Consider the following 120,504-nt stretch of genomic DNA (forward strand, 5'->3'; position numbering starts at 1 on the left):
ATTTCTGAAAAACCTGGAAAGAATTACATGAATTTATGCTGAGTGAGCAGAAGCAGAACACTATACACAAGATGATCAACCATGACAGACTTAGGATGGAAAATGTCCAGAGGAAAAATGAGGGAGTCTGAATGCAGATCAAAGCATACAATTTTCACTTTTTTGATTTGTTTTTTGTTTTTTCTTTCTCATGGTTTTTTTCTTCCTTTGTTTTGATTTTTCTTTCATAACATGACTAATATGGAAATATATTTAACATGTATAATCTATATCACATCACTTGTTGGTCTTGAAGAGGAGGGAAAGAAGGGAGGAAGGGAGAAAAATGTGGAACGCAAAGTCTTACAAAAAATGGAAATGTCGAAAATTATCTTTACATATAATTGGGGAAAAAATAAGATTTTTTAAATCAGGGTTGTCCAAAATGTGTCCCACAGCCCCCGTGGGTTTACAAAATGCTTTAGTAAAATGAAGCTGAACTACAGCAGAGCTCTCACTAAAATGGAAAAGAAACAAAACTATAACCCCTTGCAGATATAATAGTATATTTATAGAATCCTAGAGAATCAACTAAAAACCTACTTGAAGTAATCAACAACTAAAATCACCATCTACCTTACATCTCTCCAGCTTCTCATACAGTAGCATAAAATATTTTATTTTTGGCAAAATCCAAGTAAACTACATCTATAGCATTTTTATATTGAACTAAGAGAATGCTATTGGTTTTGTTTATCAAAATTTTAGTAACAAAACTTTCAAAATAATATTTCCTACTATTCTCTGGAGTTTAAAAGTGATTGGCTCCCTGGACAATAAACCCATCTCAATAGACCAGAAAGTCTTCAGCAAATTACCCCCCAAAGTATCTGCAATTCTTTCAGCAACATTTACCATTTTACCATCAAAGAGTACTATGTTCAGTTCCAGATACCTCAGTTTAAGGATATTCCTCAACTTCAGAATATCCAGAAGGTAATTTAGTCAACAAACACTTATTAAGTACCTATTAGCACCAGGCTTGGTAAAGAAAATTCCTACTCTCAAGAAGCTCACAGTTTAATGGGGAAGACCAAACACTATGTACAAACAAGTTAGGATACAAGAAAAGTTGGAGAAAATTAATACATGAAAGACACAAGAATTGAGAATGGAAAAGGCTTTCTATAGAAGGCAGAATTTTAGCTGGGACTTGAAGGAAGAAAGAATACTAGGCATGGGAAACAGAATATGAAAATGCCTAAAGTAGGGAAATGAAAAAATGAGGAGGCTAGGGTCACTGGTTCCCAGTGAAAGGGAATAACTTGGGAGAGGAGGGAGAGATGCTTATGAAGAACTTCAAATGACAGAATCCTGGAGGTAAAAGAGAGTCAATGGAGTGTATTGAGTTGGAGGGCCAGGGATACTGAATTGTATCATATAATGGCAAGCCATGTTCAGACTTACAATTTAGAAAGATTTGAAAGCTGAGTGGAGGATAGACTAGAGTTGGGAGAGTCCTGTGGGAGACCACAGATAAGACCAGCCAGTAGATAACTTTAATAGTTCAAACTTGAAGTGATGAAGGTAGGCTGTATCCTTATGTGCCACATGTCAAAGCATGTTCAAAAGTTTAAAAAAAAAGAACTTGGCAACTGAGATGGATAAGTAATGAGTCAAGGACAACACCTAGGCAAGCCTAGGTGTCAGAACCGATGGTAGTACTCTCAAGTAATAGGAAAGGTAGGAGGGGGTTGGATTTAGGGGAAAAGATGAATTGTTTTGTAGATCTTTCATTTAAAATGTCTACTGAGTATCAGTCTGAGTTATCTAAAGTCAGTTGGATATGTGAGATTCCTGGCAATCAGAAGAGTGTTTAAAAAAATAGAATTATCGAGCATAAAATGATAATTAAACCCATGAGAGCTGATGAGATCACCAAGTGAAGCATTATAAAGGGAAAAGAGAAGAAAGCCCAGAACAGAACTCTAAGGAACACCTAAGTGTGATCTGGATGAAAATGTAACAAAGACGACTGAAAAGGAGATATCAGAGCAGTAGAAGAAAATCAGGTGACAGCGGTGCTCTGAAAACTTAGAGAAAAGAGTTGATCAAGGAAGAGTGAGCAGCAATGTTGCAAAACTACAAAGCTTATTTGGCTTTTTAAAATTATCCCTCCCCTTTTAGGAAACTCTTAAGAATTCTTGTTGGGCTTGTATCTATCTTTTCTTTTTTTGCAGATATTTTTAAATTATCTTTTGTGTTGGCAGAGTCCTTGTCAACCATAGTAGCTCTTGATTTTGGGGGCTTTAATATTACTGTTGAACTTTGCCCACGAGGGTAGGGCAAAGTGGGTAGGGAGGAACATCTGGTCAGAGCTGATCTTTTTCTACATCATCCTACTGTCTTCAAAGCAGTTTGGGAGTCTGAAAGTTTACAATGCTCCCAAATTGTTGAAGTCGTGGAGAAGTTTGTTCACTGATCTCCAGTTCAAACAAAAGCTCTGCCAACTCCAGACCCAGGTTTGGGTCTATTGGATTATGCATGGCTGACTTGCAGTTGACTGGACTCAATTGTAGTCTGCTGGAAGGGTCTGCAGGTTCTAAATCAATGACCTGCTGCTGGCTTCCCTTGGTCTGGATCTCCAGTCCCATTATCCCACTGCAGGATCATTGTGTTTGAGGTTAAGGATTAGAACTGAGTCTCCATTCTGCTCATGGACTCAGAGTCATACAGCTAAGTTTTTGGATTTTCCTCCTTGCTTCTATCAACTCAATCCTTTCTATTGCCCTAGAGCCTTCCATCCAGAGTTTGGTAAGGGGCAATGGAGCAGTCAGCACCAGTTCAGGGGTCTCCTGAACTGTGTCCTAGTGTTCAATCTCCACTCCCTTGCTCCAGGCAGGCATGGGAAGGCCTACTCCAGTGTTCACAGACCTCTCTGGATCTCTTCCTAAGTTGCCCAAGACTAGAAAAATTACTCCTGGAAATTTTTTTCTTGGCTTTCCAAATCAGAATGTGGACTCTTTTTCCAGATTGTTGTGAAGGAGATATGCTGACTCTCACTCTCACCAGCGCAACTCTGCTCGCACATAAATTCATTTGTATTTATGGTTGTGTAAGCACCACTGTTCCCTGACTAAACCAACTGGTGAGGACAGGAACAATCTGGAAATATTTAGCTGAGATAGACGAGTCTTAGAAAGGACTTGGTAGCTACCTTCCAGTATCCAAAGTATCGGAAGAGGAATTAGATTCATCCTACTTGGACTCAGAGGTCAGAACAGGGAGCAATGGATAATGAGTTACAGAAAAATAGTTTGCTTTAATGTATAAAAATACTTTCTTATATGGACTGCCTCAAAAACAGCTCAAAGACCATTTGGCAGAAGTAGTCCAAAAAGGATTCATGTTGAGGTGTGGATCAAACTAGAACTTTGTGAACATACACCTAGCACTTAATACATGTCCTTTGAATTTCAATGGAATGAATTCCTTCTCCCATAGTTTGGGAGAAGGACTCAGACTAATAGGGCTCAGACCCCAGTTCTGACTTGAAGCAAAGAGTATTCAAAAACTCTCTCAATCCTTATTAAATACCTATTCTGTCCCATACCTGTGTAAGTTTCCCCTCTAGTGGAGCGACACAAAGACTACATAGAGAGAGAACTGAAAGCCAAGTCTAGTGTACTGGGAACAAAATAAGCAGACACCAGTGTTCTAGAAAAATCCAACAAAAATTTTCTGCAGGACAGAAGAATCAAGGTTTCACGGCAAAGGTGGCATTTAAAGCTGAACAGGTTGTAGTTTATGAATGAGGAAGGTGATGGCTTTAGGGATACCCATATGAACTGATGCAAAATGAAGTGAACAGAACTAGAATAAAGTAGTATACAGCAGCAGCAATACTGAAACAATCAAATGTGAATGACTTAGTATTCTGATCAATATACAGTGAGCCACAACAGTTCCAAAGGACTCATGTTAAAAAATATTATTCCCCTAAAGTGAGAGAACTGATAGTCTCTGAGTGTAGACTGAAGCCTATTTTCCAGTTTATTTTTCCTACCTTTATTTTGGCAACATGACCGATATGGAAATGTGTCTTACACAACTCTATATGTATAAATGCGTACTGTATTTTTTGTCTTCTCAATGGTTCTGGGTAAATCAAGGGAAAGAATTTGATACTGAAAATAAAAATTAAAAAAAAAAAGAAAAGTGTCATCTGAGTTTAAATATTGATAAAATTTATAAGGCAAAAACAAAGAGGGATTCCTGTATATAGGGAGAAGAGTGCAGGGAGGAATTGTTGAAGGCAGGAGTCAGTTCACTAAATGTGGTTAAACAATCAAATTAGGCAAAAATGTCTAAGAACTACGTAAAGGTTGGTAAGTACAAACACACTCAGGAGTTTGGAGTTTAACCTCCAAGCAATGGAGAGCCGGGAAAGTCTATGAACATGATAAAACTTCTCAAGAATAAGCTTAATGAGCGTTAATATGCTTAAAGAATCTGGGAGAAACCCTGTGTAAATTGGGTTATTTTCTTCCAAGATTTGGAGAAAAGCATTCCTGAAACCAACTGCTCTCATTCGCTCCTCCTGCCCTCCTGGAACATTTTCCTAAAAATGTAGGTCCTTGAGAGTAGACTGACTTTCCATTTGAATTACCAGACCTGGAACATAGTATACAGTTAACTTTTTAATCACCAATTAGCTGTTTTGAGGTCTGAAACACTCAATCCACACTTTTTTTCCTTGCCTCCTGCCTCCAGAGAGAGTATTACATAGAGAAGGCCAGGGTTCAGGCCTACTGTCTATCTAATGCTCTGATAATCCCTATGAAATCAAGCTGAAGAGACAGCCATAGCAAGTCTAGGAATCAGAAAGACCAGAATTCATAGACAATGGCTTAGAAATTCTGAGCAAGGGGGTGGCTAGGTGGCGCAGTGTAGTACCTGGGTTCAAATCCGGTCTCAGACACTTAATAATTACCTAGCTGTGTGGCCTTGGGCAAGACACTTAACTCTATTTGCCTTGCAAAAAAACCTAAAAAAAAAAAAAGAAATTCTGAGCAAGTCAATTAGTGTCCCTAGGCAACAATCTAAGATTAGAGAAGCAGGAAGATCAAGGTTCAAGTCACAGCTGCACATCACTGCATCTTTCAGTGCCCCAGGTGAACAGCCTCAGATGCACCTGTGCACAGGACTCCACATCAATGAAATCACAAGAGTCATGCACTAGGCTGTGCCTCCCCCAAAAGCAGTGGAGTGAAAATCGTCAAAAAACAATCAACAGATAAGCAATTAAGTGCCTACTATGAGCCAGATAGAGAGCTACCAGGGGAGAGGAGTCATCTAAGAAAGGCAGGAGACAGTCCTTGCCCTCCAGCTCACAGTCTAAGGGGGTAGACAATATGCAAGCAACAATGCCCAAACAAGGCCAGCAATACCACCACCGATGCAGCAGAAACACTAAGCAGGGAGAAATACTAGTTAAATTTGTGCCTTTCTGTGCTGACTCTGTGCATACTGAGAATTATGTAAAAGAAAAGTAGTCTTGGAGCTCCCTGAGAGAGACCTGGGGTTGCTGAACACTATCTTGGGTAGCCCGTATCACAACAGCTGGACAGGCTGGTGCTTGCAAAGACAAGGAGGGGGAAGCCAGTGGCCAACAAAGAATATCAAGATAAACTGTTACCAACATGACAATCGATAACCTACCCTTTCACCCCCTTCCAGCACATCACCATGCCCTGCTTCCCTATAGAGCCACAGCATATGCCCCATGAGCCGCTTGTCCTGAAGTATCAGCCTGTTGCAATTGCATAATGAAACTTCTGTGACCTTCATTTTTCAGAGTCTTGAGTCTCTTTAGTAAATTCATTCACCACATGAACTTTAACTTCACTATGACTGTGTCTCAAAGGGATGGTAAACTAGGGGAAAGGACCTATCTGTACATAAATATTGATAACAGCTCTTTTTTGTGGTGACCAAGAATTGGAAGCTGAAGGGAAGCCCAATCAAGTTGTTGGAAGTATTCACGGAGCAATACTGTTTTAAGAAATGACAAGGAGGAATGCTTTCAGAACAAACACCTGGAAAGATGTACATGAACTGACACAAAGTGAGGTGAACACAAACAGGGCAATACTGCATACAGAACTTTGTAACTTGGATATTCTTAAAAATACGATGATCCAATACAAATTATCAGCGATGAATCTTTTTTCTAGCGAAAAAAAAAATGCTGTCTCAATAGAGACATACTATTTTTCACTTTCTTTTTTTGTTCAAGTTCTCCTGCACAAAATAACCAACATGGAAATGTTATACATGATTGCACTGGGTATAATCTATATCAGATAGCTTACCATCTCAGAGAGAGGGAAGGAGAGGGAAGAAATGGAAATAATTTTAAACTCAAAACTTTAAAAAAAATGTTAGAAATTATTCTTACATGCAATTTTCAGGAGAATAAAATGTTATTTTTGTTTTAGTTAAATTATTTTCCAATGAATGTCAAAAATTGTTTTACATGCAATTTTTAAAATAAAATGTTATTTTTTATTTTTTACTTTAGTTTAAATTATTTTATAATGAATGTTAAAAATTGTTTTTACATACAATTTTTGGGACAGAATAAAATGTTACTTTTAATATTTATATTTAATCTAAATTATTTCATAATGAATGTCAAGTTTTTACATGCAATTTCAGAAGAGAATAAAATACTACTTTTTAACATTTCTATTTTAATTATTTTATTTTTATTTCATTTAAATTATTTTGCAATAAATGTCAAAAGTTGTTTTGACACGCAATTTGAGAAGAGAATACTACTTTTAAACATTATTTTATTTTATTTTATTTAAAATATTTCATAATGAATATTGTTTTTGCATGCAATTTTAGAGAATAAAATGTTACTTTTTAATATTATTTTATTTTCATTTAAATTATTTTATGAGTGTAAAAAGTTGTTATTTTAGAAGAGAATAAAATACTACTTTTAAACATTTTTATTTCAATTATTTTATTTTTATTTAAATTATTTCATAATGAATATTAAATATTGTTTTTACATGAAATTTTTAGGAGAGTAAAACGTTACTTTTTAACATTTTTATTTTAACTGTTTTAATCTAAATTGCTTTATAAGGAATGTTAAAAACTGTGTTTACATGCAATTTTAGAAGAGAATAAAATACTACTTTTTAACGTTATTTTAATTATTTTGTTTTTAATTAAAATTATTTTATAATGAATATTAAAAATTGTTCTTACGTCCAATTTTTAGAAGTAAAATGTTACTTTTTAATATTTTATTTTATTTTTATTTAATCCAATTGCATAATGAATGTTAAAAATTGTTTTTACATGCAGTTTTGGGGAGAATAAAATACTATTTATGACATTTAAGTTTTAATTTTAATTATGAATATTATTCTTTTTAAAAGACCCTGGCATTAAGAAAGATCACGAAAGCGAAGGTGAGGCCTTTTTTGTTCTTTTCTCTCAGAGGCTGAGCCTTCGGCTGAGCCCTGGGGGGCTTTTCCTTCCCCCCGCCGCCCTGCCCACCTCGTAGGTGCTGGCCAGGCCCAGCCGGTAGAAGACGGGCATGTAGATCTCCGAGGTGATGACGACCACCAGCGCGTAGGGGATGGAGAAGAGCAGGAAGCTGGCCCCGAAGCGGTACACCTCGGCGGGCGCGCCCAGCACGGTGATGGCCGACATGAAGCTGACCGAGAGCGACAGCGCCACGGGCGCCGCCGCCATGCGGGGCCGGGCCGCGAGGAGCTCCGCGTCCGCGCCCCGGCCGCCGCCCACCAGCGCGTAGTAGACCCCCAGGGAGACCGAGACGAGCAGCAGGCCCAACAGCACCGCGTAGTCCCACGCCGAGAAGGTCTCCGACATGGCGGCGGCGGCGGCGGCTGGCCCAGGCGCCTCAGCCGCCCCTTCCCCGAGGAGGAGGTCGACGCCGGGCCATCCTTCCCGACTCCGCGCCCGCCCGCGTCTGCGCCTGCGCCCAGCCGAAGTCGTTGGCCTAGTCCTCGTGCCGGGTGGCGCGCGCACGCACCAATGGAAAGTGGGGGGGGGAGCGCATGCGCGCTCAGAGCTCCCTGAACCTCAACTGTTCCTTATGGGGCCGGGAGTGAAGGCAGGAAGGGTGAGGGAGCGCATGCGCATTCAGAGCTCCCTGAACCTCAGCTGTTCCTTCTGGGGCCGGGAGTGAAGGCAGGAAGGGTGAGGGAGCGCATGCGCATTCAGAGCTCCCTGAACCTCAACTGTTCCTTATGGGGCCGGGAGTGAAGGCAGGAAGGGTGAGGGAGCGCATGCGCATTCAGAGCTCCCTGAACCTCAGCTGTTCCTTCTGGGGCTGGGAGTGAAGGCAGGAAGGGTGGGGGGGCGCATGCGCATTCAGAGCTCCCTGAACCTCAGCTGTTCCTTCCTTGTGGGGCTGGGAGTCAAGGCAGGAAGGGTGGGGCAGCGCATGCGCACTGAGGGCTTGGGGAAATGAGGAGGCAAAGCCCATGTGCTGAGGCTGCTCCGCCATTTTTTGGAGGGAAGTTAGGACTAGAGACAGGACGGCTTGAGAATATTAGAAGATGTCAAAGCAAGTCTATCAGTTCATTTTCTCATCCTTCAAAAAGAAGGACCTGTAATATCAGCTCATTCTGTCCTTGTCTGTTATAGCATCCTCAGACTCTGTTACTTTTGGGGGGAGATGATCCCCTGAATTCACTTCTTCCCCTCAAATTATACTATTCCACTTTTATAGGGAAAGATTCCCCCAAATTCACAATATTCCTCTTTTCTGAGGGGGGAGATTTCCCCAAATCACATTATCCCAGTTTAGGGGGAGAGGTTCCCCCAAAGTCACAGGATTCTACTTTTATGGGGAAAGATTCCCCCAAATTCACAATATTCCTCTTTTCTGGGGGGAAGATTCCCTCAAATTACACTATCCTTGTTTTGGGGGGGGGAGTGGTTCTCCCAAATTCACAGTATTCTACGTTTAGGGAAGAGAGTCCTCCAAATTCACAGTATTCCACTTTTTCGGGGGCGGGAGAGACTCCTCCAATTCACAGTATCCCAGTTTGGGGGGGAGAAGGGCCCCCAAAATTACAGTATTCTACTTTTGGGGAAGAGACTCCTCCAAATTCACAGTATTCCACTTTTTCCAGGGCTGGGGGAGATTCCTCCAATTCACACTATTCCACTTTTATGGGGAGAGATTCCCCCAAATTCACAGTTCCCGGCCTTCTTTCAGAGCACTTCAATTTTCAGGGTATTCTAGGCTTTGTGTAACCGAAGCACTTGAACTCTGGTATCCCATCCTAGGGGTGGGGACATCTGAAGTGTCTTGAACTCTGCTTGCCCACAAAGGGTAAATGGAAGGATTCCTTGAACTCGTGACCTTTGAGTATAACCTACACAACTAAATGATCTTGTATACAATTTATTTGATTCAGCGCTAAGGTATTCAACAAGTTTCTCTAAAGAGTAGGCAAGAAATAAATGCCTTTCATTGATATTGATAAACTAAAAAACTTGATAACTGCAGAGGAATAAAAAAAACTTAAACAGTGAAAACTGAGACAGAAATAAGGCAATAATTTACAACATAACATAAAGTGCCCATTTTTATGTTAGTTGATTGGCTAGATCTTAACTTAGGAGACATCTTAACTTAGGAGACTAATTAATTTTTAATTTATTTATTTATTATAAATTTATTTTATTAATAAAAAAATTTATTAATAAATTAGTTAATTATAAATAAATTATTTTGTTAATTACTTTAATTAAAAACTTAGGAGACAAAGACAGTGCTTTTAATAGTATTTTATGACATTTATCATACTAGGGCAGCCAAAATGACTTGGATCATCACAGTATAGCAAAGTTTCAAGAGTTTTTTCCACTATGTAATCAATATCATAAACTAAGAATTTATTCATTGCCTGTTTTCCCTAGCATAAAAGCAAATTCTATCAATGTTTCCTTAATAGTTTCTCATGCTTTCCTTCATCCAAATTGTTGTCCAAGCTGCAACTTCTTAGAAGACATAATTTTTCTCTCATCTGTTCTCCATAAAGGAAGTCAAACATATACATTTCTTTCATTTGGGCTGCTTACATTGTATAATTTTGTACCAAGCCTCTGTATTCCCAGTTTTGCAGAAAAGTGCACCCAATTTGAATGCTTGAAGTTTCCTCTTCAACAAGCTAAGATTAAATCAAAAAGGATTTACTTGTACTTTCTTCTTCCTGGCAAAGTGGTCGGCACTGAAGATACAATTACAACAAATAAAAAATCCTTTATCTCAAGAAGCTTACATTTTTATGATGATGATCCTAAGATCTTAGTTTTTCTTATCATGTACAATTTTATAGTCCTTGATGTTTCTCCAATTTATATATGTTAGCAATTCCATAAAAGAGCTCTGTGAGAGAGGTAGCTAAGTGGCACAGTGGATAGAGCATTGAAATCAGGAGGACCTATGTTCAAATCCAACCTCACACACTTAATATTTAATGTATTGATACTTACTGTAATACTGTGTGACCTTAGGCAAGTCACTTAACCCTACTGCCTTGCCAAAAAAAAAGTTCTATGAGATATTTATCAATACTCTAATGTAATGGTTTATTAGGGAGGAAGGAAAAAAGCATTCTAACATATTTTTCTTCTTTATTAGACAATAAGTTTTATTAATTATTGACACTGGCACTCACACAGTTTGTATTGTCCTAGAACAAAGAGGGAGGAGGGGGAATAAGCATTTATTAGCCAGGTGCTGGACTAAGCACTTAAAAAAAAATCATCTCATTTGATCTCACAACAGCCCTAAGAAATAAATATTATTATCCTTATACCTGAGGAAAGTGAGGTAAAGAGAGGTTAAGTGTCTTGCTCAGGACTTTACAACTAGTAAGTCTCCAAGACTATGTCTGATCTCAGATCTTCCTGATTACAGGTGGAATGATCATTCTCTGATTAGCAGGCAGAGAGTTCAAAGTTTATTTCTTATACTTGTGCAGCTGGAGGTGGATTCACTACTTTTCAGAGTAATGAATCCTAATGTGTTTATTAGTGAAATGACAGCTTTATATAGTTACAAGAGAACTCTATCAGGAATGAGATTTTGATAAGTACAAAGGCAGGGATCTTTGAGGAAATTTCAAGCATCCAAATTGGGTGCATTGTCCTACAAAACTGAGGAAACAGAAGTTTAGTACTAAATTATGCAGGGCAGCAACCCAAATAAATTGAATGTGTGTGTATGAATTCCTTTGTAGAGAACTGTAGTAGACACCATTATATTTGTCTGAGTGATAAATAAGCAGGCTTATGAGACTAAGGAAAAGACAGTTAATTTAGATATCTTGCAAAACCAATTTTTCAAGTTTGCACCTCACATGTTTCTAACATAGGAAAACATTTCTCTAGATTAAATAAGTCATTTAAGCCATAAAACAATAGAAAATCAAAAAGAATGATTTTAGACATAAGCCAAGCATTCTTTTCCCACTGCTGTATGTCAGTGACATATAACAAAGCAAGGGTGAGTTTTGTTCAAGAACAAGGGGTGGTTGGCCACAGCTCCCTCATTCACTGTTTGCTTTCAACATACTGCCACATAGTACAGTTTATATAAATTCAATTAAGTTCATATACAAATGATAACTAAGTTAAACGTCACCAAAAAGACAAGTGATCTGAAAAGTTGTTTGCAAAGAAATCATTAATTAAAGATCATACCCATAACAAAAGCCCAAGAAAATATTGGAGGTGACACTTTTCTCACTTCTCCTAGGACATATCCTTCACCAATCACATTACAAGATCAGACTATTAGGTGAGACAAGAAGTCAAATGAAGAGCAACCATAAAAATATTTGGCATTACATTTAACATAGCACTTAAAACCGTTGTTGAATTTGAGGAAGCCATGTCTTTTTCTTTTGAAAAATGTTTCAAATTTTCTGCACTTTTCTATGGTGACAGTGGCCATCAATAATAATATGCTACTTGGTAAATATTTTTGAAAAAAAATAAATGGTGGCTAGGCAGCATGGTGGATAGAGCACTGGCCCTGGAGTCAGGAGAACCTGAGTTCATATCCAATCTCAGACACTTAATTAACCTAGCTGTGTGACCTTGGGCAGGTCACAATCTCATTGCCTTGCAAAACAAACAAACAAAAACAAAAATAAAGTGGGGGGGGGGGATAAACCCACAATCTATTCCTTCCAGGGAAAGGGAAAATTCTATCAATAATTAAGAAAGTAATTGTTTTTCCAGATTAAAATTGAACTCTGGAGAGAGGATTTTTTTAAATGGATGTTTGGAAATATTTCCACCTTGTTATAGATTTCTTCTTCTCCTATCTTCTTTCTTCTTCTTCTTCTCCACCTCCTCCTCCTCCTTCTTCTTCTTCTTGTTATTCTTCTTCTTCCTCTTCTTCTTTTCTCTCTCTCTCTCTCTCTCTCTCTCTCTCTCTCTCTCTCTCTCTCTCTCTCTCTCACACACACACACACACACACACACACACACCTCTCTCCTGTCCTCTCTATCCATCTCTTTTCTTCATTTCTCCTTCTCCCTATAACTCTCTGTCTCTGACTGTTTTTCCCCTTCTCCCTCTCAAAAAACAATGTAAAAATATCACTTGAAAAAAACTTTTATATTGCACACTTTTAAAATTTAGAAATATTTTTCCAACCTGTTTAAAAATCTCCCAAATGAAGTTTCAATTGAAAATACACTTGCCAATTTGTTGCAGAAACAATTGTCATAAGTAAAGACAGAACTTCAAAGAAAATCTTTGCATAATGGATGGATGAAATTGAAAAATTATTCACATGCTCCAATAAGTACAGTCATTGATGCATTTTTCCCATTTGGATTATTACATCTTTGTGAGGTTTTTTTAATTATAGCACCCATTAAAACCAAGTATCAAAATAAGCCATACATAGATTCAGACCTTCAAATCTCTGTTAAACCATGATTTGGGGATACTAACAGTAGATTTCTTGTACTGTTAAATAAAAATTATTTTTTAATATTTGCCCCAGTTTCTTCCCAGTTTTAGTTCATGTATCATATATAAATTAAATATATAAGAATGTATATTTAATGTACATGTAACATAGTTTTCAATATATTAAATTATATTTAATTTAAGCTTTTATAATGTATGTGAGTACTACAACACATGCATATCATGTTTAAATAAATATACAGCCATGAGCAGATGCCTATTTTTTTTTTGTCTTGATAAATGTGATCAAAAAGGTCTGAGAATTACTTTCCTAATGGACATTGAGCGTTCCCTGGTGCCTTTTACCAGGTTAAGAAAATGACAAAAAAGAAAAAGTGCTCCCTTTCTCCATACATACTACCTACAGAGAATTTATAGGAGGACTTGAACAAGACACACATGGGTAGATTGTTATCTGAAACACTGAAGGAATTAACAACATTAATGGAACCACAAATCCACTGGAATTCATTTCCACTTGCAGATGAGGAGAATGAGGCAAAGTAACTTAAAAGGCTTGCCATCATCACTGACTTTGGAGTAGTGTTTTAGACCTCCTTGCCTCAGTTTCCCCATCTGCAAGTGAGAATGAAGTCCTCCAACAGTTTTGTGGTCTCTAGTGAGCAGCGCTTGATATCTCATCTATATGGTAATTTCTTGACTCAGCAGCATAAATTCTCCTACCTGGATAAAAACTGAGATCAAATCAAATTTAAAGACCCAAGTGGCTTTATCTCCCATGTCAAGTTTTACTGCTTAGATCTTAAAGTAGGTTATAATTGCTTCTCAACTTAGCATTATCCGCAAGTGTATAGACTGTTTAGAAGGGTATGTATAACCTCCTTCAACTAAAAATGTTAAAAAATAACTATTTTGGTGCAGTGGATAGAACACCAGCCCTGGAGTCAGGAGTACCTGGGTTCAAATCCGGTCTCAGACACTTAATAATTACCTAGCTGTATGGCCTTGGGCAAGCCACTTAACCCCATTTGCCTTACAAAAAAAAATAGTAACTATTTCTTCTCCTTTCCAGTCTTTTCCAGGACTGAAATATGTAGATCAAAAATAAAAGATCTTTCTTAGGGAAATGGATTAATACACCAAACCAAACTCAAACCAAACTTTGATTTTTGTCTAGAAAAGATCATAACCGGCCCATACCTGAAGAGTTTGGCATTTAACTAAGAAGGATTTACCTAAGGAGGAGTGTTTTCATACTTGAGAGAGTGGGAAGGATATAGTCCTGGAAGGAGCTCCAAACTGCCTATTATGGAATATTTACTCAAAATTATTTTTGACATATTGTGATTTTTCTTCTTTAAGATTTCTATAGGGGCAACTAGGTGGTGAAGTGGATATAGCTGAGTTCAAATCTGGCCTAAGACACTTAATACTTACTTAGTTGTGTGATCTTGGGCATGTCATTTAATTTCATTGCCTTAGAAAAAGATTCCTATAAATACAACCTCAAGTCATTTTGGAGAAATACATATTGGAGCATAAAGAGGAGGGACTATAGCAACTTGGATATCTGTCAGCTAGAAATGTTTAGATATTAAATTAATGATAATTTTTTATCATAAAGCCACCTTAGTCATGTCCAACAGATGACCCCATTTGGGAATTAACAAAGTACAATATTCATAAATTTTTGCACATGAAAAGCATGAATCACTCATTCAACAAGCATTTTTTAAGTAGGTATTGTACATAGGCTGTGCCAGACACCGTACAAAGCACTAGATTTACAAACAAAGGCACAGCCCATTGATGATCTCAGGATATGCTACAATCAAGTTGTATACAGGATATAATGGAGATATTCAGCATAGAGAAGACACTGGCATGAGGGAGACCTGGAAAAGATGTTTTGGCAGAGGATGGGATTTAACTGGGACTTGAAGGAAATCTGGGGAGCCAGGAAGGGTTGGTGAAAAGGGAGAAAATCATAGGTGTGAGGGAAAGCCAATGAAAATGCTAGTCACTTGTTAGAGATATAACAGAATGCTTTTCTCATTCTCATTAATGTCATTAGACTGCAGAGTATGTGTAAAGGGGCAGTAAGATAGAAGACTGGAAAGGTAGAAAGGGGACCAGGTTAGGAAGGGTTTAGAATGCTAAACAGCAGATTTTGTATTTCATCCTGAAGGCAATAGTGAGTCTGGAATTTATTGAATAAAGGAATGACATGTATATTTTTAACTGATAAATGTGATCAAAAATTTCTGATCAAAAAAGATCATTTTGGAAACTTAGTAGAGAATGGTCTGTGCATTACCACCACACCAGGAAACTGTATTGCTTCCCATTGAATTGTCTTAGAAAAATTCTGAAGATCACCTGGCAGGATAAGATTCAGGTACTGAAGTCCTTTCTCAAACTTACCTACCAGACATTCAAACTACTGAAGAGAGAGCTACTCCAATGGGCTGACCATACTGATAGAATGCTAAGCATGCACTTGACCAAAAGACCATTTTATGGAGAACTCAAACAAGGCAAGGGCTCACATGGTGGCCAGAAGAAGTGATACAAGGACACCCTCGAGGTTTCCCCAAGAACTCTAAAATGGATTTGTGATATGGCAGAAATATTGGTACAAGAATGCCCAGCATGGCATTAAGATAGCTCAAAGACAACTGTGAGATGTGCAAACTTAGAGAATCTACCTCAAATGTTCACATGGACTATTTGTGCCCAACCTGTGGGAGAACATTCCAAGATCATATTGGTCTGATCAATCATGGTCAGACACATTGTAACATTACTGTAACATAGTGATGCCCTTTTGGTCCTCTTCAAGAATGAAGGACAACAGGGGCAGCTAGGTGGCGCAGTGGATAAAGCACCGGCCCTGGAGTCAGGAGTACCTGGGTTCAAATCTCGTCTCAGACACTTAATAATTACCTAGCTGTGTGGCGTTGGGCAAGCCACCTAACCCCATTTGCCTTGCAAAAACCTAAAAAAAAAAAAAAATGAAGAACAACAGCCAACCAATCAGAGAATGAACTGGAGATTATTCCAACTCCCTCAATTTACAGTCCCTGTACTCAGATGGCTCAGAATCGAATGTTAGAGACAATATGAAAAGATTTATGTACAAACAAGCTATGTGCAGAATAAATTGGAGTTGAACAAAAGGTCTTCATACAACTGCCCCAGTTCAAAGCTATGATAGCTTAAAACTGCACTAGAATGAGGTGGACCTAAATTCAAATCCAGGCTTAGACACCTAATAATTACCCAACTATGTGACCTTAGGCAAGTCACTTAACCCCATTGCCTTACCCCCCCAAAATTAATTAATTAAAAAAACTGCACACTGACTTTTGGATCATATAGTATTCTTAGGATAACTGCATATAATTTTATATGGCTTCCTATCTCCAAAAAGGTAAGAAATGTGGTATGTTCTTTGGTTTGTACTCATGTTTATCTTGACAGTTGGTTAAGTTCTTTATCAGTTAAAGAACTACACCAAAATTGAACAGCAGGCCTTTTTAACACTTTACTTCTGAATGCAAGGGAGATACTACCAGTATTCTTCCTATTTCTCAAATAAGGAACTTAAGGATCTGGGGCCTGATCATGCTTATACAGCAAGTAAGTTTGGAAGCCAGGATTCCAAACCAAGTCCTAGGTCCAGAAATCTATAATCTATTCATTTTGCTATATTGCATTTTCATAGATATATGTGTAGCTTATTAGTGGAAGAAGCTAGAATTGGACCCTGGTTTTACAATAGTCCATTCATTCTTTTTCTGTATAGTTTCCCTGCCTTAAACAGCAGATTAGGTATTTAAATACTTGAAATTATGCTTAGATCACATTCAGTTACAGAGAATCTTCATCCCTGAAGAGCCCTATAACATTTCGATGTCACTAATCCAATGATTATTTAGCTAACTAATACAGATACAGTTATCTATTTGGTTTTGTCCACCAAAGACATCAAAATTTTTTTTAAAAAAAAGGAGATTGCATTCACAAATTCTGCTTTTGTTAGGGATTGTAATTAACTCTCTTCCATTTCCAGGCTATTCTCTGAGCTAGAAGAAAGAGTCAAGTATGTGACCATGGACAGCTCACCTAACCTCTTACCCCAATTTTACTCTCTGCAAAAGAAAGGTATTAATGTCTGCCTCATAGGATTGTTGTGAGACATAATGTACATAATATAATCAAACCATAATATAACTTGAATGCTTTGCAAGTTATTAATTACTATATAGTAACTTATAATCATCATTATGGAATATAATCATCATGGAATCTTCTTTTCCTTGATTAGAATTGCATAAATAAGAATTAAAGCCTTCATACTCCTGTGATGTTATATTTCAGAATTATCATCAGTTCAAATAAAAAATGACAATAAATATTATTAATATCTATGTAAAAAATTGGTCTTACTTTTAAAATATGCATTTGAATATGCAAAGTTGTGAAATAAATGATCCTGTGGTCATAGTTATTGGCCAGATAATTATCAACAGCAACAACAATAAAAATGACTTCCATTTGTATTCACACTTTGTGGATTTTAAAGAAAATACACTCCTCAAAATAGCCTTGTAAAATAGTGTAATGCTCTTATCTCCATTTTACAGAGGACGAAACTTGGAACTGAGAGTACATAGTTCATTGAATTTTCAAGGATCACAGAAACATTAAGTAGCAGAGACATAATTAGTACTAAGGAAGGCCTTCTGCCTTTCAAATCAAAGCTTTTATCATAAGAATTACTGCCTTGGGGGCAGCTAGGTGGCAGAGAGGATAGAGTACTGGCCCTGGAATAAGGAGGACCTGAGTTCAAATCCAGTCTCAGACACTCAATAATTGCCTACCTGTGTGACCTTGGGCAAGTCACTTAACCCCATTGCCTTAAATAAATAAAATTTTTAAAGAAAGAATTACTGACTCAGGGGCAGCTAGGTGGCACATTGGATAGAGTACCAACCCTTTAGTCAAGAGGATCTGAGTCTAAATCTCTCTCCACAGACACTTAGTAGCTGTGTGACCATAAGCAAGTTACCTAATCCTGATTGTCCCCTAAAATAAGAATATATACTGAATTACAAGATGCAGGTACCTATCATTAAATTATGTTGAATACTGCACATGCATAGAGATACACATTGCCTATTTCAAAAGAATATAAAGTTCTCGATGGATTATTTTAGTTTGGGGGGCTTTTTTCATTGTTAGCAGAGGATCCAGAACTCAGGTCCTGAAAAAAAGTTTCTTAAATTAATGTGTGTGTATTCTTAATGTAAAATTATCTACCTTGCTATGTTTTTATTCTTAAAAGTCTTGAGGTGGATACACCTTCACACGGCAATGTAATACATGGATATTTAAATATTGAGGGGGCAGAAATTATCTCAAGCATTTTGAAAAGGTTTCTAAATAGATTGGCTAAATTTAGGAGAGAAGAAAATCTGGGAGGTGGGGAACCAGATCTGGGATTTCATTTACACAGAGAAATCCTAATGAAGAAACAATTAATAAAGATCTATACCTATTCTGCAACGAACAGTCAAAGCTGAGTAGGACACTGAGAGATGAAATGAGTTGTCCAGGGTCACACAGCCAAAACATTGATAGGATCATGGACCTAGAACTGAAGAGACCTCAGAGGCAATATTATTCAATGCCCTCATTTGATAGATCAGGAAACTGAGGAACCTAAACTATTGTCAGTTTGTCATAAGCAGGACAAGAATGCCACTCTCTCTGACTCTGAGGCCAGCTCTCTCCACTAAACTATCCTGCCTCTCAAATATGTGGTTATCTAATTTTAAATAACTTCTCCATAATTGGAGAAATGCTCCGTAATTGCTCTGTACAATTAAACGCTATCCCCTTTGCAAGCTGAACTTTTTATAGCTCTTGTAGGAAAAAAAAAATTTGAAATGAAAGCCTTACTCTGGAATAATAAAAAGCTACATATGCAATTACAGCTCTGACTGTATTCAGAAAAATGTGAATGATTTTGTAAAGTATCTAATTTTTAAACTAAATGAACAATTTTGCAATAAGTATGAACTGAAGAGAGAAAAAAATCCTTTCTAATTGTTCAGAACAGAAATGAGCAACACTCAGTCAATGGAGTATTCCATAAAGTGCACCCCATTATATCAAATACACCACACTCTCAGGAACCAGATTAAAATGTTACCAGGAAATATTTAATAAAACAAATAAAAATACACTAAAACATAATGTTATATTTCAAAACTAAATCAATATATGGCTAGCAGGAATCCTTATATTCAGATTAGTGGCCCCCTTTTCTATTTGAATTGAGGTTATTAGTTTACAGCATTATAAAAAGTTTCCAAATGTAAATGACTATAAGTTAGAGTTTCAGGAATTTTAGGCTGGTTAGATGCTCTGGAAGGTAATCACTTTGAATTGAATGATATGTTCTGAGTTTAACAAAATGTTGGAGACATGGTCTCCTCTTTATCATGGGAGAATATGGGGAGAGGAGACTTGGTCAGCAGCAGGACCAAGAGAGGTTGGTCTGAAAGGACCAATAATACAACAGAGCTGTCTCTGTATAGAGCTAATCTTGATCAAAATCTCAAAAACACAATTCAATTAAAATTCAGACCAAGCAAAAGGCCAAAAAGACAGGCAGGCAAAGCAAAAGCAAAATATATGCAAGCACTAGATAGGTTTTAAAGCAAAATCTAAATTCAATTCAATAAATTTAGAAAAGCATAAAAAAAATCAACAGAGTGCTCAAATTCATCCTTCATCAATATGGCAGGTTGGTTTTTCTACTCTCTTCTGTGGAGTACATTTCAACATAGCTGAAGGTAGGGTTATCAGTTCCACCATCTTCATTTGTATTAGATCGAGGGTTTAAAATTAGTTTCTCCTAAAAGAAAAATTAAATGATTACACCAATACATCAAGCATTGTTGGTTTTCACCTGTGTGAGTATTCCTTTCACTGGTGCAGAGTAATTTAGATTTGGAATGGTGTGCTAGTAAATGTTTAACAACCTGCTCTCCTCCACCCACCCACCCACCCCCAAAAAAGTACCAATGCAGACTTTTAAGCTTGAGCTGTATTATTAACCCTTTCTGCAACACTTTCTTAAGACAATCAGCAATAAATAAAGCCCTAAATTGTAGTGTCTTGCCAACTTCTGAGGTGTAAATTCTTACATTGAAAATTTAAGCTAAAAAGAAAGGTCTCCAACACATCTATGGCTTTATGTGCCTTAATATTTAGTCTCTGTGGTGCTGTGACAACAACAAAAATCACTTCCACCCTCCTGGTGAAAAATCATTTTGAATTTAGCAAGACTGGCTTTGAATGACAGAAAAAAAATCTAACAGCAAATCCATTCCCAAAAATATTCCAGAGGGACAATTTAAATTGTGAAATCAGATAATAATTGAAGTGGGAGGAGGGGGAAATTGAGCAATTATCCAACTTTGACATAATTCAGAGGGAAAAAAGTTGATATTCTTGAAAAGTAATTAAATTCTCAAACTAAGAATTTAAATTAACTTAGTTAAATTAGTTAATTAATTAAAAGTCTTAAATAGACAGAGTTTATATACAATTGTAATAGCCTTTGAGAATTCTGATACCATTCTCAGTAGCATGATAAGATACTGAGGGTATATTCTAAGAGAAGAATGACAGGAGGGAGAGAAGGGGAAGCTGTATAATATACATGATTCCAAATTATGATGCACTACTTTTTAAAGTCCCTTAAATTTAATTCATAAGGTAGAATAAACATGCGTCATTAAACATTACAAGTTCCCTCTATTTGTAATTCGGCTACTCCTTAATTTGAGGAGGTAGGGCAGAGGTCCGAATTTGTGATTTTATTGGTGAAGGGAATTTCTACTGGAAAAATTCCCTTTACCAATTCAGATTTTCAGTTGCTCTGCAACTTAATAATTTTAGAGACTTGCCTGGGTCACTAGGAGATTAAAAGACCTTCCTAGGGTCACCCTCACAACAAACATTAAATTTGAATTTAAATCTGAATTTGAGGTCATTGTTTTAGAACATTAGAAAACTTTCTAAATTTAAGTGACTGTAAGTTAGGCATCTAAACTTGTGATTTTATTGGTGAATGGGATGTCAATTGAAGAAATCCCTTTACCTATTCAATTTTGGGGCCCATGTCTTCCTGTCTCCAAGAGTATTCTCTCCACTATGATATGCCACGTGTATCAATACATGATTTCCCAAGTTATGACTGAAAAAGTCATCATCTGACAGTCAGCTTTCTAATGATAAAATAAATTTAGTTAACTGATCCTTATTCATTTGGCATCATCTTTCATTATCAATAGAATCTGCCCAAGTTCCCATCCCATTGATATTATCTTTAATCCCTGAAGGTCACCTTCACTTCATTGAAATGAAACTTTGGTGGAGAAATCAGAAGATCATTAATTGTTTCTTTTCCCCATATTTCCAGGGCAGAAAAAGTCATGGCATTATTACTATAAAATTCAGATGTCTATGTAACAGAAACAAAAATGAAAAACATACCCGCTTTAAAAAGTTAAAGTTGGATAAAAAATCTTCTTTGCTTAGTAGCAATCTCTCATCTAAACTTTGTTTTCTTCCTCCTGAAAAACAGACATTGTTTGTATTTTTAGAAAGCATAATTGTAGTCATTATCTGTGAAACAAACCACTTTAATTTATAACTCTATTAAAAAATTCTAATCCAAAAATAAATTTGTTAACTCCTAATTAAATCAAGTGGTTTTTTTTAGGTTTTAATATACATGCTAGGATTTATGGGATGCTTTTCTAAATACCAGAAAGACATAGGTACTTTGCAATAGTGGTGATACCCAAGGTTCTAGAGTTACTTAATTACTTTATTTCTCTAAACTAATGGGATGGGTGGAACCTCCTGAAGTCCTTGTGACTATTTTGAGTGGGATGTACCCTTCCAGATTATTTTTCCCTTGCAAAAGTTAGAAATCCCACATCATTGAACAAAATTTAATCCATGGGAACACATACTTTGTAAATGAGGGGTTTTTTTTTTTGACACTTTCATAATTTGTTTTTGACTGGCTACTTTAAGTTGTTTTAAAAGACTTTTAAGAGATAAACAAAATCTAATATGATGTTTTATTTCAGTTTTTTTACAGACAAAACTGATCCATGTCCATTGGACAACCCAAAATAGCTCCAGTCATCTTTTCAGAAGAGATTCTAGAGTTACCTACTCAATGAAAATGTCAACTAAGGCTTCTCTATTCATTATAAAATTACATAACAATAGGGGCAGCTAGGTGGTGCAGTGGATAGAGCATCAGCCCTGGAGTCAGGAGTACCCAAGTTCAAATCCAGCCTCAGACACTTAATAATTACCTAGCTGTGTGGTCTTGGGCAAGCCACTTAGCCCCATTGCCTTGCAAAAACCTAAAAAACAAATTAAATAGCAATAATCTGGAAGTCCAAATTATTAAAAATGAAACCTCAGGTTCTAGTGGCTTGTTTATATTCTGATTAATCTCACTGGCAGTAAGCAATAATTCAGAATTCCACCCCTCAATTGGAGGAGAAGAAGAAAGATTTCACCTTCATATATCTAAAGACTTCTTCTCTAAGATCTATTTTCTTTAGAAAAGGAAACTCCATAAACATTGCTATGTTTATGCTAAATTGAAATGCTATAGGATGGCTCTTTTTGCTGCTATGAGAATGAGAAAAGAAGGAAAATTACTTAGACAACTACAAAAGGGCATCACAGGCAACCAGTCAACAGAAACATAAGTTATAGTACTATGAAAGCTAATTCATATTCTTTACATTTGGTAACACTCTTGGATCGTTTTACTCTGCCACAGCTAATAGCAAACATCAAATCTCATTGGAATGCCTGGCTTTCATCCTATAAATTTCGAGTCTAGCAGAAATATGAGAAATAATATGCTTGTCTGAGTGGTAATATAGAGGAGTGAATAGAGTAAGAAATGACTGAATGAAAAAATTATTTATGGTGCAGTTAGGTGGTTTAGTGGGCAGAGCAATTAGTCCTAAATTCAAATTCAGCCCAAGACTCTTCCTGTGTGTGTGATCTTGGGCAAGTCACTTAACCCCACCTGCTTCCCTTATCCACTATTACAAAGTACCTTTGTCTAGTATTTAGAAAAATAACCCATATTAAAACCTACAAAATCACTTGATTTAATTGAGTTACAATTTACTTTTGGATTAGAAATTTTAATTAAGAGTTACAAATTAAAGTGATCTGTTTCAAAGACTAATGACTATAACTATTAATTAAGTACTATGGGAGGAGTATTATCCCAACAACTAACAATGCAAATAGAATAAGAAAGCAATATTTTCTCTCAAGGAGATCATAAACTAATAGGAGTCCAGCAGGAAATAGGGGCAAAAGAAAAGTTTTGAAGAACTCTAAGGCAAACAGCAAACCCAGGAGATTTGTGTTCAATTCTTCCCTTTGTAGGATATGAGCTGTGAAATCATAGATAAGTCCCTCAATATTTCTTAGGATTCTCAGGTTATTCTCTAAGACTATAAGTTATTTGAGTTACTGATGGTCTTTGGGAGGGAGAGTTTTCAAATTAGGAAGGTCCCTAAACTGAAAAAATGCAGGCCCTGAACCCATGCCAGCCCCGCAAAAATCAAAGTTGTCTGTGTGGGGGAAAAAAAGGTCTGATATAAAAAAAATTATGTTCATTTATTTAAGATGTTCTTTATCATCCAATTAGATCATGGCATGGTAAATAATTCCATTTAACAAAAAAAAAATTGAAGCAAACAGTGAATATTGATTTAGCGAGCACATATTATCCCTCATGCCAGAAGGCTCTCCTGCTTCACCTCTGTCTTTTGAAACCCTTTGCTCACTTCCAGGATTGACTCAAATGGCTCAGTCTCCCATGCAAGGTGAATGTAAACTGATTTGAATAGAGACCATGTCCTTCATCTCTCTCCATATTCCAGTCCCTGTCACATAGTAGGCTCTTTTAAAAAAATGGTTAATGAATTGAAAAGGAGCCTTTACAATGAGCCTTCCAATTGTTAGCACTAAAGTTACCTTGTGTTTCCTTTGTATATACGTCTATATGAACATGTTTTTTGCCCAGACTATAAGCTTCCTGAGGGAAGGACAGTTTTCATTTTTCTAAGTCTTCCCAGTAACAATCACAATGCTTCATACATGTTAAATACTAAATAAATGCTTTTTACTGAGTTATCATTTCTCAGATTTTTCCATTTATAAATCTCCCAACTCCAAGCTTTGAATTTCTTTTCCTGCTCTTAAGCAGAGAAACATCCACCTGAGGTCCATTTTCTTTGTTGATGATCGACTGCCCAGACCCAAGTTCAAGAGGGATCACAGCAATGTTCCACTCTTCTCCTAATTCCAATCTCCAAACTTCGCTTCCTACTCCTCCATAACAATCTTGCACCCTCTTGGGTGTCCCATTCTTCTCTACCCTGCTTTCCATCTCTTCTTTCTGTGTTGTCTCAACCCATTAGAATGTTGTCTTTTATGTTTATAGTTTTCCTAATATTAAATAAGCCCAGTATTCTAGGTGAAAACCCAACCTGGTCATAGTGATGTGTGATTTCTTTGATATGTCATTGTAATTCCTTTGTTAATATTTTATTTCAAAATTTTGCATTAAAATTCACTAGGAATATTGGTCTTTGGACATCTTTCTATGTTTTGACTCTCCCTGATTTATTTATCATGACAATAGTTGCATTATAGAAGGAATTTAACAGATTTTTAAATTTTTGACATAGTTTATGAAATATAAAAATTCATTATTCTTTTAATATTGGATAGCATTTACTTATATTTGGGAGTTCATTTATGGTTTATTCAATTAGTTTTTCTGTTAGTGATTGCTTAAATTCTCTATTTCTTGTTCAATTAATCTGAGTAGTTTACATTTTTAAGTAGTCATTCATTTCATTTAACTTGTCAGGTTGGAGAGGAGGGGATACTGTATAGTTGGCAAAATAGATTCTCAGAATAAACTTCATTTCTTTTCTTTTCATTTTGGGTACTTGTAATTTAGTCTTCTCACTAAAAAAAATATTTGTGATTACTTAATTTTATTTTACTTTTTAAAAACACTCCTAGTTTTATTTATTCAGGTCATCATTGTAATGATCAACTATGATGAACTTAGCTCTTCTCAGCAATAAAAGACAATTCTAAAAGATCTGTGATGGAAAATGTCATCCACATCCAGAGAAAGAACTATGGAATCTGATTGTAGATCAAAATCTTTACTTTTTTTAATTTATTTTTTGCTTTTTTCCTTCTCATGATTTTTCCCTTTTTGTTTTAATTCTTATTTCCAAGTGTGATCAGTATAAAAATATGTGTAACACAATTGTCCATGTATAACCTATATCAGATTACTTGCTATCCTAGGAGAGAGGGAGAAGGTGTTATAAAAGTGAATGTTGAATATTATCTCAACAAATAATTGGAAAATAGATTAATGAATGAAAAAAGAAAAAAATTAATTCATTTCATGCCATTAAAATATAAATTTCTGATTTCAGGGCAGAGGCCATATTAATTGTATTTTTAAAATTATTAGTTGACAATATCTGATACATAGTAAGCACCAAATAAATATTTTGGCTCTTTAGAGTAAATATACTGGGGTAGCAAAACTACAAGAAGAGTAATTATCACAAGTGACTATAAATTGTCATGTATATGATACTTCAAATGGATAGTAAGTAGAAATTGGTACCTGTTAGGAGACTAACAATGATTCCCACAAGTATAGTAACCAAGGTCCCAATGGTGCTGAAGTGCATGTATGATAAGGAATACCAATTATCCATAAGGGGAGTTCTAGAAGGGAAAAAAAAGGATCTTTGTTATATATATATATATATTTGTCTGTGAGACCCATGGCAAAAAAAAGATATACAAGCAATGAACAACCCAAATAATCCCTTGGGATCCATAAAGTCTTAAGAGAAAAAGGACTCTGCCCTTTTAAGGTGGATGTCCCTGTGTGGAATTCACTGGGCAAGATATACAAAAGTTAGTAGAATGAGGAGGTAGGGATAGTCTCTATACCCAGGATGCCAAATCCTTTGAATTGTTTAAGTATCATAAACCTTATGAATAAACCAAAGGATCATAGATTTAAATATAGACAGGGCCCTTACACGTGAGTCCAATTCTCTCATTTTACAGCTAACACCTAGAGACATTAAGTGAATGACCATACAGAGATTTAAACCTAGGACTTCTAACTCAAAATGAAGAACTTTCTGATCATCTTCTCTCTTCTTCCTGTTCCTCAAATAGTTTTTTTAATAACATGGTAAAATTTATTTTAATACCTTTCAGCACTATGAGCATGAGAAGTACTTGTAGAAAATGGCGTTTCTGTAGTTGCGGTCCTGTTCTCATGATAGTGGAAGTCAGTTATGTTACAGCCATCGGTAACAAGGCTCAAGGGTAAAGTCCTCTCTGGAAGAGGGGGATAGAGCTGAGCTCCAATTCCAATCCAAAGGGAAATGACAAATCCAGCAGTAATTCCTACAAATGCTCCCTGAAAAACAGAAGTCATTTTGAGAGTCAAGAAATGGTGGGTTGCTGTCCTTTATTCTCAAGGAAGACCAAAATGGCATCTCTGCGTTGGGACCAAGATACAGTGCTGGCTGATCGGACCAATACAAGCTTGGAAAGTTCTACCACAGGTTAGACAGTAATAATCCATATGAACATTTGCAGTGGAGATGTATCTAAATTTTGTATCTCATCAAGGAATAGTTGGTTTTGAAAGGGAAATGAAATAGGTAGAATATTGATCACCAAAAGGCAATTTTCCTCACAAAATAACTTCTAAAAACTTGCATGAACTGATGCTGAATGAAGCGAGCAGAACCAGAAGAACATCATATACCCTAACAGCAACACTGGGTGATGATCGACTATGATAGACTTATTCATTTCAGCAACACAATCATCAAAGACAATTCTAAAAGACTTGTGATAGAAAAATAACATCCATATCCAGAAAAAAGAAACTGTGGAATTTAAATGCAGACTAAGGCTTACTATCTGCAATTTTTAAAAGTTGTCTTAGGTATTAGGGGGGTTCCCCCCCTCTTTTTTTCTGTCTTGATTTGATTCTTCTTTCACAACATGATTAATATGGATTTATGCTTAGCATGGTTATATATGTATACCCTACATTGCATTGCTTTCTGTCAGGAGAGAGGGGGAGATATAAAACTCAAAACCTTGAAAAAATTGATTATTGAAAACCACAAAAAACAAACAAACAAACAAAAAAATCTTACAAAATGGAATTGTCTACCATGGGAAGCAGTGGGCTCTTCCTCACTAGAGGAGACTTCATCATTATTTACTGGCAAAATTGGACTGGAGATTTTATTGGATTGGCATGGATTGGCCAGGATGTCTCTCTCTGACGTCTCTCTCCCTTACAACTTGGAAATTCTGTGACTGAGATACTGTGAAATTCAACTGACAGTCCCTATATCCAAAAACAAACTCATCTTCCCTCCCTACCCAACTGCCTCTCTCAAGTTTCTTATCTCTGTCAAGGGCAAGAATTGATGAATCATGCAGACCCAAAATCTCAATCATTGTTAAATATAGCTAGAATTCCTGACATTTATTAAACACCAAATATGAGCCAACTGTACTAGATGCCCAGGAGGCAAATGTATGTAGAATTATAGTGGCACACACAGATTATGGGGACAACTTTGAATTAGTCCTTATGGGGCTCTAATTATTGCTGCAAGTGATGTTGGGAAAGGTACTTGACCTAACAGATTTAATTCTGTATCTCTAAAATGAGGAACTGAGTTCTGGCTCAAACTTTCTACCCCTGTGAACTTGAAGGGGAAAAAATACTTTCACTTCACATCAGTAAAATAGAGCTAATCAATCACTTTCTTTGTACTGCTATTAACTCACCTGTAAAATGAAGATAAAACTAGCTCCTACCATCCAGAGTTGTGAGGATAAAATGAGATAACATTTATAAAGCGCTTTACAAACCATAAAGTATTATATAAATGCTCAGTATGATGATTAAAATTAATATTTTTTAATATTGAAGTTAATATTACTGTTTTTCCTTACCTACCCTGTAGGTTAGTTGTGGGTTTTTCTGGGATAACATATATGAAAATACTTTGAAAAGTAAGACCACTGTTGTTCAGTCGTGTCTGACTCTTCATGACTCTATTAGTCATTTTCTTTGTAGAGATATTAGAATGATTTGCCATTTTCCTCCCCAGCTCATTTTACAGAGGAGGAAACTGAGGCAAACAGGGTTACAAAGTCAGTAAGTGTCCAAGGCTAGATTTGAACTTAGGTCTTCCTGACTTTAGGTATGGGCTCTATCCACTGTACTACCTAGTTAGCCTTAAAAAAATAAGTCAAAAAAATAAAATAAAATGAGAAACCCTTCACAAATGTAGGCCAATTAATAGGAAAATTTATGTTTTTCTGCCTACATTTTTGGTCAAAGTCTTCTTTTCAACCTATAATTAAAGTTTGGAATGTTATCTCTCCATTTGTTAGTTGTGCTGACAATCACAGGAAGAAAAGTGATTAGAATTTAGGAAACTTGTCTGATTATCTCTGTAAGAGCCACATAGGTTAAACTTAAATCAGGAAGGAGATAGCTAGCTCCCTTCATTTAGATTCTTGTCAAATCCTAATATGAAACAGACAGTAAAGAAAAGGTATTAATATTTAATAATGCTGATAGGCTATGGTCAGAAGTTTTATGATTTTTTTTGTCTGTTCTCTCTAAAAAGGGTTCATGGTTTCAGAGTTTGGCTCAGTTAGTAGAACTGGCCCCAGTCATGAGTATTGGAACTATAGGAAATAATAATAAAAAAAACCTTTCTGTTTAAGCCTTAGTATCTTATTTAGGGCTGAACTCTGAGTGCTTTTAACATACTTTTGCTTAAGCTATATCTTGCTTGAGGTCAACCTTGTAAGCTTTAGCATGTTTATGCTTTAAGCCTAAATAATGTTTTTATCTGAACTAAGAACAGACAAGTGAGATTATATTTTGGCTGTACATACAATTGTCATAACATTGTGGAGAGATAGGACTTTGACTTCTAGTCAAATGTTCTTCCCACCATCCCACAATGCTTGCAGTGAAATATTTCCATGATGACTTTCAAAGGTCAAAGTTATCACTGTCATTGGCTGTATTTTCCCTCATAGAAATGCTGGAAATTGAGGAATTTGTAACATCGGATGAGCCATAGGGAGGTCCATGATCCCTTCCACTTCCAAGAAGTTAACATCTTTGCCACTGGCCACATGTAGGGAATCTTTTAAAAACTTTATTTTCATTTCACTACCTTCTCAAATGGCCTTTAAATGAGAGTACTTTTCAGTTTTACTATTTATTTACTGATCTTTGAATGTCCTAGGAGGAAAGTAGAAGTCTGGTCATGAAGTCAAATTCTGTGGTATTACCTCTCCACCATGATACAGCTTTCTATGTAGGATATAAATAGGCTTGGAAGCAGAGAACCAGGGCTCCAACCTGGTTTTACTACCGAGTCCCTATGTGAACCAGGATTTGGGGTACTTCACCTATCAGCATCTTGGTTTCCCTAATTGTAAAAGGAAGGGACTAGACTGAATGATTCCCTAAAACCTCCACCAGATCCAAATCCCTGACCTAATGAACTGAGTGAAAAACCTCATTCCAGGACAAAGTTAGAGAATTTTGGCATGGAAATTTCAACTTAATTCAAGATCAGACTTCACAGTTCTTCCCTGCAAAGCAGGACATCACATCCTAGAATTTAGAAACTAATCTCTACTGTTAAAAGGTAGGTGAACTTGAGAATTCTTCCATTTAAATCACCTGTTAGCTGGGTGACTTTGGACAAGACCTTAACTTCTGCTTCCTCATCTGTCAAATGGGGATAATATTAATAGCTTCTACCAACTAGGGTGTTGTTAGTACAAAATAATATTTATAAAGTGTTTTACAAATCTCAAAGCATCATATAATTGCTGGGTATTACCATCATCTTCAACGACCAACCATCATCATCATCATCATCATCCTAGCAGCAGCTGTGCACCTAGGTGGCACAGTGGATGGAATGCTAGACCTGGAGTCAGGAAGACCTGAGTTCAAAGACTACCTCTGATACTTTCTAGCTTGTGACCCTGGGCAAGTCACTTAAGCAGGCTTGCCTCAGTTTCCTCATCTGTAAAATAAATTGCAGAAGGAAATGGCAAACCACTACAGTATCTTTGTCAAGAAATTCCCTAATAGGGTCACAAAAAGTCAGACACAATTTTAAAAATGACTGAACTGAATGAGCAGCTATGAATATTTAAAAGATAGAAAAAGATTGTGCATAGATACCATTTCTGTTTAAAGTGATAAATAAGATCTCTGTCAACTTTGTGCCTGTGGGACACTAGAATAAGGGAGGAATGGAGTGAATCTGCTGACCCAAGAGGTAAAGAACATTATTTAGAATCCACACTTGGATACTTGCTATGCATGAAGGCTTGGGGAGACTAATTAAGCTCCAATAAGCTTCAGTACAGTTATCTATGATCTAAGAGGGTTAGTTTCGATCAGTGGTGTCAACCACAAATACAAATAAAGGATCCCTGTGGACAACAGATTGACTAAATTTTGAAATATATTATTATCTATATTTTATTGTATTTTTATTTATTTTGTTAACTACACTGCACATGGGAGTGGGGCTGAGTATATGTGAATATTGTATATATTGGTTTATGTGAAATCTAAGGACCCTTCCAGCTCTAAATCTGCCATTCTATGATCCTAGTTGGGTCAACAAAAACATTTTTAAACTCCAAGAGAAGTCACTGACATGAGCCATCATGGGTTATATATTTACCAATGAGAAAAATGACTAATTTAGCTGTTTTAGGAAAAGACATTATATTCACTTTTATCTTTTATACTTACCATTGAGTTGACAAAAGGGGTCAAGATGCCCAGAGAAAACAAACCCAAAAGGGGACCACCAATAATGCCAAAGATACTGATTGCTGCCTAAGAACAAAATAAAAAAAGTCACAAATTAGTTGGAAGAGTCCCATTTTCAAAAAAATAGCTTGGTCTCCAATATGGAAAGGAAACAGAGAGAGAGATTTACTAATAGTCTGGTTTTCCTAAAATGGAAAAAAAAAAGGGTTTTATGAAGTTTAGCAAATACAGTTGTGTTGTTAAATATTTCAACAACTGATTCTTCTTTGTGTATTATACATAGTGAGAAATATATATAATATATATAGTGAGAAATATATATAATATATAATGAGAAATGAATATTTCTCTCATATATAATAACTAATTATTGAATTAGAAGCAAGGTTTTCATTTTTTCTACTTTCTCATCCAGAAATCAAGCAGTCTAAGAAATCTGCCTTACAGATTTACCCAGCCTAAGATCTAATCAGACTGTAAAAGAATTTCTAAGTTTGGGCTACTGTGTATATTACTGCTAATTGTGTTTGTTTAGTCAGTCCTTGGGAATTGATGATTCTTCCTTCTGTTAAGACAGGCAATGTGGAAATTGATGTTTCTTTGATCCAATTGATTTACCAAGTCATACACCCCAAGATCCTCATTTTAATATAGACCCCTCCCATTGTGTTAACCAATCAGAGTTGATTCATGCCCCATATAAACACCTGACTCTTTGAAGGGCATATAAACTGTAAGCCCACCACCATGAGAGGTCTTTGATCTAAGAGAAAGGATCAAATGTCATTCTTTCATTAAAAATGTACTGGTCGTATTAATAAGATATTTAAATTACCATTTAATCGATGTCTCTCCAACCTTTTTAATCAACACAATACATATTTTATATATGATATATTAATTTATTTGCATGCAAAAATTTTATATTTATTATAATGATTTCTATTTACTTATATTTATATAAATTTAAGTTATAAATTATATATAAATAATAAGACATGATATACAAAAACACATTTTCATGTTTGCTTTGCATTATTATTTTCTTCATCACTTCTTTATGTCTAGAAATCAACTAAGCAATAAATCCAATCCTGATTTGTAGCTGCTGCTAATTTCTGAGGTGCAAATATTCACACTGAAACTTTAACTATCAGATCTCTCCATCTGAGTTGGCTTCAGCACACCTCTGGTAATGAATGAGCCAGAATAAATATCAAGTATGAGAACAGGTGGAGGAGTGTTATCTATCTAAAGGGTGAAAAAAAGACCAAGTTAACCACAGCAAGGGGGATTTATACTATGAGTAAGAAGAGAATTCATTTATGAGCTAGAACAGCCTGAAACGGAGATCCTGAGAAATAGATTCACTGCGATTGGCATGAAGTGGTATTTAATAAATGCCTATTAATTGACTAGTTGACTGGCCGACAAGAGCCACTAAATTCAATAAGGTTGAATCTGGCTATGATGGAGGCTCAGAAAATTTGACAAATTGTATGTTCTGGGCAACAGAGTATAGTGGAAGGGACTTTTTATACAATATATAATTAATGATGACTGAAAAAAAACAATCTGAGAAACATTACTAATTAGCAAAATAGGAAAAATGAAAATGTCAATAGACTCCCTAAGTCAATCCAAATACAGAGTAAAAACAGATTTTTATGGACAAATAAGACCAATTAATTAAAACAATCAACATAATTCAAGCCAGCATATAAAATTAAGAGGAAAGATCAGGGCTTTCTAAGTTGGGAGGGTAGGGAAGACTGAGTTTCATTCAAGTTGGGAGGAAGGTAAGGAGGTTTTAGGGTCTTTCTTAGAATTAAGAAATGATAATTAATTGCAACCACCTGCATTTATGAAATAATCGATTTCTTATGAAGCAATAGACCATCTACTTTCCCATGGATGCTTTGCAGAAAAGCAACAAGGTGGAGGATAGTTCATGTGGCAGCACAAGATGGAGTGAGGGATCATGCTATAGAATCTATGAAAAAATTTTTAGATTTATTTTTTTTTGCAAGGCAAATGTAGTTAAGTGGCTTGCCCAAGGCCACACAGCTAGGTAATTATTAAGTGTCTGAGACTGGATTTGAACCCAGGTACTCCTGACTCCAGGGCCGGTGCTTTATCCACTATGCCACCTAGCCACCCCCATGCTATGGAATCTAATTGGTTATTTTGCTTCCCATACAAAACCAATTCCATTTTGTAACTGGTCTTCATTCTATTTTGCCAATTTCACAATTTTGGACCTTTGTTCTAACTGGTCCCCATACAGGAATGAACACCTGTAGCTTTTCTCTGGTGTCCCTCCCCTCCTCCCAGAAAGTACTTTCCCCTCTAAGATTGCCATCCATTTGCTATATTTACATATATATATCTTGTAGATACAGGTTAATTTACCTGTTGTCTTATCATTAGAATGTAAGCTCCTTGAGGACAGAGGTGGTGGTTTTGCCCCTTCCTTTTGTATCCCTAGCATTTAATATATTTTTCAGAATAGAGTAAGCACTTAATAAATTGGTGATTGATTGATCGATTTTTACTGTGTGATTCTCAGGTAGCAATTTAATTTCTCTAGTCCTCAGATTAATATGAGAATAATGAGTGCTTTGTCAGAAAAATAAAGAGATGACCTCCAAGATCCTTCTCACTGCTAAATTTTTGATCCTTTGATTCTATTTGAATTGAACATCGTTTTTAGAGGTTGCAAGAACTGGAAGAACAATAAAAGCTTTGGAATTAAAATAGATTTAGATTCAATGTAAGGGAAAATTCCTAACTATTGTGGTTCAGTCATTTCAACTGTGTCCAACTCTTTATGATCACATGGACCTCTATTCATGGGGTTTTCTTGGTAAAGATCCAGGAATGATTTACTATTTCCTTCTCCAGTGGCAAACAGAGGTAAAATGATTTGCCTAAGGTCACACAGCTAAGAAGCTTCTGAAATTGTACTTGAACTCAGGTCTTTCTAACTCCAAGCCCAGCACTCTGTCAACTTCTGCTTCTACTAATCATTAGTGCTGCCCCCAAAAAATGGGATAGTGGTAAGTTTGCCTTCATTCCAGGTCTTCAAGCTATAAATTCAGTGCTAAATTTATAGAAGTATGAGTTGGACTAGAATGACCTCTGAGATCTCTTACAACTCAAATTCTGTGATATAGAAAGTAAGGGTTCAATAGAAAGAAAAGTAGTCTATCTAATATTTATGGTTAGTATCTGAAAATGATGACTAACTAATCAAGAGTTATGATGTCTCCATGAATAGTTGTCATGATTATGGGAAAAGAGGCAAAGGATGCTAAATGTCAGAGGAAGTAAAATAAATGAACAATGGTCATAGCTGACAAATAGCAACCCGTACTAGTCATAAATATAGACAGAAAAGCATGCTGCTACAAATCCATACCAGTATTCTTTGCCAAGAAAACTCCAAATGGAGTCACAGCTGAAACAACTGAACAATAATTACTAAATGAAAAGAGGGCCATCAAAATTTGCAATTTCTCAGTCCATCTCAATATTAACTTTAGTATCAAAACCCAAAACTCCAATTTTAATGACTGATCAGGACTGGATTTTTAATTATAATTACTTTTAATTACCACCTCTCACCTCAATTATTAGAAAAGCTTTATAATTGGTTTCCTTATCCTAAATCTTTATCTAATTCATCCTATATATATATCAAAACAAAAGTAATTTTCCATAAGTACAGATATTACCTTACACTTGCTACTCAAGCAACTCTAGTGGCTGCCTATTGCCTCTAGGATAAAGGAGAAACTCTTCTGTTCAACTTTTAAAGTCCTCCACAAATTTGATCCCAATCTACCTTTCCAGTCTCACCGGATATTACTTCTATGATCCAACCTAGTTCTCTTCAGTTCCCATCTTTGTTGACTTTGCATAGCCCTGTAAAATGCTTCCTCCTCCCCTCTATTTTATAAAGTGCCCTTCTTTCTTAAAAAGGGAGTTCAACCATTGCTTTCTGTGTAAAGTTTCTCCTGATCCCCTCAGTCAATCATCCCCTCTCTCCCAAACTCCTTTCTGTGAAAACTGCTTTATAATTATCTTCTTATAATCTCTTCCACTTATATGTGTACTTGTTTCCCCAAGAAAAGTAACATCCCTTGAAAAGGGAATTGTTTCTTTATAGTCATATACTCAATCCCTAACATAATGCCTCACATATAGAGGACCCTTAATAAATGCTTGTTCATTGATTAATTGATAATTAAGGTGGTTTTAAAAAAAAATAAAGGAACACAATGGTGACTGCTCACCATTGATTCTACTACAGGACTGCAGGAGGTCTAGTCTTACCTGTAACAATACCCCAATGAGTGATGCCAGGGCTGCCATTCCAATGCAGAGAACTCCATACAACACACCTGAGGGATAGATTGAAAGTCAGACACAGATCCTGATGTACCTAATTACTACTCCCAATGCAATAAATTCATCACAGCTTTCAAACAAATTTATCATCAGACTTGGTCCAAGGACATCCAAAGAGATCAAAGAAAGCAAAGGGGTTAAAAATGGGATATGTGTTTCCTATAGGAAAAGCAATGTGCAAAGTTGATAAATAAAACCCTTGTATTGTGTTAGGGATTAGTTGAAATATGAGATTATATATTGAATAAAGAATTCCTGGAATTAACTGTGGAGATCATAAGCATATAGACTATTAGCCTAATCCTTCACAAACATTTGTGCTTAAGGGAAACCTTATACCATATTTTTTTAGGTTTACCATTCACAGAGTACTTCTAATCAGAACTACTTTGTGCAATTGGATGGAGGGAGGAAAATGAGAAAGGATTGAATTTGGGATTTTATTTTTATAGAGACTTACAAAGTAGAAACTCCCTTAACCTTACATTGGTATAATTGAATTAAATATTTAAAATATTAAAAATATAAATTTTTTGACTAGGGGTTTACTGGAGCAAATATGAATCAGTTACAATATGTATCCTTTCACAGAGTCATGCTTATTAATGAAATCACAGGTTCACTTTCTATTTGTTATAAGTTTGGTTTTTTTTGCAAGGCAAATGGGGTTAAGTGGCTTGCCCAAGGCCACACAGCTAGGTAATTATTAAGTGTCTGAGACCGGATTTGAACCCAGGTACTCCTGACTCCAGGGCCGGTGCTTTATCCACTACACCACCTAGCCGCCCCTTGTTATAAGTTTTTTAAAACCATCATAGTATCTCATATATCCCTACCCCTATCCCTCTCAGATGAATATATATAGATATACATATACACATACATATACATATGCATGTATGTATATATATTAGGATGAATCAAAATTGAATGAACCTTACTATTTCTCAAATTGGTATTCTTTAGAAAACCATACAAACATAGAGATATGGGTAGTGAGAGCAGGAATCCTACAAATCTAACTCTTATTTAAACTAGCAAAAGAAATGTTGTATATACCCCCCTCCCAGCACACATTCAAAGAATTTGGTATAGAAATACATCAAAGTCAACAGTCTCTATATACCCTATTTTCTAAATAAATTTTTAGTAGTAGATATCTTCTGTTTTCTTCTATCTTGATCTTTTGCTTTACACTAATATTTCTTGTTGCATCATTGAATTACGGGTCTCTGGGAGTGGCAATACTACTCAGACCACGGCTCCTGCTTCCAGATGAACCCTCACAGCCATCATCCTAGGAAGCCACTGGTGTGGAGAAATCAGCCATCCCTGCCCTCTTCCAACCAACTGCCTCACACAGAGCAGGCAAGTCAGCCTAGCTGAAGCCACAAGGCACCCTGAAGAACAGACAGGAGACAACATCTTCAAGAGAAGTCAAAATACCACTACCACCTTGACCACTACCTTTCTTCATACTCTAATAGAGACTTCCCAAGATCCTAAACCAAGAGCCTTGGGCAATAACAACACTTTTAGCTCAGTACCTAAAGCCATCGTGGAGATCCAACCTGGGGTCTGTTCTGCTAAGAATAGCTGCTGAAGACCCAGAAAAGAAAATTCCTGTTACCAAAGTTATTGTGCTGTCAAAAAGTTGAACATCAGAAGCTGATGTGAATTTATCAAGGGGAATGTCATTAAAGAAACTGCTTTGCTACTGTACCCTAAGGACTAGAGAACCATCTAATATAACCGAAATCTTCTTTATGTGTTGTCTCCCCCCTCACCCCTTATAAGCTCCTTGAGATCAGGGACTGGTTGACTACTCTGTTTGTGACTCTTGCTCTGAGCACAATGCTTTGCATGTGTAATAAAGTTTTTTTAACTTATTAATTCTTTATTTGATTCTAATTTTCAGATATTACCTATTGGGTAAATTTTTCGAACTTCTTTTCTATTTTGCTCATTTTCTTTCCAGGTGTTCTAATTTCATTCCAATTTCATTCAGCTCTTCTTTCATTCTTCTATCTACTTATAGTCCATGTGGTCAATTCAGTTTTTTTCTGGTGTTCTTTTGTAATTATTGCTTATTTATTTTTCTTTTTATGAGATTTTCTCTTAGAATTGTCTTAACTCATCACATTTCTCAGACATGAACTTTAATAGGATGTGCAGGACCCTAGAATATGCTAAATGTAAAAAGATATCTGACCTACCTAAGGGTGCTATTCCCAGTGAGCCTTCAGTTTTGCCATATGGATACTATCTTATGAGAATTTGGACACTCTTAATATATTAAGTCTCGTACTTGGTTTGCAGATGATTCTACTTATTGCATTCTAAGCATTCCCTGATGAGCTCAGTTCTATTTCTAATGAGTCCCTGAGGGATGGTGAAGTTGTATTATCTAGTTTATTCTTATCCTTAGTTTATGGTTAAAAGTTGAGGAAATTAGAAATGAGTAGAATTATTATACATTAAACTGGATGATGTGGTTTCAATTTCCTAGGAGTAGATATCACTGAGATGGGAAGAGGATAGACAGGAAACTGGGGAATCTGTAATTTTAATAGCATGAAGGAAAAAGAGCTAATATCTTGGGTCAAAGGATAAATCTCAAGCAAAAGGATTATAAACTTTAGGCTTCTATTTCTAGATATAATTTATTGCTCATGTTTTGGCATAGAAATTATTTTCAAGTGCTACTGAGATTTATTGATGAGTTTTATTTGTCTAATTTCTATCAACTGACCTTTGGCTCCATTGTGATTTTCTAAGTAATTTGTGAACTATTACTTTTTTCTCCTTTGTTGAGAGTAGTGAATATTTTATTGCTTAGTATTTAGAATGGATATAAGTTATTTACTATTAGGCATAATATGCTTTTTTTTTTAGTCCTGGTGGCCATTTAGGACTTAGCCCAAGGGGTGGGATGTTGTTAACTTTATATATTTTGCACAGGCCTCAGTTCCTAAGGGCTGTTATCTTGTGAGATAATTTTTAAGTACAAGTATAGTGTTTCATTATGAAGGGCCAGAATAAGCTAAATACTTTTGGCGGGGAATACAGACCAGCATCAGAGGAAAAGCAGTGCTTCAGATTTGATTGATGAATAGTTTATTCCAATCCAGACTGATGTCACTGATCTGGGTACATCCCCATAGGCAGGAACCTGGAGGTCTATATTCTTGTTGAATATTCATTTCTATATCCTTACTCATGGTCCCTTTGCATTTAGCAAAGCAAAATTTAAATTGTCTGCTTCTAAGATTCAATTTTTCCAGTATGGGAACTTGCATCAGGGAGCAATATATACCTGGCCCAAGACACTGGGATTTCTGCTTTCAGTTTCTCTTCCATCCAATATATTCTTAAATAGCTGCCAAAAAAAATACAAAGACTTGATCTCACTGTCTTTATTACCTGCTCAAAAACTTTTAGTGGATCCCTATTTTCTCCAGTATAAAATAAAAACCCCTTGGTTGGTTCTTGTCCTTTCTTTTCAAAGAAGACCAAAATGACATCACTATGTTAGAGACAAATTACAAATTACCTTTTAGACTAGTCTTAAGGACACTATGATCTGACTTCAAACTACCTTTCTAGCTTTATTTCACATTCCTCATGTTCACATACTCACTATCTTACATCTACTTTACCTTTAGTAATCAAACAACAAACATTTATTAATGGTTGTGCTAGAAAAGTCAATCCCTGTTCTCAAGGAGCTTGCAATCTAAGGGGAGAGACAACATGCAAACAAATAAAAAGTAAATACAGGAGAAATAAAAATAAGAGGAGAAATAAAAAGTCAAGAATTTCCAGGATGTAATGAAAAAAGTACAAAAGAAGGGGGCTTAGCCCTACCTGATGTAAAATTACATTATAAAGCATCAGTCATCAAAACTGTCTAGTATTGGCTAAGAAATAGAGTGGTGGATCAGTGGAACAGACTAGGTGTAAAAGCAGGAGATGATTATAGTAATCTGCTGTTTGATAAACCCAAAGAGTCCGGCCATTGGGATAAAAACTCTCTCTTTGATAAAAACTGAGGGGAAAATTGGATGTTAATATGGAAGAAACTTACATTAGACCAACACCTCACACCCTATACCAAGATAAGATCCAAATGGATACAGGATTTAGACATAAAAAACAATACTATAAGCAAACTAGAAGATCAAGGAGTAGTTTACCTGTCAGATCTATGGAAAGGGGAGCAGTTTATGACTAAGGAAGAGATGGAGAACATCACTAAAAACAAACTAGATGATTTTGATTACATTAAATTAAAAAGCTTTTGCACAGACAAAACCATTGTAACCAAGATCAAAAGAAATGTAGTAAACTGGGAAACAATCTTTACAACTACTATTTCTGAAAAAGGACTCATTTCTAAAATATACTTAGAAATGAGTCAAATTTTTAAAAAAAGTCATTCCCTAATTCACAAATGGTCAAAGGATATGCAAAGGCAATTTACAGATGAGGAGATCAAAGCAATCCATAGTCATATGAAAAATTGCTCTAAATCATTACTTATTAGAGAAATGCAAATTAAAGCTTCTCTGAGGTACCACCTCACACCTCTCAGACTGGTCAATATGACCAAAAAGAAAAATGATCATTGTTGGACCGGTTGTGGGAAATCTGGAACACTATTACATTGTTGGTGGAACTGTGAACTCATCCAACCTTTCTGGAGAGCAGTCTGGAACTACACCAAAGGGCATACATACCCTTTGATCCAGCAATACCACTACTGGGTCTATACCCTGAAGAGATGATAAAAAAAGGGTAAAAACATCACTTGTACAAAACTATTCATAGCAGCCCTGTTTGTGGTGGCAAAGAATTGGAAATCAAGTAAATGTCCTTCAATTGAGGAATGGCTTAGCAAACTGTGGTATATGTATGTCATGGAACATTATTGTTCTATTAGAAACCAGGAGGGATGGGAATTCAGGGGAGCCTGGAGGGATTTTCATGAACTGTTGCTGAGCGAGATGAGCAGAACCAGAAAAACACTGTACACCCTAACAGCAACATGGGGGTGATGATCAACCTTGATGGATTTGCTCATTCCATCAGTGCAGCAATAGAGACGATTTGGTGCTGTCTGTGATGAATACCATCTGTATCCAGAGAGGGAACTGTGGAGTTTGAACAAAGACCAAAGACTATTACATTTAATTTAGGGAAAAAAACTGATATCTTATTGCCTGATCTTGCTATCTCTTATACTTTATGTTTCTTCCTTAAGGATATGATTTCTCTCTCATCACACTCAATTTGGATCAATGTATACCACGGAAACAATGTAAAGACTGGCAAATTGCCTTCTATGGGGGGGGAGGGAAGTAAGATTAGGGGGAAAATTGTAAAACTCAAAATAAATAAAATATTTTTTAAAAAAGAAATAAATAAGAGAAGGAAGGCACTAGAATTAATAAAGATTGGAAAAGGCTTAATGGATGGGATTGGGAAGTCAGTAAATGAGTCTATGAGAGAGAATATTCTAGACATGAGGGACAATCAGAAAAAAAAATACAGAGCCGAGAAATGGTGTGTCTTGTTCATGGAACCATCAAGACACTATCAAAGAAACTAGTTTGGCTATTTCCTAATCTGGAAACTCCACTTCTAATCTCTGTAGATACTGTTCTCTCTTTTTAGAATGCACTTGCTCATCATTTCTGACTTTCAAAATGCTTATTATTCTTTATAGGCAGCTCAGATGTCACCTGATCCCTGTGATTTAACATTGGATAGTGGGGGAAAAGTTGCAGACTGACTTGGAAGACATGAATTCAAATCTTTGTCTTGCATTTTAATACCTATGTAACTGCATACTCCCCTTAGCCTCTCTAATCCTCAGTTTCCTCACTTGTTTAAAAAAAAGTGGGGGATGTAGCTGGATAAATGACTGGAGTTTAGTACAAAGAAGAGATAATTTAGAGGGTTCATGATGACCCTATTCAATTATTTGAGTTTATCACCTGAAAGAGAGTCTAGAATTATTCTGACTACAGAGGGTAAAAACCAGGAAAAACAAATACGAACTCTAAAAAACGTAAATAGAGGCTTGACTCTAATAAGTAAAACTCTAGTGGGGGCAGGGGTATAGAAGGTTCCCTCTCATTTATGTCTCAAAAGAAATTACCAGTTAGTGGATAAGCTAAGAGAGGGTATTCTTATTTAGGTACCAATAGGACCCAATGAGATCTCTTCTGCCTCTGAGAGACTACGATTCTATGGCATCTACATCAACTTTCATTTCAAAATCCATGATTACACCTTATTACGAAAAATAATTGACTATTCTAAATTGAGTCAGACATGTAGGAATAAGGTGGAGTTTTTTGATATGGCAAACATCCATTCATATTTTTGAGGATGCATATAAAAAAGATTTTATGTATAAAACAGTAAAAATTCAATGGTCACTTACTTGTTCCTTTCAAAAGCCAAGATAGAGTCTTTTCTGAGAGTGATTGAAAGTGAGGTTTGATGAGGTCTTCAATAGTTACTAAAGCTAAAGCATTGATACTGGAGGACACTGTGCTGAAGGAGACAAATGAAAACCTTATTACTTCAAAGCATTTTAAGTAAACTTTGTTGTTATTGATTTTCAGTCATATCAAACTCATTGTGACCCTTTTGGAACTTGCTTGGCAAAATCATTTTCTTTTCCAACTCATTTTACCAGAGTGGAAACTGAGGTAAGCAGGGTTAAGTGTCTTGCTTAGGGTCACATAGCTAGTAAGTGACTGAGGATGCATTTGAACTCAGGTTTTCCTGACTCCAGACCAGGCACTCTATCCATCATATCATCTAGCTACCCATTATAAAGACCAAACAAATAAAGGAGAAGAAGTTGAAAAACAAAAATTGTTAATATCCATTGGTATATAATTCACTTCATATGTTGAAGAATTTCTTCTCTCCTCTGCATTTTTCTTTTTTTTGTCCAAGACATTTCCTATGTCTTGTGGCTACAAGATGAGAACTAGGTCATAGACATGCTAATGGGTATCATTGCAACAAGACAAACATTTTTATCATCTTTGGAGAAATAAAAGATCAAGTTAAGGGAATACAAAATAGATACAACAATGGAGGCATACAAAATTGGGAAAATAATAGAAACTCACAGGTTCGCTAGTGAGACACCATGGCCAAGTAGAAGTTAGAATATTCTGGCAAAGAACCATATATATTCATGGTTTATGGTTACAGCAAAAAGGGCTTATTGCTACATTTTTCTGCCTAAAGAAAAAAGTGTTTCTTATATTCAAGCATTTTCCCATAGTTTTTCAGTATAATAATGTCTGGATTATCTATACTTGTTTATATTGTCGTTTTAGTCATTTCAGTCATACCTAACTCTCTGTGATCCCATTTGAGGATGTCTTGGCAAAGATACTGGCATGGTGCCATTTCCTTCTTCAGTTCATTTGACAGATGAGAAACAACAATGTCAGGCAACATAAGAAAATATATTTCCTGATCTTACAAATAAGATCATAGAATTGGAAGAGACTATCCAGTTCAACCCTCTCATTTTCCAGATAAGGAAACCAAGGTCTTGACAAAGCAAATGACTTGCCCTAGGTTCTGATTTGAGTCTATGTCTCCTTACTACTGTGCTGGTAGCTGCCTGAATTCAGTCCAATTCCACAAGCATTCACTGAGTTGGTTCCAGAGGCTAGACCCAATGTAAAACATTAGTGTTGCAAAAGCAGAAATGGAAAACAGTCCTTACCCTAAGGGAGTTTACATTTTACTATGGCATGGTTAATGTTACCTTTGTACTCCTGGAAGACTATAAGGGCATAAATATAGAACACCAGGACTCTTTTTTTTTTTAAGATTTTTCAAGGCAAGGGGGTCAAGTGGCTTGCCCAAGGTCACATAGCTAGGCAATTATTAAGTGTCTGAGGCCGGATTTGAACTCAGGCACTCCTGACTCCAAGGCCGGTGCTCTATCCACTGCGCCACCTAGCCACCCCTGAACATCAAGAGTCTTAGTGATCATCCAGTTCAATCCCGAACTCTGCCATTTACAGAGAGAAAAGAATTGATTTGACCAAGGTCATATAGGTAATCTGGTGGTAGACTGGGATTTTTAAAGTCTACATTTTCTTGTTTCAAGTCAATCTCTTTCCACTACACCACACTATCTCTCTTCTCTCAGAAAGACATTACTAAGAGCAGCTAGGTGGTGCAGTGGATAGAGCACCAGCCCTGGAGTCAGGAGGACCTGGGTTCAAATCCGGCCTCAGACACTTAATGACCTAGCTGTGTGGCCCTGAGCAAGCCATTTAACCCCAAATGCCTTGTAAAAACTAAAAAAAAAAACCAAAACAACAACAAAAAAGAAAGATATTACTTGATCATGATGAAAGCAAAAAAAAGGTTAATTTTTTTCACTTTTATAATGAACTATTACTATTCATCCTCCTTAAAATATGCTATAATTTAACTTGATAGGGAAGGAGCTGAAAATGGTTCAGATTTACTAAGATTGTTCCTTATTGGGGTGGCTAGGTGGCTCAGTGAATAGAGCACCGGCCCTGGAGTCAGGAGGATCTGAGTTCAAATGTGACCTCAGACCCTTAATAATGACCTAGCTATGTGGCCTTGGGCAAGCCACTTGACCCCATTGCCTTGCAAAAAAAAAAAAAACTAAAAAAAAAAGATTGTTCCTTATTGTGAGAAGTTGGATCAATTTCTCAATTATCTAAGGAATGTCAGTAAAGCTGTTATTTCACATAAAATGAAAATGCTATAATTAGACAGGACAATCTGTGATTATATTGGTGTAAAAAGCTTCTAGCAAATATACAATGACTGCAGTTTGCAGTCTACTATTTAGCAACTTGTGCTCTAAGAGCATTGATTAGGTCAAAGAAAGATTAAGTAATATGGACAGAATAGGATAAATAGTATATTTTAGTGCAGGAATTGAACCAGGAAGGTCCAGCCATCCTGCCTCCCTACTCAAGAAACTCCACTAGTTCCCTGTCACTTCCAGGATCAATATTAAAAGCCTTTGTTGACATTCAAATCCTTTTGTTATGTAGTCTCTCATCAGTCTTCCTGTGCTTTACTTCCCACCCTATATTCTTTGATCCAGTGATACTAACCCCTGCCTGTTCCATGAACAAAATATTCTATCTCCCTGTTATGGGCATTCTCATGTCTGAAACTCTCAATTCTCATCTCTGCCCCCTGTATCCAACTAAAATCCAGTAATCTACAGGAAACCTTATCCAATCCCTTTTAATTCTAGTACCTTCCATCTCTGAATTACTTCCAATTTATCCTGTATTTAGTCCATTTGTACATAATTGCTAGCTGTCTCTCCTTCCTTTTCCATTTTGTAGTCACACCTGTACATAAATGCATTAGCAACTTTGGGTTTCATTGGAATAGGAAGGAATTCCTTCCACCAATATAAGCAACACTTCTATATCTAGAGTATTATCCAAGGTAGAAAGAGGTTGGGACTTGTACATGGTAGCTCCATTAGAAAGTTCAAGAAGCAAAATTTGCATCCAGGTGTTCTTGATTCAAAAACCAATATAACCAGCAGGCAATACCACCTCTCCATACACACACTCACATATACCTACATACAAAAATATACATATATATGTGCATATATATGTGTAAATACCTATGTGATGATTTATATTGCAATCTATTATTAAAGCCTCAAAGGAAATATGGTAACATACTACATAAAATAATAATGATGATAGTAATAACAATAATACAATCATAATGGGAATTTATAGCTCATATGGCTATGAGCTAGGCACTGTGCTAAGCATTTTTAAAATATTATCTCCTTTATCCTATAGATACCTTAGGTTACGTTATGGCATAGTGGTAAAGTCACTAAACATGAAGCCTGACAGACAAACTGGGTAGTTTCTTCTTTCACAAGTCTTAGAAGTATTTAATAGAATATTTATATGAGTTGAACCTTTATCCTTCCTTTATTTAAAAACCAACTTAACTCATGAAAATATGAAGGTCATTTGAATGTCAAAAATCACACTCCATGAATTACACAAAGTCCATACCTCAATGTTCCACCATATACACATGCCACAAAGAGTCCTGGGAGTCCTGGATAATCTTGGAGAATGTCCATCACTAGATAGGGCATGAGCTGAAAGAGTCCCAGATTTATTAAGATTTCTACTTATGGTCAGAAAATACATTTACTTGGGTTTTCTAACTGATGAAGGAGTTAGATCAACTTCTCAGTTATCTAAACTTTGTCAGAAAATAAGTTATTTACATAAATAAATGTTTCAAATAATTGTTCCACCTTATGCCAAAACTTTGTTGTTTATTGATTGAAAAGCTTCAAGACTACTCTGCAGTTGTGTGATTTCTTCATTGCTTTCCACCAGTATTTATATTTGTAATTAAACTAATTTCTAAAACATGACTGAGATTCCTCTAGTCTATTTTTCTATCAGACTCATTATTAACATGCTCTTAAAATTTTTCCAGAATTCCTCACTCAGCTATGACTTTGAAGGTATTTTGAAATTTACTGAATCTTTTGACAATTTGACAATACTTATTAGATAAAAGTGTTTAGTCTTCCCATGTTTTTTGCTTAATATTTAGAATTTTTCTGAAAAATCATTTCAAAATATGTTTGATGTATTTGGCTAATGAATTCATAAAAGAGCAACAGTACTGAACCTGGTCTGGTGCTGATATTTTCTTTGAAGTCCAAGGATCACAGTCATGGTACCTTGAATAAATAGCAAGTCCACAAAATACAGTACAGACAAGAATTATCCATTGTCCCACAAGATTTATGTAAAGAGACCTAAAATTAAAAAAAAAATCCATCATCTGAATGTAAAAGGAAACATCACATAGGGAGAAAAACCAAAGCATTACCATTTTTGCTTCTATATCACATTAAGGAAATAGATATTATCAAAATGGGGTTTTGCTTTGATTTATCAATCTGACATTAGAAGTATAGGTTACATTATGGCATAGTGGTAAAGTCACTAAACATGAATCCTGACAGACAAACTGGGTAGTTTCTTCTTTCATTCTCCATTAGCTGCTTTCTTTAGCAATCCTACAATAGAACTAATCCAACTATTGTGGAAAGCAATTAGGAATTATTCGCAAAATACGATAAAATTGAACAGCAGACTCTTTAATCTAGCAATACCACCATTTTTTTCAAGGAAAAAGATCAATTTGTACAAAAATATTTATTGGGGGGGGGGGGTTAAGGGTTTTTTTTTTTTGCAAGGCAATAGGGTTAAGTGGCTTGCCCAAGGCCACACAGCTAGGTCATTATTAAGTGTCTGAGGCCGGATTTGAACTCAGGTACTCCTGACCCCAGGGCCAGTGCTCTACCCACTGTGCCACTGAGCTGCCCCTTACAAAAATATTTATAGCAAGTTGTTTTTTTTATAGTGGCAAAGAACTGGAAATGGAGCAGAAGCTCATCAATTGAGCAATGGCTAAAGAAGTTTCAGCATATGATTGTGATGGAATACTATTTGCTGTAAGAAATGACCGGTAAGATGGTTTCAGAAAAACAAGGGAAACTATATTAGTTTAGACAAAGTGAAGGAGTTGAATTAGGAGAACATTGTACACAATAACAGCAACATTATGAATGGCTTAGCTATTCTTAGCAATGGTCCAACACAATTCCAAAGGATTCAGAATGAAAAATACTATTGACCTCCAGAGAAAAAACTGAATTCATATTGAAGCATACTTTTTTTTACTTTATTTTTCTTGCTTTGGTTTGGGGGGTTTTTTAAGTCGGTGCTTTCTTTCACTATATGACTAATATGTAAATATGTTTTGGTTGATGGCACATGTATAATCTATATCAACTTGGTTGATTTCTGAGAGAGGGAAGAAAAGGGGGAGAGAATTTGGAAGTTTAGATTTTTAAAAAATTAATATTATAAATTATTATTACATGTGATTAAAAAAATTTTAATAATCCTGCAACATTAAACAAAGAGTGTGTTCATGCCACATCATAGTGATAAAATATTTGGTCAATGAAATATTTGGTTATCCCAAAGATTGTACTTTTATGCATGGTTCCAAACAACCATCTCCTCTAATTTTTTACCTAAGTTAAGCAGGTACCTAGATACTTCAGAATCCTGAAAGCATACTGTGAGAAGAGTAGAGCATGCACTTCCATTTTATAAGGAAATAAGTGTAGGTATTTATTCAGATCTATGCACTTGCTCCTAACCACAGTCATATTTACTTGCAATTACTATAATTGAACTCAATGCCACTTAAGATGAATCAACTGCATATAGCAATCTGTTATGTTGCCATGGAAATCAATTATAAATCCCAGGCAGATCTTTTTGACCAAAATGATTCATCTTCCCTAAGTCATCAATGATAAAAAACAAACAAACAAGGAAGTCCTTGATCCAGTGATTCTACCTCTTTCAAATGACTCATTCATTCCCATTGTTGGGTTGCTGTTCTTTGTAACTGAAGAAGACTATGACGTCAAATGAGTGATGGCAAGACTTGCGCATTATGTTTATTATGGCAAGGGGATTATTGTGCAAAGACATAATTATCTGTCTTTTCCAGAACCATTTTTTTTCCATAAAGAAATACTCAGAAAAAAAAAACCCTAAAAAAAAAGGAAATACTCAGTGAGGGAAGCAAGAATGGGGGCGGGGGAATTGTAAAACTCAAAATAAATAAAATCTTTCTTAAAAAAACAAAATACTCAGGGACAAGCTAGGTGGCACAGTGGATAAAGCACCGGCCCTGGAGTCAGGAGTACCTGGGTTCAAATCTGGTCTCAGACACTTAATAATGACCTAGCTGTGTGGCCTTGGGCAAGCCATTTAACCCCATTTGTCTGGCAAAAACCTAAAAAAAAAAAAATAGTTGGTGTATGAGGGAGCATTTAAACTCAGAGACTCTTAACTCTAAATCTGCTATTTCATCCATTGTAACACCTAGCTGAAGATAATGAGCTCTTTCCCTTCCTCCTCTTTTAGAATAAAAACTGAAGACATTGTTTAAATCCTTCATGTTACAGAAACAAGTCCAGAGAGGCAAGTTGTCTGACATAAGTAGTGGCAGAATTTAGATCTAAATTCAAATCACACACTCTGACCATTGTACCAAACTACCTTTCTAAAGACTTGATGTCAGGGCAGCTAGTGGCACAGTGAATAGAGCACCAACCCTGGAGTCAGGAGGTCCTGAGTTCAAATCCAACCTCAGACACTTACTAATTACCTAGCTGTGTGACCTTGGGCAAGTCACTTAACCCTATTGTCTGGCAAAAAACTAAAAAATTTAAATAAAAATATATAAATAAATAAAGACAAAGTCACAAAGGCCTGGGTTCAAATTTCACTGCTAACCCTTATCAGCTGTGTACTATAAGCACATCATTTAGACTTTCTCAGTCTCATTTCTTTCATCTGTAAAATAGGGACAATACCTATAGTATCCACTAATGTTGTTTTGAGCTTCAAATGAGACAAAATATATGTAAAACACTTTGCTAAAATTAAAGTTCTTACTATCATCATCATTTTTGTCTAGACCTGTAATTTTATCATTGAGTAAAATGTCAGTAATAGAGATGAACAATTTGCCTGTAAATGTTGATTGGATGAATATACATGAACAGAGCACTGAGAAGTGAAGTGAGACTGGAATATGATCTCATAGCTGGTATACGTGAGTAAAGTTCTAAATTCAGTTCTGACTTCATTACCAACAATTAATCCACCTGACCATGCTGCCTCCCATTATACAATGATCATCATCATCATCATCGCCACTGCCACTCTAATCACCATCACCATCAGCAGCATCCTTTACTGTTACATTGCTATTATGTTAGTATATCATTGTTGTTGCATTATTTACCATTTCGATTGTTTCTAGTCATGTCTAACTCTTCATGACTCTTGGAAAAGATACTGGAGTGATTTACCATTTCCTTCTTCAGCTCATTTAATAGAAGAGGAAACTGAGGCAAACTTGGTTAAGTGACTTGTCCAAGATTGCACAGCTAGTATCTGAGACCGGATTTGAACTCACAAAGATGAGTCTTTCTGATTCCAGAGCTGGCACTGTTTGTATTATGGTACCACTTAGCTGCCCTATTTACTATTGTATGTAATATAATTAAACAGATCTTTATAAAAACTGGAAGACATCTAAAGACTATTGAGATCAGAGTCTCTTACATTTTTGCTTGGAACCTGCTTTTACAGGCGATGTACCTCTGAACCTGGGATTGATTGATGCCATAGATACTGGTTGATGTGAAGGTCCCCCCAATGATGATTGTCCAGAAACTATACCTTTGCAAAGGATTTGGATTAAAGCTGAATAAAAAGGAAAAACAAAAAAGGAGACAAAATGTCAGACTATTACATAGAATATAACTCTATTGAAAACTTTTTCATTTAAGTCCAGTGAAATGAAAATTCATTACTTGGAAGTTTGTAACATAAGACCCGGTTTCTAGACAGCTAGATGACACAGTAGATAGAGCACTGGATTCAGAGTTATGAAGACCTGAGGTCAAATCCAGTCTCAGGCACTTAGCTCTTTGAGTTCAGACAAGTCACTTAACCTTTGTCTGCCTCAGTTTCCACAACTATAAAATAGGAAGGATTATAATAAGGACCAAACGAGATAAGAGAGTACCACAAAAGATCTAAGATAGTCTTAAGACTTAATAACTTCAGGAATATAAACGTTACGAACTTTAAAAAAAACTTGTAAAATTAATTACATAAAATTTTGATGTTTCTTATTAAAATTCAATGTTGTGCCACAGATTTTTCAATATAACCATCACTCTAGTTAATTTTTGAACTTTATAAAACTTTCTTTTACTGTTTTCAGAGACTGAAAATATTGCATTTGCAACTCTAGCCTTAAGATTACCCAAAATTTAAGACTTTGATGCATATGCTACATCTTTTATGTGATCTCACAGAAAAATTCTAACAGAGATAACTAAAGTCTGACGGAGATAAATTAAGGCAACTGATTTAACAAACAGAGTTCCTCTACTTATCTGCTGATCTGAGAAAGTGTCATCCAGAAAGTGGGGAAATTCAAAATGCCTAAAGAAAGGCATCCCTTCTTGGTAAAATTTAAATTTAAAACATATTATTCAAAATTAACAAATCTAAGTGTAACAGAAATTAATTAAATTTTCAAAACCTACTGCTTCCACTGAAAATTTATCCTAATGACACACATTCATCTAAACACACACATGAACACACACACACACACACACATATATATACAGAGGACAAATGAAAACTTACTCCCAGAAGTTTAATCTTCCTCCATGATAAGAATCATTTAGAATATTGTTGATCCCACCTTGAATCTTAGCAGCCTGTATAATCACAGACAAAAGTCCTGCCACCATGATTCCAACTTGAAAGACATCTGTCCAGATAACAGCTTTGAAACCACCCTTGTTGAGGAAAGTACATTTAAAATATTATCAGTCTGATTATTGATGGACTTTATAAGGTTACCTAATCCCAAACTTTAATTTTACAACTGAGGAAATTTAGGCTAGAGGGAGTAAATTAACTAATCCAAATTAACACACTGTAGCCAAGGTGTGAAGTCCAGTCCTCTGGTCCCCTATTCCTTGGGGGGAAGTGGGAATGGAGGTCCCCCCCACCCCGGTTTGCTTAAGTCAGGGTCTGCACTAGCACAGTTTGTGCTGGACTCTGCTCCCCTCTCACTCAGGTGCTACAGACCTTTCCTATTGACCTTCTAAGTTGTGTTGGACTGGAAAATTGTTTCACACTGTCCTTTCGTATGTTCTTTCACTGCAGAATTTATTTTGAGACATTATTTTAAAGGTATTTGAAGGAAAATTTGGGAGGGCTTAGGCAAGTCCCTGCCTTTTTTCTCCCCTCTTGAATCTGCCTCTCAGAGGCCCCCCCCCCCCATACAATAGGTCCTTATTAGATCAATGTATTTTATTGTATCAAGAACATAACTCCCTCCATATCAACCTGAGTATTCTCACCCCACTATCACCACCACTACCATAACAACAACAACAAAATCAACAAATATAATGAGAAAATGTAAACTTTTTCCCCTTTGAATATTCCCTACCATCCATGTATAATTAAAGAAGTATGGAGAACACATACTTCTGGCAGTGAGAGGGACAGTGCCTAAGCTCCAGAACTTTCAATTATGTAAACTTCATGAGTGTCATGTCCCAATGGAAACAAATGGAAATAAAAAAAAAATACCATTGTGCAATAGAAAGTGCAGACCACTCCGGTGACAATGATTGCACCCCATAGGTCAAATCCTGTGACTGAAGGAAAAAGGGGGAAAAATTAATTCCCATGAAATGTATACATTTCAACCAACTCTCAAGAACCCATCCCAAATTTCAGTAAGATTTTTTTTTACAGTAAAGATTTCACAAAACAAATACATCTGCAATTGAAACAGGGCTGGATTAGGAGGGAGAGGATCTGGTTTCATATCTTGGCTCTGCAACTAGTCTTTGTGCTATCTGACAAAATCCTTCCCAAATCCTTCATTTGAGGAAGAGGTCCAGGGAGCTATCCCATCCTTTCATACCTGGTTGCTCCCTGGAGTTCACCGTTGTTGCTAGAAATACATCTTTCTGCACAATCACATCAACTCTGAAAACCATACCTTCTCAAAAATCCCTGCCTTGGGGGCTGCTCCCTCATTCTGTTTGGAGAGTCTCATTCAAAATTAACCACATGTAACCCTATTAAATGTGTAAAATTTTACCGTGATTCAAAGCCAAAGCTGGAGCATAAATAACAATCCCAGTATATAGAATCTAGAAAAAGAAAGCCAGAATACAGAATATAGACATGAACTTCTTTAAATACATGAGAACTTTTTTATTACACAGTCTTCTTAATATTCAGATTTTTATTTCTCCCCTCTTCCTATGATTACATGTATATTTTGAACACAGAAGAACTTTTTCATGTCCATGCCTAATTCCCTGTTCTAGATCATTGGGTTTCAGTATGAAATCCACCAATTAATTTGTATACTTTATTGATTTGATGTTTAATCAAAACCCAAAAAAGGATTTAAACACACAGTCATCTCCAAACCATACTCTCACTTCATCCCTCTCCCACAAAGAATTCAAAATTCTATCCCAGCACCCTGGATTCTGATTAGAAAACCTTTATCTTATCTTCTCATTTCCAGGTTAATCATGCTACTTCCCAACCATTTTCACTGATGTCCACTTCTAGCCCCTCATACGGGTTGCCTTCCCTTTTTGGAAGATAAATTTCCTGAACCATTTTGCTTATAGCAGGTAATTGCAAAGGGAGAGATTTTGTCCAAAATGAAACTTCATCCGTTATAGCTGTCCGGCACTGGAATAGATCACCTTAAATTTCCAATACTTACCATAGTTCCCAGAACATAGTAAATGATTTTTTTTCATTCGTTCATCAGTGACAATCGATCAATGAATTATGCTAGAATCTCTTCTAAATCTAATAATAATAGTAGCTAGCATTTATATACTGCTTTAAGTTTTGCAAAGGCCTTTACAATATTATGTTTTCTTCCTAGCTGGCCTCCTCTCTTCCCCATTCCCCTTTTGACTCCCTCAGAACTTTAAGGAGTTTTTCTTATTTTAGACCCCCAAATCCATTGGGTGAGGCACTTCTACATTCTTTTCCCTTTCTTGGTGATTTTGTATAACATTTTTCTCTCTTCTTTCATATTTGGAAATGTGTTGTAAAAAAAATGCTTAAATTGATGTTTAAAATGTTGTTAGCCAACATGCACAGAGAGATATTTTATGAGATTACAGCAAAACTCTCCCAGTTGGAGTACTGTTTAAATTTTTTGTATATGTGTCTTATCTCCCTTATAGACTGAGAGTTTCATGAAAGTAATCTTTATGTTTCATTCTTCTTTGCATTTACTAGTGTCTCGCTTGTGGGGTTTAAATACATATTTTCATAATAAATATTTCTTCAAGAACTTCTGCTGACAGATCACATCTATAGTATTGTAACAGGCTCAGGGCACCATCCTTCATGTCTTTCAGGGCTCAAAGGCCCTAGGGATATTTAACCTGGAGAAGAAAAGACTTGGATGGTGCTCAGGATAGCAATGATAGCTGATAGCTGAATTCAGACACCTGAAAGGCTATGATTTGGACGCAGGATATGATGTATTTTTCTTCATTCCTGAAGGCAAAATCCAAGAAATGTATGAAAATTGCAGAGGGACAGACTTTGTCAAAGGTGAAAACTTCCCTATTTGGAGCTGCCCAGCAATGGAATCTTGTTCATTTCTCTGTGGCCCCATTTGGGTTTTTCTTGGCAGACACTGAAGTGTTTGGCATTTCCTTCTTCTGCTCATTTTACAGATGAGGAAACTGAGGTAAACAGGATTAAGTGATTTGTCCGGGATCACCCAGCTGGTAAATGTCTGAGGCTTGATTTGAAGATGAATCTTACTGACTTTAGACTCAGCACTCTGTCTATTGCACCACCTAACTATCCCTGAAGTGGAATAGATAGTGACAACAAAAAGATAATGAGAATATCAGATTTCTCATTGTTATGGGGAGAGGTGATGAAAGGGAGGAAGGTAGAAAGATGTGAAACTCAAAAGTTTCCAAAAAGATGATGCTGAAAATTATCTTTGCATGAAATTGAAAAAACAAAATAACATTCAAAAGAAGAGAGTGAGATCCCTATCACTGGAGGCCACTATAGGGAGGCTGTATGTTCACTTATTGAGTAATGTTGCAGAGGGGATAGCTACTCAATTAAGGGATAGACTCAGCAGTCATTAAGATCCCTTTCATCTCTGGTCTCCTGTGCTTATAGGTTCCTATCTCCATTTTTTTATTTAATTAAATTCATATTTCTAGATATTCTTCATGGCAGTCTATTATATTCACTGATATAAGACAATCTGCTTTACCATATAGGATGAGGGTGGAGGGGAAAGAAGAAGAAAAAGAGAAATTTATAAAATAACTGGTGTATATTTATAGGAAATAGCAAATTGCATGTAATGGGTTTGCAGTTTCATAAGCAATCATCTTTTTTAATTATACTATGCCAGGAAAATGATTGTCTTATTCCATTAAATTAAAATTTTAAATAAAGCACATTTTTTCTCATAATGGGTCTGCTTCCCAGCAACTTAGCATTATTCTTTATAACAAAGCTTCATATGGATGCCTTCTGCCTTAAAGGTCTTTGCTCCACAGAGGAAACCATGGGGATATGCAGGAATTACCTTTGAGCAAAATGATAATCCATCACTTCTCTGAATACTTTTTTTTTAAGTTTTTTCAAGGCAAATGGGGTTAAGTGGCTTGCCCAAGGCCACACAGCTAGGTAATTATTAAGTGTCTGAGGCCAGATTTGAACTCAGGTGAATACTTCTGAGAGTAACAAGGGGATGACTCAACTTAACACATGGAAACCACCGGCAACATACATACAGATACGAGCTAATATCAAGACCAGTTCTTTCCCATCTCTTCTATATTCTTGCCTTACCTTCTGGAGAACTGAGATTTTTTTTTTATTTTTAGGATTTTGCAAGGCAAATGGGATTAAGTGGCTTGCCCAAGGCCACACAGCTAGGTCATTATTAAGTGTCTGAGGTCGGATTAGAACTCAGGGACTCCTGACTCCAGGGCTGGTGCTCTATCCACTGCGCCACCTAGCCGCCCCAAGAATTGAGATTTGAATTGAGACCAAGCATCATCGGAGTCAACATAGCAAAGCAAAGAGTCCCCCTCCCTTTCTGTGCCCACCTTCATATAGTACACATAGATTTTTATATTCCAATTTTTTAGACAGTCGGGAGTAAGTGACTTGTCCAAGGTCATACAGTTAGTAAGTGTCTGAGATTGAATTTGAACTAGGGTCCTCCTGACATCACGGTCAATGCACTGTGCCATCTAGCTGATCCCTGCACCTATAGATTTGTAAGGAAAGCACTTACAAACTTCAAGTCCCCATAGATCTGATAGTTATTAGTAACACCAGAGAATTTTCAGTGATACTATTTTTATCCTTTGAGTTAGGGTCTTATGGGAACCCTTTGGTTCCAATTATCCTTTTTGTTTAGGAAACAAGAATATTTTCTGAAGATCTTTTAAGAATTTCCATGGTTGGGGCAGCCAGGTGGCATAGTGGATAGAGCACCCACCCTGGAGTCAGGAGGACCTGAGTTCAAATGTGACCCCAGACACTTAATAATTACCTAGCTGTGTGACCTAGGGCAAGTCACTTACCCCATTACGTTGCAAAAATAAATAAACAAAAGAATTTCCATGGTCATTGCTCTGAGATAACAGGCTCCCATTTCTAATTCTTCTCTTTTTTCCTTTTTCTTTGTCATTTAAACATTCCATAAATCAATTCCTTAAAAGAGAACACTAAACCAAAAAACACTCAAAGAGCTTAATTTCCCCAAACACTTTATATTATTAAATAAATATATAAAAGGATGCTGGAGAGTTTTACTAACCGTTTGAAAGATGAAGAGTATTGTTCCACAGAGACGAATGTGTTTATTGAATCGAAGCTCTAAATACTTAAAAAAAAATTTAAAATTGTTAAATACACGTGATCAATAGTTTCACATAGCAGTGTCCTACACTATGATTATAACATAGATTTCAAGCTAGAAAAGACCTCAAAGGTTGTATCTGTCCTCAAAGTTATACTGATAGTAAGTGGCAAAGGCAGATTTGAACTCAGGTTCTCAGACATCAAGTCCATAGTCCTTTTCATTGAAACAGCTGCCTCTCTAACTGATCAGTCATATCAGTCATCACCAATCTATGAGAGTGCAATTGTGTGTATGTGTGCATGCCATAGTTCTCTAACAGAATATATCTATGGGGAGAAAGTACAGATTTAGAGACAGGGACATGAGTTGGAATCTGAAAGCAGCTACTTTTTTGGTAGTGCACACTCTTTGTGTGATTTGGGTCAAGAGAGAAAAAGTGGGGGCAGCTAGGTGGTGCAGTGGATAGAGCACGGGTCCTGGAGTCAGGAGGACCTGAGTTCAAATCTGGCCTCAGACACTTAAAAATTACCTAGCTGTGTGGCCTTGAGCAAGTCACTTAGCCCCATTTGCCTTGCAAAAACCTTAAAGAGAGAGAGAGAGAGAGAGAGAGAGAGAGAGAGAGAGAGAGAGAGAGAAAGTGAACAGACAATGGTATGGGATGGTGGTTTGGGGGTTAGGGGGATCTAGATTCACAGTCTGGTTCTCTCACTTAACTAGCTATGGAACCCTGGGCAAGCTTCCAAGACCAATATCAGCCACACCTCCCTTAAGATTTGCTGTGAGAATCAGGGGCAGGTAGGTGGCATAGCAGATAGAGCCCAGCCCTGGAGTCAGGACCTGAGTTCAAATCTAGTGTCAAACATTTAATAATTACCTAGTAGTGTGACCTTGGGCAAGTCTCTTGACCCCATTGTCTTGAGTGGAAAATTCCCTCTTAAGAGTTAATATTCCTAGTGAAGTCCTCTCGGGGTTAAAGAAAAATCATTAAAACAAAGACACTATTACCCTTAGACTATTCTTAGAAGAAAAAGAGGGAGAGAGGCCTTGCATTTTCAGTCAGACACCCTCCTGATTCTGTTAGGACTATTTCCAGAAAGTGGACTATTTCCAGAAAGATTTTGCATTCCCAGCCAGACACCTTCCTGATTCTGTTAGGGAGGGAAATAGTGGAATACTTTCAGAGAAGAGACCTTGCATTCTTAGTTAGCCATCTATTTGATGATAGGCTGGGGGAACAGTAGACTGTCTCCTCTTGTTTGATGATAAGTATTAAACTAATGTGTGGGATAAAAATATAGAGACTCCTCTGAGCAAAAAAGAAAGTTTATTTTGGCTTTTCTTTAACCCCGAGAGGACTTCACTAGGAATATTAACTCTTAAGAAGGAATATTCCACTCACTAAGAAGATAGCAGATTTTTTTAGAAGACCTTGCATACTCAGATAGACAACAAAAGGTCATTAGAAATCTTCTGATATCCTCACCATCCAGATGGTGATATTCTATGAAAACATTTTATTCTTCTCTTTGTTACCGGGTAGATTTTTCACGTAAAGATTGTAACTCTGTAAACCTTAACCAGTCAGGTTGGAAGAGAGGGGGCTAGGGAGGGGGGTATCAGGCCATATAATCTTGCTTGACTGTCACATCAGGACAGCTCCTTGATCTCCACTACCTTTGTGAGACTTGGAGCGTGCCCTTTTCTGGAGAAAAGACAAAATCAACTTTCTTTTTTGTTCAGAGGAGTCTCTACATTTTTTAAGTGGATTTTTATCCCACACAGTCTTAAATAAATAAAATTTAAAAAAAAAGAAAAGAAAAATTTGCTGTGAGAATCAAATGAGATCCTTTATAGGAAAGAGATTTGAAAGCTATAGAACTCTGAATCAGGAGTTTTTGCCATGGACACCTTGGTGGCAGTCCAGTGAAGCCTATGGATCCCTTTCTCAAAATACTATTCTTAAATGCAGAAAATAAAATACATTCACTTAAACAGAAAATCAATTATATTGAAAGATTAATTTCCAAATGCCTTTAAAAAAAGAAAAAAATTCATAGATCTCAGATTATGGACCCCTGCACTATAAAAAGGCAAGATTTGTATAATGGTCTGATGTTAGCTCAGAACCATAGGCCAATAGAAATGGAAGATCACTAAACTAAACTAAAAAATTATCCTTATATTTTTCCTTTGGTCATCACTCTAGTGCCAATTGTTGCTTTACACATCCTCCCACCTGCCCACAAGTCTCCTCATTTTGGAACTATTACCATTCCAAGGGAAGGACTAATTTCGGAGAAATCCCAACCCACCTTCCATCTGTGTGAAGAACCATACAACTCCTAAATGTAGCCATAGCCATTCTGAAATGGTAACAAGAAAAACATTACTTTATATGTATGTGTTAGGCTACAAGAAATGGCTTCTGAGATCTCTTCTGGATTGATCCCACATAGATTTATTATTGTTTCAGTCCTTCCATTTTCAAATAAGAATGCTAAAGTCCAAAGAAAAGTAGTGACTTAGTCCAGGAACTTAATTTGAACTCAAGTTTTGTGAATCCAAATTTAATGAATTTTTGTGGCAGATTGATGCTTTGTCCAATAGGAATTAATAGGGGAAATTTTCTACTCTAATTTTTCTATCTCTTTGTGTCCTGCCCCTGAGAACCAACTGGGATTATGGAACTCTAGATTTGGAGCTGGGAGGGCCCATAGAGATGGTCTAGTCCAACACTTTCATTTAAAGGGGAAGAAAACTGACCTCTGTAGAGTTAGGTCACTTGCCCAAGGTCATATAGGTAATAAATTGCAGAGCCAAAAATTGAACCCATTTCCATTGGCTTCCTATCCAAAAATATTTCCAATGAACTTCACTGCCTCCTGAGGCACCTGAACTACTCTCACTATTATATTGTCCACCAATTCTCTCATCTATAGCAAACACTTGGAGTAACTAGAGAGTTGTTGACCTCTGTACTGAAATGTGGTATGAGGTTGGGGCCAGGGAGGCAGTGGATAGAGCACTGATCCTGGAGTCAAGAGGATCTGAGTTCAAATACAACCTCAAGCTCTTAATACTTACCTAGCTGTGTAACCTTAGGTAAGTCTTTTAACCCCATTGCCTTGCAAAAAACAAAAAAATAAATAAGGAAGTCTTAGATGTTTTCATTTTTTCTTTATATTCCTGATCCAGTACCTTGAACAAAGGAAACCTTTAATAAATACTTGATTGATTGATTGATTGATTGATTGATAGATGGTCCTCCCTAGGACCTCAAATTATGCTTTATCCCATAAGAAGGTAAGTATGAGCTTCCTGAAATCACTTTTAAATGCCCTTTTCCTTTTTTACTACCCAATTCCTATGTTTTTTTCCCTCAATTCAAAAAATAAGCTATTGATTCAATTACGTACTGGAAGGAAATAAACTCTTAAGTAGCTGCTGAGGTTCCATTATGCTCAAAAATCTGTAATGATATACAGAGCCCTGTATTAGGCAATGGGGAAGATCTCTAAAAAATTAGAGAAAGCACAGTCCCAGTCCTTGTAGCAAAGGAATATAGCACAGATAAAAAGGTATAATAAAAATTACCATGAAAAAGTATCAAATAGCCAATAATTTGCAAAAAGTATGAGTCATATATATATATATATATATGTAAGTCCAGATCTTTGATTTCATCAAAGGAGTTAGTTAGAATTATAAAATTCAAAATTCTGCAATTTAATGTCTTAGAGAGCTGCTTGGAGGTATTGAGACATTAAGTATATTAACCATCATTTTCTTGCCTAAAAATGAAGTGATAAAAATTAATTTTATCATGAAGTATTATTCTCTAGGATATTACTGAACCCACGGGTGGTTGTATCATTAAAAATACTAACCAAGAGCTTAATGAAGAAACAATATTTATAGAAATCTCAAAAAGAATAATAAAATTTTGGCAACTAATCAATCAGGTTCCACATTAGTAAAGAAAGGTATCTTTGACTACTTTATGATTCTCTAATCCATTCATAAGATCTATTTCAGAACTGACAAAGATCCAATTAGCAACAAGACAACTATTAGCTATAACACAGACATATAAAACATTGGGATTTCTCCCTTTCCAAGATGTCATAAGGATAAGAATTTATTCACTCTCTTACATAGATAACCAGACCCCTTCTCAGGATGATCTTTACTACAATTATTTATACAACTGTAAAAACCAAATTGCAACCACAATTAGAATGGAACTAGGTTGTTTCACACAGATACAGACTGCCTACAGATTTATAACTGGAGAAACACAGACCTTGAGAAGGGAAGAAACTTACAAACCCAATTAGAGGCTGATAGACCAATTTTTGATCAGAAATATCAGAAAGAATATGACAGAAAAGTGACTTGCGGTCACACAGCTAATATTTTAGTTAGTCAAAAAAAGCATTTATTATTTGGTGACTCAAAGAAAGGAAAGAGAAAGCTTCCAGTCTCAAGTAGCTCACAGTCAAATATAAGAGCTCACAAAGACAAAACTTGAACCCTCATCTTCCTGACTGAGTTGCCATGCAGTAAGCGCTACTACCTCGGGGGCCATAAGGCAAGAGCAGGGTGGTTTCTCTAATTCCTCTTTTGACAAATGGGGAAAGAGGAAGCCAGAAAAAATGTATTATGTTGGAACAGCTTCATAGGGAAGGCATAGACTGTGATTTCTGAGATAGGAACTAGTGTTTTATTTGTCTTGTGGAAGCCAAAATGAAGACATTCAGATTAAAGCCCACCTCCCAGTACAGCTTTTCTGCTCCTTTTCCACTAAATTGTAAGTTTGGGGTGGCTAGGTGGTACAATGAATAGAGCACCAGCCCTGCAGTCAGGAGGACCTGAGTTCAAATCCAGCCCAGACACTTAATTATGTAGCTGTGTGACCTTGGGCAAGTCACTTAACCCCATTGCCTTGCAACCCCCCCCCAAAAAAAATTAAATTGTAAGAGTAATTTTATTTGCACAGTTCACTCTAACTCTTGATTTGGAGTGGTGTCTGTGGATCCAAGTTCCAATTTCAGGGGATAGGGATTTACACAGCTCCTTAACACATTACTTTATATGCCTGTCTTAAAGCAAGACAACCTACTTCTCTCTGAACCAATACATTTGAGAACAATTAATTAACCAGGGTCCTTCTGTCTCTTTAGCACCCTCCCTCCCCAAGATATGGTTGAGAAGCAAAGGAGAAGGCTTTTGATATAAGGGGAGGCAGTAGTGGGGGCATAAAAAAGTTCTAGATTTGGAGTGAGAAAATCTATAGCACTTGCTACTGTGTGACCTTGGAGAGGTTACTTTTTTTGGCTGGAGCTTTCTCTCTGTGATCATTGGCTAGATGAATCCATTCCAGCTCTAAATCTAGATATCGAAATCTAAAAATCTAAAATAAATTTTAAAAATGAAATCTAAATCTAAAAAATTCTAAATATCTAAAATAAAAAAATCTAAATCTAAAAATCTAAAATAAAACTAAATCTAAAAAATCTAAATATCTAATCTAAAAATCTAAAATAAAATAAAAAACTCTAGAATAAAACATAAACTTTAAATCTAAAAATTCTAAATATCTAAATTAAAATTTAAAAATCTAAAATTAAAACAAACTCTAAATCTAATAAATCTAAATATCTAAATCTAAAAATCTAAAATAAAATAAAAATAAACTCTAAACCTAAAAATACTAAATCTCTAATCTAAAAATCTAAAGTAAAATAAAAATAAAATCTGAAGCTAAAACATCTAAATCTAAAATAAAATTAAAAAATCCAAATCTAGAAAGTCTAAATATCTAAATCTAAAATAAAATCTAAATCTAAAAATCTAAAATAAAACAAAACATGAACTCTAAATATCTAAATCTAAAAATCTAAAATAAAATAAAAAATAAAATCTAAGTCTAAAAACCTAAATATCCAAATCTAAAAAATCTAAAATAAAATTTAAAAATCTAAATCTAAAATAAAATTTAAAAAATCCAAATCTAAAAAATCTATTTAAATCTAAAAATCTAAAATAAAATCTAAATCCAAAAATCTAAAATAAAATAAAAAATAAAATCCAAATCTAAACATCTAAAACAAAAAGTAAATTCCAAACCTAAAAACTAAAATATCTAAATCCAAAAATCTAAAATAAAATTTTAAAAATCTAAAACTAAAACATGTAAACATCTAAATCTAAAAATAAATAAAAAATAAAATCTAAACCTAGAAACAAAATATCTAAATCCAAAAATCTAAAATAAAATTTAAAAAATCTAAAACAGCTATACATCTAAATCTAACAATCTAAAATAAAATAAAAATGAAATCGAAATTTCATCTAAAAATCTAAAAGTAAATAAAAAATAAACTCTAAACCTAGAAACAAAATATCTAAATTCAAAAATCTAAAAATAAAATTTAAAACATCTAAAACTAAAACAGCTAAACATCTAAATCTAAAAATCTAAAATAAAATAAAAATGAAATCGAAATTTCATCTAAAAATCTAAAATAAAATAAAAATGAAATCGAAATTTCATCTAAAAATCTAAAATAAAATAAAAATGAAATCTAAATTTCATCTAAAAATCTAAAATAAAATAAAAAATAAAATCTAAATCTAAACCATCAGTGCAGTGAGCTGTCTTCTCCACTTTCATTAAGACTCGGAAGGAAGGGCAATGTCAAGGAGATGTCCCTCACCTCATAGGTGCTGGTGATTTCCAACCTGTAAAAGACCGGGAGGAAAACCTCGGCTGTGATGAGGACCACCAAGACATGGCTGAAGGCCCACATGGTGAATATGGCCCCGAAGCGATAGACCTCGGAAGGCGTCCCCAGGACGGTGATGGCCGAAATGAAGCTGGCAGTGAGGGACAGCGCCACGGGCACGGCCGTCATCTTCCGCCCACCCATCATGAAGTCCTTGGGGGTCTGTGGGCCGCCTCTGGAGAAGGCATAATAAACGCCTATGGCCGCGGAGATGAACAGCATCCCTGCAAACACCAAATAGTCCCAGACCCCGAAGGTCCCCGCTTCCTGAGAGTTGCTCATGGCTGCGCAAACTTTCTTCTCCCGCACGTTTGCTCCGGAGATGGCAGGTCCCTGCCGGGCAGGGCTGGCGTCTTGAGCACCCTTCTCTTGGCCTCAGTTAGCCCAGCTGCTTTGGGGGGTCGTCCAGGTGGTCCAGGCTGCTGGGGTGCCCTGCCTCTGCCCTACGAGGGAAGAGCTGAGGACGCGATGGGCAAGACTCAAGGACGGGAGCTGTCCACTCCGAAGGTGCTTGAACCGGCGAACGCAGAGTGCAAAGGAGATTGAGGCTGAGCGCTGAGCTACCGGGTGGACTCTCTGGGCTCCCCTGGGCTGGTCCCTCCTGTTTCCCACCTTGCTCAACGCCAATGGACAGAAGCGCGATGAAGGAAAGCCGAGTTGGCGCTGGGTGCCCGCTAAAGCGAGATTGCGTAGTTGGATTTTCCCCAGCTAACCAGAAGGAAATGAAAATTTGGCCACTGGTTTGGGGAAGTAGAACAAAAAATTAAGAGGGGAAAAAATGTGGATCCAATTTACAAAATAAACAAATGTGTTTAATTGGATTAGGGCTTAGGGTAATTCAAACGTAGTTTAATTTACAAAGAATTGGCTTTCACACACTATCAGAAACTCACCAAAGACCGAGTGAGGCCAAATCCAATTAAGACAAATTATGATGATTACATTCAACACTAAGGGGTAGGGGGACAAAATAAAGTAAAGAGTGTACAGCAGAGAACAAAGGAAAACGTACAAGGAAATCAAGAAAAACCGGATAGCTTTGGGGAAAAAAGTGTATTATTTACTAGTGGAATGAGATAGCGCTGTGGCCGGCCCTGAAGTCAAGGGGAATTGAATTCATATCCGGCTTCAGAGACTAGCTGTGTGACCTTAACTGTCTCATCCAGGGATCTCCAGTCATTCTGATTCATCTCTGACCACTGGACCCTGTGGATTCCAGAGGAGAAAGTGAGGCTGGTGACCTGGCCAGTACTCCCCTCACTCAAATCCAATTTATGTGGATGTCATGGCATTACCTCATGGTCGTCTTTGAGAATGAAGAACAAACATCGTCTGTATTTAGTATATGTTTTCTTGAAATGGAAATGTATTGTTTTATATTGAATCCTCTCATGTTCTGCTGTGTGATTGGCAAATTTTTTTTCTTTTCTCACTTTCTATTTAAGTTTTCATTGAATTTTAAAATTTACAAAAATAAAAAAATGACTATATTCTAGTCTGTGTCCAATCTGGAGCTGAATCCATTTCTGCCTCACCTCTATCTTTTGGAATCACTGATTTCTTCAAGTCTGTTGAATCTCCATTTTTTTCATGAAGTCTTATCTGATTTCCACTGCTCCATCCAGCTTTCAGTTCACCCCCTCCCCAAACTATCTTCTATTCATTTTGTAAATATTATGTATACATATCTATATGTAATTTCCCCTGTAGAAATAGAAACTCCTTCAGGTCAGGGATTAATTCTCTTTTGTCTCTGTATTTTCCTTATTCATTTCAGGTGTCTATAGAATGGTGAATTCTTACACAGTAATAGCAACTGTGGGAAAAATAATGAAGCAACTAACTTGATGGACTTATGATAAAGAAGGCAACTCATCCCAGAGACAGAGCCATTGGAATATGAAAAAAAAAGGTGAATTCTCAATAGCTTTTAGATTGATATGACTTCTACTGTGGTAAAAGCAATAATAAATAACGCGTTTCCCTGCTTTCAGGTCATTGGTTGAGAATTCAATGAAAAGAGACTAAAGGTTGCATTTGTACAGAGTATTGAAACCCTAATCCAAGATGAATACTCGGAGTCCTCTCAAAGTGCCAGCAAAGAGTTAAAATTTAATTCAATTCTTGCAAGAAGCAGGGCAGTTCCTAACTCTCTATGAAAGAGAGAGCAGGAAAAGCTGAATTACAGAAACTGAAGCAGGGTTAAAAAAAACCCACAAAAACTACAACCCATTCCCCCCTCCTCTTTTCTGCTGACCCTTACAACAACTGGTCAAACTTGATGGTCAGAAGAGAAGGAGAGTGTACCTAAGTGTTCCCAGGAAAGTTAGTCTTTGTTTACACCTTATATGGTTAGGGTGACATAATTTTTCTAGCTGGAGATCCGGGTTCTCATACTCACCGGATTCTTAAAAAATAGAAACTGAGGTCTATGGCTTAGATTAATTTAGCACTGTTTCTGAAAAGTCAGCACTCTTTCCCCTCACACATTTACTAGCACCAATTTTTAAGAACTAATGTCAAATAGGTCAACGAAGACCCTAAGGACAAATATGCAGTGTCTAACAAATAGTAACTGTTAAGTAAATGCTTTTTGATGGACTCATTGACAAAGGTGAATAATACACAAAAATATGAGAAAACATGCAAAGTAAAAAAAAAGCTGTAACTAGGAACTCTTGTCAGTGGGGTGGTACATTGGATAGAGCAATGGAATCAGGAATATTTGATCTCAAATTTGTCTTGAGAAACTTTCTTGATATAGTCATAATCTCAGAGACACAGATCAAACATGTCTGTCCATCCAAGAGACACTGGCTCATAAACTCAACTCCATCATGGAAGAATTGCCCAATCTGACTAGAGAACCTGTGTCTCTAGATATTTGGGGAATATTAGTAGAGCTCAAGGGTTTTCCAAAAGTTAAGTCCCAACTCCTGCTGTATGACCCAACCATATTTTTTTTTAATCACTGTCAGTTTCATTCATGATTTTTTCCCTTCACTTTTTCCACTGATGCTTTTCTTGACATCATTCCTTGGCAATACATTAATGCCTGCTCACACCCACCATACAACTTTGCATTGTCCATTAGGCAATCCATTGCATTTCCTTGGAAACCTGGTAGGCCTAGATTCAAACATTTTGGTTAATCCATAAAAAAAAGACCTAGGGTTTTATCATGAAGGGGCCAATTCTCCTTTTGTAAAAATGACATATGTGTAGTTGAAAACTGGTGAATCACTAGTTTTTGAGAAAAAGTAGGAAATATCTCCTTGAGGGAAAAAAAATACATTAAACTAGTCCCATGAAACTTTTAATTCTAGAGAGCAGAATGAGAGATTTAATATTCTACAGTGAAAAATGTTGGAGGCAAATGAGGAAAATGAAACATTAATTCGCTGTTGGAGCTGTGAACTGATTCAACCAATCTAGAGAGCAATTTGGAACTGTGCCCAAAAGGTTATAAAGCCATGGATACTATTTGATCTAGCTATGCCACTAGTAGGTCTATATTCTAAAAGAGATGAAAAACAAAGGAAATAGACCTATAGGTAGGATATTTATAGCAACTCTCTTCTGGTGGTAAAGAATTGGAAATGGAGATGTCCATCTCAATTACTGAATGACTGAACAAATTGTGGCATGGGATTACGATGGAATGGTATTATATAAGAAGAAATGAGCAGGATGCTCTCAGAGAAACCTGGAAAGACTTCCTTGAGATGATATGAACTATTTCTAGTTTCTTACTTTCTCAATATGGGGGGAGAGAGAGAATTTGGAACTCAGTTTTAAAAACAATTGTTAAAAATTGTTTCTATGGGCAGCTAGGTGGTGATAATTACCTAGCTGTGTGGCCTTGGGCAAGTGACTTAATCCCATTGGCTTGCAAAAACTTTTTTAAAAAGTTCCTACATGTAACCTGAGAAAAAGAAAATACTAGATAAATTTAAAAAGGCGGGGTGGTAATATTTCTTATTATAGGTGCTACAGGGACATAAGTTGGTCATTATTTAGATCAGAGATCTCAAGTCTTTTAAAGTTTATCTTTACAGTGTTAATGAGCACAATTATAAATATTTGTAATGGGTTTCATTTTTCTTGCTTCCTCAGTGGGTGAAAGGGACAAAATGAAGGAAATAATTTGGAACTGAAAATATAAAACTGAAAAAAAACCTCGGTCTTTTTGTGCTTGCAAAAATTGTTCTTTTGGTTTGGTTCACTTTTCTCTGCATTAGTTCATAGTACCCAGAATGCTCTGGGTTTGTCTTTCTCATCATATCTTATGGAGCAATATTATGTTACATTTATATACTTCAATCTATTCAGCCACTCCTCAGCTGTAGAAGAGGCCATTTAAAGTAACCCCTTGGATTCCACTTCTTTCCCACTTTGAATCCTCTTTTAAGGTTCAGTAAGTTCTTATTTTTGTGATTAGTTTCATTAACTTAACATTTATGCTATCCATCTATATTTTAAGTACATCGAATTATCTTTGTACTCTCCTCTTTGGAGATAAGACTTGAATCAAAACCTACAATTAAACCTAAAATCATTTTCCCCATCAGTGTAGATGTATAAATAGCCAGAGAGTAAGAAATAGGGAAGTATAACCTCTTTTATTAGAGACTAAGCTCCACCAGGATTAAAATCAGTTCCAAAACACAGTCTCTTGAGAGAGAGTACACAGTCTCAGTCTACCTGGTCCCAACAACAATTTGTTAAATGGAGATGGATGATTAATTTTCACTTTCAAAATAGTACCAGTTATGAAATAATCTAGATATAAAAATATAAACTTTCATTTACATGCATATTTGTAAGTTACATAATTTCCTTCTACCTTCCCTTCCCACCTCACCTCCCCTCAAAGGCAAACAGTCTACTGAGCATTGTACATGTACATTTGTTTTTAGCATGTTTACATATTAATCATTTTCTGTATGAGGAATTAGGACTAAGGGGAGGGGGGAAACCATAGGATAAGAAGGAAAACATAGGAGAAATTTTCAAAAAGTGAACATAGTGTTCGTTCAGATTCTGTGGTTTGTTGTTTGTCCATAACAGGTTTCCAAGGGTTGTCAGAGCTCTTTGAACTGTTGAAAGAAGCTGCATTCATCAAAGTTGATCAACTCACAATGTTGTTAATCTGTAAAATATTCTCTTGGTTTTGGCTCCCTTTGTTCAGCATCGGTTCCTATAATTCTTTCCATGCTTCTCTAGAGTTCAACCATTCATGGTTTCTTTTTTTTTTTAGGTTTTTGCAAGGCAATGGGGTTAAGTGGCTTGCTTGCCCAAGGCCACACAGCTAGGTAATTATTAAGTGTCTGAGACCAGATTTGAACCCAGGTACTCCTGACTCCAAGGATGGTGCTCTATTCACTGCGACACCTAGCTGCCCCATTCATGGTTTCTTATAGAATAGTACTCCATACCTTTAACCTGTGTATATCTTTCTACTTCAAATGTGTTTCTTCTAAAAAACATACTGGAGGATTATAGTTTTTAATCCATTCTGCTATCCACTTCCCTTTTATGGGAGAGTTCATTCCATTAACATTTACAATTAAGATTGCTAAATCTTTATTTCCCTTTGTTATTTTTCTTTTTTTCTACTTTTTCTCTTTCCTTATTCTACCTCACCAGTTTTGCTCCCTTTCCCCTTTCTCTTAAATTTTAACTTTTGTTTACTTTCACTTATGCTTTCACCTTCTTCTTTCCCTTTGCCCTCCCCTACTTCCCTCTAGGATAGAATAGATTTTTAAACCCAATTTGTAATGTGTTATTCCCTCTCTGGGCCAAATATATTGAGTAGGATTTATTCAGAGTTCACACCCTCCCTTCTTTCCCTTTAATATAATAATTTTTGTGCCTCTTCACTTGGTGTTATTTATCCACTAATGCCTAACCTTCTCCTATTACAGTCATTTTTATTGTTTTGACCCTGTCTTGTACTTACATTCCCTTTGTCAAAATATAAAAGCACTATCAAAGTACAATCAATATAAGGTTGATTGATTGCTTGATTGATAAGCTCAAAGCATTATCAAGTTGCAATCAATCACAGGTTGATTGATTACTTTATTGATTGATGAGCAGTATTACCTCATAGTCTCCCCTCTTCTGTCTCATTAGAAATATATTTCTCAAGAGTCAAGATTCATATCAAATTATAATCACTTTATATGTAATCCCCTTTTCATTTACCCTCCATGGATACACAAACCTCATGAACTAAAGCATCATGCCAAGCCAAAGTATTTTATGAACCATTTGAATGCCCCACCCCCATGCTACCTTTTAAAAGGATCGATTCCATAATTACCTAAATACATGAAGAATAAGATCCAGTTAAATGCTGAAAACCCACATGTGGGTACATTCTGCACTCCAAAAGAATGTAAAATCCTTGAAGACAAGAATTTGCTCTTGTCCTTAAAAGGCACTGGACGGTGTCTGGTATATGGTAGGAACATAATAAATGCTTGTCTACCTGTTGTAGGAGCCTTGTCTTTTCTTTCCACTTTCATCTACAATGTTCATTCTGACGTGGTTAAAGGCTTTGAGATCAGATTTACATTTGTCTTATCCCCCACTATTCTCACAAACTGACTGACTTATCTGTGAGAAACCTGTCTAGCAGCTAAGTCTCAATTACCATGAATAATGACTCCAATGAATTAGTTATCACTTCCAAGGCATTAGGGGTGTGATGTCCCTTGATGTGGAAAAAACAAAAGAAAAATTTTTGGTCCTCCAATTTGTACCAAAGAAGAAATCTGAATTATTATGGTATTAAAAAATAAAATGTTGATAATATACAATATTATACATATACTTTATGCATTTTTGAGTGTACAAACTTTTTCTGTGTCATCTGCTGGCCTTCATATGTCATCGGTGATTTCTGCAACACCTCTAAAAAATTCCCGTTTAAATTCTTTTTTTTTAGGTTTTTTTTCTCTTTTCTTTTTTTTTTTTTTTTTTGCAAGGCAAATGGGGTTAAGTGCCTTGCCCAAGGCCACACAGCTAGGTAATTATTAAGTGTCTGAGACCAGATTTGAACCCAGGTACTCCTGACTCCAAGGCCGGTGCTTTATCCACTACGCCACCTAGCCACCCCCCATTTAAATTCTTTAACCAATCCAGATACCTCAAAACTGTGATGGAAAGAGGTATGATGTGGAAGGTTAACTGTATCTGAATTGTACTTTTCAAAGTTATAATTATATGCAAAATATGGTTATTGTTATAGTGCACTGGAAATCTGAATGAAGATTCAGATGTGCCCACTTCCCAAAGATTCATTATTCACACCAATAGGGACCTAATGTAGTAGACCCTTAAACACTTTGTGTTGATAGAGTAATTGGTTGGCTCAATTCAGACGTTTTAGCTTCACCATCTTCTATCATATCAAGTTGTTGATTTGAAATGTGATTCTCCTAAAAAAAAAAGTTTGCACTGATTACTTTCAAGAAAGATGACTCCATCAGCTTAGGTTTTCCCTTCCCTAAAGCAGATCAAAACCCCTCTTTGCCATCCTGAATTGTGATAGTCTGCAAAAATCTCTTAATGATTCTGCTATTGAGCATCTCTGAATTTACCTAGATTAGTTTTCCAATGAATTAAAAAATTTTTTAAATGTCATACTTGAAGCAAGGTTAACCTCCATTTAATATAGCCTTTGAGGACTCAGAATTAACGCCCTACCATGAGGAGACATTTAAACTGAAGTTAATAAAGGAAGGGCATGGGAAGGGAGAATGTGTATTCATACACTATTACACACTTCTGATTCTCCTTTAAAATAAATTCTTTACTTTGCCTTCCTATTATAGAAAGAATATAATACAGAGCAGACAGGCATCATTAAACCTCACTGCATCAGGAGTGATGCAATCAGTAGATATTCATAGATCATAGTGCCAGAACGGATCTCAGAAGTCATGTAGTACAAACTCTTTACAGATAAGGAAAATGAGGTCCAGGAAAGTTAAGTGACTTGAATGTTAGTCAGTAAGAGAACATGTCAAAAGAGAAGTAGTGTTAAAAATGAGATTGGAACCCAAATTAAAGGATCTGAAGTCAAAGAATTCCAGAACCCTTATTTTTCCCATTGTAATAGGATCCTTCCAAATAGCAGCTTTTTACCCTAAAACAGAACAGGTGTTTTAATCTTACTACTTATTACAACTTAATCTTTAATAAAATTTCAAGAATTTGGATAGTTGCAAAAGTCTTATTCCAACAAATTTTTCAAAGATAAAAAGAAAAGTATCTCATTTATATGAGTGAGATATGTGCTGTGAACAGATTCCAACTCAACACAAAAAGATTCTTTCTGGAACTGAGTTCCTGAAAGATTCCAAATGACCATAGATGACAAAGATGAAGAGGTACAACTGGTGCATTAATTACTTTTTTTTCCTTTAAGATTAAATCCCTTAAATTACATATTACTATACTTCAACTATACTATATGCTATAGCTAGAATTTATGTAATGCCGACTGTGTGCCAGCTCCTGGGCCAAATTTATTATTATCTCATTTGATGCTCAAAATAATCCTAAGAGGTAGGTGCTATTATCAGCCCATTTCAAGGATGAGGAAATAAGCAAACAGGGCTTTAGGAACTTGCCAAGGGTCACAAGTCTGCAAATATTTGGGATCTTCCTGATTCCAAACCAAATACTATAATACATATGTATGTATCTATATAAACATATAAATGTGTATATTATTTAACATATATTATGTATATACAATCGTTTGCATGCTGTCATATGCACTAGGATGTGAGCTCCTTGAAGGTGGGACCATTTTTCTTTCTTTTTATGTTCAGAGTTCAGAGTCTGGCACAGTTTTGTTGTTCAGTTGTTTTTCAGTTGTGGGTGACCCCTATTTGAGGTTTTCTTGGCAGAGACACTGGAATGAATTGTCATTTTCTTCTCCAGTTTATCAATGAGGAAACTGAGGCAAACAAGGGGAAGGAATTTGCCCAGGGTCAAACAGGTAGTAAGTATCTGAAGTCGAATTTGAACTCAGGTCTTCCTGACTTCAGGACCAGTACTCTATCACCTAGATGCGCCTACCCCAGCACATAGTGTGTGCTTAATAACAGTTGTTGACTGACAAACGTGATAATAAAGTCAATGATCCAAGTCACCGCATATTCTTGGACATATTTGACAGACTTGTCAGGGCAGAAGAGAAGATTCATTAACCTTATCCCACCACCCCACCCCACCCCACCACCCCCAGTAAGAATTTGGTGAAGGTATCATTAAAGCTGGGAGTTTTATTGTGGAGTGCATAAACATTGTTTTGGAATTGGGGATATTTTGGTAACCATATTTCAAGAAAACAAATTTCTTTTGTAAACCTACATTCCACCACGCTTGACTGACAAAGAAGACCAGGATACAATGAATTACCTCTATTAGAGTAGGGGTGGGAAACATTTTCATTTTTTTTCTGTCAAGGGCCAAAGTTTAAAAATTAGCCTCCTATATTTTGTCAAACATTTAATTAATTCACCCCTAAAAAGCTCCTGGGTTTATTGAATTTTGAGTCTTACCTACAGATAACTTGACAGCTCCAGATCAAATAATTTTGCAGGCTATATAAGGCTTGCAGGTCAGATGGTCCCCACCCCTGTATTAGAGGATCACTAATTATCTTTTTTTCCTACCATATTTCCAGGGAAAAGAACAATCCATTCCTATTTTAAGAAAGACAAAAAGTGACATACCTTCTTGAAGTAATCAAAGTTAGATAAAAAGTCTTCTTTGGTTAGTAGGAATCGGCCATCTATACTCTGTTTCCTTCCTCCTGAAAATGTAGACATTGTTTATTATTTTGGAAAAATAATTGTGCTAGGAATTACTCGGTAAATCAATTGTTCAGAATTTCTGATCCAAAAGTTAAAGTTTTTTAAGTTGTTCTTTATCATTTATTCATTCATTCATTTATTTGTTTTGAATTTTACAATTTTTCCCCCTAATCTTGCTTCCCCCCCCCCCCAGCCCCCACAGAAGCCTGTCTGTTACTCTTTACATTGTTTCCATGGTATGAAGGTTTAAAGTTTTGATTACTACGCCAAACACACAGCCCACAACATTCTTGAGTGTAGCCCAAATCAGATTTATAAGGTATTTGGGAGTTACCAAAATATAAATACAGTAAAACAGCAATCACATTACAGCTTATAGCTCACTAGATTCCACTTCCATTTGAATCTGAAATTACCGACCTAATTCAGCCCTTACATTGAAGCATTAATTCCCTTTAAAATATTATCGGAAAACTTTTTCCTTCTTGCATTTTCCTAATGTTTTGCTCCTCTTTCTTACACTTATCAAATTTTAAATTATATTAATTTATTTGCATCTATGATTCCTTAGAGTAAGGGACTCTGATTTCATCTTTGCATCCCTAACAAGTCATATCAAGTCAATCCTTTAACACTTGCTATCCAAAGACGGTGCTAAATGAAAGCTACAAGAAAAGGCAAAACAAATTTTTTAAAGAGTGCATGTACTGAAGAAGTTCATAGTCGAAAGAAGTCAGCATGCAATCATCCATATATGAACAAGATATAGCAAGTATAATTAGATATCATTTTAAAGGAAAGGTATCAAATGCTTCTCGCACAGGATGGGATGATTTTTATGATCATGACATCTCTGTCATAATGGTCCAGTGGATTAAGTGCTGGATTTGGAACCAGGAGACCTGACCTTAAAATATCTCAGATACATATTAGCAGTGTGACACAAGCAAATCACTTCACCTTTCTTTTTCTCAATCTCCTCCCCGTAAAATTAAGGAAATTAAGGAATTAGAACTGTTTTAAATCTATTGTCTTATATTCCTAACTGAAGTGGTCATCCAACATCTCCTTACCTCTTGAGTCAATCTATCTCATTTTTAAAATAGCTTCAATTGTTAAAAAGGGTTTTTGGGGGGTTTTGAAAGGCAATGGGGTTAAGTGGCTTGCCCAAGGCCACACAGCTACGTAATCATTAAGTGTCTGAGACCAGATTTGAACTCAGATACTCCTGACTCCAGGGCCAGTGCTCTATCCACTATGCCACCTAGCTGCCGCCAAAATTCTTACTTATATGATAAGAAGATCAAAATTCATCTCCCTGTACTTCCTATGGATTGTTGGCAATTTGCTTTTGAAATAAAAGAGAGAAGGCTGATCCCTTCTGTTACTTGATAGCCCTCTGAATATTAGACTGCAGACTTCATTAGCTTCCAGAGTCAATCCTGAAAATCCTCCACAGAACAAGAGACCAATAATTATTCTTTTTTTGGGGTTTTTTTTTTGCAAGACAATGGGGTTAAGTGGTTTGCCCAAGGTCACACAGCTAGGTAATTATTAAATGTCTGAGGTCAGATTTGAACTCAGGAACTCCTGACTCCCAAGCCAGAGCTCTATCTACTGCGTCACCTAGCTGCCCTAAGACGAATAATTTTTAATCCATTTCTTCACCTTTATCTATGCAAAAATTATACTTCATTTTTCTTCTCTATTAGAACCAGGGTTAGAAACAAATATTGGTTAAAGTTTTTGAAGGTTAGGACCAAAGAACTTGAATTTTGTTTAGTATTGGACAAGAGGGAGCCACATTATTGAGCAACCTATTCAGTGAAATGGGAGCTATGGTTGTTCTTTTACAATATTACCCTGGCTAGGGGCAGCTAGGTGGCGCAGTGGATAGAGCACTGGCCCTGGAGTCAGGAATAGCTAGGTTCAAATCCAGTCTCAGACACTTATTAATTACCTAGCTGTGTGGCCTTGGGCAAGCCACTTAACCCCATTGCCTTGCAAAAAAAAAAAAAAAAAAAACTTAAAAAAAAAAGAATAGCAGTGTAGAAACAGGTACCTGTTAAGAGGCTAACAATTATTCCCACAAATATAGTGACCAACATTCCAACGGTGCTGAAGTACAGGAATGATAAAGAATACCAGTTATCCATTAGTGCAGTTCTAGGGGAAAAAAAGGGAGAAAGTTTCATTAGAAGAGTAATCTAAAAAAATATATAAAAACAGTAGACAGTCATCATATTCCATATTGTACTTTGCTAAGTTGAACACAGATTCTCCTATCTTCTCCTTTTAAAAACAAGACCCTCACTACAAATATTCATAATCAGGCAAAACAAAATACAATCAATCCAAAACGTACAGTGATCCGCAAGGCAAAATGATAACAGCCTTAAGGAGTTTTCTGTGCTCTATCTTTTATGTTTTTTTAAAAAAAACTTTTATAAAAATATTTTAAAATTTAAATGAAAATATAAAAATTTAAAAATATTATTTAAAATATTATAAAATTTATTTCAATACCTTTCAGCACTATGATCCTGAAAAGCATTTGGAGAAAATGTTCCTTTAGTTGTGGTCCAGTTCCCTTTGAGGTGGAAGCTGGTTAGGTTACAACCATCTGTATTGAGACTCAATGCCAAACTTCTCTCTGGAAGGGGAGGATAAAGCTGAGCTCCAATTCCAACCCAAAGGGCAATGGCAAATCCTGTAGTGAGCCCTACAAATGCACCCTGCAAAAAAAATGGTGTTTTTGAGAGGAAAACAATAGTTTTCTTTTGAAAATTTATTTTATTTTTAATATATGTTAAAAAAAACATTTCTATTAACATAGCACAATAAAAAAAGATGATTTCACGTGAAATAGTCAATCTACTATGCACAACTTCCTTTTAAAAATACAACAAAATTACCTTGTTAATTTTTTCCCTTTTCTTTTTCTTTTCTATTCTTCTCCCCCACTATCATACATATACACACTTTTGGAAGGAAAAGGGAGTCATTGGAATATTGAGGTCAATTTCTTCCCAAATGAGCTATCCAAAAGTGAAATGACCTGCCTGCAGAGGTAGTGGGTTGGCCCTCACTAGTTCATCAACCAAAGACTTGTTCATTTACTGAAAATGCTGTTAAGAGGATGTGTATTCAGGTATAAAAGGATCTAAAAAGTGACCTGTGAGGTTACTTTTAAATCTGAAATTCTATGACTGTGATTCTGTGAAATTTGACTCAAGGTTATACCCAATAAGCTCAAAAACAGATCACCTTCTCTCCCTAATCAGCTTCTGCAGTCAAGTTTCTTATCTCCACCTATAGTAGTATCAGAATACCTATTAGGAGATACCCCATTTTTCAGAACTAAAACCCAGCAAGCAAGCTGTGAGCTGAGTTTGCCAGAATAACTATCCTTTGTGCTCACTCTCTGGATGATCTCAGCCATAGCAAAATGCCAGAATTTATTTCACACTACACCAGGTGTCCTTTAAATTCAGACAAACACCTCTAGTACCTATTTTCTGCTCATGAATTACTGCTATGAATAAAATCTGTCTCATTGTTGCTTTTACTCCTCAATGTCAGAGCCCGTGGTATGGGTACTGAAATTTGCCCACACTAAAGCGAGTCCCCCACTAGGGGGGGGCCCCGACACATGTATCCAGTTTCCAGCCTTCTAACCAATTTCTCTCGAAAACAAATTAAACTCTGATTTGGTTTCTGAATCTGATTCCTGCCTGCTCTGCTCGGTTTGACTCCAATCATCTACAGATAAATGTGATTGACAATATTATTTGTTCAGTAGGATTAACAATAGTATTTGACCAAATATCCAAGGCTCAAATCCTTAAACTTAACCAAGTATAATTGAATAAAACGGAGAGATCCAAAGAGGATCATCATTTTGAGCTGTGTATCTCTAGAAGTGAGCAGAGTACCTAGCTTTTATCCATCAGTTTTTCTTCAGTGCCTATAATGTTCCAGGTGCTATGAGAGGCAATGGGTACATAAAGATAAAAATGAGAGAATCCCTCTTCTTAAGGGAACTCACAATCTGTCAGGGGAAAGAGTACATATATAGAAATATCTGCAAAGTAATTACATTGATATGAACCTAGGAGTACTACAGAGGAAAGACCAAGGTCAAAAATGCTAAAATCCTTACTATTACTTAACATCTCTAGGATAATAACCTCTCGGGGTCCCAAAAGAGCCAATTTCTTCATAAAGAGATCTAAAATTTTTGCATTCAAACAGTAATCTTTGAAGTCCTTTAGAATTCAAAAAAAAAGGCAGTGACATTAGGAATGTGTGGGAAAGGGCTCTTGGAAAAGAGAGGTTACATTTTTGTCTTTGAGAAAAAAAATCACTAATTTCCACTGCATTTTAAGAGAACACAAAGTAATCATATTCATAGTTTATACTCACCACTGAGTTGGCAAAGGGGACCAAGATGCCCAAAGAAAACAAGCCTAAAAGGGGCCCTCCAATCACACCAAAGATAGTGAGCACCATCTATGAGGACAATAAAATATCATGGATTAGCTGTGGGGGGGCAGTTTAAAGAAGTCACTAGTTTTACAATTTCAACAGGAAAGAGGTTTAGAAATCATTAACAGAGTGATAATATATGCTAATTTTTCCAAAATGAAAAAGGAGTGAATATTAATTTGAAATATATTAAATATGCTTGCATATGAACAATTCATACCAGCTTGTTTGCTGCCACAGGGAAGGGAGAATGGTAGGAAAATGTGGAATTAATAAGATTGGAAATGGATGAATGTTAAAAATGATCTTAGCATATAAATGGAGAAGGGAACTAAATTTAAAACAAGAAAGAAAACTTAAGTTTGAAAACATGTCAAAGAGATGTAAAAGAGTTATTGGACAGAGCCTTGAAAAATATTCACAGTTGGGATATAGAATCTGAATGAATGAAAAGGAGTGATCAGACAAGTAGGAGAAAATATATGACAGGCCAGCATGACAAAAGTCTCCAGAAGAGAATATCGTCAATAGTGCCAAATGTAGGAGAAAGGTCAAGAAAGATGAGAATTGAGAAAATCCCATATAATTTATCAATTAATAAACAGATCATTTGCAACTTTGGAAAATGGCTTCAATCAAGTAATGAGGTCAGAAGCCAGACAACAAAGAGTTGAGAAATCAAAGAGGAAGTAAAGATAGTTTTTTCTTGGAGTTTAACTTAAGAAAGGGAAGAGGAAATATCTTGAGCAATAGCATGACTGGCTATTCCAATAAAACTCAAAAGAACAAAACCTAGAGAATAGGAGGTATAATTATATAATCTACAAATGACTTCTATGAGTTTGACGAAAGTGTTACCTGCAACAAAGCTCCCATAAGAGATGCCACAGCAGCCATTCCAATGCAAATGGCTCCAAACAGCCAACCTGGGGAGAAGACATAAAATCAAGATCACTTTGATGCAGATAATTAATATTCTCAATGGAATAAATTCAAAGATTCCAAAAGTATAGAGAAATGGACTGTCTGAAGGATGATCATATAGGCTAAAGCAGGTTAAAAAGTAAAAAAATGATATGTTTTTCCTAACAAGTATATGCAAAATTGATGAATAAGACCCTTGGGTGGTGCTTGAGTATTAGTCTAAATCAATCAATAAATGAGCATTATTAAGTATGTTAATACTTAGTATTGAGCATTTTGTTGGATTCTACAGATACAATGACAAAATATTCTCTGGTCTTAAGTATCTTATATTCTAACAGAGGAGATAATGTGTGCATAAAAGTTACTATATAGAGGAAACTTTAGAGGACACTAGCAGCTAAGTGGATTGTGAAAGGCATTCTGCAGAAGTAAACCAAGTATTCCAATGAGGCAGAGAAGAGGAAAAGCATTCCAACCATGAAAAACTACCACATGCAAGGAATAAGCTATTCGATCACAATGCATTATGGAGAATAATGTCTAAGATGTTTGGAAAATATAATATATATATGAAGAGATTGAAATGCTAAGTGGAAGAGTTTATATCTGAACCTAGAATAGGGAACCCTTTAGAGATTATTGAGTAGAGGGTTGGTGTGATTAGATCTAGACTTTAGGAAAATCACATTGGCAGCTATGTGGAGGATGGATGGGTTGGGGAGAGTCTTGAGGCACATAAATCAACCAGAAATCTATTTAATGGGAAAAAGAGAGGAAGAGGAGAACCCAAGTATACATAGCTGTCTGGATCCTACACTTGAGGCATAGAGAACAATTGGAAGACTATTTCACTAATCCAGGGGAAAGGTGATAAGATTGGTTATCATCCTAGCAGATTTAGGGATCAGAAATATCTCACTTCCATGTTTACTTCACTATGGTCAAGGATATTATTTGGCACATGGCACTTAATAAATGTCTGGTGTTTGACTGGTTGAGATTAGAACAACAGGTGTTAATATTACTATTTTTTTTAGGCTTTTTGCAAGGCACATGGGGTTAAGTGGCTTGCCCAAGGCCACACAAATAGGTAATTATTAAGTGACTGATGCCAGATTTGAACTTAGGTACTCCTGACTTCAGGGCCGGTGCTTTATCCACTGAGCCACCTAGCCACCCCCAATATTACTACTTTTAGAGTCAACTCAGCAAGCCTTTATTAAGAGCCTACTCCATTTCAGGCACCAGGCCATCCATTACACCCTGCCACTTCTTCAAAAATAAGACATTTTCCTCCCCAGCTCTTGGTAACTCTTGGTTTGGTTCTTCCTTATTTGATAGATAATGAAATTACATCATTGTGGGATTCTAAGGAATTACTCATACAAAATTCCTTATTTCTGTTTAAGTAACCACAATCCTCTTGCATCACCCAGATTTAAAACTTTATAATCAGCTCTGCCTCTTTCTGTAAAGTCACACTACTACTCATATTCCAAAGTTAATATCCAAGGTCTGTTGATTAAACCTCCACAATATCCCTCACAATGATTCTCTTTCTCCACTAACAAAGCCCCAACACTTTAGTTCAGGTATCACTATCTCTTGTCTAGTTTCTGAAATGATGTTGCTGTAAATGAACTCATAGGACTAAGTTCAAATCTTGACTCTGCTACTTACTATGTGATGACATATAATTTCCTTAACAGTTCCATGCCTCAGTTTCTTCATCTATAAAATAAGACAGTTGGACCAGATAGCTAAGGCAGACAGACAGACTGTGAAGAGTGATTAATAGGATCTGGAGTCAAGTAAACCTTAAGTTCAAATCTTCTCCCCTCAGGAACTTACTGGTTGTTTGATTCTTTGCAAGTCATCTAACCTCTCTCATTCTGTTTGTTCCTCTACAAAAATGGCATAACAATAGCAACTAACTCACATGATTATGGTGAGACTGAAGCTAAATAGAATATGTAATCGGGAAGCTCTAAAAAATCTATATGTGTGAGCCAGCTAGGGTGGCACAATGGATAGAGCATCGACCCTGGAGTCAGGAGTTCAAATCTGACCTCAGACACTTAATAATTAACCTAGCTGTGTGGCCTTGGGCAAGTCATTTAACTGCACTACTTTACCAAAAAAAAATCTATGTGTTAATTCTTAGCATTTAGACTAGAGAAGACATAGGGAAGGTCTAATAGTTCTATTAGGATATAGTCACACACATGATTCTATTATTCAGCCATTTTTAGCCATGGCTGATTCATCATAATTCCATTCTTGGAGTGGTTTGCTGCTTCATTTTACAGATGAAGAAACTGAGGCAAACAGGATGAAGAGACTTACCCAGAGTCACAGAGCTAGTCTGTGGCTGAAATCAGATTTTAACTCAAGATGCGCCTTTCTGACTCCAGTTCTGACACTATCCACCATTCCACCTAGCTGTCCATTTCATCACATGATAATACACTTCATAAATTCTGATTTCCTTCTTCTCTCTCCCTATTCTGTGGTCACTTACTTGTCACTTTACAAAGCCAATACAGAGTCTTTTCCGAGAGGGATGGGCAGTAAGGTCTGACGATGTCCGAGATTGTTACTGCAGCTAAAGCATTGACACTGGCAGAAACAGTACTAAAGAAGATAAAGGAAAACTATTTTTTTCTTTATTCCATTTATTCCCATAAACATTGTGAAGTTAGAAAGTGAAATTTTTAAAAATTGGTTATTGACCCTCAGTACTTGATTCTATTTCTAGGATCTCTGACCCTAGAACTGGAAGGAACCTCAGAAGCCATGTAAGGCAACTACTCCATTTTACAGAAAAGGAAATTGAGGCCCAGGGAAATTAGATAACTCAATTAAGGTCAAATAGGTGGCAAACCTCAGAAGAAGCTGAACCCCGTCCCTATGATTCCAAAACCAATGTGTTTTCCAATATGGTACATTGTTGAAATCAATTCAATTCAATCCAACAAGTATTCTTAAAGTTTCTACTATGGGCCAGGGTAGGCACTGGGGATGCAAAGACAAAATGAAAAACAGATCCTAAATCCTGTGTGTTCCCCAATCTAACAGAATATTTTCCATCATTCAAAAAGATAGACTAAAAATGCTTGAAAGCAAAAGATTTTGTTTTAATATTTCTAACTATTTAGTCACTCCTCTGTAGACAAGGAAAGAGAGTTATGCTTCCAGTACCCATTATAATTAAGAGGCTTTCTAGGTGGCGCAGTGGATAGAGCACTGGCCTTGGAGTCAGGAATACCTGAGTTCAAATCCAGCCTCAGACATTTAATATTTACCTAGCTGTGTGGTTTTGGGCAAACCACTTAACCCCATTGCCTTGAAAAAAACTATAATTAAGAGGCTTTAACTAAAATTTTCAATCTGAACTGAATTACATAGTGATAATATATGAATAAAAATTATGTATTTTTAAATACTCACTATGTTGATCATAATTTTAAAAGAAACATTAAAAGTTGTCTTGTGAAAATAAGCTACAAATTTCTTTTGGAGAGTAGAGTGGACAGAAGTGAGGAGACCATTAGAATGGGCCCCCTTTCAGTATGGAAACTCCCTCTGCCAAAGCAAGTCAACAACCCTTTCCCAATTTATTGTGTTAGAGAATTCATTAAGGAAGAGAGAAGACAGATAGCTTTCCCATGGCCAGTTAGCAGCTATGATTCCTGGATGGGAATTGAATCCAGAGCATCTTTATTCCATGGCAAGTTCTCTAAGCACTATGCTACCATACTAAAAATATCAATTATAAATCTTATTCCCTGGAGATAAATCATATTAAGAATAAGCTGGTTTGAACATAAACCTTGAAATGTATATAATTCCAGGATATATATGTAATAAGCATAAATTCAATAAATTCAGCAAATATATATAAATTCAGGAAGGAAATTCTGTATCTTTACCCATTTTGTAGCTAACCATGGTATCCTAGGAATTCATGATTGTAGGATCATCATCCACCAATATCTTAAACTTTTAGATTCTACAGAAATTCTTAATCTAGTTTTTATCAGCCTGTTATTAAAAATATTTTATAAGATATTTTAATATAATTAATTGGTTTTCCTGTAATCCTATGTTTTTTATTTTATACATTTAAAAGTATTATACTAAGAAGGGATCTATATTATTCACCAGACTGCTAAAATGGAATGCATGACAAAATGTTTGCCCTTCATTTTTTTTTTTAGGTTTTTGCAAGGCAAATGGGGTTAAATGGCTTGCCCAAGGCCACACAGCTAGGTCATTATTATGTGTCTGAGGTCGGATTTGAACTCAGGTACTTGTGACTCCAAGGCCCGTACTCTATCCACTGCACCACCTAGCCACCCTTTGCCTTTTATTTTTGAAGAAGACCATGACATACATCAGTGAGGTGATGCCATGACAAGCATATAAATTGGATTTGAGTGAGGGGATGTTGTACTAAGTCACCAGCCTCACTTTCTCCCCCAGAATCATCTGGGCCTAGTGACCAGACTAAAGATGGTCCAGGATGTGAGGCAATCAGCGTTAAGTGTCTTGTCCAAAGTCCAGCTAGTAAGAGTTAAGTGTCTGAGGGCTGGATTTGAACTTCCATCTTCCTGAATCCTAGCTGTGCTCTATCCACTGTATCACCTAATTGCCAAGTCAATGACATACAAGAAAGATGGGGAACCTTAGACCACTGAAAGAAATCCAGAGAGGTTAAATAATAAGCCTTGGATCACAAAGGCAGAATTTGGACCAAGATATTTCTGACTCTTGCATTCTATCTGCTGCTGCCCCATATAAGTATTTAAATAGATAACTCAGGCATCTATTTTTGACAAATAGTGAAATCTTTAAGGACAAGAGAAAATTGTTGACATTGAATTATTATCATTGAAACCTCACTAGGAATGGGAAACTCCATATGAGAATTAGTTCCATTAAGCATGCAACCTCCCTTAAATAGTTAACATCCACTTTGTAGAGATTGGGAATAGGAATAACCACCTCTCTGATATGGTTAATACAGGTAATAAAACAACATTGGGGTCTGTCATCATGACATTGAGGGGATTCTGAAGTCTCCAGACCATTAAGAGCAAAATGTTAACATGCAGGAATGATCAAACTGAAAGGTTAGAAGTGTCATCCCAACAAAGGACTATTGTCTGATAACCAGACTGCATAAGTCCAAAGAGGTGGATCCATAACCTCAAGAAGACATTTCTTGGTTGGAGTAATTGATGAAGACTATCTAAAAAAGTCACAGTTCCTGCTAAGTATTGAATGGAATATATATATATATATATATATATATATATATATATATATCACAAGCTTAAAATTCCTATTTTCTAGAATTCAACCTCAGCTCATAAAATATGAAGGTCTTTAAAAAGCTCTCCAAAATCACACTTCATTAATTATGTAAAGTTCATACCTCAATGTTGCACTGTATACACATGCCACAAAGAGTCCTGGGAGTCCTGGAAAATCTTGGAGAATGTCCATTACCAGATAGGGCATGAGCTGAAAAAGTCCAAAGTTTGCTAATGTTGCTGCTTAACAGAGAAACAAATCTAAAATCACTAATGAAAGAAATCAATTTCTCATTTAATCCAACACTGTCAGAGATTGAGTTTTTTCAAATGGATGAATGTTTAAAATAAGTATCTTAATAGAATTTTGCCTTTTTAAAAAGTAAATATTTTTCTTTTACTTTTAGATAAATTGTATTGTTTTATTGCCTAGATTTTAAGTACCTGCTACCATAACTTTTATAAAGGAACTTTTGTAAAAAGAAAAAAGGAAAGAGGGAAAATTGAGTGAAAGATATCAACACATCAAAACAATATTACTTTATTTCAAAATTCCACATCATTAGCTCTCTGGCTTCTAGAAAAGAACGGGGTGGAGGGTGAGGAGGAACAGTGCCTTCTCATATCTCTTGTTTATGGCCAATCTTTTTTTAATTTTACAATATTAAGTTTTAATGTTTTATCATTGTTGATTTTTCAGCTTAAATTATTATAATCATTGTACATGCTGACTTTCTGGTTCTGTTTATTTCACTTTTTATAATAGAACACTAAGCTTTTCTCCTGCTCTTCTCTATTCAGCATGCTCATCATTTCTTACAGAACAATAATATTCTATTATAATTGAATAAACAGTTTGTTTATCTCCAGGATAATATGATTTGCTCACCCTTTGGGGACATAGATTAGTGAATTAGTGAAAAACTCAAAGGGTTTTTTTCATCTTCCAGAAAAATCTTGGTTATTTTCTGATCCTCTGACTAGCAACTAACCTTCTAAAATTGATATCTACAACAGTAACCCAATGGACCATAGACATCTCTTTTGTCAGAGTCAATCTGAATGGAACTGATCGATAATAAGAGTGTGAAGGAACATTGTCCATATTATTTTGACAATTATAACAACGGACAAATACTGTTCATTAAAAAAATTAACAAATTCAACGATAGATCAGAGATGGGTTTTTCCAAAGTTTATAAGTTGGGTTTTTTCCCCAATCAGGAAAATATGAAGCTTCTGCAGGCATGACAATCATTACAAATCCTTTTAACATGTTACTTTGAACAGAATTCTAAATACAAAATCTACTAAACATTAGATCATAATGATAAAAATCTTTGCATATTGATTTTTCATATAATTATTTCTATTTTCATAAAATTCTTTTTATAATAGTAACTATTATAGAAATTATAATATAAATTATTCATTATAGAATGAATAGTCAGGGAGAAAGACCATTTAACTTGGATTTAGAAGATGTGAATTCAAATCTAGAGGATCTGATACTTTCTTTGGTACTATAGGCAAATGACTTATTTTCTTCTGAGTATCAGTTTATTCATCTATAAAATGGTTACATTAATATTTATACAAGATATAATGAAAGTTCTTTGTCAACTTTAAAGTATTCTCTAAATACAAATTATTATTTTCATTTTCTTATTAATAATGCCTTAATCTGCAAAGTAAATGAGCCTTTGCTGTTAGGTAAAGATATAGTGGAAATATTCCTCACAATAAACTGTAACAAAATCCAATAACATAAGAACTTTGCTATTGCTAGACTGACCTAGAGTTTCAAAGTACTAAATGAGTAAATAATTAATCAGAACAAATGTCCTTCTCAATATAATGAATGACCAGACTTGGTCACAAAAAATGATTTTTTAATAAATGTAGTTCCCTTCAGGTGCAGAAATGGGAGACTGCTGGAAAGGAATATATCATATTTGGCAGTTGTCTGATATAGTTGATGTATTGTTTGGATTTACTAAAAAGGATTGATTTTTGTTTCATTTTGTTGTATTTTGGGGATTTTCTCTTTGTAAAAAATATTCTTTCTTACAAGAGACTGGGTAGGTAGGAGAAGAGGACAGATTCATTCAGAAATGAAAATGATGCAAAAAGAAATGAAAATACCACAAATAAAAAAGAAAAGAAAAATATTAATTTTTTCTTAAAATCTTAAATCTTAAAAATTTTATACTCTACATTTTTCAAAGAGTTAACTTTATAAGAATGTGCAGTGCATTCTTACACCTAGGGCATTAGATTCAAAAATAGAATTTGAAAAATGCTGCTAGTTTCACGAATGATTAGAAAACTGTTTGGATATTAAACCATGCAAGAAAAGGACACAATATTGCATTGACACTGCATGATTTCCTATTACTTTCCCATTGATTTTTCATTTATATTTAAACTGACCTTCAAAAATCATGGTTAAGAGTGTCCCATTATAATTGTTGTTCAGTCAGAAATATTTCAGTTAATTTCTCCTTATACTCTCTTCAGATTTCCATTATTTTAATTTTGCATCCAAGATTCATAGTTCAACTACATATATATTTATATAAAATATTAATATACAAATTTGCCTAATTTTTTAATAGTTTCTAGTGAACTTACCTATTGTCCACTGAACATATAGGAATATTCTAAGCCAACAATATTATTTCTTAATCTATGGCTAATGTATTCAATAAAAAAAGTTTCAGTACTGAACCTGGTCTGGGGCTGAAATCTTCTTTGCTGTCCAAGGATCACAGTCATGGTATCTCGAATAAAGGACGAGGCCACACAATGTAGTAAAGGTAAGAATTGCCCAGCATCCTATAAGATTTATATAAAGGGACCTACACAAACAAACAATAAATAAAATGCCATCATTAATTTTTCTAAGGATTTTTTAGGAAACGTCACGGGAGGGGGAGTAAGGAACAGGTATTATCACTTTGTTTCCACACATCATTAGGTAAATAAATATTTTTTAGTTGGCAAAAAAAAAATTTCTATGGAATACCCTGGTATAATCATTTCTTTTTATAATAGCAACTAATGAAGGAAAACAAATGAATTTGACCATGAATATTTTGCTGCTCTCTAAAGCTGAAGATAAAGGGATAATTTCCAAGAACTCTAAGTAGACTTGTATGAACTGAGACAGAATGAAGAGAGCAGAACCAGGAGAACCTTAATCAATACTATGACCCACCCTATTTCCAAATGACTGATGATAAAAAATGCTATCCTCCTCCAGAGAGATGATGGATTCAATATGTAAAATGAGATATGTACTTTCAGACATGGAAAATGGGAGAAATATATTTTACTTGGTTATGCCTATCTGTGGCAAAAGATATTTTTTTTAAAATAGGGAACATTTACCCTTCCAGATTTGCCTCTGGTACAGTGGATAAAGCACTGGCACTGGAATCAGAAGGATGGATGGGAGTTCAAATACAGTCTCAGACACTTACTAGCTATGTGTACCTTGGGCAAGTCACTTAACCCTAATTGCGTCACATCCAGAACCATCTCCAGTCATCCTGATTTATATCTGGCCACTGGATCTAGATTCACATCATTCCCTCAGTCAGATCTAATTCATGTACTCGTCATGGCATCACCTCCCAGATGTCATGGCCTTCTTCAAGAACAAAGGACAAGGGGGTGGCTAGGTGGCACAGTGGATAGAGCACGGGTCCTGGAGTCAAGAGTACCTGAGTTCAAATCCAGCCTCAGACACTTAATAATTACCTAGCTGTGTGGCCTTGGGCAAGCCACTTAACCCCATATACCTTGCAAAACAAACAAACAAGCAAAAAGAACAAAGGACAAAATGTCTGTCTTCTAAGGATTATAGAAACAGAAGGTATCTCAATGGTCAATGAGCCCAACCAACACTCCAAAAGAAAGTTCCATGGCACTATGCTTGAGAAGCGATCATCTACTCAAGCATTGGGTTGGTTAGACTAGTTCTGCCGATGCTATCACTATTCTACTCGTAACCCAGTTTTAAAACTTTGAACCCACTCTTCATTTAATTGATATCCAAATATGTGAGAATCGCCCTGCTCAGCCAACTCCACTGGTATTCCATTGCTTGTAGGATCAAGTATAAATCCCTCTGTTAGTCATTTAAAGCTCTTCAGAACCTGGATTCAACATGCATTCATTCTGACTATATATTTCTCATCAATATTCTCTTCACCTGGGGTCCTAACTTCTCTCTGAATGGAGAGTAAAGAGCTCCTCTCAGAACCTCCTTTTAAGGTGGACACCCACCTACATGCACTGCTCAGGACTTCTTCCTCAGACTTGTTTTTCAGTTTCTTTATTCAGTGGTCTTTATCTATTAGAATATAAGCTTCTTCACTATTGTTGTATTAGAAACCAGGAGGGAGGGGTATTCAGGGAAGCCTGGAAGGATTTCCATGAACTGATGCTGAATGAGATGAGCAGAACCAGAAGAACACTGTACACCCTAAAAGCAACATGGGGAGCAATGATCAACCTTGATGGACTCGCTCATTCCATCAGTGCAACAATCAGGGACAATTGGGGGCTGTCTGCAATGGAGAATACCATCTGTGTCCAGAGAAAGAATTGTGGAGTTTGAACAAAGACCAAGGACTATTACCTTTAATTTTTTAAAAAAAAATCATTATCTTATTATGTAATTTTGCTATCTATATTTTATTATTCTTCCTTAAGGATATGATTTCTCTTTCATCACATTCAACTGAGATCAACGTATATCATGGAAACAATGTAAAAATCAACAGACTATAAGTTTCTTGAGGGGCAGCTTTTCTTTATATCCTCCAGAAATTGCCCTTCATATATGCTTTGGTTCAGCCAAACTGATCTTTCTGCCCTTCATGCAGTATTCCATCTCCCATCTCTCCTTTTACACAGCTCATTCCCCTTGTCTATCCCTCTTAGACTCCCTAATTTTCTTAAAAGCTTAGTTCAAACATTATCTCCCCCATGAACTTTTCTGATCCACTTCCTGTCTCCTATAACCTCTTCCTCCCAGTTATATCCAATCCAATAAACATTTATTAATGCTTCCTACTGTGTACAAAGTGCTGGGGTTACAATTAATTAAAAAAAACCAGTCCCTGCCCTCAACAAGCTTACAGTCTAAAATTCTAAAAATCTATGTAAATCTTGTCTTATATATTTTTATATCTTTAAAACTCCATGTGTTCCTTGCATAATAGATCTCCCTGAAGGCAAGGATTGTTGTTTCTGTCTTTGGAGTGAATAGCACAGTGTCTGGCACATTATAAGAGTTTAATGAATGTTTCTTAATTTCACATAATTTAATAAACACTAGCTTCCTGGTTTCAAAATCTCTTCCTTACTGGTCCTCGTTTACCAGCTTCATTTTAAGTCTTTATCACCTAACACCAGACGGACTGTACCAGCTTATCTCTCTTTCTGAGAAAATTCAGTCTTGAACACCAGATAAGAATAAGCTTCCTCAAACACTCCTCCCAAGCTTTAAAATCATCCTTCGCCTAGAGGATAAATTCCAAATTTAGCCTGGTATTCAAAGAACTCTAAATTGGCCCCAACCAATCTTATTACCATCTATTCAAGCATTTACTCCACATAAAACCATCTGTTAACACATTCCCATGTGAGGTCAGATCTTTTGTTTCCTGAGGCAAATTCTATTTTTAAAATAAATGAATAAAATGTATAATGTATTATATAACAAATTCATAATTTTTTTTATTTTTCTGACTACAAGCAAAATGTTTTCAGCATTCATTTTTTGGGCAAGATTTTTGAATTTCACATTTTTCTCCTTCCCTCTCTTTTTTCCCCATTTCCCCTTGACAGGAAGTAACCTGATATAGTTATAGTATAACCTATGTCAAACAAATTTCCATATTAGTTATACTGTGAAAGAAGAATCAGATCAAAAGTGGAAAAAAGCAAGAGGAGAAAAAAACAAAGTATAAAACAAATTTTAAAAATTAAAAATATTATGCTTTGGTCTGCATTTGGACTCCATAGTTTTTTCTCTATCTGGGAATAGTATTTTCCATTACAAGTCCTTTAAAATTATCTTTGATCATCCTTCTGCTTAGAAGAGCTAAGTCTATATTAGTTGATCATCACACCCAAATCTGTTGTTAGTGTGCACAATGGTCTCCTGGTTCTGCTCAGTTCACTCACCATCAGTTCGCCTAAGTCCTGGAGGCAAATTCTAAGCATGGTTTAGGACTTAACTTCAATCCCTCTACCTCTAAGAAAACTTTTAAGAGCCACGTCCCAGGATTGTCTTTCTGTAAAACTTTTTAAAACTTCTTTTGTTTTTCTTTCTTTCTCATAGTTTTTCCTCCTTAATTCTAATTCTTTTTTTTTTAGATTTTTCAAGGCAATGGGGTTAAATGACTTGCCCAAGGCCACACAGCTAGATAATTATTAAGTGTCTGACATCGGATTTGAACCCAGATCCTCCTGACTCCAAGGCCAGTGCTCTATCTACTGTACCACCTAGCCACCCCCATTCTAATTCTTCTTTCACATGACAAATATGTTGGGGGGGTTTTAGGTTTTTGCAAGGGCAAATGAGGTTAAGTGGCTTGCCCAAGGCCACACAGCTAGGTCATTATTAAGTGTCTGAGACCGCATTTGAAGCCAGGTACTCCTGACTCCAGGGCCAGTGCTTTATCCACTGCACCACCTAGCCGCCCCACAACATGACTAATATGGAAATACATTAAGCACAACTCTACACGCGCACTCTATATTAGATTGCACATTGCCATGGAGAGGGGGAGAAGGGAGGATGGTAGAAAACTGGAACTCAAAAGCTTGCAAAAGATATGAATGTTGAGAGCTATTTTTGCCTGGAATTGGAAAAAAAAATAAAAGTTCATTTAAAAAGAATGGATTATTTAAAAAAAAGAGTAATAGGACAGCTTCCATTTCTTCTAACCATTTGGCTTTGACATATAGACTCACAACTAGACTAATTACCCCTTTTAGGATAATTTGACTTTTTAAGTGTTTAAATGTTAGTACCCTGATTTTTCCCTTGTTATCATTCCCCTTATGAGAATCTAGCCATCCATCTGCTTTTTAATTACCTTTTACATATCAAGAGTCCGGTTGCATTGGATGGCAGAGTGGGGACGTGTGGAGTAGATATTATCTTCCCCCTTCTTCAGTCTTTTTTTTTTAAGTTGTGTACAACTCTATGTGACCCTATTTGGGGTTTTCTTGGCAAAGACTCTGAAGTGGTTTGCCATTTCCTACTCCAGCTCATTTTACAGATGAAAAAACTGAGGCAAACAGGGATAAGTGACTTGCCCATGGTCACATAAATATCTAAGGTCAGATTTGAACTCAGGAAGATGAGTCTCCCTGACTTCAGATGTGGTACTCAACTGGCCCCATTAAAATAGAAACTTCTTGAGGGCAGGGTCTATTCTTTTTGCTTATATATGTACCCTCAGGATTTAACCTAGAATAGGTGTGTAACATTCCATTTGGGGGGGTGGGGGGGAGGGAAGTAAGATTGGGGGGAAAATTGTAAAACTCAAAATAAATAAAATCTTTTTTAAAAAAAAGAATGTGTAATACATCCTTGTTGACGTGACTCTTAGCTCCTTGGAGACGGAGCCCATCTAGCCTGATAGAAGCTCAATAAGAAATTTGGTGTTTTGTGGATTTTTGTTTTAGTGATGACACATATATAAATATCTCCATTTCCCCCTTTAGAATAACTGGATTCAAAAGCCAGAACTATTTGACTATTCTAAAAGGTTTATTTATTTTGGGGGAGCATAGTCAATTATAGTATCATAACCCTAGAGCTACAATGGACTTGAGAAATCTTCTTTTCCAATTCCTTCATTTTATAGATGAGTAAATGGAGGCCCAGTTGGATTTTATTCCAGATCCTCTGATGACAAATTCAGTACATCTCCCTGCCCCCCCCACTTCTCTCATGTACTATCCAGAAAGAAAACCCACCCACTTCTTAAACTTCCCTTTTTCCTAACCCTAGCATCACCATCACCCCTCACTCTTTCTCAGCCCATATATCAGTCTTGCCACTTCTGTCTCCACAACACCTCTCTCATCTCACTCCTGCCCTCCACTCACAGACTCTCTCCTCCCCTAAATTATTGTAATAGCCTTCTAATTGATCTTCCTACCTCAAGCTTCTCCCCATTCAAGTCCATCCTCCATACAGCTACCATTTTCCTTAAAAGGAGATCTGACCTGCTATTTTATGTTAAGATCAAATTTTTCCTACTCCATAATTTTATATAGTCTTCCGTTTTCCCCTCGGCTAGCATATAAATTCCTGAGTTTTAATTTTAAAATCCTTTACGACTTGATCGTCCTTATTTTAAAAGGATTAAATAAAAATTAAATTTAAAAAGTCTTTCATTAAAACCAAAGGACATTTAAGAACATTGATACATGCATAATACTGGACTAGTGCTTACAGTTTTGCTTGGAAACGATTTTTGCAGGCATTATATCTCTGGACTTGAGCAGGATTGATCCCATAGATGGTGAGCCATGTGATGGAGCCCCCAATGATGATCGTCCAGAAGGTGTATCTTTGAAGAGGATTGGGATTGAAACTAAGCAGGAAGTAATAGAGGAAGCAAGTTAGACTGTCAGAAAGAAAGTTTTCATTGAAATAGTTTTCCCATTGAAAACTGAGACATAAAGGAAGGAAGCCTGGTCTTTATAGTTGAATAATCATAACTGCCAATAATCCTCAGTTTCCTTCACTTTAAAATGAAGGGTTTGGCCTAGAACAGACTAAGTGACAATGTCAAGGGCATTGAAACCTGAGCTTCATTCCTGGTTCCATCATTTACTTCCCATGTGATTTGGGACAAGTTACTAACTCTGAACTTCAGTCTCAGATGGGATTGCAACATGATCCTCTTAATAGATAAAATCTCAGATCACCTGTAGCTCCAACATGCTAGAATTCTCATCATTCACTTGTTTATTCTTTGACTCTAAGAAAGAGAATGGCTATTTCATAGATAATTCTCCATTTGACTATACATCAGAATTCTTTCTCTTTGGGTCTTCAGAATTTTGCCTTAGAATATCCCATCACTCTAGCTAAATTCCCCTGAACCTTCTGAAATATATTTCTCCAGAATCAAAAATATGTGTTACAGGAATGGAGTAGAACCAGGAGAAAATTCTACAACTTACCAGGAACATTGTGCATTAATCAGCTATGCAAAGACTCAGCTCCTCAGTAATGCAGAGATCAAAGACACTTCTAAAAGACTTGTAGTGGAAAATGCCATAGTAATCCTTTCTACCTTCCTTATTTTACAGTGAGGATTATCGAGGATCAGGGGGAAGTTAAGCTACCAGTTTATCCGAGGTCAGGGGGTAGATGAATAGCAAAGCAGGGCTCTCAGATGGAGTGAGTACCTTTGAGAACATGTGTCAAATATGGCCCACAAAGCTCCCAAATTCAGACAGACCCAGATTAAAATATAGTTCCTACCTGATTTTAATGGCTTGAAGTATTAATTTTATATATATGTGGAAATATACTCACATATGTGTATGCATGCACACACACACACACACACACACACACACAAATATACTCCATAGGTGTATAGATACCTGCAAGTATCCATATGTATGATTTGTGACCTCAGTTTTTATCTAAGTGTGCTAGGATCTGAGTTTGACCGGGGTCCTCAAGGAGGACAATTTAAAAGGCTTCCTATAGGGCCATACCTCACTTCTTTTAGCATTTTCCTACTGACCACAGAACTCTAATAGAATTCTCCTTTATTAAAATTACCCTGTGAGCCCATCTTGACTGAATACCTCACCCACATTCTGCCCCTACCTTCACTTCAACTTTACCCACAGTTTTGTACCTAAAAGAAGTTTCCTTTTTACTTTGGTTTCTCCCTCTAGAGAGGAAGGACTTTGTGTCCAAATCCTCCAAGGAATATTCCTTTCTTAAGCAGATTGCCTCCAGAGAAATGGTGGAAAAGAAGATAATATGAAGCTCTCTAAGACATTCAACTTTAACACATTTATCCAGGACACAAATATTTATTTCTGATTTTTATAGTAAATGAACCTTCCTCTTAATTACATTTCTAATGAGTATGAATGACATTTCTCTAACATTTCAGGATTGTAAAATATTTCCAATACATGGACTTCCTTGATTCATATTATTGTTCTGAGATATCTCTTTTAAAGTCAAATCTTGTGATTTCTTTCATACAAGGAAGTCCCTCCACTGATGCAGATTGGTAACTCACCTATAAATTATAACCTTAGGATGCTGCCTGAGCCATAGAGAAATTAAATGATTTGCCCACAGTGACACAGATAGAATTGGTTAGAGGTAGAATTCAACCCAGATGTTCCTATCTCCAAGATCAACTCCATAATTGCTATATTATGTGCTTTTTACAAGATACTAATGGAGTCATCTTCATATTTGAGAAAATTAAGGATAAAAGAAGTCAAGTGATTATCTCAAAGTCACATAGCTAACAAATATAAGTGGTTTTTTTTAACTTAAATTCAGCCTGATTCCAAGGGTAACTCTCTTTCACCCTCCATTACTCCATTCTGAAATATGGCCTCCAAAGCATCCCATCTAAGCCCTAAAGTCTTATTATCATTTTCTCCTTTTATACTGAATGTCTTCTCCATTGGAATGTAAGCTCCTTGAGGGCAGCCTCTTTAAATCGTTTCATTATCTTTGTTCCTCCCGTGCAAAGCACCAAAAACTGGCATAGAGGATGCTCCCTAAGTGCTTGCTGATGGATTGCATGCCATCATTGATGCTGTTTTTAAATTCTATTATATCTTACTGAAGATTTATTCTGAAAATTTACAGAAACATGCATGCATTCAAAATACATAAATGGAAACTTACTCCCAGAAGTTTAATCGTCCTCCATGATAGGAATCATTTAGGATATTGGTGATTCCACCTTGAACCACAGTACCCTGTATGATCACAGAAAGAAATCCAGCTATCTTGATTCCAACTTGGAAAACATGTATCCAGACAACAGCTTTGAATCCACCCTTTGAAGGGGAAAAAAAAATAGTTTGGGTTATTACAGTCTTAACAACAAAAATATCTTGTTTCTGCTATATTAATAATATTGTTGATTTATACATTACCATTCTCATCACAAGATCATAGATTTGAGCTAAAAGAAAAATTTTGATGTCACTCATTTTCTAAATGATGAAACTGAAACCCAAGGAGGCTACACAACCTTCCTAAAGTCATATGGGTGATAAGTGGCAGAGCAAGGATTTTTAATCCAGGTCCTCTGAGTCCAGATTGAAAGGGAATCCAATATAACTAAATCTTATTAGGAAAAATCCAACATTTTTTCAAGTTGGTGCAGAGAAAAGATTCCTTTTCCCATCAAAAAAATGTTAATGCTCTTTTCCCACTAGCATTCCTCCCAAAATAAACAAACAAATCAACCTAAGGAGGGAATATAAGCTGTTTTTCACTACAATATTTCCCCGTGGACACATTTCAGTTTTAGTTAGGAAAGTAAAGATGGTGCTTGCCCAGGAGACCTTTAAATGTTACCAAGATGTACAATTATTCCTTCCACATCAAGGGGATTAGGGTTAAGAACCCCCAAGATCTGGAAAATCCACATAAAAATTTTTATGTCTCTTTGTATCAGAGATGAAACCTGAATCATTGTGGTTTAAAAAAGATGTTTATGAAAAAAGGTAAAAATATCACTTGTACAAAAATATTCATATTAGTCCTGTTTGTGGTGGCAAAGAATTGGAAATTAAGTGAATATCCTCAATTGAGGAATTACTTAACAAGCTGTGGTATATGTATGTCATGGAACACTATTGTTCTATTAGAAACCAGGATGGATGCATGAACTGATGCTGAGTGAGATGAGCAGAACCAGAAAAACGTTGTACACCCTAATGGCAACGTGGGGGTGATGGTCAACCTCGATGGACTTGCTCATTCCATCAGTGCAACAACCAGGGACACTTTTGGGGTATCTGTGATGGAGAATACCATCTGTGTCCAGAGAAAGAATTGTGGAGTTTGAACAAAGACCAAAGACTATTACCTTTAATTAAAAAAAAAAACAAATTATCGCATTATGTAATTTTGCTATCTCTTATACTTTATATTTCTTCCTTAAGGATATGATTTCTCTCTCATCACATTCAACAATGTATGCCATGGAAACAATGTAAAGACTGGCAAATTGCCTTCTGTGGGGGTGGGGGAAGGGAAGCAAGATTGGGGGGGGGGAATTGTAAAATTCAAAATAAATAAAATCTTTCTTAAAAAAAAGATTATGTTTATATTATATGATATCGTACATATATTTCCTGCATTCCTAAGTATGTAGACTTGTGTTATCTGCTAGCCTTCATATGTCATCTGCTAGCCTTCACATGTCATCTATGACTTCAGCAAAACTCCCCCACAATTCTCATTTAATTTCTTAGGCCAACCCACAGTGTATCAAAACCACAATAGGAAAAGTCATAATATGAAAGGATAATCCATGAGGCAGTGGTCATACCATTGAACTGTAGAAGGTGCAGATCACTCCTGTAGCAATGATTGTACCCCACAAGTTGAATCCTGTGGCTACAGAAAAATAGGAAAAATAAATACAATCCCATGAAGTCTTTTTAAAAATGACATTTCTGACTTCAGAAAGGTTTCACAAAAGAAGTGCAGCTTCAATGGAAAGAACTTTTCATTTGGATTAAGAGGGCTTGGATTCAAATCATGTTCCAATACATGATGTCTTTGGGAATGGGGTCAAAACCTCTTTGGGACTCGTCCCTCCTTTTTAAAATGAAGGATTTAGGGGTAACTAGGTGATGCAGTGGATAGAGCACTGTCCCTGGAGTCAGGAGGACCTGAATTCAAATCTGGATTCAGATACTTAATAATTACCGAGCTGTGTGACCTTGGGCAAGTCACTTAATCCCATTGCCTTATACAAATAAAATTTTTAAAATGCTAAAAAAATAAACTGCATAAGTAAAATATAATACTGAATCTGAGAAAAAAGGATGCCAAGAAGAAGAGGAAGAAACAGAGAAGAATGAAAAACAAAGGTAGAATATTGCAACTCTATTGTCCACAGAAATTTAGCATCTACAAAATTCTCAGTAAGATATGACCTTGTAGCTAGAATTTTATATATATATATATATATATATATATATATATATATATATATATATATATACAATAGAATAATATGAGAGATGAGAGATCCCCATATCACAAATATAAGAACCCAAGATATTCTATTTTTTATTTTATTTTTTTAGATTTTTGCAAGGCAATGGGGTTAAGTGGCTTGCCCAAGGCCACAGAGCTAGGTAATTATTAAGTGTCTGAGGCCAGATTTGAACTCAGGTCCTCCTGACTTCAGGGCCGGTGCCCTATCCACTGCACCACCTAGCCTCCTCAGAACCCAAGATATTCTAAAGAACTCAACCAATAAACTGCTATTGAACTGATTGGACCATATCACACACCAGACTTGCTCACAATCTCCCAGATAATATTTTAAAAGAAGTCACCATCCTTTCTCCAAGTAACAAGGAATGAAAAGGTTTTAAAGTATGAATCATTGGCCAAGGAGATGAAAAACATATGTAAACAGGATCTGAAGTACAGTTTTTTTCAATGAATCTCTATAGAGGGTGAGCTTACATCTGAACACTTTTCTTCGATTACCAAACAGAAAAAAGAAAAACATTAATTTATTCACTTGAGTGATAAAATCTACAGAATATTAAAGAAAAAAGAATAAAAGCAGGAGAGTGACATGTTCTAGAGGGATTTTTATTTGGGGTCAAGAGGAGAATTTTCTTTCCCTAATATTAGATATTATTTACCCATTCATTCAGTCAAGTGAGCAGAATGAAAAGTGTACAATACGACAATATTGTACAATGAACAATTGTGAATGACCTACTTTCAGCAATACAACGATCAAGACAGTCTCAAAGGATTTACAATGAACAATGAAATTGATGATATCTGAATACTGATCAAAGTATACTATTTTTCATTTTCTTTTCTTTTGATTCATCTTCACCTACACAATGACTAACAATGAAATGTTTTATATGACCGCGTGTATGAAACACGAGATTGTTTACTAGCTCAGGGAGGGAGAGAAAAGAGGGAGGGAAAGAATTTGGAACTCAAAAAAAAAAATTAAAGCAAGAAATGATTAAAAAAATTTACATGCAGTTGGGGAGAAAATAAAATACATATTTTTAAATGTTTTACTCAAGTCCATATATGATCATAATAGGATTTTTCAGCGAGAAGGGCTCTTAGAGTACCCAGCTCAACTCTCTCATTTCAGAGATGAGAAAATCAATTGAAATAACTTACCCAAGGTGACACTTAAGTGACCAAAGAAGAATTCTACCCCAGTCCTTGGCCCCCAACAAGCATCAGGCATTTCTCAAACATTTACTATTGTAGATGTATGCCCAAGCTCTGGCAAGGCTTCTTGGTGTTATTTAACGTCATGTTAAAATGTAAGAAAGGAGCTAGAAGCTTAATCTTCCTAAGTTAAGTCATGAGATATAAAACAAAGGTGTTATTCTAGCAGTCAAAATTTGGCTTTGCTAACTTCCCAAATCCTCTTAGCCCCTAATTCAATAACACAGGGAAGAGGGAGAATAGAGGCTACATACCTTAACAAATTAAAGTTAATGTTCTTAGAATTAGGTTTAAATCTAAATTATATCTGAATTAAGATCAAAATTTAACCCAAAACTTTGAATTTAGAAACAAATGGGTAATTTTCAAAGACTACTTCTAATAACTAGAAATTCACAAAAAAGTGAAAATAAGCCATTGTTGGCACTTTCTTTATAGAATAGCTACATAAAGTTCCATTCTTACAGTGATGCCAAAGTATTTCTTAAACATCCATTGAATAGTATTATTATGTCAATTATAAAAAAAATCAGAAAATTCCAAGGTCATTTCTAGTAATGATCCCAGGTGATAAATATCAGTGTATCTATTTCTGTGATCAGTCCAGAAGCTTCGGTTTCACTATTGGACTAAGAGTAGAATGGCAACCACTTGACTCCTGTTCCAGTCTTTCAAATATGAGGTCCATGAATTTATTTTCATTAGATTCTTTTTTTTCTTCATTGGATTCTTAAACATTAGCTTCCTCTTCTGCAAAATGGGATGAGGTTGAATACTAGATGACTTTGGAGGTCCTTTCCAGCTTCAAATCTATGATCCTAGGACCTAGGGTCAGTAAGTTAACCTCTTTGGGCCTCAGTTTCGTTATCTGTAAAATGAAGGGATCAGATAAACTATAAATCTATCATCCTATGACCCTGTAATCTCAAAGAACTTTTGGTTCTTTTGTTGGCCCATCATTCTGTTTTACCAAGTGTTATTTCATCCCTTTGGAAATTTGATCTCCATCTTTGGATTTTATCTTTGGAAGTTCCCTCTAACCACAAGTCATTTAAGCCTATTTGCCTCAGTTTCGACATCTGTAAAATGAACTGGAGAAGGAAATAGCAAACCTCTACAGCATCTCTGCCAAGAAAATCCCAAATAGGGACACAGTCAGACATGACTGAACAATAACAAAGATCCTTTGTAGCACCACATCTATGAGTCTTTGATCTTTTTCTGGGATCCCATGAACCAATGAAGGTCACCAGGTGCTATATCAGCCCATCCCCCACAACCCCAAGAGATAATTGGGCTTATCCAAATAAAACCCACAAGTAACACTGTTTACCATGCAAATGTTTACCTTGATTCAAAGCAAGGGCCGGAGCATAAATAACAACTCCAATGTACAGAATCTAGAAAAGTTAAGAGCATGAAATGTGAACATAAAATTATCCGATGTAAAAGGACTTTTTAATAACAATTCACTTAGCATTCAAATTCCCTAGCTGTCTTCCTACCATTGCATTCTATTTTGATTGTCCCAATCCCTCATGTTCTCCAGTCTATCTGGTTCTGTCTTGTACAACTGGGCTCCCTGCTATAAACCCAAGAATTCATCTCTGTTTTAATATTATTATTATATTTATATTATATTGCTATCTATATCTTATTATATTATATTTAATAATCATAAGTAGCATTTTAAAAGCACTTTAAGGTTTGCAAAGTGTCCTACAGATTTATTCCATTTAATTCTCACCACAATCCTATATGAGAAGACTTATCCCCCTTATACAGAGGAGGACAGCTAGTTGGAACAGTGAATAGAGTTGGAGCTGAAGTTAGGAAGACCTGAATTCAAATCAGACCTTAGACACTATGTGACCCTAGGAAGTCATTTAACCTTGTTTACCTCAGTTTCCTCATCTGTAAAATGTACAAGTCACTTTACCTTTATCTCAGTTTCCTCATCTGTTAGAAGGAAATGGCAAACCACGCCAGTATCATTGCCAAGAAAATTCCAAATGAGGTTACCAGAGAGTCAAACATAAGTGAACAACAACATGGCCTTCTCTTCACCCTCAATCATTGAAAGTCCTCATGTGGAAACCAGATAACTGAATTTGGGAAGGATATTGTAAAGGAGATGTCTTGTTGGACAAAATGGCCATCTAAAATTCTTACAGTTTTAAGACCCTGTATTTCGATGCTTCCCTTTTCATTTTTTTTAATTATGTAAAAATTCATACAAGGGGATAGCTAGGTGGCAAAGGGGAGTCAGGAGGACCTGAGTTCAAATCCAGTCTCAGACACTGAATAATTATCTTGGTGTGTGACCCTGGGCAAGCCACTTAATTTGACTGCCTTGAAAAAACAAACAAAACAAAAGACTTCATTCAGATATTTCTGGAGAATCTTTATGTTTATCTTTAGAGAAACTTAATTTGCAAATTATTAGGGTAAATCATGTAATTTTTTTTTAATTTAGGTATCTAGGTATCACAGTGCTGAGCCTGGAGTCAGGAAAACCTAAATTCTAATCCAAACTCAGAAATGTACTAGCTACATAACCATGGGCAAGTCACTTGACCTTTGTTTGTCTCAGTTTCCCCAACTGTAAAATGAGGATCGCAATAGGCCTACCTCCCAGAGTTACTGTGACAATAAAAATGAGATAGCGCATTGGCTAACACATTGTAGGCACTTATTCTCTTCTATTTCTTTTTTTTTCTGATACTCAGTTCTCATCTCTCATTCCAATGGAACTTAAATGCGGCTATAGAGACCTAAGGATCAAAAAGCAATCCTGGACACTAACTCTGGGACCTTCAGCTTCCTTATCTGTAAAATGGGTGTGACAATAAAGGCCTGGTGATAAGAGTAATTATTCAAAGTGAGAAACAACTCAGTCTGGAAGAAACATATTGGGTTTGAATTCAAATCCTAACTCAACAGGACTTCTCCCTATTATTTATTCCCCTCGAAAGTCAATTTCATTAAGTGTATACTGTAAATGTTGGACTAGAGAATTTTTTCAGTCATTTGCAGTTCTGAAATTTAGGATTGTCATTTTTCTGCTATGCAAAATGATGTCATAATTCTCACAGTAGCTGGGGGAACTAGTTCCTTAACATCTAACTCCATGCTTTTAATGTGTAAATATAGTTTGCATGATTTTACATATGTCATTGATATATATACCCCAGCAAAAAAAACAAATAAACAAAAACATCTCCATGCCTCTGGAGACTCCTTAAAATCAAAGGACCTGGTTTCAGATTCTAATACATCAATTTACTACTTGTGTGGCCTTGGGCTTAATCTCTGTGGGTCTGATTTTCCTAATCTTTAAAATGAAGGTTGAATTCAAATGTTCCTTCTAGCTTAAAATCTATAATCATACTGTGATACTTAAGACTTATTTATTAATCTATAGCTACATCTGGATCAGATGCCAATAAGCTGTTCCCACAAGGTTCTTCCTCCATTCAGAAGATATCACATCCTTCATATCACAGCCTTCACGTATTCATTATCTTTTGTACAGTTCCAGTCTAGTTATCTCCATGGGATAGTTAGGAGGAAAATCAAGAGGAGTTATTATTATTTCCAGAACATTTTCAATGAATGGTTCAAATACCTTTGGCATCTGGATCATGTTTGCGAAGTCTTTATTATTTGTTTTGTGAGGCAATAGGGTTAAATGACTTGTCAAAGGTCACACAGCTAGTACATAAGTGTCTGAGTATGGATTTGAACTGGGGTCCTCAAGCCTCCAGGGTCAGTGTGCTCTATTCACTGCTAGCCACCAGTCTTTTTTTTTTAATTTAGGAAATTAAGGAGAAACCTCTGTTGTCCAAAGTAAGTGAATTCTGGCCATTTGCAGGTAATTTCAATTTTACCTAAGCCTACATTTCAAGAAACTTTAGTCTTAGGATCTCTGTGCTCATTCTCTTCCTGCTTCCAGCTCTCTCCCCCCTTTTAAAATTCTTCATTTTTCATTCATTCATTCATTCTACCATCTAGCAGTGTCTTAATAACAAAAAAACCCAGTTAATAGAAACATTTTGTCAAAATAATTTAAACAACAAAAGGGGGGAATCCACTTACCGTCTGAAGGATGAACAGAAATGTTCCACAAAGGCGAATAAATCTGTTGAAACGAAGTTCTAGATACTTTTAAAAGATCAAAATGAAGGTAGAATGGTTAGTATGAATAACTCACCCTTATCCACTCTATTATTATTTAGAACTGGAAGGGACCCCAGAGAACATTCGAGTTTAACCATGTCATTTTAGAAATAGAGAAACTGAAGCTCATAGAAATTAAGTGACTTGCCCAAGGTCACACAGGACACGTGACACAGCCAGAATTTGATGATTTATCTTCCCTTGAATTGTCTTTTCATGGATTTGTCTTTCCTTGAATTATCTTTTGATCTATTTCCTTAAAATGACTTTTGAAAGATTTCTCCTTCTTCTGGTTCTGCCTCTAGATAATTGCCACACATTCTCCTAGGTGAAACTATCTCCCAAGAGGCCTCACCCTTCACTCTGCACTAAACCCACAGACAGTTGCTCAATCAAACTTGTGTAAACTTGTACAAAATGCCAAGGCTTGGAGAATGACAAAATTCTCTAGCTCATTTTTTAAAAGGCTATTCTTTAATTTATTCCAAAAAGCATTTATTAATTAAACTTCTACCCTATCCAAAGTTAGATGCTGGGAGTGCAATGATAAAAATGAAAATAGTCCCTGTGACAATTTTGGGCTCTCTGCGTTGGAGAATACCATCTGTATCCAGAGAAAGAATGTGGAGTTTGAACAAAGACCAAAGGCTATTAGCGTCAAATTAGAAAAAAAAAAAGTTATCTTATTATGTAATTTTACTATCTCATATTTTGTTTCTTCTTTAAGGATATATTTCTCTGTCATCACATTCAATTAAGATCAATGTATACCATGGAAACAATATAAAGACTGGCAAATTGCTTTCTGGTGGGGGGGGGGGAGCAAGAATGGGGGAAAAATTGTAAAACTCAAAATAAATAAAATCTTTCTTAGAAATTTAAAAAACCGCCAGCCAGCCACCCTACTATTATTACTATTTTATTTTATTTTGGGTCTTTTTTTTTCTTCTTTTTTGGTTTTTGCAGGGCAGTGGAGATCAGGTGGCTTGTATGTCACATGGCTGATTGTTGGGGCTACGGGGCTGGATATGGGCTCGGGCGCTCGGGGCTCCAGGGCTGGTGCTCCGTCCATTGCACCACCTGGCCATACCTACAATTATTACTATTATTTTTTTATTTTACTTTTTTCTCTCCCCTTTACTTTATTGCTCAAGCAAGTCTATATTTATGGGGGGAGGGGGTATTTTGTTTACTCTTAAACAAGAATATTTTATTAATGTAAAAAAATTGTACAAAATGAGAATAAAAAAAGAAAAAGAAAAAAAGAAATTTAAAAAAAATAGTCTCTGCCCTACAAGATAGCTAGGTGGTAGTTGGTGCAGTGGGTAGAGCACCGGGCCATGGAGTCAGGAGAACTTAAGTTCAAATCCAGCCTCAGACACTTAATAATTACCTAGCTGTGTGACTTTGGGCAAGTCACTTAACCCCATTTGCCTCGCAAAAACCTAAAAATAAAAAAATATAAAAAATAACTTTAAGGGGGAGGGGGCGCCAGGTGGTGCAGTGTATAGAGCACTGGCCCTTGAGTCAGGAGACCTCAGTTCAAAAACCTAAAAATAAAATAAAATAAAATAAAATAAAATAAAATAAAATAAAATAAAATAAATTAAAATTAAGTAAAATTAAATAAAAATTAAATGAAAATTAAATTAAATTAAATTTTAAAAAAGACAGCTAGGTGGCATCGTGAACAGAGCATGGAATGTGGATTTAGGAGGACGTGAGTTGATGCTTACTAGCTGTGTGACCCTGAACAAGTCATTTAACTTCGATTTAACCTAAAGGAACTTAATATTTCTGCTGAAGAATGCAATAATTGCTCGATTGTTGACCTAGAAAGGAGCCCTCAGACTGATGCAAATGGGTCTGAACTAAGGAGGTCACTTAACCTGTTCTGGAGCAGTTTCCTCCTGTGTTGGCCCTCTAGGTTTTTGTTAGAGGAGGGGGATCCCTTCCAGGTCTGAACCTAACAATTCAGTTTGGCAAACTCTCCTGCACCCTTTCCTTGAAGCCCGACAGGTGATGGGCAGTGCCATCTCCTTACCTCGTAGGTGCTGGTAATTCCCAATTTATAAAAGACTGGAAGGAAGACTTCCGAGGTGACGACAACCATAATGACATAGGAGAACCCATACATGGTGAAGATGGCCCCAAAGCGATAGATCTCGGTGGGGATGCCCAGGATGGTGATGGCAGACATGAAGCTGGAGGTGAGGGACAGCGCCACGGGCACCGCGGTCATCTTCTGCCCGCCCATCAGAAAGTCCTTCTGGGTCTGGGGTCCGGTCCTCCGGCAGGCGTAATAAAGGCCGATGGCCGCGGAGCTGAGCAGCATCCCCGCGAACACCAGGTAGTCCCACACCACGAAGGTGCGAGTTTCCTGCGCTGCGCCCATGGCTGCGCTGCCCCGCGCCCCTGGCCGCGCTGCCCCGCGCCCCTGGCCCGCGCTGCCCCGCTCTCCTGGCCCCCGCTGCCCCGCGCCCCTGGCCGCGCTGCCCCGCGCCCCTGGCCCCCGCTGCCCCGCGCCCCTGGACCCCGCAGCCCCGCTCTCCTGGACCCCGCAGCCCCGCGCTCCTGGCCCGCGCTGCCCCGCTCTCCTGGCCCCCGCTGCCCCGCGCCCCTGGACCCCGCAGCCCCGCTCTCCTGGACCCCGCAGCCCCGCGCCCCTGGCCCCCGCTGCCCTGCTCTCCTAGCCCCCGCTGCCCCGCGCCCCTGGCCCCCGCAGCCCCGCTCTCCTGGACCCCGCTGCCCCGCGCCCCTGGCCCCCGCTGCCCCGCGCCCCTGGCCCCCGCTGCCCCGCGGCCCTGGCCCCCGCTGCCCCGCGCCCCTGGACCCCGCAGCCCTGCTCTCCTGGACCCCGCTGCCCTGCGCTCCTGGCCCCCCCGCGCGCGGCTCCGGGCTTGCAGCTGTCCGGCCGGGCGGTGCTGACCTCCAACCGCCTCTCTCAATCAGCCCAGATCTCTCCCAGGACCTCCTAGAAGAGGAGCCTCTGGGAGCCCCCCGGGGCCAGATGCTCGAGCTCCGATATTCGTGGCTGAAGCTCCCCGGGAAAGATAATCCTCTGCTGTGGGAGGGGGTTGGAAATAGGGGAGGAGAATGGCGAGGGCGCCTGGGTGGGAGGAAAGGAATTTGGACTGGCCGGCCCGAGTTATCTAGGTTCAACTTGGGCTGGCTCCTCCGATCCACTAGTTTTGCTCAATTTGCCAACGGGGACCCAAGTGGGGGATGGGAGAACCTGGGATACTTGAATGTCCACAGCCACATCGGTGTCAATGTCTTTGAACCCTGATTCAGCAGAAAGTGTTGGCCACTCCCATTAGAGAGGGTGAATGCACATGTAAAAGAAATGGAGAGCCCGGGAAATTTGGGTCCAGATCTTAGCTCTGCTGTTCTCAATTTTATGGGAAGATAAAGCCCACTCAATTTTCCCTAATTATCCCCAACTCCGGAATGCTGCTCAGCCTCAATTTACAATTCGGATCAATGAAAGAAGCTTCATTGTTCCTTAAATTATGTGCATCTCAAATAAAATTTAACTGGCAGAAATCTGTTTATTCACAAAGCTTATTTGGGCTTTTATGACTGAGGTAGTCTCAGGAACAGCAAGTTGGGAATAGCCCGGTCAGATAACCTTAGGGAAAGGAAGAAGAATGGAGGTAATTTCTCAGGAGTCTTGTGTATAAGACTGGAAAAGAAACTTCTGTCCTGGATAAACAGCCAGTTAATCAATCGACTCACAATCATGGCAATGTAATTTAGAACAAGTATGAGGCACCACTCCACACACTTTAACCTGGGTTTGGAGAGAGGAGAAAAAGGGGACAAAGATGATAAAAGTTAAACCATACCTGGGGTTTGGGAAAAACAATTCCACTCATTTATGGCATCTGGCAATGCAGTCAGGGCCATTCTTTGACAAAGTCAGTCTGGTCTAGGAATCAAGATCAAGCCCCATTAAATCACACCTAGCACCCAGATCCCCAACTGTCAAATAATCCCCAAGAGAATAATAGAAACTGTCTTTTGTTAGCCTGTTTTTGCTTTATACTATACTTAGTAAGCTCTAACAAATGTTTCATTCATTTCTATTGCTTTTTAAAATATTGTAAAATCCTTTACATACATCATCTCTTTTGACCCTGGCACCAGGCTTGTGGGCTAGGTGAGCTTTGGGGGTATTATCCCCATTTTACAGAAGAGGATCATAGAATTTATGTTGAATAACCAATATTTAGTTAACATGCAAAGGTTTGCTTGAACATCACAACAATGGAGGACATAGATTCTATTATTGTTCCCATTCTACATAGAAGAAAACAGACTGAGAGGTTAAGTGACTTGCCTAGAATCAAACACATTTGAACTCAGATCCTCCTAACCCTCAGCTTCAATATTCTTTCTACTGAAAAATCTTGGTGACTTATTCTAGTGAAAGAAGGGGCCTTAGAGACTATGTACTGAAACACCTCACTTTATAAATGAGGAAACTGTGATCCAGTAAGGTAATGTGATTTATGCCTATAGATTTTGAATTGAAAGGAACCTGAGAGGCCATCTAGTTTAGCCCTTTTATTTTACAAGTGAGAATCTGAGGTCTAGAGAGGTTACACAGAAATAGTATTAGAGGAGGGTTTTGACCTCAGGTCTTAACTTCAGAGTCAATAGGAGGAGAGAATGATGAAGATGATGATGATGATGATGATATGTAACAGAGGAAATATTGGAGAGCAAAATATTTTTATAATTAATCTGTTCCCTCCTCCCTGACCCTGATATTTCCATTCAGGGATGTGCAAGCGGGGTGGGGGAAGGGAAGCAGAACTGAGCCTCACCTCTGATTGAGAAGGTTCTAGGGCACATACTAATGGGAGGGCCAGGTGTATGCTCTCAACCCTTCCCAAATAGAGGTGAGACTCATTGTCTCACCTAGTCACACTTCACGGCAAGTCCCAGCTTACATTTAACACTGACCTCCATTCTATAGTCCAAGCTAACAGGAAGAGGTCAATTAACTTTAGTAAAATAACTTACTCTTTCTAGACAAGGATTCAACAACCCCTGCCCCCAGGGAAAACAAAACAAGCCCCATCAAGAAAACAATGAATCCCTGCTCTAGCCGGAAAGGAATAAGTCCAGGAGCAACTGCCCCTCCTCAACAAGTCCTTAATTACTTCATCTTTACTCTTAGAACTCTGCCCCTCATCTACACATCCCTCTTTTCTGCTCTCAGAGCTACCTTCCTCCTTAATTACCCCATCTTCCTGCCCCCCTTTAAAATGTTTATTTGCTTTATCTGCTCAGTTTATTTGCTCTTTTCCTTTCAAAATCCCACCTGTCTTATGGGCAGCTTTATCTCCCAAATGAACCTTCATGGTCCTGTCCCGCTTGTTATGCTACTTATTCCCTGATGGCAGCAGTTTTTGAGATTCCTGCTGCTAATTCCCTTTTCTCTCTCCCTTAGCTTCTGCTAATGACAATAATACTTAAATAAACATTTTTTGTGTGTCCCCAAATACTTCAGGGCCAAAATCATCTTTCATGAATATGTCACATATTTGAACCAGAAATTAAATCATCACACCAAACATTTTTAAGTTTCATCAATACTATTTAGGTTTTACAAAGTGATATATATACATACATATACATATGTATGTATGTATATATATATATATATATATATATATATATATATATAAAGAGAGAGAGAGAACAAGAAAAAAGGAAGGAGAAAAAATAAAAGAAAAAAGAGGAGAGAGAAGGAAAGGAGTTTCATTTGGTCCTCACAACCCTGTGAGGAAACACAGAACTCACAGTTGGTTCTTTATCCCAAAGAGATCATAAAAAAGGCAAAAAGACACACATCTACCAAAAATATTTATAGCAGCTCTTTTTGTAGTGTCAAAGAAATTGAGGAGCTATCCAGCATTTGAGGAATAGTTGAACAAACTCTGGTGTGTGAGTGTGATGAAATACTACTCTTCTGTAAGAAATCATGATCGGGCAAATTTCAGAAAAGCCTGGAAAGACTTGCATGAACTGATACAGAGTGAAATGAACAGAACCAGGAGAATAATATATACAGTACCAGTAACATTGTGAGATGCTCAACTATGATGGACTTTAGCTCCTCTCAGCTATTCAGTGATCAAGGACAATTCTACTAGACTTGTGATAGAAAATATCATTCACAGAAAAAATTATGGAGTCTAAATGAAAACTAAAACATACTATTTTCATTTTTTAAGACTTGTTTTATTTTGTTTTTATTTTTGTTATTTTTTTTCCCTTTTAGTTCTGATTCTTCTTTCACAATGGAAATATGTTAAACATAATTGTACATATACAACCTATATCAGATTACTTGCTGTCTAGGGGAGGGGGAGAAAAGAGAGGTAGAAAAATGTGTAACTCAAAACTTTACAAAATAATGAATGTTGAAAACTATCTATCTTTGCATGTAATTGAAAAAATAAAAATAACATTAAAAAAGTCATTTAAATAATCCCTAATATAACATTTCCAGCCATTGACCTATCAAACAGTAAACATTTATTAAGTACCTACTATGTATCAGACTGGCACAGTGCTAAATTCTGGGGATAAGCAAAGAGACACAAGATAATCCCTGCCCTCTAGGAGTTGATAGTCTAAATGGGGGAAACAACAAATAAAGAAAATATATGCAAACAAACTATGTATACTATAAATAGGAAATCATTAATAGAGGGAAAGTGTGAGAATTAAGAGGATTTGGTGAATGCTTCCTATAAAAAAAATGGGATTTTAGTTGAGATTTATGGTAATCCAGGGAGGGTCCAGGGAGGGAGGAAGGGCATTCTGGAGAAGAGAGACAAACAGAAAAACTGTAGAGTCTGGAGATGTAGTGTCTTGAGTATGGAGGTTAGAATCACTGCATCAAAGAGAATGTAACAGGAGGTAAGGTGAAAGCAGGCTGCATTCTTACTCAATTTTAGATTCTGCAGTAAAATTCCTAAACCATTCAGATTATCAGTGCCAAGAACCAGCTCTTTATTACCTTACAAAGTACAGCTAGTCATACCAAAGTAAAGAACATTATAATCATCAATGGTATCCATCTGTGCATCAGACATTTTGTTCACTATCCAAGCACACATAAAAAATGTCTTCTTCAAGAATATATTTGAGATCATGAAACATTTACTGTACTGTAAGAAATGACAAATATGACATGACATGCAGAGAAGCATGGGAAAGTTTACATGAAATGATCCAAAGTGAGCAAAACAAAACTAAGCAAATAAAATAGGAAATGACTGCATCAATGTAAATGGCAAGAGCTCTACAAAACAATCAAAAAAATTTCAGCAAAATTACAAAAAGGAGGTGTGTGGGATCAGAACTATGTTACAGCAACAGAATAATCAGAAGCCTTGGACCAGAGAACAAAAAGGAGTTTTTTCACTCTTCCAGAAGAGGGAATGGCCCCCTAACTTGAGTTACAGGTCTAGGAGAAAGGCAGTCCCATCCCCCTGACCCACTTCCTATTGGCTAGATTTCCATGAGTATCTAGCTAATCAAAGCAAAACTTCAAGCCCTATTTGCATAATTATTCAGATCCAGTTTTACCCTATCAGACAGATAATTCTGTATCTTTCCATATATGGGGTCATTCTGCACAGTGCTGTATAATCTTTGTTACCACCTGACCTTGGGGAAGTGGAAAGCATGACAGGGCCTTGGGGAAAAATCATCAGAACCATGCCGGAGGCTTCACTCAGTCTCACTCTAAGGCTTTGACCTCAAAGAAGAAATATGAGAAGACAGCCCCACCCAACTGATTTCCAGAGATGGGAGCTCCCTAGAGTGGGACTTTTGCATGTTTCTAAATGTTTTGGATGTATGGATTTAATTGTGCTCATTGTTTCTCTTTTCTTCCTCTCTTTTTTTTTCTTATAAAAAAGCTTTGTGATATGAACTAGTTCTCTGAGAGGAGGAGGAGGAGGAGGAGATTTATGGGAGAAATTTAGGCAATGTAAAAACAAGATATCAACAGAAAACTTTTTAAAATGATAAACTAAAAATATACACTTGTAGCCACTGAAACTGGACATGACCACACATGCATTTGGCTATTTCAAAGTTTAAGTTACAATAGATTGCACATTCCCTACTCAATTTTTCACAGTTCCTTCCAGAAAAACATGAATGAAGGTACAATTGTTTTGCCCTATAAATGACAGATAGTCTATTTTTGTTTTTATCTTGCCCAAAAGCACAGTCTCAGCTCTGAAGTGGTACATCCTCTTCTTTGGTCAGGGAAGACTACTAGCAGAATTATTCTGTCTTTTAAAGGCTGTTTTTTTTTTATCAGGATACATGAACTCAAGTATTAAAGATGTTGTTTTTAGAAGGGTTAACAGTAATATGGTTAGAAAAGCCTCAGCAGTTGTGACTGCTTTGAGATCCACTTTGACAGTAAGGTAAACTGAAACTCCTAAAAACAAATCATCATCATCATCATCATCATCATCATCATCATCATCATCATCATCATCATCATCATTTTATGCTAAGAACATAGTCATTATTGTAGCATTTAATTGCTAGAATAAAATCATCCTACTTGGTAACAAAAGGAAAACACCCATAATATCTGTTGTTTCTCTTTGATTTTGATCTTCATCAGTATGTACCTGATAGACAAGACAGGTACTCTAATGTTATTGGCTATTAAATACCAAACCTCTGCTCATACACATTACACCAACATGTGAGCAAAGTAAGGAGGAATTCCTTAAGGCACAAATTAGCCTTAGTTTAGCTAGATTTAAATAATAGAAGCCAAGGAAGAAATCAAATAAATAATCATTCTTTCAGTCTACGAAACCTTGGTTATGAGTCAGTCCGGAGAAATTTCCATTTACTAAATTACCAATTTACCCGATTTATTAAATTTACTACTTTGGAAAAATCTCTCTGCACAGACTTTGAAAGCAAGGATATCTGAGATTGCTCAGTTTTATTTCACTCTCTTTTAACACTAATTTCTTAACCTCTCTGGAAAGTACTGGTAAATGCTGAACAACTAATTGATTCTCTTGGAGTATAATGTAACTCCAACCCAGTTTTAAATATACTTACCATCTCCATTTCAAGAGTAACAATCAACAGAACAATAACTCAAGTTTGGATTTGTAGCCTTTTCTGATTTCCATGATGAAAATGGCTTGTAGAAAACTGAAAGATTACTTGTAAACCTGTCCAGCTGGCTACAACAGAGCTCCTGCAGGAATTTATTTCTTTCCAGATCATGTATTTTCAGATCTAGTTTTCTTTTTTGTCCACTGGGCAAGTCTTTTTACAAATTAGCATAATTTTGTTCTTCAACTCAAATCCATTGCATACCTAGGCTACTGGACAATTGAAGGCGAACTTTTCTGATTTGTTGTCAGTTTCTTTCTCTCTCTCTCTCTCTCTCTCTCTCTCTCTCTCTCTCTCTCTCTCTCTCTCTCTCTCTCTCTCTCTCTCTCTCTCTTTTTGCCACAAAACCATTTCTAATTTGGTTTCTGAAGAATTTGAAGATACAATAGTCTAGTCTCATTTCTTCTTGTTGACTCTGCTAAGCAATCAAACTCATTCAGATCAGTCAGGTCAAACAAACACAATTCTTCATATAAACTGAAATGTTATCTTTTTTAAATAGTATTTTACTCACCTTTCCCATCCCAAGTAAGTGCTCCTTAAGGCCATCTAATATAATTCTGCTCACCAGCCTTGAGAATTGAGAAAAATTAAGAATATTTTCAGGGTGAGGTTCTTTTTGTTTCTTTATCCAATCAATATTTTATTTTATTTTTCCAATTACATGTTATGAAAATTTTTCAACATTCATCCATATGCATATTGATGTTACATAATTTCCTTCCACCCTCCCTTCTAATCCCCCTACTCCTCAGCAGTCTAGTGAACACTGTACATATATGTACATTTGTGTTTAACATATTTACAGATTAGTCATTTTCTGTATGAAGAATTAGGACTAAGGGAAAAGAAAGAAAACCATGAGACAGGAAGGAAAAACATAAGAGAAATTTTTTAAAAAGTGAACATAATATTCATTCAGATTCTGTAGTTTGTGTTTCTGTTTTGTTCTTCTTTGTCTGGATAGGGATAGTATTAGTCATAACAGGTCTTCCAAGCTCTCTGAACTGCTGAGAGGAGCTCCATCCATCAAGGTTGATCAACTCACAATGTTGTTGTTAATGTGTACAGTGTTCTCTTGGTTCTGCCCCCTTCACCCAACATCAGTCCCTGTAAGTCATTCCCTGCTTCTCTGGAGTCTGACCTTTCATGGTTTCTTATAGAACATAGTATTCTATAACATTCATATGCCATAACTGGTTCAGCCATTCCCTAATTGATGGGCATCCCCTTAATTTCTAAAAAGGGCTGCTATGGATATTTTGAAACTTGTGGAATTTTCCTCATTTTTTATGATTTTATCTGACTATAGGCCTAGTTAGTATTGCTGCTTCCAAGGGTATGATCAATTTTATTGCTCCTTGGGCATAGATCCAGATTGCTCTCAAAATGGTTGGATTAGTTCACACCTCAGGGTGAGGTTCTTAAGCAACAGATAAGGGTATGTGGCTGAGATCTGAAAATTACAAAACAGATTTAAAGTTCTTTTTTTCTTTCTTTCTTCACTTTTGAAGTCACTAGAAAGAAAAACTTAAATTGACTTCAGATCTGTTAAGGAGTAAACATTGTTATACTGACCATATATCAACATAGACTCACAAGAAAAGACAAAAACAAATCTTTCGTTATTAGGAATCATTCATTCACATTACCAAGAATCGATTGAGCATATTGTTCTTTTAGATTAATGGATTCTTCTTTTAATAAAAACATATCTTATTGCTTATCATCTCAGGGAGAGGGGGAGGGAGGGAGGGATAGAATTTAGAATTGAAAACTTAAAAACAAAGGAACAAACAAGTGCTAAACTAGAGACTTTAAGGAATTTCTCCTTAGCCGAGATAAGAGATTCTCTCTTGTTTAGTCTGAAATAACTTGCTCCAGGTAAGGAACGTGATCACTGTCTTACTGTTTGGTATGTTCTAATTTGTACAGCTTCCCTGTTTTCTACTTGCTATCTTTTTTGATAAAAGGGCTTACTCAAAAAAAGTGTCAAAGAATTGTTTTAATTTGTAATTTGGGGGAAATAAAATATTGAAAAATTTTTAAAGTTTTAGCCCAACCAGTTTATCTCAGAATATGAATGTTTCATTTCTATAGTGGGGGAGATACACTTAGCAGTTTTTCCTAGGTGAGAGATGTTTTTGTATGTTTTATTTCCCATACCTCCTCAAGTAAGACCATATCTACATAATGCAACATTTGTTCTGAAAGCAGATTGTCTCACAGGAGTTAAATTCCAGTTCCACTCTTACTATGGTCATATTCCTTGGTCATATTCCTTTTTTCTGGGCAAGGAGACATCATCCACCTTGTTTTCCATTTCTAGAGATTTCATCGATCTCGAGGTCAGTCCCTCCTCTTAGGCTGTTGTCTTTAAACATAGAATATTTTTTTTAAGTTTTTTCAAGGCAATGGGGTTAAGTGGCTTGCCCAAGGCCACACAGCTAGGTAATTATTAAATGTCTGAGGCTGTATTTGAACTCAGACTCCTGACTCCAGGGCCGGTGCTCTATCCACTGCGCCTCCTAGCCACCTTAAACATAGAATATTTTAAACATGATTCTTTCTCTTGGGTTATTATATCTTTAAACACTCTATATACTAGATTCAGCACCAATGCAAAGTGAAGCTAGACCAAACTTTACTTGAAGCCAGTTGGGAGTTCCTGATAGAGACCATGAGATTCACAGAATTTCCAGAAGAGCTAAGAACAATTAAGCTGCTGGTTTCATATAAGAAACATACTTCTTTTCTCTTGTGAAATCTTAAGGGGTCCAGAGTAGCTAAAATTGGCTTGGTCCTAGGCTGGATAGTTGCTCTAATTATTAAACTTAAGTCAACAGGCTTTTATTAAATGTCTACTGTGTTCTAGGTTTTGTGCTAAGCACTGAATACTATGTGAAGTTTAAAGACTAGATATGGCATAAGTTAAACCTTATCATATATGATATACAAGGTGGTTACAAACACAGACGTGAACAGAGACATACTCTTATTGTGTTTGATAGACTTGACTTTCTTCTAGACATTCCAGGAGCCTAGATGAAGAGTCAACAAAATTGGGTCACCCTGCTCTTAAAAAAAGAATACTTAAGGGGTGGCTAAGTGGTGCAGTAGATAGAGCACCGGCCCTGGAGTCAGGAGTACCTTAGTTCAAATCCAGCCTTAGATGCTTAATAATGACCTAGCTGTGTGGCCTTGGGCAAGCCACTTTACCCCATTTGCCTTGTAAAAACTAAAAAAAAATAAATAAAAAAAAAACCAAATACTTAAAATGGTTTACTTCTATTGAGTTGGCCATGGAAGTCTTTCAAAGACATTGGTCTTGGTTCATGTTGAATTCTCTTAGGTGTTGGCACCATGTAGCTTTTGAAGGCACAGAGGTTGAAGATTGAATTTGTATATGAGGAACAATAATAAGGCTGGAAAGATAAAAAATGTTAAGTTGTGAATAACTCTGATGCCAGATAGAGGATTTTTGCCTTTGTTCCTGTAAGTAACTGGGAACCACTAAGTTTATTGAGGGAGGGAATGGAGTAGTCATATTTGTACTTTGTGAAAAATCACTTTGCCAACTGTGTGAAAATTGGACTGGAGAGAATTCCTTGAGGCAGGTCAACCAATTGGAAAGCTGTTTCAATAGTCCAGGCCAAAAGTGATAAGGCTTTAGACTGAAGTGGAAATTAGAATTTCCTTACAGCAGTCCCCAATATAAATGAATTCTTAGAACTGGTAAAAAAAAATCAAAATCAAATTTTAAAAAATCAAAAAAGACTTGTACTGCCTTTTACAGGGAAATAATATTTTTTAGATTTGGAACTTAGAATTGAAGTTAGTTTCCTGAACTATCAAACAGAGCATAATAGAGGAATATATAGGAAAAAAGTCATAAAGTCAAAAGTCAAAAAAGTCAAAAAAAAGTCATAATCATATGAACATTCTGCTTGATCAATATGGTGTCCATTAATGGCCAGAGGCATGACTATCCAGAAATCAAAAACTGTCTGCTCCACTCAATGTAAAACAAATAATCTGGACTTTCTCAGAATGTATTAGTTGAGAGCAGCATTCTGGCCTTTCTCTCTGCTACCTTCCTTTTAGGTCTTTTCCTTTCCTATTTCCTTTTTTGCTTCCCTGATCCCCTCTCTTGGTAGGCTTCTTTTTTTAAAAGTCTTATCAGTTTCTTAGCACTGCTGTTTAATGAAAAATGGTCTCATCAAGTTTACATGAGGTAGGAAGCTTTGAGGCTCAGATCAGGGGCCTGGGGACAATTTGCAAATGTTAGACAGGATAGCTAGGTGGTCCAGGGGATAGAGCACAGACCTTGGAGTCAGGAGAGGACCTGAATTCAAATCCAATCTCAGACACTTAATAATTGCTTAGCTGTGTGATCTTGGGCAAGTCACTTAAACCCCTATTGCCTTAAATAAATAAAAATTTAAAAAAAAAGAAAATATTAGACAGTAGTACTGAGCTTGTGGGAGGATAGGATCTTCATTCCAAGGTGAAGTGGGGCTCATTGTGTTGCCTTCATCCCTCTGTCACTCTCCCTTTCTGTTGTGTTCTTTTGGTTTTCCATTTGGGGGCCTTGCTCCTGAATGAAAAATACTATTGTTTTAAAATAAAATAAAATGATCCCTAGAATTTGCTTCAGTCATTTCTGAAATGATTAGGGAGTGAACCCTTGACTTGTGGGTGAATTGGATTTAAGTGAGGCAGAGTTGTACAATAATTGCATTAATTATTTCATGATCCGAAGCCTGGCCCTCATGAAGTTGGAAGATCTAATCAAATTACCCAAAGCAATAGTGAATACTGTGCCAACTTTTCATTACCTAGATACGCTCAAAAAGTAACTTGGAAAATTTACAATTTTAACCTAAGAAATTTCAATGAGTCCAATCTCCTGTGGGGATGATTAGAATTTAAGAACCCACAGAGATAAAGAAAGGGATTTCTCTAAAATCACCATAAAGAGGATAAAAAGAGCATCATGGCCTGCAGTACCATAGACTCAAATTTGCATTAGCTCTGTTTTCTATGAATCTACCTTACCACCCTCATCCACTTCAGTTTGTGATTATTCTTCCCATGGACACTGCAATTTTTTGTGGTACAGTGTGCCCCAATATATGGGGAAATGGTTTGTAATGACTATTCTTGGTGTGACATCTTAGTAATTTCCTTTGCTTTCATCTAAATGTTTTTTGCAGGCTGATGGTTAAGAGGAAGCCTTCCAGTGGGGGCTCATGGGCTGTAGTTTTAAGAGCAAATATATATACAGAGTACAATTGTACTCTGGAATTGCAACCATCCTCTGGTTACCCAATCTGACAAGTAAGAGTGCAAGCTCTAAGAGTAACCCAGAATGGGAGTTATACTTGGTTCTACAGGCTGAAAATGCTCTCTTCTTATCAACAGAGAATTAGGGAGTAGGGAGAAACTGTATGGACGATGTTTATACAATCAACATATTAATTTATTTTGCATAACTTTTTATTTGTTAGGGGAGGGAGTTATTGGTAAATATGAATAATATTTAAAATATTACTAAATCACTTTAGAAGTCACAGCTAGCACAGATAGACTTAATAATCTGTATGTTTCTTGATGAATGAACATCAAATGACAATTAGCAGAGAAAAAAAATGACAGGGGCTTCTTTCTTTACATGCCTGAACAAAATACTTATACAATTTGGAAAAGTTGCTTGATACAGGAGATAAGGCATCCTTTTGTGAAGAATATGAAATAAAATAAATAAAATTCTGCTGATATCACCCCCTCCAAATTATACAATTATAGTGAATCTCCAGGAAAGTTTAATGAAGGAAGAGGAGTAAGCAGCAGAAACAATGCAATAATTTATTATAATACTATGTACCCACACGATTTTCATAATAGACAATAGGATAGAACCTGATATTTTACTTATTTTTATTTTTTATTTATTTAAGGCAATGGGGTTAAGTGACTTGACCAAGGTCACACTGCTAGGTAATTAGTAAGTGTCTGAGTATGGATTTGAACTCAGGACCTCCTGACTCCACCATAGTACTCTATTCACTGTTCCATGTAGCTGCTCCAAGTCAAATCCACTTCTAAAAGTATAATATATTGGGGCAACTAGGTAGTGTAGTGGATAAAGCACCGGCCCTGGAGTCAGGAGGACCTGGGTTCAAATCCGGTCTCAGACACTTAATAATTACCTAGCTGTGTGGCCTTGGGCAAGTCACTTAACCCTGTTTGCCTTGCAAAAACCTTTTTAAAAAAGCATAATATAATACACTGATCCTCTAATTGTAGTTAATGTAATATTTTCCTTGCCTAGAAATGTGTGGGTTGGAGTTATAGCTTCCTTCACTCTTCATATCTCAGTCACTTTTTTTAGTTTTGGTTCTGGTTTTTTGTTGTTTTTTTTGCAAGGCAAACAGGGTTAAGTGGCTTGCCCAAGGCCACACAGCTAGGTAATTATTAAGTGTCTGAGATCGGATTTGAACCCAGGTACTGCTGACTCCAGGGCCGGTGCTTTATCTACTACACCACCTCACCACCCCCTCTCAGTCACTTTTAGTACTTTGTTCAAATAAGGGGGTCAAAATGATTACCAGACTGTTCCCCTTGTGGGGAGGGAGATGGAAAAGGAGGGTGGAAGGAAATTTTTAACCTAAAAATATGCATATTCATGTGGATAAATGTTGAAAAACTTTCATAACATATAATTTGAAAAATATAATAAATATCAATTGTAAAAAAAAGGAAAAACAAATAAAGGGGTCAATCATAAGATGGTTAATTTCCATTTCCAAGATAATACCATATTTACATCCCTGATATGAATATTCATTTACTATCCAGAATTGTGAAATAAATATTAAGATTATTTCAATCAAACTAGATACAAAAATAAAGTCATCCTGCTCATTTATAAAATTATAAGAAAGATTAATAAGATTTCATTCTCTACAAATAGTAGTTCACATTTCTCCAGCATTCTAAGGTTTTTCAAAGAAACCATTCTCCTCACAACAGCCCTGAGAGGTAGGAAGTGACATTTTCCCCATTTTACAGATGAAGAAACAGTTCTGAGTAAGTGACCTTCCTAGGGTCACACAGCTAAAAACAAGCAGAACCAGAATTTGAAGCCATCTGATTTGAAAACTAGCACTTTGCCCTAGATGCCTTTTAAAATCATCAATACTAGAATTTCATAAGAACCTGAATCATATGCATATTAAATAGCTTAGTTAGATGCTACATAGGTGTGTATGTTTACATTATGGGTCCAAATAGAATGTAGTTCATCCAGAATGAAGAACAAATAACAACCTCTGTGAAAAATAGGAATGGCAACTCCAACTCCTCTCCTATTCTTTCCTCTCTTTCCCATTTCTGTTGGTTTCTTTCCCTTCCCTGTCTTCCTTTGTCCCTTCATTTCTTCATTCCTTCTTTTTTCTTTTCTTTTCTTTTCTTTTTTTTTTTTTTGGAGTGGCCTCTTTGCCTCCTGTCTCTAACCTAAAAATCACTGAATTGGGATTGCTTCTGAGTCCTGCCAAAGACCTTGCCTTAAAAAAAATCAAAGTCTCCCTCTACACCCAGGATCATCTATATTGGCCTTGGACCCAGAAGGCACAGGAGGAGAGTTTGAGGCTAAGTGATTTTGCACAGTCCTTCCTTACTTCAATTCAGTTGCATGTCATGGCGACACTTACATGGTCCTCTTTGAGAACAAAGGAGAAACAACTCCTGAAGAGTAGAGACTTATTTCTTTTCTTTGCCTCCCTAGCACTCAGAACAGAGCCAAATTCACAATAGGCACTTGATAAATGTTTCATGAATGAATGTATGAATGAATGTATTCTTTGTTGAACAGAATCCTCTTTAAAAATTTTTGAGCTCGGGGCAGCTAGGTGGCACAGTGGATAAAGCACAGGCCCTGGAGTCAGGAGTACCTGAGTTCAAATCCGACCTCAGACACTTAATAATTACCTAGCCGTGTGGCTTTGGGCATGCCACTTAACCCCATTTGCCTTGCAAAAATAAAAAAATAAAAATTTTGAGTTGGAAACCTTTCAGTATAAAAATAAGCATATGCACATTACTCAAAATAATATATACTATTCCTCAAATATATACTATTACTCAAATATCAGGGAGAAGGAAGGAAATTGTTTTTTTATTTTTAAAAAATTTTTAAGGTATCTAAATATTTATTATTTCTAGCTTTTGGGGGTTCTGTTCCTAACATTTCATTGGTAGGAGAATTCCCAGTGATATAATTTTTTTCCCAATGCAGGTTTGGGACTTATTCTTCAGTTCATAGCTATAGAGAGTTGACCAAGGCACTGAGAGCTCCCAAAGTCAAGAACTGTCAGAAAGAGTAAGACTTGAACCAAGTCTCCCCTAATCCTCCTCTAGTTCTCTATCCATTAAACCAGACATATCCCTCTCAGGCAACAGGGAGCTAGAAACAAAACTACTCAGTTCTGCCAACCAGCTTAAAAGTGTATTTGGGAAATGTTTATTTTATAATAATAAATAAAAATACAATACAACACAGATAATGTTAATTTGTGACTTTCTAAGACAATATATGTCACTATGTGCATTTGAAACCTGACAGAGTCAAGCCGTCTTTTGAATATTTATCTGTAGTCATTAAAAAAAACCTTAGTCACCTACACATTCTCAAATAGCATATGGGGTGGTGTGGAAGAAAGGTTTACAATGAAATCCTTAAACCAGATACTTAGATTGAAAAGAAAGTAAAATCAAGTTAACAATCCAATTTTGAGCTCTTTGTATCAAAGGAACTGAAGGACATCATTCAAGAAAAAAATGTCAATGTTTTTACACAGCTATTAAATTAACCTGAATGAATAATTGGGCAAGTAAAGAGTCGTTGACATATTGGTCTTGATTTTAGTGACTTTAAATTGGGCTTTTTAAGTCTTTGCTATGGAGGTAGTGGAATGATTTCTAGGTGATCCTCTTTGGATTACAGATATGATGGAAAGATATGATTGCTGTGATCCACTTTGAATTACAGACATTTTGAGGGGATGTCAAATACAGAATAGAAGGTATTGTATATAGTTTTCTTGATTTGTTTTTCATGGTAGATTGTGGAGAGGGTAGGTTATTGGGACTAGGACCAAGGAAAGCAAA

General features: G+C 36.3%; 3 protein-coding genes across 3 annotated transcripts in view; all 3 read right to left on the reverse strand.

Moving 5' to 3' along the window:
• LOC141515260 (sodium-coupled monocarboxylate transporter 1-like) overlaps positions 1 to 7,905 on the reverse strand; it is an 82,951-nt gene extending 75,046 nt beyond the window's left edge. Inside the window, exon 1 of the mRNA XM_074226685.1 lies at positions 7,561 to 7,905. Coding sequence (XP_074082786.1) covers positions 7,561 to 7,896 — 336 coding nt within the window. The 5' untranslated portion in view covers positions 7,897 to 7,905. The remainder of the gene's footprint in view (positions 1 to 7,560) is intronic.
• Positions 7,906 to 19,799: 11,894 nt separating this feature from the next.
• Positions 19,800 to 63,178, reverse strand: LOC141512255 (sodium-coupled monocarboxylate transporter 1-like). Its single transcript, XM_074221069.1, has 15 exons — positions 62,828 to 63,178; positions 56,064 to 56,129; positions 52,314 to 52,365; positions 51,794 to 51,861; positions 50,834 to 50,988; positions 49,733 to 49,873; positions 46,197 to 46,326; positions 45,560 to 45,648; positions 41,917 to 42,029; positions 35,391 to 35,458; positions 31,032 to 31,118; positions 26,398 to 26,609; positions 25,794 to 25,897; positions 21,569 to 21,648; positions 19,800 to 19,922 (listed from the first exon to the last, which is right to left on the reverse strand). Exons 1-15 carry the CDS (start codon positions 63,176 to 63,178, stop codon positions 19,800 to 19,802), a joined length of 1,839 nt encoding a protein of 612 aa, XP_074077170.1.
• Positions 63,179 to 67,507: 4,329 nt separating this feature from the next.
• Positions 67,508 to 104,542, reverse strand: LOC141515261 (sodium-coupled monocarboxylate transporter 1-like). The gene is made up of 15 exons (XM_074226686.1): positions 104,192 to 104,542; positions 102,067 to 102,132; positions 99,317 to 99,368; positions 96,068 to 96,135; positions 94,408 to 94,562; positions 91,958 to 92,098; positions 86,200 to 86,329; positions 83,591 to 83,679; positions 80,672 to 80,784; positions 78,082 to 78,149; positions 77,161 to 77,247; positions 75,262 to 75,470; positions 74,798 to 74,901; positions 72,655 to 72,734; positions 67,508 to 70,344 (listed from the first exon to the last, which is right to left on the reverse strand). Exons 1-15 carry the CDS (start codon positions 104,540 to 104,542, stop codon positions 70,243 to 70,245), a joined length of 1,815 nt encoding a protein of 604 aa, XP_074082787.1. The 3' UTR covers positions 67,508 to 70,242.
• Between the last annotated feature and the right edge of the window lie 15,962 nt (positions 104,543 to 120,504).

Source organism: Macrotis lagotis, chromosome 2 (assembly GCF_037893015.1).
Source record: "Macrotis lagotis isolate mMagLag1 chromosome 2, bilby.v1.9.chrom.fasta, whole genome shotgun sequence".
Lineage (NCBI taxonomy): Eukaryota > Metazoa > Chordata > Mammalia > Peramelemorphia > Peramelidae > Macrotis > Macrotis lagotis.

Coding starts and splice junctions, on each gene's coding strand:
- LOC141512255 (XM_074221069.1), bottom strand. CDS start 63,178: ATGAGCAACTCTCAGGAAGCGGGGACCTTCGGGGTCTGGGACTATTTG. Junction 49,874..50,833: donor GGAAGATTAAACTTCTGGGA/GTAAGTTTTCAT, acceptor CTTTTTATTCAG/CTTTAATCCAAATCCTTTGC. Junction 35,459..41,916: donor TTGGCTTTTGAAAGGAACAA/GTAAGTGACCAT, acceptor TCTATCCCTCAG/GTGTGTTGTATGGAGTTCTC.
- LOC141515261 (XM_074226686.1), bottom strand. CDS start 104,542: ATGGGCGCAGCGCAGGAAACTCGCACCTTCGTGGTGTGGGACTACCTG. Junction 94,563..96,067: donor GCACCTTCTACAGTTCAATG/GTATGACCACTG, acceptor TCCCCTTCAAAG/GGTGGATTCAAAGCTGTTGT. Junction 77,248..78,081: donor TTATGGGAGCTTTGTTGCAG/GTAACACTTTCG, acceptor TTGTCCTCATAG/ATGGTGCTCACTATCTTTGG.